The sequence below is a fragment of the Schistocerca gregaria genome, chromosome X (genome assembly GCF_023897955.1).
Source record: "Schistocerca gregaria isolate iqSchGreg1 chromosome X, iqSchGreg1.2, whole genome shotgun sequence".
NCBI classification, from domain to species: Eukaryota; Metazoa; Arthropoda; class Insecta; order Orthoptera; family Acrididae; genus Schistocerca; species Schistocerca gregaria.
Window position 1 is genome coordinate 321,131,480 of NC_064931.1, and position 144,179 is coordinate 321,275,658.

Genomic DNA, 144,179 nt, shown 5'->3' on the forward strand with positions numbered 1-144,179 from the left:
CAGGCATGTTGAGTCCACCGGCGTGTCTACAAGACGTCAGCGTGGTGTATTTCACTTAAAACAGATACCCTTGCCAGATAAATCTATTAGAGACATTCATCACGTGTTTGGCCTGAATCTTGGGGACTGGAAATATTTGGGTTGTATAGTACGTTTTGCTGAAGATATAACTGCTGAGGAGTCATATGCGTTGGAGAATTTCACCAGACCGCCAACTGTTTTCATAGATGGCACCTTGCATTTTATTGGTGACCTGAATCCAATTTTTTGCATTCATTTTTAACGGGCATTTGCCGATAATCATCCCCAGAGTAGTGTGGGCTTCGACACGCTTCGCCCAAGGTACAATAACTTCGTCGAACCTCCCAGTTATCGGTGTTGATTTTAGGACTGGAAGCACGACAGTACTCGTCTACCACGGTCTTGAGGATTGATACGTCTCCGTTGCTGCGCAGTAACACTCCGACGTCGTCGGTGTAAGCACGAACCATGAAGGATGTCTCGGCGATCGAGAGGCTTACAAGTTTGTCATGAATGAAGCGTAAGATTGGCTCGAGTGATAAATAACATCATGGAGAGAGAGCTCCCCTGCGGCACTCCTCTTTGGATCTCGATGGGCTGAGTAAGCTGTCCATTTACGCTGACTTTGTTGTAATGCACGTGACAAAATGTTGCACGACATTAATAATCCGTTGATCAAAACCATACTGCTGATCTTTCCTGTGGATCACACAGTTAAAATGACTACTAATTATCAACTGGGTTGGGTTGCGGCGTAACAAGTAGATGATGTCTTGTTTCAAGAACTTAGCTCTTCCAGATTTTAGAGTCGTTCCAGATGGAGCACAGATATTGACGAGGGCGAGGTCAAAAATTTGGTAATCTATGCCTCTACCGGATTCCAACATTTCGATACTGCTCACTGGGATCCGTCTCGTGAAAGAATGGCCGTACCTGTATCCTCGTCTGTAGCGGTGTTTACGATTGTTGCAAATCCTGAACATGAAAACATAAGACAGACACTTCCTGTAACACAACTACATCGACGTCGGACTCATAGATAAACTGCCGTAGCATTGCTAATTTTAAATCTGTCCTAACTGTATTAATGTTCAGGGACAAAAACTTATAAGCTTTACTCATGATCGGCAGAGACGTGTGGGTGTTGGGAAGCGTAGCAAGCCCAGTCCACCTCACCGTCTGATTTCGAACCTATATTCGCAGGTTTTGTACCAATTTTTGCGCTGACTTTACTTTTTCACTGCCGGCCGCGGTGGTCTAGCGGTTCTAGGCGCACAGTCCGGAACCGCGGGACCCCTACGGTCGCAGGTTCGAATCCTGCCTCGGGCATGGATGTGTGTGATGTCTTTAGGTTAGTTAGGTTTAAGTAGTTCTAAGTTCTAGGGGACTGATGACCAGAGACGTTAAGTCCCACAGTGCTCAGAGCCATTTAAACCATTTTGAACTTTTTGGCTTACTTCCAGCCACGGAGTCATTTGGTGTAACCTTATTTTGCCTTCGTACAGTCGTCCGAAGTGTCATAGAAGACGGCGGAGTCTGCGAGTCATGGCTGTAAACAGTAAGTGAAAGTCCTTGCTCCGGAACGGGTGACGACAAGTCCGAAGACGCGTCTTCAGTAGGCTCGCTGCGTTAGTGTGGTGCCGCACTGGCTATTTGTATAGAGCTTTCCGGTTCCTCACTTTGTTTCGAAGTAGTTTCGAGATGGTGGGTGTTTATGTTATGCTCTACATCACGAGCATCATCCTCTGTGTTTACGATTTGCAGTTGACTGGTTTCCGCCTCTCGTGTCTTGACGACCTGTGGCGAGTCGAGAAGCGGCATCGGAACGGATTCCTGTAAACACTCGACTGCAATCGTATTGACAGTTTCTGCGTCGGGAGATTCAATGTGAATTTGGCGGGTCGTAACTGAGCCGTCCTACATATGCGTGTCCTGTGTGGAAGCCCGTGACTCCGCGTCATCAGTTTGATTTTTTACGATCTAGTCACTGAAGCCACTGACGTCACTAGTACGGCGTCGTTTGTTACCGACAGAGAATGCAACACCAGCTGACTAGTGACTAGCGACGGGTTTCTGAGGTAAGGGTGGAAAGGTGCCGTTGCCGAGATTGTTGTCCTCTGACACAGATGCACATGGTTGGGAGTCAATCACATAAAGCGTTGCTGCAGATTGTTGCGAAGTACGACAACGCGCCGTAGGCAATCATCTCGTAAATGGCCACTCGTGTTACGGATAAAACAAAGGCCTACTTATCCATCGTAAATGACATGAGCCTTATAACCACAAACCATTATATAGGGTGGGATATTAACTTCAACGGCCATGTCAACTGAGCGAACCCCACTATAACATTGGAGTTAGTGACGGCTCGACCATTTTTCGTTTCTAATCTGTCGGATGTCACCGTATTTGGCGAGTACATCTATAAGAAAACACTTTTCAACCTCAGGTGGCAAATTGAACACTAGCACTTGTTTATTTTCGATGTCAGCGTTGTAATTGAAACTGTACTCACCGACTGATCATGATGTCGGAACTCTGCTTTCCCACCAGTATTCACCAAAATTTTCTCCAGTTGTATCTGATCCAAAAACTTCACAAACACACAGTATTCCGCCATGTCATAATATGCTATGTGGACCTGGTCGGACGTGATGCCAATACTATCTACTAACCAGTCATGGATTTCTAGAGAAATCGGTTGCACATTCCTGGAAGATTTCTCAAATGCAAAACACAGGGTATTCTTACGGGATACACTGGGAGCCATAAATGCACTATATGAGCGGCCGATACCGCTGTGAGGTAATTATAAGGGTGTGTACGAAGGTAGTGAAGAAGCATTGACAATATCACCGGTCACAGTACAAGAATTTCTATAAACACGGCTTGCTTCGCTACGACTACGCGGAAGTACCGGCACGTCCGGTCGCTGTCGCGTCCCAAGCGGAACTGCTGACACCATGGTGCTACTCAGCTTCGTCTGTGAGCATATCTCTTCTATTTGTTGATATTCTGGTGAGGATTTTGAGAAGTCTGGCGAATACAGCTGTATTTACTCTCACAGAGTACCTTACAATATGATAGTTTCCTTGGCTTAATCGCGAGGTTGTACTTGCCAAGGGTCTCGCTATATTTGTCCCATTGCGCTTTCCTTCTTGTTAGATTGAGTTGTCTTCCTACATTCTTCCTTTGCAATTTCAAGCTATTTTTCCACCAATGTACTTTACAGTTTGTGCAATTGCGGCAGTTTTCCAGTTTTCCAAATACTGGGTCACAATGACAGACGTCAGTGGGTCTGCCATTTCCGCGAAATCTAATGCACTGCTTATCAAAGTTCTGACTTCAGAAACTGCACGAGAAAAATTTGCAGGAAATAGGAGTTAATGTATCTAACGAATTCTACATTCAATTAAGAGGAAGAGCTTTCTGCAATATTTTCGTAGGGAAGATGACTTTGCATACTGCCATAGCGTATGTGGTGTAATGAAATAGTTACGAATTTCAACAAATAAGACAACTGAATGGTGACTATTCATCGATAGCTCAGAGCGGAGATCAATGGAAATTCACGGGATGCAATTCCAAGAGGCCTATCGATTTGTTTGCGTGAAGAGTATGAATATATAAGGAGAGTCTTAGATTTTTGCAGTATCACGTGCACCAATGGATCATCTGTGTTGACCTTAAAACGGTCTGCTTCCTCCTTGATCTGCAACACCGATATACCAGGTATCGCTGATATCGCTGTTACTTGTGTATGTGGGTCAGTAGAGCTCGCGAGAAGCATTGTATGCTGTTTAATTGTATGCCAAAACCTGAATTGTCGTCTGGTGATCCATACATTATACATCAGCCACATAAAGACATTTTATTCCCATCACTGCATATAAAACTGGGTTGCAAGAAGCAATTTGTTAAAGATTTTTCAATTGAAACATTTTAAGAAGCTGTTAAAAGCTGAGAGGCTGGTACATGAGGAAACAACAAATAATGGAGAAATTAAGAGAAGTTGGGAAGCAGAATTAGGACAAATTACACGGGAAGAAATGGAAAAATCTGTGAAGAAGATGAATGGGGGGAAAGCCCCAGGACCTGATGAAGTATCACTGGACATGATAAGAGCATCAGGTCCAGTGGAAATGCAGTGGTTGTATAGAGTACTATCAAGCGTGTGGAGAAATAGTAAAGTACCTGACGGCTGGAGAATAGGAGACATTGTTCCCATCTTCAAGAAAGGCAATAAAAGACTTTGTAAAAACTACAGAGGAATAACCCTCACAAGTCATACAGCCAAGATTTTTGAAAGAATTTTACTAAATCGAATAAGTGAAAAGGTAGAAAAGGAGCTGAGTGAAGAACAGCATGGGTTTAGGAAAGGAAGAAGCACGATCGACCTGATATTTTCTATCCGTCAACTGATGGAAAAAGTTGGGAGTATAAAAAAAAGGGTGATAATGTTTTTTTCTTTTTCATCAGTCTACTGACTGGTTTGATGCGGCCCGCCACGAATTCCTTTCCTGTGCTAACCTCTTCATCTCAGAGTAGCACTTGCAACCTACGTCCTCAATTATTTGCTTGACGTATTCCCATCTCTGTCTTCCTCTACAGTTTTTGCCCTCTACGGCTCCCTCTAATACCATGGAAGTCATTCCCTCATGTCTTAGCAGATGTCCTATCATCCTGTCCCTTCTCCTTATCAGTGTTTTAATAGACATAGAAAAGGCATATGACTCAGTTGACAGGGAAAGACTCTGGGAAGAACTGAAGAAGATAGATATAGAAGATGGATACATTAAGGTTATTAAGACAATGTACAGAGGCCACAATTGTAGAATTAGAACACCATTGGGAACTCTGAATGCTTAGAAATAAGACAAGGACTTAAGGAAGGAAGTATTCTATCTCCTGCGCTTTTTAATGTTGTGATGGAGGGAATGAATAGGGCAGTTAAAGATATAGTAAAAGAAAAAGACAAAAATATGATTTTTGCACATGATATGGTAATATGGGGTGACAAAGAGGTAGATGTACAGTTACAGCTTGATGCGTGGAAGGAAATAATGAAAAAGTATGGATTAAAAATAAATAAAAATAAGAGTGAAGTAATGGTATTTGGACGAGATAAAGGAATCAATGGAAATATTACCTTGAATGCAGAACCCCTCAAAGTAGTAGAAAGTTTCACTTATTTAGGGAGTGAAATATCTAGGGATCGAAGAATAACTAACGAAATTAATAGGAGGTTACAGAAGGGAGGCAATTTCTACCAAACAATAAAACATCTGATTTGGAATAATGAGGTTTCAGAAAGAGAAAAACTCCTTATGTATAAGAGTTATTACATCCCTATTGTCACCTATGGTGGAGAAATATGGACAATGACAGAAAGGGACTGGAGCACACTGCAAGCAGGGGAAATGAAATTTCTCAGAGCAGTTAAGGGAAAAACAAGAATGGACAGAGTAAGGAATGTAGAGATTAGAAAGAACCTCAAACAAGAAAGTATGAGAGAAGAAATTGAAAGAAAGAGGTTAAGATGGTATGGGCATGTTATGAGGATGCATGGGCCGAGACTCCCCAAAATTATGGAAGAATTAAAGATGGATGGGAAAAGACCTAGAGGACGCCCAAGAACACGGTGGAAAACGGGAGTGAGAATATCTTTTGAAAGGAGAGGTGTGACCTGGCAGCAAGTGGAGGAAGAAAAGTGGTGGGAGGACCGAGCCAAATGGAGAGGACTCGTCAGCACCCAGACCCGGCAGTAGCTGGAGCGGGATTCGGATATAGATAGATAGATGGTGTAGCTCGATAAAGATGAATATTTCATCGGAATGGAACAACGACAGAACGTGAGCACAACGCTCGATTGGCATTCAAATTCATTATGGAAGATTTTCCTGGAAATATACGAGCACATAATTACATCGAAATTGTACATCGACGTCTTAAGAGGTTGTTTGGAAAGTGAGGATCAAATTGCATTTCTCACACAGTCGTTTTTCTGACTTCCCGGAAAATCTCGATGCAGTCACCCATAAGCAGGGTGAGCCAATCGACCAAGTTTGGTGGGTCATAGAGGCTCGGTATCAATGCAGATGGAGTGTACATATGATGGTAGACTAGTGTTGGAGCATCAAGTGAGAATTTCCACAGTTTAAACACTACAGAAAAAGCTAAAATCGAAAATTTGTTCTTTAACATGTATGTTTATCGTTTGATAAATTAACTGTACTCTTTCTGTAAACGCAATGTAACCTGCAGTAACTAAGCATGTAAGGATAAAGATATTCTTTGTGAACAGTATGTATTGTAAGATTTCCCTTTACTTTGCTTTATATGCACATTATGTATGATTTTTGATCACAGGATAGAAACAAACTGGAGTTATGTTTGGTTACTGACGTCAGGAGTTAGTCAAAAATAAGTCACAGATCTACGATAGCCATAGTGCTGCTCTCCCGTGTTATCAAAGACATTATAATTTTTATAAAAGCTTCCAAAGTAGAAGTTTTATTGCCCAGATCGCCGTTGATGCTTATTCTGATTAGTAGTTTCAGCAAAGTTATATTGCCCTCTTCAGATCTTTAAGTGTTACAGATATATTTTAAGAGTTACAACAAATGATCGTACGTAATTTCAGAAAAAGGTTATCTCAGTTTTTCGTACAATCTGATACGTGAAATATAGAGTCCCTAAGTGTGGCACATTGTCATCTGGTCACAGAATTTATGGAGGAAAATGTGAAATTAAAATTATTATGTAAATGAAGGCGCTGAAAATGTTTATAGTGACTCCACTGCTGTAGACTAAAGTAACGTTTGCCTCTCACAAACACACTCCCACACCACACTAAGTACACTAAAATAAAAGCCATAACTTTATGAGCAAAATACAGAGGTGTCGGATACATCAGTCGAATCATATCCACTGCCGTCAGATGTGTGCATGCTGATAACCGGCTCAAAACTGCTGGAAAGTTGTCAAAATAACTACATAATACTACAGAGCACCACCAAATATCAGAGTACATAACAATATGTGATGTAGGATGGACGTTATTAAGATATAACAAAGCAAACCAATTCGTTTACATCAATAAGCTTGCAAAATTATGGCAACATTGTTGGGCATGCAATAATTCATTTTCCATCATACTAATCGAAAAATATATAGTGAAAAAAGTTTACTTTTTCGTTATGTTTCAAAAGATGTGCCAACACCAAGGGATAACACAATTTGAAGTTTAAATGAAGTGATAGCCATATGCATACTTACATAGAACGTTAGAGTACACGATGTCATACAGCTACAAACTCTACGACATGATATCAGAACAGTATGAGCAGTATAACAGTGTATGCAATAATAATGAGAATGTGCACAGAGACTAAAGTCATGATTATCAGAAGTCAACATTTTATACTAGATGCAGCAAGATATTAATAGTAATAACAAACCAACGTTAGACAATGCGAAAAAGTTCTTAACAAATGTATTAAAGTTGTTAACATAGTTATGATGACTACTGGGATAAAGCATGATATATCTCACACAAGTGTTAAATGGGATAAACAACGTGAGAATTTATTTAATGTGTCAAGTAAAAAAAGAATTAATACATTGTATAAAATTGATTTAAATTTTGTCGTTGTTGCTTAAATAATAAACAGAAAGTTGGCTAAAGCATAAAAAAAAGATCAAGGAAACATTACGTGCAGCATAAAAATTTGGAGAAAGAAAGTCTACAAAATAGATTTACATGCTAAAAGGGTTACGTGTAAGATCTATAAAATAGGTTTACATGCTAAAAGAGTCTCGTGTAAGGTATAGGACTTGATGTGTAGTCCAAAGTCTAGGTTACAGATCGATGGAAGTAAAGGTAACGCGCAGGGTACTAATGTGGATAATAATATGAATACAGCAAACAGTGGAATGACTTCAATGGCCAGATAGCAGTATGACACACGCAGGGGGTTTATAACTCACGTGTCCGGTAACAGGTAAAACTGAATTCACTATTCTTCGAAATTATGTGTGATAATTATAAACTTCGTAACATATCTGTAACAGCTAATCTGACAGCAATATATCTCTGCTGGAACTAGCAATCAGGGTATGTAACAAGTGCGATCTGGGCAATAAAAAATGTTTTTCATCTTTTTTAAAATTTATTTAGAGATCTCTCTCTTTCTGAAAATATCAGGTAATTACTTTACAATTTCTATATTGATGGCGTAATTCGATAACATGTACACCAATCACTTGTAACACAAAAACTGCCAGAAGATGAACTGAAATGCAATGACAACTCTTCGGATCATGCGCTGCTTTTACGACTGGACTGCTTGGCAAAGCAATCGATTCAGAGGACCGTAGTCATAGACGCGTCATCGATTACATTATAGCGTCCCGTTTGACAATCGAACGGCTACATCCTCATGGCAAGAGTCATCCTAAACGCCAAAATGGAACTGCAACTTCAGGCAGCACATAAATAATTAACAACACTTCTTCACAAAAATAAGATAATTGACGTCAGTAAACCAACAGATTTCCCCACGACACAATAAAAGTTCTTGAGGTTAATGTAAATGGTAGTCATGTCATCAGTGAAGTGCTTAACACATACAGTTGTTACAGAAGAAAATTCAGTTAAACTATCAATCAAAATCTTTAATACGAATATGTCGGAATACTGGCCAGTGAAATGCCATTGAAACTTCGTCTGTAGCTGCTTGAGGATATTATGCTTCCAAGTATTACTATAATCCTGCGATGGATCGAAATTAACACTTGTTAACTGATGCTTGCCGAACAAACTATTTGCATCGCTGCCACCAGAACAGTCGATGTATTGACGGTGAATTGATACTAGTGTTGGATAAAAAGTAGTGACACCAGTACCACAACGTGAAGGATGTGCGTCAAATGGCATGCGCTATGTCCGTAGATGGCATCAGAAGGTCAGTTGAAGTAGTGTAGTGAGCGGCGACGGCAGTGTTTAAGTCGGTTGCAGTGTGCACTGTCTGAGAGTGCGGGAGACCATTTCAAGCGGCTTAGCGGCCTGTTTAGGAAACACGAACTGCGTGCGTTGATCAAGATCGAAGTAGCACGTGATGGGAACGCTCAGCAATGTCTTCAGGGACAGCGTGAGGTTTTTGAATATAAAGCAATGCCATACCATAAGGTGGATATAACCCTGTGCAGGAGCCCCTGCGTACTTCGTGGTAGGAGGTAAGGGACCATTTAACAGAACTGAGACCATGCGATTACGACCTCTTCGCCAAAATGAAGGAAACTCTTCGTGGCACGTGCTTCAACACAAGATAAAACATAATCCGTGCCGTAGGGCGGTCCTTGCGAGACATCCATAGATCTGGACCCGCGATCTTTGTATGTCACCTGTAGAGAAGGGTGATCGAGACACGGTGAGATTACGCTGAGGGCATATAACACGGTAAACGTATGTCAGTAAGGTCTGGTATGAATTATTAGGCTGGTACATAAGTTCGTAGAGTTTATACGTAAGTTTAATAAATACGACAGATATACATAACAGAGGCTTTAGCCATCCAGAATATATTCTCCTTCACTATTTACAACAGTGTGCCAACGCGGGGGCAACTTTTCAATTCATCGAATTCAGAAATCACGTGGTTTTGGGGAGAAGAACTTGTTGCGTGACTGTCAGAGCGCGTTTTGGTCAGAAAAGAAAGTTCCTTGAAGGCTTTTCGATAGACAGCGGAAAACGAGAAAATCTGAGGGAGCAAGATCAGGTGTATAAGGTGAGCAATTCGTACTACATCACACCATCGCTCTTCCACCGGATGCATATAATTATCTTTTGTGTATAAGCACAGATCTTTGGACTCAACCATTCCTTTTTTTCCTTATGTTAGCAGGGAGACACCATTGCTCATCACAAGCAATGATACAGCATGGGAATGGTCAGTATTGTTCACTAGCCAACTGATGATCAGCAATCAGAGAGGCACGTATGGCCCACCTACTGATTTTTGTGATTTTGGCTTAGAGCATTCGGTACCAAACATTCGATTTTTATGTAAATATCGCACGATGATGGAATGATGACAGTTCATCATATCAGCCAGTCCTCGATTACACTGACGTGGTTCGTTGTGGATTAACGAGTTTAAAGAATCTTCAATAAACCCCGAAGGTCTTCCTGTACTTGGAGAATCACTAATATCAAAACAATCCTCCTCAAAACGAGAAAGCTGTTTCCTTGCGGTGCTCAGTCCAATGACATTATCCCCACAAGCAGTGCAAATGTTTCTGTCTGCCGCTCCTGTCACCCCTCTTTTCTTAACTCAAACAGAAGAATATGTTGATAATGTTCGTATTTCTACACTTGGAACGCCATCTTCTAGCGCCCAATGACAATATGTATATAAATTCAAATAGCAACAGTGAAGTACAAATAAAAAATGGAAGTCGATAAGTAAACCCATAGCAACTGGAATACCAAAATGCAAATCAAAAACGCAACGAATTTCATCCAACCCATTTACTTCCTGAATCCACAGAGAAAGAGGTGGGCAAGCTGTTCGGATCCTGAGACTCAAACAAGGCAGCGGATGACTACACCCTCCAAGGTTCAAAAATGTTCAGATGTGTGTAAAATCTTATGGAACTTAACTGCTAAGGTCGTCAGTCCCTAAGCTTACACACTACTTAACCTAAATTATCCTAAGGACAAACACACACACCTATGCCCGAGGGAGGTCTCGAACCTCCGCCGAGATCAGACGCACAGTGCATGACTGCAGTGCCTTAGACCGCTCGGCTAATCCAGTACGTCTCCTCTAACCTCTCTCGCGGGTAGTTGTTGACGGAAACACCACAACACGTATTTGGGTATTACTAGTCCGTCCCAGGCTTTAGAAGAGGAATTAAAACTGTTTCCTTACAATGATCAGGATATGGTTCAGTTTACAATACTATTTGAAAAAGCAGGATGATTTTCTTATCATTCAAGTGAGGTTTCGGAACAACGATATAGATTGTGTCGTCACCAGGCTCTATGTAGCTTCCTGCAACCAGTGCGGAATCCAGATCTTACATATGATAGAGACTTTCATGGTTTTCGTAATTTGTGGTCTGTGCAGCGATTCACTTGCTGTCCAAGAGACTTTAATTCTTCATTACAACTTTAATAGGGCACTTCCAGTCTCTTTCGCCAATCCTGTTAATGACTTCCGGTGCATTTGTTTCTTCGGTGTTAATGTTGGTGAAGCAAACTGTTGCACCCTCTCTAACTGCTCTCCTTAATTATACGGCTACTTCTTGCACTCAAAATTTGGAATTTTGAGAGTTTATCATTAGGTGAGGTATACATCTTTTATCTACCCATGGAACACTTTGCCACTGTCTCCCTCGAATAACTCCATCTGTCAGATGTACACATTGTGGAACGGAAAGTGACAACCAGAAGCAGAACACCAACCACTGCTGTAAGAGCGTCATACGTGAGAGCAGGCAATCATAACTAAAGATGGATGGCTCAGAATGACCTTTCGGCAGAACTAACGTGCGTTCACCGTCCCAAATGACAGTTTTATGATAAGGAGAGACTCCCAACTGTTTAACCCGAGGAGAGGTGATAGAACAGACCAATGGTGGAGGGTATGCATTAAAATTCACAGATAATAGGAAATGCCAGAGAAGTGAAAAAGATATTTAACAGTCTCTCAGTCCACAGGCTTACAGGACGATGGGAGAGGAGGGGGAGATTATTGTTTAACGTCCAGGTCATTAGAAATGGAGCAAAGGCTCGGATTAGCGAAGGATGGGGAAGGAAATCGGCCGTGCCCTTTCTAAGGAACCATCCAGGCATTTGCCTGCAGCGATTTAGGGAAGTCACGGAAAACCTAAATCAGGATGGGTGGACGCGGGATTGAACCGTTGTCCTCCCGAATGCCAGTCCAGTGTGCTAACCACTGCGCCACCTCGCTAGCTGACGATGGGAGAGGAGAGGGAGAGGTAGGAGCGGGTTGGGAGATGTCAGAATGTTGAGGGAGCATACAGCAGCACCAACCTGCACATACACAACAGTACAACAGTAAGCGATTGTAGTTTGCTCAACTAGTGGTACTCAACCTTCAGTTAGATGCGCACTTCTTGGTTAGCTCTCTCACATATAGACAGTCCTTTATGTGGAGGCCACAATCGCTTAGCGCAGGACATGGTATAATTAGAAATGCATTTCACGTATACATAACCTCCATAGTGAAAGGACCTAACAAGGGCTCACTCAGTAACAACAAGTTCCTAGGCAGACGGATAATAATGAACGCACTAGTAGCAATTACAAAAAGGACAATTATCAATAAACCACAATATGTTTAGCGAAATCAGTCACGAAGTTCTTGTATCAGTCGGAAAACTGTCAAACTGCTTCATAAATATGTTATAACTGTCCATTCAGAAATTAGAGAAAGGTAGGGGAACACTAGTACCATGAATTTGAACTGTAAATTCAATATTCAGTCCGACAACTGTTTAAATGACTGTCCAGAATAGACATTAACAGAAATGGTCTAAGACCATCGAATACCAGGTACGGGCACTGAAGTCAATGAAGGCCAAGGTCTCTGGGTGTTACTCGCGTTAGACTGCTGACGGCTCGTAGAGGTCGCTGAAGAAGATAATGTCAAGGATGGTGCATCGGCTTCAACTGACATGGCTGTGGCCATGCTGGACCCCAAACTCAGTCGCGGCGGAAAGAAACGAGAGTGACCACTTACAGCCACGTGACATAGTGACTGCAACTAGGATCACGATAGCCACGCCTCGTAATGGTGAAGCGGACCATGCCTGTTGGCAAAGTGGACACCTCTAGTCGCACTAGCGACTACAGAGATTCCCGCGACAACTGGCCATTTTTATTGTCATTTCTTGGAACTTTGCTTCAAGATGATGTGGTGCCTACAGGGCCATACTTCGAACACCTATCTGACTAGTTTGTTATGCTGGTGGACGACACATTTCGACACCGTATCCGACCGAAATCAATTGTTGAAGCGGGCAATACACTTCAGGATCTAAGAATCCAATAAAGAAGCTCGTTGATTGGTATTATCTGAAACTCCATGAACGATAAAGTGCTGTTCCTGGTGAGCTACATAGTTGGTCCACGTTTGCTTCTCAAACAGGAGCAACTGCGATGGTAGTGCCCAGAGTCCTTTGACAATAGAGTCAGCGTGGGAAGGGGAGCTTGTAAACTGTGACGTTGTGGTGAAAGTTGCTATCTTTTCCAACTGAAGTTATAGCGACTGTAGTAGGTTCCGCAAGAGTAAGAGCACTCTGGTGGCTACGTCTGTGTTGACAGTGAACATACTGAAATGAGGAGTGAACGATAGTACACAAAAAGTGAAAATTTTGCTTTAGAGCACCATTTACCCTGGAAAATATGAAAAAATAGAGTGAACTGCAATAAAACCACGTCGTCAATGACTAAAGTGACCTTACAGGGCATCACTAAGAAATAACAATTTCCAGGCAGACAAATAACAATGAAAACTTTATCTTTAAATACAACATCTGGGTGATAAACGAACTGAAAGACTTTGTATTAAAAACCAAATGTTCAACACACAGCTTTATAATGCAGAATTACAGTTGGAAAAGTTGCTTCGCAGACTAGAATATGATTCCGCAAACTAAAAAGTCAGAAAGCATACCGAGGTTATTGTACTGAAAACAAAAGCTACACAGAAGAAAAAACAGGCGAATCTTGGAAAGCAAAAGTTACCTCCCAAACTGGACCAAAACAACCGAAGGTAACACACATTCTTCACACCTTTCCTCAACAACACGGACATAATATTCGCTGCAGAAGAAGAGACACTACTCTGCAAAGGTTTAAAACACAACGTTCAAGCTCCACTCGATCAAAGAACCAAGAAAAGCTCATCCTACTACCATACAGATCTCAACCATCGCTTTCGTGAAGCAAGATGACAGAATAGTAGCTTGCCACAAAATTAACGAAATTATTAAGAAAGAAATTGTAAAAACATTCCCAGCATACAAGAAAAGAGAAGAAGTCTTTACACGTTCCGTTAAGACTAAATTAAACATGAAAATGCAATAATTGTAAAAGCTTACAAGGGTAACACAATTGTGTAATGAGCAAAGCAACATAAATAGAAAAAAAACTTCAGTCTTCTTCCAAACCAACAACATACCAGAGATACATAAAGATCCAACAGCCAGAATACAAAAGGGGATTAAACACATTTGAAACATCAACTTTCTACTCACCATCCCATAAGCAAGAAATATTGTAACAATGAGCCCACAACCACCTTGCCTCAGAACACAACCAAAGCCGACCGGGATGGCTGAGCGGTTCTAGGCGCTATAGTATGGAACCTCGCGACCGTTACGGTCGCAGGTTCGAATCCTGCATGGGGCATGAATGTTTGTGATGTCCTAAGGTTAGTTAGGTTTAAGTAGTTCTAAGTTCTAGGGGCTGATGCCCTCAGAAGTTAAATCTCATAGTGCTCAGAGCCATTTGAACCATCTCAACAAAAGACACACAAGAATGGGACCCTAATCAGGCCTATGGTGAACTGAAGGGACAGCGCAACATTCAAATTCAACAAAATGCTCTTCAAAATTCTCAAAGTTGCATACACATTCAATATTGATAGAACATTAGAAACACAATAGAATTTACACAACATGTGAAAAACATAGAAGTACCTAATGGAGCCACGCTTGCCTCATTTGACATACAAAACCTTTATTCCTCTGTGGCAGTATTTCCCACACTTGAGATAATCAATGCCAACCTACAAAAGCACAAGAAATCCCTTCAACTCACATTACTGAATTAACGGACCTGCTTGAATTCACACTTTCATACAACTATTAGAAATTTAACAATTTAACACAGCTGGTCGCAGGTGATGCTCCAAAAACAACCAGGTTTGCGAAAGAAGCGCAGACACTTTCTACGCAATCGATCAATCATTTTGCACGACAATGGGCGGGTGTATACAGTAGCTCTGTTCGGTGTATGGGACTGGGAGGTACTGTACCATCCACCATACTCCCTCAACGTAAGTCCTTGTGACTTTGATTTGATTTCGAAGATGAAGGAGCCACTTCGTGGCATTCGCTTCAGAACTGTTTCAGAGATTCGACAGGCTGCAGACCGCTCTATTCGCACCACCAACAAAACAGGCTCTGCTAACAGTACACTACACCTTGCACATCGCTAGCAACGGGTTCTACGCAACGCTGGTGACTACTTTGAAGGACAGTAAGAGGTGCAAACCTGTAACCCTCCTGTAAAGGTTGTGACTAAATAGTTGCCACTATTTAAGTTCCTACCCTCGTACAAACGAGTATGAAGTTTAAGCTATTTTAACTTCTCAAAATCGGATTTATATACCACCTGAAGTATTTATTCCAACAAATGTATCCGACAGCTCGAGACAACACCACCAAATACTTTAACATTTATTCTGTAATAATGTTGTTAGAACATATATTCTTTGTCCTCTGTGATAATGTTTCCTCTTCTGCTGTACGATCCAAGCACCCAATAGTTTCCGACTCCATATTTGTTTACAAAATATGACAGTATACATGTGATGTGTTACGACAGTGAAAGGAACCTGTAACCACTGGAGGTACTTTATTTTATGTTTACCGTTATATACATTTTTAATTTTTTGTCAAAAGAAACCCAAAACCATCTGAAACAGTGTTTTGTTTCTCCATTAGACAGTGTCTCAAGTTCCTCCAAAATTCGTAACACAACACACACACACAAATGTCATATTAACAAATGTAAATTCACCTAATGATGGAGGTTTAAACCTTTGAAATGAGTCGTGGAGGTAAATAAACAGTTACTGGTAACAATAAATTTGTTGTTTCATTTAATTTACACGAAAGACACCCCTCATTAAACAGCAAGGGAAGCAGCTAATTCAGCCACAGAAACACAATAAGACTCCTTGGATTAATCGAAAACCTTTCCAAGTGTTTGATAACTTTGTAATTAATGACAAGTCTGTAATTAGTGGTTCGAACTGGAACAGAGTCATCCTCCAGTGCTGAGTAGTCAGTGCGTCCGAGTGCCATGCAGGAGACCTGGGTCATATTCCTGATACTTACAGGAAATTTTTCTTGGCAGGAGAATTGGAACGGGGTGCACACAGCCTCGTGAGAGCAGCTGTGGAGCCGTTTGACAACTAGAGGGAGGTTCCAAGGTCAAGAAACACGACAACAAAAAGGAGAACGATATGCTGTTCACGTGCTCCTCCATACCTTATGAAGCGACGTCATTGGCAGAGAATGACGTGGCAGTCAGTCCGGCTGGACTGTCGTGTCTAGGGTCACGACGTGGAAGTTTGTCATTTAGTGGCACACTAACACTGTGAATCTAATAGTATAAATGCGATGTCCGGACGGGTGCCCAAAATTCATAGTCACAGAACAGGTGTAAGACCGTTTGTTACCACATCCTGGCGCTGGAGTCCGTAGAGGCAAAGGTTGCTAAGCAACCCTCGCTGTAGACTGCTACCGCTCGGAGAGGACTCCGAAGGCGATGGTGCCAAATATGGTGCATCGGCTTCGCTTGGTCTGGCTGTGGTTGTCAGCCTCCTAAATAAAATCGGACCGGGAGGATACGACACGGACTACTTGCGTCCATGTGACATCGCGGACATGAGTAGAGTCGCTATAGCAGCACCCCATAATGGCAATAAGGATGCTCCCTTTTGGTAAAATGGGCGTCTCTAGACTTAACTGCGGCAGCCTGTTTTTCTCATGCCAACAAGCCATTCTTGTTGCCGTTCTTCAGTAGCCGTTTACTTTTGGTTCACGGCCTGTTATGGTGGCTGACTATACATTCCAACACATCGCGTGGGACCAGAACCGACACACTTCCAGGCAGAAGGGGGTTCTTGGAGGGAATTTTGAGAACATCGGGCATTTTATAAGAATCATATGGTCTGTATTTTCATATTTGTATGTTACGGCACTCATAACAATGTCGTCTCGTAGATTTCTGACATTTGGTACCGTTCTCGAAATACTCGTATTCACCTTGCCTTTCTCCTTGGTGACCACTTCGTCATTCTGGACACACTGTATAACTTTGGTCTGTCTCGAAGAACGAATTTTCAACTTAAAGCAGTACGATTATGAACTTCGCTTACTATATGACGAGCCGGCCGCCGTGGTCTCGCGGTTCTAGGCGCCCAGTGCGGAACCGTGCGACTGCTACGGTTGCACGTTCGAATCCTGCCTCGGGCATGGATGTGTGTGATGTCCTTAGGTTAGTTAGGTTTAAGTAGTTCTAAGTTCTAGGGGACTAATGGCCACAGCAGTTGAGTCCCATAGTGCTCAGAGCCATTTGAACCATCTATATGACGAAGACAACTGTGTTTGTGGCAAATCAGTCGTTGCAAGTGCAGTTACACGTATTAGTTTCTGCTGTAGTTTTAGTTAATAAAATTGTTGAATAATATGTTTTTTGTGCCGTTGTTTTGGAAGCGAAAATAAATAGCGTTACAAAGATGGTGGTTCCGCAGCTACATGTATTGTTGTACCTCCTAAGCCATGTGTTCTATTAGAAGCTATTATCGCCTGAAAACTAATTTCATCAGTGACTACTTGAATATCGCGGTCTGAACCTCGTCGTTACCTCTGAGGTTAACACGGAATACAGAAACTGAACCAGAGTAAATTAATAAGGGTTCAATTTTCATTAGAGTTAGGCCAAATTTTGCACTTTTTTCAAGTCTATTGCATGCTGTAGTGAAACTGACATAGTGTTAGCTCTTCAAGCAGTGCGTTAGTCATGTTCATATGGTCCCTTTTACATTTGAATGAACCCTGCTGTAATATGCGCAGGCATAACTGGAGAATAGAAGATTACATCAAATCGAGCTGTCGTCAACAGCTCGCCATTGACTCACTTTGTTACTATCGCCTCTTTATCTCTCCATTCTTCCTTAATTTCCTACATATCTATATGCTTTAGGTCTCTGCCTGATACGCCCCCTTAGTATAATGTTTAGCGTTGTGCTGTTAAGTCAGAATTTCTTTTTGCATTGGGCTCTGGCTTTCGGTATCTGTTCAGTTTGATGTGCTGTTGATGTTTCTGCTAGTACTGATCTTTTCTCAGCACTTGACTGGCTCTAGTTTACTGCTACACATTTAAACCTTTTATATACATAAGAAGGTGGGTATTTTTCAAATCTCCTCTCCTGTGTCTTACGTATCGGCTCAGATTGCTTACCCCTACAGAATCATCCAAAGATAGCAGGATGGCCACTCACTCGTCAGGATGTCGAATGTGCGTGACGTCAGTTAATTAGCAATAGCCGGTCCGTAGGGACGACCAAGGCCAGAGAATGATCTGAGAGTTCAAACAACGTTGTTGGCAGCTCATTCTAAGCAGCAAAGTCGGAACTGACGAGGCGGCGGTGCAGTCGACAGCTGGCTGGGGCGGCAGTCTGAACATAACCCTCGGCGGAGTAACAGCCAACAGCGTAGTCGGCAGGCCGAATGGCGGCAAATTGCGCACGGCGTTACCTACGCCGAACCCAGGATCTCTGGAGACTAAGAGACTAGGATTTGGCTCGCGCTCAGCGGCTCTTCCAGAGTGGAAACAGTGCAATGCCCGAGAACATCAGGCTAGATAGCGCTAGTAGGCAAATGACTGTTGTGTATACTAGCAGGTGCGGGCGGAGGAACCAACTCTGGCCCTTGGACTGCATCGCTGCCTGGATTGGAGATAAGTCAAGGCTGAAGATTAGGCGCAGCACGGAGCGGGCGGTGTTCGTTTCAGAAGCCCAGCCTGACATCACCTCTGGATTTTCATAACTGGCGGCCCAACTGTGCCCCTTTGGAGCCGACACAACAACACTTCATAATCAGAGCCACAATCTGACATACGTTAAGTGTATTATTATTCATTGGTATTCTTTTATGAGAAGTGTCTTACGGTATGCTGCGTAAAGTTTTCTTCATTGTATAAATGGTGTTGCTCCCAGACGTTAAATCCATTCCATTTGGAGTGGGTTTAGGTGTTAAATTGGGCATGGTACTCCGACAAGCATTCAGGGATATAGAAGTTCACTCAGGTATAGACCCACTCAATTGCCTAAGCCTTACAGGACTGAAGTGTGGAAACTGCTCCAGAGTGTACCTGTTAACTGTGAACGACTGTATTGTCTTATTAGCTGTCCACCTAATCCGCACGTAGTAGGCCTTGAGGATGAGTTTTCTTTCGCATATGTTTGTATTAACCTCTCGATCCTGGTGGCTAAGTCAAGATCCTCGCTCCTCGCAGTGCACAGCATTCCACAGACGAGACGCTAGATGGTCGCTTGAGTAAGCACAGATTCTACAGCTGGCGGAACTAATCAGATCCCAACTCTGGAGACCTGGGAGCGCCAAACTTAAACTCCGACAATAACTACTGTGTTACCTAAGGGACTTGCCTTCCGAAACGTCCCAGTTGGTACGTGTCCCTCATCTAATGCCATTGGTGCTACAAACATTTCCTTCATTTAGCATGTATTGGAAGCAGCGCCCAATTTGAAATAAACTTTGATAAATCTAACTTTCACAGGAATGCAACGCATTATAAGGGAAGGAACTTTAATATCCTCTTTCTCCTTTGAAGATAAATGACCTGAAGTAGCGATCGAGGTTGAAGCTTGTGAAAAACATACTTTAGAGAAACCATTTGCTATGTGATCTCATCGCAAATTAGCATTATGAGGTGGTTTTTAATGATACGATTTCCCACAGGGGGACAGAAATAACGTGTGACACTTCAGAGAGACACCGGTGGCACAGCCACTGAATTCACCTTTAGGACTGAGGTTCGTGCGATTTGAAACTTTCGTTATGAAATACAAAATGAGTAATGGGATGATAAAAGACATTTTACTGCAGGTAAAAAAGATTATCATGATACAAGTATTTATTTTCGTCTCTTAACACTTTTGAACGGTGGCCAGTCGAAAAAGTATCCGATACGTAATTTGACGGACTCTATAAAATACTTATTTTGCTCGAAAAGGACATACTATGAAAAACTTCTCCCACATACTAACAACGAATTTAGACACATAATCAAACTTAACATAGTGTAATAAAGAGAACAGTGGTGCGAATTAACAAAAATCATATGCAACAACAGAAAAATCAATTGACATACAACAAATAATCGTTAGAAAATTGAGAAGGAAATCGGCCATTAAAAAGATCTCACAATTAAATGATGTTTATTTGCATATGCATGTGGCTTAATTATGTTGAGATAAGGGATTATCAGTGGCCTTGCCTCGATATTTAGGTTATGGTTAATTTCAAAGTATCTTAGAATTTGTGCCACACTGATCCCATTGCTAGCAAAACTAGAGAGCAAATCTATGCGTAAAGTTCCCTCTGAATTGCTACCTGATAAAAGATGACATATAAAAATGGAATCACTTTGATTTATACACCACGAGAAAGAATCATCCGAGGGACCTCCGAAGAACAGAAAGAAGAATCAAAAATACAAATTAAACTTAAGTCACATACGATAATAATGTAAGAGAACGTCATGGACCAAGAGGAAAATGACAGCAAAGATGTCATAACACAGAAACTGCAACAAAAACAGCTGGATCAAATAAAAGTATAGGCAGAAAGTGAAAACAAAACAGTCCTCACCAAACAGGATACCAATGTTCTTGGAAGGAGAAATTGTTACCCACACGAAGAGGCAAAGGAACATAAAATTCCAAACCCATGTAATAAGAGTCCACAAAACCATGAAACAACCACTCTAGAATTAAATGATGAGGAGTTTCAGGGTTAAGAATCAACAGAGGTACAAAGGAAGTACAGAAAAGCAGTGGACAAGGAGAAAAGAACAGGCAACAGTGGAATGACATGAAATGAGTGAGGAAATACTATGATACACACAGAGAGAGCTGCAATTAAAGAATAAAACAGAAATAGCTTATGCTACTTCACTGAGACGACCAAGCAGATGGTCTGTCAACAACAGAAAAAAATAAAAAAATTACGAAAGAGAATCACAAAATAAAACGTATTCTGAATTAGTCAGAAATGAAACTATTAGACTCCAGGGATTATATTTTTCACTGGACACTGACGTCATTCTTCTACCAGTAATTACTGTGATCAGAGAAGGATCCAGATGTGAGTCCAGGGAGAGAGAGAGGAGAGGGAGGCAGCTGAAATTTTTTTCCAGTAATCTGAAGCTGTTGTATGTTACTGCTTAATTAAACTGTGAATTGTTCACTTAGTTACCAATACCCAGATGTAGAACATTTAGGTTGTAGGATTTTCGTAACAAAATATTTAATTTGAGACATAGACATTATTCAGGATTTGAATAAAAGAGTACTGAATACAAACGGTAATTTTCTTGCCCTTGAATTACAAAAGTAGAGGTGTCGAAAGCTTGTCTTACAGGTTAAAGAGGCACATTCCTCTTTTAGTTTTGGGGTGGCTCTGACTTACATGGTACGTCTCAGTATTAATACACTCCTGGAAATGGAAAAAAGAACACATTGTCACCGGTGTGTCAGACCCACCATACTTGCTCCGGACACTGCGAGAGGGCTGTACAAGCAATGATCACACGCACGGCACAGTGGACACACCAGGAACCGCGGTGTTGGCCGTCGAATGGCGCTAGCTGCGCAGCATTTGTGCACCGCCGCCGTCAGTGTCATCCAGTTTGCCGTGCCATACGGAGCTCCATCGCAGTCATTAACACTGGTAGCGTGCCGCGACAGCGTGGACGTGAACCGTATGTGCAGTTGACGGACTTTGAGCGAGGGCGTATAGTGGGCATGCGGGAGGCCGGGTGGACGTACCGCTGAATTGCTCAACACGTGGGGCGTGAGGTCTCCACAGTACATCGATGGTCGGCGGAAGGTGCACGTGCCCGTCGACCTGGGACCGGACCGCAGCGACGCACGGATGCACGCCAACACCGTAGGATCCTACACTGTGCCGTAGGGGACCGCACCACCACTTCCCAGCAAATTAGGGACACTGTTGCTCCTGGGGTATCGGCGAGGACCATTCGCAACCGTCTCCATGAATCTGGGCTACGGTCCCGCACACCGTTAGGCCGTCTTCCGCCCACGCCCCAACATCGTGCAGCCCGCCTCCAGTGGTGTCCCGACAGGCGTGAATGGAGGGACGAATGGAGACGTGTCGTCTTCAGCGATGAGAGTCGCTTCTGCCTTGGTGCCAATGATGGTCGTATGCGTGTTTGGCGCCGTGCAGGTGAGCGCCACAATCAGGACTGCATACGACCGAGGCACACAGGGCCAACACCCGGCATCATGGTGTGGGGAGCGATCTCCTACACTGGCCGTACACTTCTGGTGATCGTTGAGGGGACACTGAATAGTGCACGGTACATCCAAACCGCCATCGAACCGATCGTTCTACCATTCCTAGACCGGCAAGGGAACTTGCTGTTCCAACAGGACAGTGCACGTCCGCATGTATCCCGTGCCACCCAACGTGCTCTAGAAGGTGTAAGTCAACTACCCTGGCCAGCAAGATCTCCGGATCTGTCCCCCATTGAGCATGTTTGGGACTGGATGAAGCGTCGTCTCACGCGGTCTGCACGTCCAGCACGAACGCTGGTCCAACTGAGGCGCCAGGTGGAAATGGCATGGCAAGCCGTTCCACAGGACTACATCCAGCATCTCTACGATCGTCTCCATGGGAGAATAGCAGCCTACATTGCTGCGAAAGGTGGATATACACTGTACTAGTGGCGACATTGTGCATGCTCTGTTGCCTGTGTCTATGTGCCTGTGGTTCTGTCAGTGTGATCATGTGATGTATCTGACCCCAGGAATGTGTCAATAAAGTTTCCCCTTCCTGGGACAATGAATTCACGGTGTTCTTATTTCAATTTCCAGGAGTGTATGTCTGTGAATGTAGGCCAAAGTCTGTCAGTCAGTTTTGGTCAATATTTGACCTTCTGTAAGTCTGTAGCCTACAGAGTGATTAAAATGACCTCTCAGCTGAAGTACTGCTATGTTGTAGCGTCACTAACAAATGGAGAAGGTCATGTACAAGATAATAGATCTTTTTGATGCAGGACTGCAACGTATCAATAGCTGAAGACGGAAGTTTGTTGCCGGGGTTCTGTCCATCCAGCAATACATTTCCGTCGCCACATAGCGGCTTCTGCCTGAAGCAATGGTCCGAAACGCTGTTGCTGCCAATCGTTGACAGGACATTGGACAAGGTTCACAAAAGTCCCTTCCATGCTGATGCGTAGTTCCTCTTCTGACACTACAACGACTGCTTCTGGGACAAGTAGTAGAATGTTTTATACGATGGCAGTCTCTCCACATGTCATCCAGCATGTTGCGGAAGACAGGTATGAACTCAGTTATTCTGAAACATTTTGCACCCTAAGTAACCGCACGGTTAAAAATGGTTCAAATGACTCTGAGCACTATGGGACTTAACATCCATGGTCATCAGTCCCCTAGAACTTAGAACTACTTATACCTAACTAACCTAAGGACAGCACACAATACCCAGTTATCACGAGGCAGAGAAAATCCTCGACCCCGCCGGGAATCGAACCCGGGAACGCGGGCGTGGGAAGCGAGGCATGGTTAAATCTCTTGGGTCTGACGACTGCAAGGACGAGGGCACTGATTACAGTCCCGAGACTAGAAGCCTTCTTTCCTGCTATGCTCCAGACATGTTGGAAAGAAATTTCTACATTTTCGTGTCTAGTAGCTGGAACTGACGTTAGAGACTACAAATCTTTCGTAGCCTGCTTGAGATATTTTTGCAAATGCTGGTCTATTCTTTGAACTGGGTGACTGGTGCGGTATGGTGATCTGCATATCACCTTTTCCTCTCAGACATGTAGTTAGACAAACCAGCTGATCTGTAATCCCCGGGAAAGTAATGCGTTTGACCCCTTCTCTCTGCAGGTGTTTTGTCACATACAGTAATTGATAGCTTCATTTAATGACAAAGGGGCAGAGTGAAAGTTACAGAACATGATAGGCAGTAAATATGGTTAAAATAGATATATAGTATATATTGCTGTAAAAGACACGAATGTGAGGCATCTCCGTCGCAAGTTTTATAACGTGCATTCACAAATCTGAGCGACTCGGTTCGAAGCGGCCTAGCTGTAGAACAACGAATTTAAACAAGATAATACATGAAAACATTTTGAGGTTAAACGAGATTACGTCCAGTGCCTAGAGAGCGAACAGTGCTTCACCGAAAGTACGGTAACATGTTAGTCATGAGATCCATGTAACGAAAACACGAGAAATGGTCGAACGACAAATTTACCTCATTACGATACGTGAGTTCTCGATATCGGGTGCTCGCTGCACAAGCGGCGTAATTGCTCGAAAGCAACCAGCATGACTACTGCCAGCTTCCGAACGCAAATAATGCTAATCTACAAATACACCACTAACACACGACCATTCCCAGGGTGATGAGAGAAGTATTTCAGTAACAAAAATAGAACTGACTTTAGCAACATTGCTGCCCGAGAGGTGTAGGTTTCTGCGATCAACAACCGAATGGGTTGGAGTACGGCTCGCGGTATTATTTGTAAATTCAGTGCTATTTGTGAACTTGGTCTTGCGGTAGTGTTCTCGCTTCCCACGCACGGGGTCCCGGGTTCGATTCCCGGCGGAGTTAGGGATTTTCCCTGCCTCGAGATGACTGAGTGATGCTGCGTCGTCATCATCTTCATCATTCATCCCCATTACCGTCGGAGGAAGGCAATGGCAAACTAGCTCCGGTAGGAACTCGCCTAGTCGGCGGTACGGGTCTCCCGCATCGTCCCCAATGCTCGTCGGAGTACAGGATCTCATCATTGTGTGCGAATTCTCCGAACCAGATAAATCTGGTATGCCATCGCGTGAATTCACCTTACATACAAACGTAACGGCCAGGAACTCTTGAGGAAAGTGAGCATTTTGTACATTAATTAAACGGAGAATGTGAAAATCACACTCCCCCTCCATTTGATGATCCTCGATGTAAGCATTCATTTGGTGATACACGGTGTGTGGGTAAAATTACACTAATCGATGAACGAATTAATAATTAAAGATTCGTTAGGTCACAGATTATTATCAATGAGTTTCAAATTTGGTTTTCTCGGAATTATCAAATTAACTTTATAAGGAACTTTTTCTTTGTTATGGGAACTGGCCAGTAGAGCCATTGTTTTGGCGCGCTGGGTATCGTATGCCTTCCGTAAGTCTCTGCGCTATAACCGCCCATACCAGGTGCTGATGTGAGGAAACAACTGTCCGCTCTGGACACAGAATCTCTCGCTAATGATCATACACAAGCCATATCAAAATGGACACCAAATTTTAAATACAAATGCCCCAAAATTTAGGAGTACAATGAATCTTTACACATGAAACTACGCTACTTGCAGGACTAACTCAGTGTATAATTACACTGTGTAAGTAGGCTGTTTAGGTTTTTTTATTGATAACACCACGTAGCGCTCTGTATGAAGATCACTGGCTGTGCTGTGTGCAGTCTGTGGCTGGTTGGCTTTGTTGTCTGCCATTGAAGTGTTGGGCAGCTGCAGCTGGATGTGAACAGCGCGTAGCGTTGCGCAGTTGGAGGTGAGCCGCCAGCAGTGGTGGACGTGGGGAGAGAGATGGCGGAGTTTTGAAATTTGTAAGAATTGGTGTCATTAACTGATATATATGTTGTGACTATTAAGGTAAATACATTGTTTGTTCTCTATTAAAAGCTTTCATTTTCTAACTGTGCCTATCAGTAGTTAGTGACTTCCGTAGTTTGAATCTTTTAGTTAGCTGGCAGTAGTGGCGCTCGCTGTATTGCAGTAGTTCGAGCGACGAAGATTTTTGTGAGGTAAGTGATTTGTGAAACATATAGGTTAATGTTAGTCAGGGCCATTCTCTTGTAGGAATTACAGAAAATCTGATTTTGTTGCGCTAAAAAATATTGTATGTCAGTTTAAGCACAGTCTTGTATAATATTTCCAAGGGGACGTTTCATAACTTTCCCCAGTCTTAATCTAATTACAAAGTTAGAACTAAGTTCTGTTGGTGATCCCGTCACTTTCAGCCTATAAAGGCTGTATTTACCAATGGTTCCTCTCTAAACTGCAATAAGTCTTCCGGAGGTGCATCCTGACTCAATAAGTGTAAAGGACAGTGTGTTTCTATAAAGGACCCTCCAAAACTTAACAATTAAATTATACTAACATTACTGTATTTTCACGAGACAGTGAAAAAGTATTGCTGTTTAAGACCTTTTTTGCTCCAGACTTCTCGCTACGCCACGCTAAACAGTAGCCGTGCAGACCTTGGGCAGGGTTTTGAGATCCACTCTGCCCTCAGTCTGAACACAGACACTCACGGCCCATGTGCAGTTAACAGGGGGGCGTGGCTGTGTTGGGCGTCCAATTGTCATGTATGCATTCGCTGGCAGGGAACTTGTTGACATCCGAATGCGACGCCAGCCGCTTGAAAAGAGCCGGTAACATCTCCCAGCTGATAGGGACTAGCTCTCGTTGTCGGGGGCAGCAACTGGTTCTCTGCGGCGGTCTCTGTTAACAGACACTTCGGTGCCTCAGTGGAATGTGTACTTCTGGCCTGCGCCTTGACAGATGTTCGTTCACAACCAGCAGTCTTCGCTTTCAGCTGTACAGTCCTTGCTAACTGCCTCAGTCGTTGCGGATGATTCCCAAGTCATCACTCTCTGAAGGAAGTGCGGGCTACACACAACTATGGTGGCTCATTTGCTAAGGGACCCCTCTTAGGTTCCAATTTTTACATTTACTCACACAATATACTCTAACGCCAACAATGTATAACGCGTTCGGAAATTCCTGTTACAAACTTCTAGGAGTTGTAGAGGGGAATGAGTACATAAAATTTTGAATAGGGACTAATGTCCGGAAAAGTACCGTTTTTGTGCTACAGCCGTCTGAAGACATGTTTGCTGGGTAGATATGCAACAGGGTAGTCATGGTAGGCTGGCGTTACGTGGGATCGACTGATGACATCTGGTATGAATCCTGTTTCTTTTGCCTGGTTCGAGCCACATTCAAGTGTCTGTGAGATTTAGAATAACAGGGTTAAGAACACGTTTGCAGAATACACCGATATGGTCCTTCTGAATGAAGAAAGTCACGGTAATGGAGAAGATGCTTGTCGTTTTTATCAAGATCGTTCTCCACAACGTCCAACTCCATCTCATACAATTTTTGCCATAGTTAAGCAACAGCTTGAAGAAAGGATGCCTTCATCTTCAGCAGGCGTGAGTATGGTGTTCCAAGGAGGCGCCCCACACCCGAATTGTAAGAGGCCGTACTGCTTCACATTGACGCGAACCCGTCATCGAGAACACGAGCTATTTCTTTGGTTATTACTGAACGAAATTGCATAACAAGTAATGTACTGCCTAACCAATTACTTGTGAAACTGGTCGCGTTACCACCATGTTTTCGGATTATTGTAGCACGGAAATGGTACGCTTTCGGACATGGGTTCCGGTTCAAAATATTATGTACTTACTCCCTTATACAAGTCCTAGAAGTCTGTAACGGCATTTTCCGAACATTTTGTACATTTATGAACAAAAAAATTTCATTTTTGTTACAACTAATTTTCTTGTGGTCACCCTTCTTTCCACAGTGGTGTCTTCACCGTTCCAATTAATTACGATACATTTTCCTTTTCTTAGCAATGGATAATTTGGATTTCCACTTACTCTCTCTGTGCTTGTTTGGTTTCCTCTTATCTTAGACTATGATCGCAGAAGTACTGTTGCCGGTCAAACGCCTTCTGATCACAAAGTTGCTTCTTCCCTTTGTAATATCGCTCATTTCTATCAATCTCTGATAGTTACAAGGCCAACAGACAGTCGAGAGTGTCAATGTTGTTTTGTGACTTCCATTGCTTATTTGTTAAAAGCCTGCCGATGTGGCCGAGCGGTTCCAGGTGCTTCAGTCTGGAACCGCGCGACCGCTACGGTCGCAGGTTCGAATCCTGCCTCGGGCATGGATGTGTGTGATGTCCTTAGGTTAGTTAGGTTTAAGTAGTTCTAACTTCTAGGGGACTGATGACCTCAGATGTTAAGTCCCATAGTGCTCAGAGCCATTTGAACCATTTGTTAAAATTGTCAAGTCACGTTAACTAATTTCATTAATCTCACGATCTGTTTAGATTGTACAATATTCGACGGACTACCTTAGTTACCCTTTTCCTCTTATACCATATATGATTTTAGTTTGCTATCTGTTACAAATCATTGAATGGTCTAAATATCTTCCTCCTTCCTCAGTGTCCCTGTAAATAAATAAAATTTAACAATTTAAACCTTCGCGGTTGTCTCATTGTCCTCCATATTCTCTTAAGAGTGTGTTAACGTGTTCTAACATTAATATAGTTTCACTCAAATTCGTAGGCCCCAGTGAATATTAGCACGTGAGTGTTTGTGTTTGAGGGTGTGTTTCTGCCGGCTATTGGGAGAGCTACCTAATGACACTATCCTGCTCTGTTAGAAGGACTTCAATGAGGTAGATCGATCTCAGACTCGATCTACCTTCGGTAAGTATTCGTATCTGTAAAAGGGGGCTTAGTAGCTCGCCGCTCAGCCCGTCATCCGTGGTAGTGAGCTCTCAATTGCTTTCTGCCTCAAAGGGAGCAGCTCACATGCTGTTGCCACCTTCGTTACCCACCCATTTCATGTGGGCACACGCGTTCAATACTTCCGATTTCCTCTCTTCACCTGTGCGCACGTCTCTCCTCAACACGTTCTAAAACTATTCCTTCCTCTCGCTTTCCCTCTTAGAACATTCAGTAACCAAAAAGTTCCAAATTACAATCTAAATCTTGATAAAGGAAACAGAATAACTTCGATGCACACTTATATACAAGAAATAAAAACAGTCTCACATTTTTACTCATTACACAATGAAAATTTAACTGACCAAGCAGTTAGCACAATAAATACATCCCCAAACAGAACTTTTATATTAGGTTAGTAATCTATAAACAGAGGAGGGTTTAGCTGGTGAACTAGTTAATGTTGTCGATGTTCTAGTTTCCTTTCTCTGCACCAGTATCAGTGTCAGCAACTACATAAGGCCGCACGGTACCTTCCCTGCTAGGTAGGGGCCGTTGTATAATAGGTTGTTGTTGTCTTTAGTCCTGAGACTGGTTTGATGCAGCTCTCCATGCTAGACTATCCTGTGCAAGCTTCTTCATCTCCCAGTACCTACTGCAACCTACATCCTTCTGAATCTGCTTAGTGTACTCATCTCTCGGTCTCCCTCTACGATTTTCACCCTCCACGCTGCCCTCCAATGCTAAATTTGTGATCCCTTGATGCCTCAAAACATGTCCTACCAACCGATCCCTTCTTCTAGTCACGTTGTGCCACAAACTTCTCTTCTCCCCAATCCTATTCAATACCTCCTCATTAGTTACGTGACCTATCCACCTTATCTTCAGTATTCTTCTGTAGCACCACATTTCGAAAGCTTCTATTCTCTTCTTGTCCAAACTAGTTATCGTCCATGTTTCACTTCCATACATGGCTACACTCCAAACAAATACTTTCAGAAACGACTTCCTGATACATAAATCTATATTCGATGTTAACAAATTTCTCTTCTTCAGAAACGCTTTCCTTGCCATTGTCAGTCTACATTTTATATCGTCTCTATTTTGACCATCATCAGTTGTTTTACTTCCTAAATAGCAAATCTCCTTTACTACTTTAAGTGTCTCATTTCCTAATCTAATTCCCTCAGCATCACCCGATTTAATTTGACTACATTCCATTATCCTCGTTACCTGTCGATATTTTCTTTTCGATTTTGACTTATTTGTAATGGTTTCTGACAAGGATCAGATGTTCTTCCCTAATAAACTATCGCTTGGCGCTACGCTCGTGCAACGCTTTTCTTTATGCTTCCTTTCGCCTAATTCTACTTAAAGCAACTGACAGCTGTGACAACTTACATTCTTCAGGAAAAGAGGGTAATCACCCCACGGTTCTCACTGCAGCGAGACTGGCCTCTCCAGCAGGAGCTCGCTTTGGGAGTAAGTCGTTGATTCATGTATTAGACTAATCATATTCTCCTCGAAATGCAGGATGTATTCTATCCCTTTTGTATGTTTTGTCGATCAGTGACTTCTCACTAGTGATGGTAACAGTCTCCACGTACGGAGCGGTTTCGCTCTTGGTTCGTGTAGTACCGCCTCGCCAATGATTGAACTTCGGCTTCATTCCCTGGACGTTGCTAAATTGAATCAACATTACGTTTCTTCCGGATTGGTTGCTCTGTCGGGAGTTGTTGCCCAGTCCCATCCTGATTGACCGTTCGTCAGTCTGGACCGGTTAGCATTCCGATTAATACTATCCTGCTGCTGATTGTTGTCACTACTTATTCTTCTTTTTTTTGGGAGGAGGCGATTTTTCTCTCGCTGTAAATTGTGAAGAATGGAAAGTATCTCTAGAGACAGCTCTATGCTGACGATAGTTGCAGTAAACAGTTGCCTCCGCGCCCATACCGAAATCCGGTGAAAAATTGCCGGGAACATCTCCTCGGGATCTATAGGCGACTCCAAGTATCGCGCGGCGGACACTTAAAAAAATATCTTCCCGATGGCTTGTACCACTTGGAATATACGAGACGCACGTCATTAGAGAGCGTCTAGCTCTCTATTCACGTGCACGATACCAGTGCTGCGCTAGGAATTCTCTCACCAGTTGTGATCTGCCACAACAGAACAGCCTCAGAAACGAGGTGTTTACGTGAGTTTCCTCCCTCAGGAACATTTGAGTTCTATCTGACACAGCGCACGGCCTTGCTTGACTTGTTCTGTCTACTCCAGTTTCTGGGGCAGAATCTAAGTTACCCGAAGCAGTCTCCGTCACAAGCTGGAGTCGACCTGAACAAGCGTTAGCGACTCGCAAAGGAATCGAGTGCGGAGCAGTAATCCTTGAGACATCACCGAAAACCTTCACAGCGCTGACATCAGTGACAACACGGGCAGAGCAACCCACTCGTGATCCTACCGGTAGTGGCCTGCACCACCAGGCTTGAAACCTACCTGGCAACCGTAGCACTATACGCTAGTATTAATTCTGCGTGCTGCACTGCGATCTTCGCAACCATACGTGTCTGAATTTCTTCTAGTTTTCTTTCGACCTCTTCTAGCTTGGTGTCAGTGAAACTAAATAACAGAAAGAACTGTGCTAGTTTCTCCTACTCGTTTGTTCGGTAACTCCAGTGTGACCTTTCGATCGTCTGTTTCAGCAGCAATATCAACAGCTTTCTCGTCCATTCCCTTGAAATTTTAGTCCTGCTAGCCCAGCTTGGATTCAATATTTTCCCTGTCCTGTCGCCATCTATAGTATATAAGAAGCGGGAAACACCCAGCACTACCGTCGCCGCTACTGCGTCAGCCTACTTAAAAAATATATAATGCAGTAAAAGACATGAATACGTTGCATCTTTGACACAAGTTTTGTAACATGCATTCACAGGTCTGAGTGACTCGGCTGGAAGCGACTTAGCTGTAGAACAACGAATTAAAACAAGAAAATAGATCAAAACATTTTGAACTTGAACGAGACTACGTTCAGTCCCTAGAGAACGAGGAATACTTCAGCGAGAGTACGGCAACATATTAGCCATGGGATCCGTATAACAAAAGCAGGAGCAGTTGCCGAACGACAAACTTACCTCATTACGGTACCTGAGTTCTTGATGTCTGATGCTCGTTGTACAAGTGTCGTAATTGTTCAGTAGCAACCAACATGATTACTACAAGCTTCCGAACGCGAATCTTGATAAACTATAAGGACAGCGCAAACACAGGGCCACTCGCAAGGTGATGAGAGACAACATTTCAGTAACAAAATGGCACTACCTTCCTCAACACTACTGCCCGAGAAACGAAGCTGTCCGAGATCAGCAACCGAATGGGTTGGAGTGTGTCTCGCGGTGCTATTTGTGAACTGGGACGCCGCACCGCAGTGTGCGTCCACAATTCACAAGTAAGTCATAGCAGCGAACATGACAGTGGGAGGAAACAAATAGTTGGTACAACCTCACTCCAGAGGGCGACTCCGTCTCTTTGCCTCTCAGGTTGGGACACCGGTTTGGGCGAGAATTCTCCGAACGAGTTAAATCTGATGTAACTATGCCATCGCGTGACTTCACCTTACATTCAAACGGCTAGGAACTCTTAAGGAAATTCACCAATTCTGAGCATTTTCTACTTTAATTGAATGGAGAATGTGAAAATTATTCTGCCCTTCCATTTGATGATCGTCCATGTGAGCAAAGATTTGGTCATACTCGTTCTCGGGGGAAAATTAATTGATTAAACTTCCGATTTAGTTTTATGACTTGTTAGCTGAAGACCCTTTCGGTCTCTGATTATTATCACCGAGTTTCAAACTTTTTTGGCAACTCGAAATCGGTGTTGGAATTATCAGATTAATTTTATTGGGATCTCTTTCTTTGTTATGGGAGCAGGCCAGTACAGCCGTTGTGACCACGCGCTGAGCGTCGTATACCCTCAAAAGTCTCTGCATAACAATTTGACCCTGAATGCAACGATCAAGTTATCGGAAGCGGCAAAGATAGCACTTAACCCATGATGAACAACGGTATTACAATCTTAGGCTTCTCTAATGCTAAGGATAAACGGAATGCCTCGGTAATTGTCTTTATGTCTTTCCATGTCACTATTTGGTCCAACACTTCCACCACAACTTCTAGATCTTCTGCAATTTTATGCACCGCTTCATGATACTCTTCCCACTTGCATTTGTCACAGCGACTTCAGAGAAGCAACTAACTTATACAGCTGTAGAATTAGACGTTTTTGGTGTTCTCCAAGAAAGATACTGTAGCTTTGATTGCGCCAACGGTATTTCTCACGTTTTTGAAGGAGGTAGAGAATTCTTCCATTTAAGATTAAAGCAGGACGTCGACAATACTTCTAGGAACTGTAACTGCGTTTCCTTAACTAACCCAAGGGCTTCGGAACCCGTGACGGTGCATTCTTGGTTGCCGATACCAACACATTTATCTGTTGGTAGCCCTATCTTCTCCAGTTTCTTCTAAGCTATTCGACCAGAAAGCTTCCCTGTATGGCTCAATTCATAATCGAGCTGGTTTGATTGGCCACCATGACGAGTTGTCTCCGATCTTCCTTTGGATACTTGTTTACGAATGGCTCCATATTCTACTTCATCGGAGAAGTACTTCCGCCAGGCTCTCAAATCCACTGATGAATTCTATAAGGTACCCACATACTTTTTGGCGGTTAACGTAGCGTAAAACAAGACTGAGTAGAGAACTCCCTGCAGTATCTTTGGTTTCATCAAATCCAGTTGAGTAAATTCAACTCTTGTTAGCTCTCTTCAAAATCTTCTGCTGTAGTTCCTGTGCACACAGGGAGGTAAATTCATTGTGGACAGTCTGGATCACCTAAGTAGCTCCAGAATATCTTGTCTTCAGGTGATTTTCAAGCTTGGTTTCGCCGCTGTCTGCTCTAAATCTAGGAAGTGATAGGAAGTTTCCGTCATTCGAAACGTGACTTTCAGCTGCTTGGTCAGTATGAGTCTTCAAAAAGAAACAAATGTTCAGCGTCTCGGTCACCTTTTAATAGTACATCTTAAAGGCCTAAAAATTACACTACCAATAACTGGCTTCTGTTAATAGGACATGGACGATATTTTTTGTTACATGTCAGACTGATTAGTACATCTAGCAGCACGGTGACAATTTTTCCTCATTTATATCTTTCAGCCTGTTCATGATGACAGTCGCACCCTTGTGTTGAAGGGTAGAGCCACGGGTCGTAACACATCTGAAATGTAACGTCCAATGTTTAAAATGCCGTCAGTGCGAACAAGAGGTGACCGAGACGTGTAACCAATGGCACCCCATATCATCACGCCGGGTGATACGCCAGTATGGCGATGACGACAACACGCTTCCAATGAGCGTTCACCGCGATGTCACCAAACACAGATGTGACCATTATGATGCTGTAAACAGAACCTGGATAAATCCGAAAAAATGACGTTTCGCCATTCGTGCACCCAGGTTCGTCATTGAGTACACCATTGCAGGCGCTATTGTCTGTGTTGCAGCGTCAAGGGTAACCGCAGCCATGATCTCCGACCTAATAGTCAATGCTGCTGCAAACGTTGTCGAACTGTTCGTGCAGATGGTTGTTGTCTAGCAAACGTCCCCATCTGTTGACTCAGGGATCGAGACATGGCTGCACGATCCGTTACAGCCATGAGGATAAGATGCCTGTCATCTCTACTGCTAGTGATACGAGGCCGTTGGGATCCAGCACGGTGTTCCGTATTACCCTCCTGAACCCACTGATTCCATATTGTGCTAACAGTCATTGGATCTCGACCAACGCGAGCAGCAATGTCGCGATACGATAAACCGCAATCGCGATAAGCTGCAATCCGACCATTATCAAAGTCGGAAACGTGATGGTAGGCATTTCTCCTCTTTACACGAGGCATCAGAACAACGTCTCACCAGGCAACGCCGGTCAACTGCTGTTTGTGTATGAGATATCGGTTGGAAACTTTCCTCATGTACAGTTGTAGGTGTCGCCACTGGCGCCAACCTTGTGTGAATGCTCTGAGAAGCTAATCATCTGCATATCACAACATCTTCTTCCTGTTGGTTAAATTTCGCGTCTGTAGCACGTGATCTGTATGGTGTAGCCATTTTAATGGCCAGTAGTGTATATCTGGAACAGAATCAGACAATTTTAATTGTAAGAGGAAAGCTACATGCATGTTATGTTCTTCTTGCAACTGTGGGATATGATCAACGACAAAATTACAATAGTGAATAATGATTTACTATGAGCGCAGCTTTAGTCTGTGTCCTTCTAAAAAGGCTTCACACTATTAATTCGAGAGAACAAATGGGATAAGACGCAAGGAGACGACACACCTAACAAGTTACCTAACGCTGATTTCAAAATCCCAGCAGGACTTACCAGTGGCAGGATTACACACATTATTAACAAATCAGAGATGGGGAAGCATGCAGTATTATGGCTAGCATAATTTCCTATTTAAGGTAAATCTTTCAGAAAAAACTAGCGACATATTTTATCGACTTTAAATAATTATCAAATTTTTCAAGACAATGTGTTAATGACCTGTTGGTATCATAAACATTAAAACGTATTCAAAACTTAATGCATTAGGCAAATAATGAGTGCTGTAAAAATAGAATGTTGTATGCCATCCAAGCCCTTGCTAAAACTGCAAGGACTATGTAGTCTTCGAAATAGCACAGTCTACTGACCTTATGTGGACGACGTCAGTTACGCCATTCTCATGGAGGATAAATTGTGCAAAATAGTCATAAAAAATTAGAAAGCAACGTGATCGAAAGCAAACTATCAAAAATCTCAATTACTTTAAACAGAAGAAGAGTACAGTCCCCTCGAGATATGGTGGGTACAAAAAGAGCAAGACTATGATTCAGTTTCATCTTAAGACAATCGACAATTTAAAATGATAGCCGCAATCAACTGGAAAAAAATTCCTTTCGCAGATCCATAAAAGAACATACGTAGTGAAATGTAGGCAAGTAACATTAAGTATATCTCTTACACATTTATATCATCAATAAAATCAACCGCGCAGTGGCAGTACTAACTAGTCCCCTGTGGCCATGTTAAACGAAATGCTCTTTGCATGTCGTTGACGTATGTGGAGAGGAAATACTTGAAATTATTACTGGAGACAGTTCAGTTACCCACATTAAAGGGGGCCCAGAGCCAAAGAAATTTAACGAGCACTCCACGGCCATGCTTGTCAAAGAGTTAGATATTTGCGATTAGAGAAATAAACTAAATTAAGTAAAATAAAGCTTCCGTCAACTAGAAGATCGGTTTGAAAATTTTTGTTCTATACTGGGTATGGTCGTTTTGAAGTCAGTACGCCCTTGCCTTTTTCCGACTTTTAAATTGACCTATCCACCCAGATATAAAACAAACTTAAGTTTAACAATGTCTGTGAACCGAGGTATATCTCAACATTTTTCATATAAACGCTACCAGAATTGGAAGATACGATAAGTGAGAATTAATTATTCAACTACTGACCAGAGATCAAACCACAGAACGTTTGACTGGGAGTCTGCCACTTAACCACTAAACCACATCAACAGAGGAATCTAATCTGATTTTTAAATAAATTATAGTTTCCAGCAAAACGCAACATCGATCTGAAATAGTGAAAATAAACCAGAATTTACAACTTTTTAATGTATTTTACCGGAGGCAAGTGACCTCCGGTACGCTCCACGTTCCTGGAGAACTAAAACTATTTCAGTGAACTTACAAAACTGCACCAGGTAACTCAGTTCTAATGAAAAATAGTGACATGTACTGATGTGGAAGAAAATTGGTAACTGTGGCTGCAAATCCTATATAAGAGCCTATTAGCATAGAAGCGAAAAACTAATAATCGACAGAATATAAAATGGTGCAAAATCAACCTAAGAACACATTGCGCCACATTTGCTATGGTCTTCCGTACAATTTCATATGCGTTGAACAATCACTGAGATTTGTGTCCTGTATTTATTTCCGAGCGCGATGTATCTATTCGCACACAAATACAAATGATAATTCGCTCTGTTGATCGTAATGGCCCGATTAAATGGATAAACAGGGGACTGGAGGGTGAGGGGCGGAGGGGGCGGCTTGCTAAACAAACCCGTCAATCGCTGAAGTGAACGAATGACCGGATAAGCGCTGCGGGCGGACACTAATCGATAAACTGCCTTTATCAAACATGAGGGTTCTGTGTACCTTCGCATGGGGGTTCTCGCTGGAGGGTGACTGCCTAATGTTTCGCAGAAATGTAAAGAGATAACCGTTATTGCATCATTCACGTTTTGGAACTGATTCCGTGGCTCTTGCCACAATAACTCTGGTGTTACGTTTCGTATTAATGATACTTTATTCGAAACGCCCCCAGGCCCTGTTTTGAAACTGATTCCCTGGCTCTTGCTGCATTAACGTTAGTATGTTGATAGTCACTGACTATGTTTTATTTGAAGAGCTCCCGCTCAGTTACAAATTAATATAATGGGATAAATAATTTCAGAAACATCGGTAATTACTGTGCATTGTGTTTAAGGATATAAATTGACAATAATCTGAAACAATCATACGCATGATCAGTTTATCCACACAGTTCGTTCGCTTGCCGTATCGGCTTACGTGAATAGCTGATTCTGCTTGAATTTTAGGCATTACTGTAATAAGCAGCTACAATTAAGATACAATAAAGCCATGAAGCAGTTTTCTTAAAAACAGATTGGCGCTTGGCTTCAATTAATTACTAGCTGCTGGTTTTCAAGCAAAGTTCACTGCGATGAGAGTGCAGTTTCTGTGAAGTAATATTTACATTTTGTCGCTGGCTACCTTGTGGAATCATGGTTAGTAATTGCCACATAGACGACTCGTGTATGATGTGTGTTTCTACATCTACATCCATTCCTCGCAAGCCAACTGACGGTGTGTGGCGGAGGGTACCTTGAGTACCTCTATCGGTTCTCCCTTCTATTCCAGTCTCGTATGGTTCTTGGAAAGAAGGATTGTCGGTATGCCTCTGTGTGGTCTCTAATCTCTCTGATTTTATCCTCACGGTCTCTTCGCGAGATATACGTAGGAGGGAGCAATATACTGCTTGCCTCCTCGGTGAAGGTATGTTCTCGAAACTTCAACAAAAGCCCGTACTGAGCTACTGAGCGTCTCTCCTGCAGAGTCTTTCACTGGAGTTTATCTATCATCTCCGTAACGCTTTCGCGATTACTAAATGATCCTGTAACGAAGCGCGCTGCTCTCCGTTGGATCTTCTCTATCTCTTCTATCAACCCCATCTGGTGCGGATCCCACACTTCTGAGCAGTATTCAAGCAGTGGGCGAACAAGCGTACTGTTACCTAGTTCCTTTGTTTTCGGATTGCATTTTCTTAGGATTCTTCCAGTGAATATCAGTCTGCCATCTGCTTTACCGACGATCAACTTTATATGATCATTCCATTTTTAATCACTCCTAATGAGTACTCCCAGATAATTTATGGAATTAACTTCTTCCAGTTGCTGACCTGCTATATAGTAGCTAAATGATAAGGGGTCTTTCTTTCTATGTATTCGCAGCACATTACACTTGTCTACATTGAGATTCAATTTCCATTTCCTGCACCATGCGTCAATACGCTGCAGATCCTCCTGCATTTCAGTACAATTTTCCATTGTTACAACCTATCGATATACCTCAGCATCATCCGCAAAAAGCCTCAGTGAACTTCCGAAATTAGAATAGTTTCAGAAGGAAAACCCATTCAAGATACGACGGTAGAAATTAGAGCGTGATTGAACAATAAAATGAATCTTTTCCATCAACACCGAGAACGATGGAATCATAAGTATTCCATTAGCACCCTCTTATGTCTTTTGACCACACAGAGTGGATATTTTCTCTTGAGAATGTTCCGTCAGTCTGAATCAAGGAACAGCATATTTTTCGGCTGAAAGCCACCCCTCTGCGAGTGTGGGCGGAAGAGAATTCAGAACATTACAAAGCTTACTGTGTTCAGTGTTTCCCAGCAGCAGTTACTTACTGCAGTTCATAGTGAAGTAGTGATTGGCATTACGTCCTAGTGTGATGATGATGTAGCTTTAAATAGTTTGGCTTTGTACAAACCGTATTCAGCTTTTGATCGCATCGTTCACTTTCGGTGTTTGTGAATTGGCATAATCAATTTTCCAGACACCTGAAGAACCGATGTATTGAGAGTAGAATATATATGCATATAGATCGTACCTAAAATACGAGACCACAACTGAACACAGGTATATGTATATTACTTCTGCTATGTAGATAGTTGTTGATCAGTTATTACGATTTGCCGGTTATGTGATCAGGTGCCACGCACTGACTACAATAAATGAGAGCGTGTAGTCCGGACAGCAGTTCAAAAAGACATGAAATTTAGAAATTAGTCGAATAATTCACGCAAAATGGGGACATAGACGAAGCATTGTCAAAATAGTTACAAAATATGGTATTTCCATTAATTCAGGAAATAAAAAAAAGAAACGAGTATAAACTTATTTCGTAAAGATGAATGTACTTTTAACTAATGTTAATGCTACGCAGTTTTTGGGGAGCCGTGGGCTGTTTCTTAAGTTTAAGTACATACTTCTTACGAAACGAATGGAGTTAAAACAATTTAAACCACTGACACTTAACGACATACCAGTTTGGTATAAATCAATAGTGTGCACGCTCTCTCCTCCTCCTCCCCCCTCCCACCAAATCTGCCGCTGTCTCTCTCTCTCTCTCTCTCTCTCTCTCTCTCTCTCTCTCTCTCACACACACACACACACACACACACACACACACACACACACACAAGATAAGATGACGAATGAAGGTATTACATAATATATTACTTAATACTGTCCATCGAAATCAGCACTAATGGAGGATGAACCAGACACTTATAACACACTAAAAGCTCCATATTGAATCCTTGTTTCCTTGTCCAGATCTTCCAAATGGTAAAAGTTCTACTACATCCATATAAAAGTCAACAAAAATATGGGACATTTCTGCATTTACATTACAGCTGTCCTCTCGTCAGAATATAAAATGCAGTCTATTTAAATACGGCATTGGATGATCAGGGCGTCAGACACTACAAGCAAGTAGGCGCTCTCATCGGAACAAAATACCATTTAGATGAAACCTATATCCTCTGTGGAAGTGGATGAGCTAGTCGTCATACCGCATGTATCATTGGATTGGGAACCCCACTCTGACAAGCAGAGCCCTGTGGACAGACAGTAGGTTTCGCAATGCGCACCTTGTTGCCATTCACCTCCAGCTACATTTTCATCCCTTCACGCCCGTCCCTGTAAATGAAGAACGAATTTACACCTTGTGGTGGGATACGATGTTGCGGTGCCTGTGTTATTCTGAATTACAATTCCATGTTCCTTTGGACATGCATGTCTTAACGAACTTCGCATCGTAATTCAGAATAACACAGGCACTGCAATACCGTATTTATTCGCCGACACCGGGCCAGCTACTTGGAAGTAAAATGGCTCACATGTACGGGAGTATACATAATGGATGTATGAGTAAGGCTTGTTGACGTGTGGTTCACGACATCTGGAAGTTTGAACTCTTCTCTGGTACGGATACTGAAACGGTAAGACAACCGCTCGCGGTAAGCAGAAAATCCGGGTTCAAGTCGAAGGGCGACATAAATTTTCATTGTCGTCATTTTATTCTACGTCTGATGGTTATCCAAATTCGAAATTGCTAATACATGTAATGTAATGTAGTGGAATGGCTCGCTGATAAAATTTGCCTACCCAAAAGCCTTCCTTGTCTATTACGACGGTCTATTATTTCCATCTATCCTCAAGCGCATCCTTACTTAGTGGAATACCATCTACTGTTGTAATAAAACAAGAAAGTTCAGCGTATTCGGTGTAATATTTATTTCTAGGTCTATCTGCTGAAATGATGCTGAGCAGAATGGGAATTAGAGCATATGAGGAACATCGTCCCTTTATTTCGCCTCATCTTCTCTGGAATGCACACATATTACTTCTTTGTAAATGTCAGAGACAGATTGCAGTTAAGTTACGTTGAAGCAGCAGGTGGTCATGAGCACTATATGAAAGCGTATAGTCGGTACCTGGATTATTAGTATAGAATGCAGAGAAAAGGTCAAATAAGTTTTCATTACGTAAAGATTGACATACGTGGTCATATCGCACTGGAATGTCCAGCTATGAGTCCTCGGAGGCAGAAGAAGGCAATAGCTTCAAGGCAATCATTTCTACCAGCGCTTAAAAATGAACAGAAACTTGACGTCTCCAACGAATTAGCTCCAGACTTCTCTCGCAGTTAGCAAAACGAGACTACGCTAATCAAATAATAAGTGACATGCCGTACGGAAGATAAAGGCAAGGTACTAAGATAAGATTGATGGGATACAGGTATACCAAAGGTCATTGTTTCCCAGTTTCCGAAGCAGAGACATCCTGAGATTCTCAGTCGAGTTTGGAAGGAAGAATGAATATTCAGCAACGAACCTGTCGTACAATATCCCACCACACAAAAAAATATCGTTGTATAGTAGTACATCTGCACCTCATGTTATTTGTGATAATGAAAAGCAACTGTCGCATTTTCTTTACTCATTCTAATCGGCTTTCCATTTCCGCTCTCTCACTTTTCATTTTTATTGGTTTCCCCTTCTTAGTTTTGTAATAGTTTAGCCTGTTGAGGATCACATGAAATACCTTATGGCTTCTACCTTTTCTCTCTCATTTACAGTAGCTCTCCGGACTTTCCCTCTGTCCTCTTCTTCCTTTTTTCCATATTGTGCCTGTCTTTGTCTCTGCTGTCTAGTGAAAACACTGGAAACTTTGCATTTCTTTTTCTTAAGTTTTTTCGTTTTCCTGTTTATTCTTCTGTTATATCCATTTCCCTCAGGTAGGCTTCCACTTCTTTCATCCATGGCATCGACGTTTTTGGGATTCAATTAGAAAAGTTAAAAATTCTTTCTGTTATTCTTTTCTCATATACAACTGATATGTGTCAATAGAATACAACTGTTGTCATCTTTAGTGTGCCTAATATTCGTTATATTTTTTCATAAACTTCCTTATTACTTAATTTCCATTAACAGTTGTCCCAATGCGGACCCAAGATTTTCCTGACTATTTCGCTTCACTTATTTTCACTTTTACCTAATTGTTTGACTGCGTTTAACTAAACAAATTATGTTGCTTAAAAGACATTGTGGTATAACGACGGGTTTTGCATTTATGGATTAAAATGTCCTGTTATAGAAGAATTTATGTTAAATGAAAAGTCAGTTAAATTTTCCTTGCCCATACTAAGGTAAGTTATTTGTCCAATGGATTCCGTTGTATTGCTTCACCTGCATATTTTAATTCTGTAACCTTTTTTGTTCGCCCATTGCCTGTTTACATGGATTTCAGTGGCTCTTTTTTAAGATATACGTAGTCCCGTTTTTGAAGATGGAGTTATGTTGTTGCATCCTCTAAAGATTCAGCCCAGAAGGCAAGATTATCTGCTTTTCTATAAGTTATGTCTTTTTACGGTCCTTCTTCTCTTCTCTTCCTCCATTTCCTGATTCCTTTTTCTGATATACATTTGAAGAATAACGGTGACAATCCATCTCCTTGTCTTACACCAGTTCTGCTGTCAAAATATTGGTGGTTTCAACTAAAACTTAATTTTGTGTTTTGTATTTGCTGTGACTGCAACTATTTTTTTCATATCCTAACTATTTTTTGGAGCTCATTATCTTTTCCCTGTCAGTCTAGTCCTACGTGTTGTTTAAATCTTCAGATGATATTTAATACTCCTGGCTCAATCTTCTACACCTGATTATACGTTTCAGATTTACTATTTATTCCATAAACTCGTATGATCATCATTTTGTAAATCCTGCTTGGTTCTCTCCTAAATACTGATCCAGTTGGCTTTCCAGCTCCTTTGGTATTGTATTTGAAAGAATTTTGTATGTCATTGGTAGAAGGGAAACTGGTTAATGACTGTTATTGGCCGATCAATAACATTTTCTGTGGATTTTGTGCAATGATGCTGTTTTCCAATCTTCTGATATAGTTACTTCTACTCGTGCCCCACGATTCTTTCAACAGCTTACTAGTGTTTCCCAGTTTTCTTGATTGTTCAGGTACAATTTTCCCTCTTCATTTTTTAAGGACATGTAAGGTGCCTGGTAAGATCGGGAACTTTGCTTAAATTTTTTATAGCAATTATTGATACTATTCTTTTGAAGTTTTGTTCAATTATTGTTCGCTGATTCCTTTTGAATGCCTTTATAGTTTTCAATGTTTCACAACATTTCTGTTTAAAGCTAATAAACTCGTTACTTCTTTTCATGTAGTACTATTTTTCCTAAGCCCATTTTCTAAGCAGTAGTGTTTTGTCCCACTGCTCCTTTTTTACTATTTTTATCTTAAGATTCAGGTTTAGTACAATATTCATTTCACAACACTTATCTTATAGCAAAAATTTAGAAGAAACAAGTGCAGACAAACACACATCGCCGGAATGGACGTCCACCAGCAGGTAATGAGGTTATCAGTAAGTACTTTGTACACTAGCAAATAGCAACAAAATTTTTATATATTTTGTTCTGTATGTTTCAGTATGTAATGAAAATAGATTTCCATAAACGAGGGCGTGAAGAAAATTAATACTCTCGAATTTTTTTATTCTGTTCTCAATATCGTTGGAGGAATTACATCTAACGCACAGTACTCAGTCGACATTCCCATTTCGCTGACGCAAGTTGCAACCGTCTGCCTCTAGACGGCGCCGAATTAAAGCGTTTAACATTGCTGTGTGAAACTATGTCGGTTAGTGAGACATCTTCAAACACCTGAAAGCACAAATTCTAAGAGTTCGTCCAAAAATGTAGCACCCTCCGCTTTAGTAAGACAATGCTAAACCACACACCGTGTAACGTGGCAAATTATTAAGAGTTGTCACCTTGTACTGAAAACGTGTCTTGCCTTGGAACAGGGAGGAGAAATGATGTTGGTTCGCAAGCTGGTTATTGGACAGGGCGAGCGGTACACTTGACTAATGCTGCGTGCAAGACGTTACACATACTCTCTATGAATGGGAAGAAGTACTACTAAATAATGATCGATCGCTTTCATACTTATTGTACCAAATTCTATAGATAATAGAACCATACTGACAAAATTTCAAATCAATAACTTCACTACAATCGGAGATACAAATTGTTACCTAAAACACTTAATAACCGTGCTGGCATAGTGCAGCCAAGTTGATTACTGTCATGTATCCATTTACACTATCAATTGAAACTACAACCAAGGGGACAGGTTCATATAATCTAATTTCGCGGAATTTTCTTTGGTTTCATTGCCACAGATTTCTGACGGGATTAACAGTACATTGGAAAATTATTATTTAGTTATGTTTTGGTTGAATTACTGAAGTTCTGTGGCAGGGGGAACAAGACTCTCGATCAGCTGAATACAGGCCTATAAATACAGACTCAAATAAGGGTTATGCAGGAGTATGTTTAATAATGAATAAAAAAGTAGGAGTGTGGCTAAGCTAGTACAAACAGCATAGTGAACGCATTACTTTGGCCAAGTTAGTCACGAAGCCCACGCCTACTACAGTAGTATAAGTTTATATGCCAACTAGCTCTGCATATGACGAAGAAATTGATTAAATGTATGATGAGATGAAAGAAAGTATTCAGATAGTGAAGGGAGACGAAAATTTAATACTCATGGGTGACTGCAATTCGATAGTAGGAAAAGGGAGAAAAAGAAACGTAGTAGGTGAATATGGATTGAGGGTAAGAAATGAAAGAGGAAGTAGCCTGGTAGAATTTTGCACAGAGCATAACTTAATTATAGCTAACACTTGGTTCTAGACTCATCAAAGAAGGTTGTATACACGCAAGAAGCTGGGAGATACTAGAAGGTATCAGATAGATTATATAATGGTAAGACAGAGATTTAGGAATCAGGTTTTAAATTGTAAGACATTTCCAGGGGCAGATGTGGACCCTGACCACAATCTGTTTATTATGAACTGTAGATTAAAACTGAAGAAACTGCAAAAAGGTGGGAATTTAAGAAGATGGGAGCTGGATAAACTGACTAAACCAGAGGTTGCACAGAGTTTAAGGGAGAGCATAAGGAAGCTATTGACAGCAATGGAGGAAGAATGGGTAGCTTTGAGGGATGAAGTAGTGAAGGCAGCGGAGGATCAAGTAGGTGAAAAGACGAGGACTATTAGAAATACTTGGGTAACAGAAGAAATATTGAATTTAATTAATGAAAGGAGAAAATATAAAAATGCAGTAAATGAAGCAGGCAAAAAGGAATACAAACGTCTCAGAAACGATATCAACAAGTAATGCAAAATGGCTAAGCTGGTATGGCTACAAGACAAATGTAAGGATGTAGAGGTTTATCTCACTAGGGGTAAGATGCCCGCCCTGTTGGCCGTGCAGTGTAACGCACAGCTTTCCGGGCGGAAAGAAGCGCCTGGTCCCCGCACGAACCCGCCCGGCGAAACCGTCCAGTCTGTGGATGGTTTTTAAGCGGTTTTCCATCTGCCTCGGCGAATGCGGGCTTGTTCCCCATATCTCGCCTCAGTTACACTATGTCGGCGATTGTTGTGCAAACAAGTTCTCCACGTACGCGTACACCACCATTACTCTACCACGCAAACATAGGGGTTACATCCGTCAGGTGAGAGACGTTCCCTTCGGGGTCCACCGGGTGTCGAACCCCACAATAACCTTGCATTCGGTGTGGGGCGGCGGAGGGGTGAAGTGGACTGCAGTGGTCGTCTTGGGGTTGTGGACCACTGCGGCTGTGGCGGGGACGGAGCCTCTCCGTCGTTTCTAGGTCCCCGGTTAACATACAATACAATACAATACAATAGGGGTAAGATAGATACTGCCTACAGGAAAATTAAAGAGACCTTTGGAGAAAAGGGAACTACTTGTATGAACATCAAGAGCTCATATAGAAACCCAGTTCTAAGCAAAGAAGGGAAATCAGAAAGGTGGAAGGAGTATATAGAGGGTCTATACATGGGCGATGTACTTGAAGACAATATTATGGAAATGGAAGAGGATGTAGATGAAGATGAAATGGGAGGTATGATGCTGCGTGTAGAGTTTGACAGAGCACTGAAAGACCTAAGTCGAAACAAGGCCCCGGGAGTAGACAACATTCCTTTAAAACTGGTGAGAACCTTGGGAGAGCCAGTCGTGAAAAAACTCTACTATCTGTCGAGCAAGATAAATGAGACAGGCGAAATACCCTCAGACTTCAAGAATAATATAATAATTCCAATCCCAAAGAAGGCAAGTGTTGACATTTGTGAAAATTACCGACCTATCAGTTTAATAAGTCACGGCTGCAAAATACTGACGCGAATTCTTTACAGACGAATGGAAAGACTGGTAGAAGTCGAACTCGGGAAAGATCAGTTTGGATTCCGTAGAAATGTTGGAACTCGTGAGGCAATACTGACCCTACGTCTTATCTTAGAAGATAGATTAAGGAAAGGTAAACTTACTTTTATAGCATTTGTAGACTTAGAGGAAGCTTTTGACAATGTTGACTGGAACACTCTTTTTGAAATGCTGAAGGTGGCATGGGTAGAACACAGGGAGCGAAAGGCTATTTACAATTTGTACATATCCAGCTGGCAGTAATAAGAGTCGAGGGACATGAAAGGGAAGCAATGATTGGGAAGGGAGTGAGACAGGGTTGTAGCCTCTCCCAGATGATATTCAATCTGTATATTGAGCAAGCAGTAAAGGAAACAAAGGAAAAATTAGGAGTTTGAATTAAAATTTATGGAGAAGAAATAAACACTTTGCGGTTCACCGATGACGTTGTAAATCTATCATAGAGAGCAAAGGAACTGGAACAGCAGCTGAACGGAATGGACTGTGTCTTGAAAGGAGGATGTAAGATGAACAAAATTCGGAGTAGGTAGTAAAATCCATGGAGAAGAAATAAAAAGGTTGAGGTTCGCCGATGACATTTTAATTCTGCCAGAGACAACAAAGAACTTGGAAGAGCAGTTGAACGGTGGTGGTGGTGGTTAGTGTTTAACGTCCCGTCGACAAAGAGGTCATTAGTGACGGAACGCAAGCTCGGGTTAGGGAAGGATTGGGAAGGAAATTGACCGTGCCCTTTCAAAGGAACCATCCCGGCATTTGCCTGAAACGATTTAGGGAAATCACAGAAACGTAAATCAGGATGGCTGGAGACGGGATTGAACCGTCGTCCTCCCGCATGCGAGTCCAGTGTGCTAACCACAGTTGAACGGAATGGACTGTGTCTTGAAAGGAGGTTATAAGATGAACGTCAAAAAAAGCAAAACGAAGATAATGGAATGTACGCGAATTAAGTCGGGTGATGCTGAGAGAGTTTTGCTTTTTGGGGAGCAAAATAACTGATGATGGCCGAAGTAGAGAGGATATGAAGTGTAGACTGGCAATGGCAAGGAAAGCGTTTCAGAAGAATAGAAATCTGTTAACTTCGAGTATAGATTTAAATGTCAGGAAGTCGCTTCTGAATGTATTTGTATGTAGTGTAGTGGAAGTGAAACATGGACGATAAATAGTGTGGACAAGAAGAGAAAGAAGCTTTCGAAATGTGGTGCTACAGAAGAATGCTGAAGATTTAATGGGTAGATCACATAACTAATGAGGAGGTGTTGAATAGAATTGCGGAGAAGAGGATTTTGTGCCACAAGTTGACAAGAAGAATGGATCGGTTGTTAGGACATGGTCTGAGGCCTCAAGAGACTCCAATTTAGAACTTGAGGGCAGCGTGGAGGGTAAAATAGCATGGAGAAAATGCATCAAACCACTCTCAGGACTGAAGACCACCACAACAAAACATGATTTGGTTGTGTGTTTTGCAGAAACTGAGAGAGTGAATGGAGGACATACGTGATGTGACAATGTAATATTTTATTAAAACTATGTAAATGTAGGCGTGAGAAAGTTTTTGTTGGTTAGGAGAATTTGTGACCTATGCACGAGTGAGGTTGATTTTGTAAAGGGCAGCTAGAAAGGGTGTTGAGTACTAAATATATTGGTAATTTATTTTGTGGAAGAGAATCGTACTTAGTTTTCTTTAAATTTTATCTACTTACGAGATTTCTAGTCTAAATTGCGAGTGGTAATCTGATTTGCTGAAACTAGAAACACCACGAGTGTATAAGTGCTCGAGATGATCTGATTGGCTGTATAACATACCAGCGAATAATACTTAAGCGTTTTCCGAGTGTTTCAGTAGTCTTTTCGCCTCAGATCTGAGTCGAGAAAGTCGCTCAGGAGCCGTCTTCTGGTAAACACCTATGTTAAATCGCACTGATCACATTTGTACCAAAGAGAAGGAATCCGCACATTTGAACGGTTCTCGTGTCGTTGATGAAAAGCGACTACAGTGTTGAGTAAATTGAGAAAGTTTGAGTTATTTTAGGAGATTTCGCGTGCGAATCTTTCAAGAAGTGCATATACTCTACGTGGCGTGTTTTGTACAACTTACGAGACGTTATGGTGAGCAGTTCTGTCAAGAAAACTGCTGAACGGGTGATAGTTCGCAAATAGTTGCGGGTCAGTGAGGTTTAAAATACCGTGTTGGACTAAATATCTTCTGGCTGCTATTGGGTGTGACCTTGTTATACAGAGATAGTCCGTAACGTTGCGTATTTATTGTCGGGATATTAAATACGGAATTGATAGCCGTTTTCCTTGTTTTAGAGGCAGTAAAACAGCTAAAAGGAAAGAGTAGACTTTTCTCAAATGAGTTATGTAAGAATCCTGAACATTGGATAGTTTAACTAACTTTCAACTACAGCCCATTCACTGGAGTTCTGGAGTTACGTGGTCTTTGTGTTATAGGTATTAACGCTACTGGCCTTTAAAATTGCTACACCACGAAGATGACGTTCTACAGACACGAAAGTTAACCGACAGGAAGATGATGCTGTGATATGCAAATGATTAGCTTTTCAGAGCATTCACACAAGGCTGGCGCCGGTGGCGACACCTGCAACGTGCTGACAACAGGGAAGTTTTCAGATGATTTCTCATACACAAACAGCAGTTGATCGGCGTTGCCTGGTGAAACGTTGTTGTGATGCCTCGAGTAAGGAGGAGAAATGCGTACCATCACGTTTCCGACTTTGATAAAGGTCGGATTGTAGCCTATCTCGATTGCGGTTTATCGTGTCGTGACATGGCTGTTCGCGTTGGTCGAGATCCAACTACTGATAGCAGAATATGGAATCGGTGGGTTCAGGAGGGTAATACGGAACGCCGTGCTGGATCCCAACGGCTTCATATCACTAGCAGTAGAGATGACAGGCATCTTATCCGCATGGTTGTAACGGATCGTTCAGCCACATCTCGATCCCTCAGTCAACAGATTGGGACTTTTGCAAGACAACGACCGTCTGCACGAACAGTTCGACGACGTTTCCAGCAGCATGGACTAGCAGCTCGGAGAGCATGGCTGCGGTTACTCTTGACTGAAACGAAAATTTCTGTTCCGACACTGACAATGTTGAGTGTTTATGGAAAAAGTTCAAGGCAATCGTAAAACGCGTTTTAGACATGTACGTACCGGGTAAAACTGCGAGGGACGGGAAAAACCCACCGTGGTTCAACAACAAAGCTAGGAAACTACTGCAAAAACAAAGAGAGCTTCACTGCAAATTTAAACGCAGCCAAAACTTATCAAACAAACAGAAGCTAAACGATGTCAAAGTTAGCGGAAGGAGGGGTATGCGTGAAGCTTCCAGTGATTTCGAAAGTAAAATTCTATGTACGGACTTGACAGAAAATCCTAGAAAGATCTGTTCTCACGTCAAGTCAGTTAGTGGATCGAAACAGCATATCCAGACACTCCGGGACGATGATGGCATTGAAACAGATGATGACACGCGTAAAGCTGAAATACTAAACACCTTTTTCCAAAGCTGTTTCACAGAGGAAGACCGAACTGCAGTTCCTACACTAAATCCTCGCACAAACGAAATAATGGCTGACATCGAAATAAGTGACCAACAAATAGAAAAGCAATTGAAATCACTAAACAGAAGAAAGTCCACTGGATCTGACGGGATACCAATTCAATACTACAGAGAGTACGTGAAAGAACTTGCCCTCCTTTTAACAGCCATGTACCGCAAGTCTCTAGAGGAACGGAAAGTTTCAAATGACTGGAAAAGAGCACAGGTAGTCCCAGTCTTCAAGAAGGGTCCTCGACCAGATGCGCAGAACTATAGGCCTATATCTCTGACATCTATCTGTTGCAGAATTTTAGAACAGGTTTTTTGCTCGCGTATCATGTCATTTCTGGAAACCCAGAATCTGCTCTGTAGGAATCAATATGGATTCCGGAAACAGCGATCGTGTGAGACCCAACTAGCTTTATTTGTTCATGAGACCGAGAAACCATTACATACACGCTCCCAGGTAGATGCCATTTTCCTTGAGCCTACGGAATATCAGATCAGCTGTGTGGCTGGATTGAAGAGTTTTTAGCAAACAGAGCACAGCATGTTGTTCTCAATGGAGAGACATCTACAGACGTTAAAGAAACCTCTGGCGTGCCATATGGGAGTGTTATGGCACCATTGCTTTTCACAATATATATAAATGACCTAGAAGTTGCAGCATTAGAAAATTGTAGCGAAGTGCAGGAAGATCTGCAGCGGATAGGCACTTGTGCAGGGAGTGGCTACTGACCCTTAACATAGACAAACGTAATGTATTTCGAATACATAGAAAGAAGGATCCTTTACTGTTTGATTATATGATAACGGAAGAAACATGGGTAACAATTACTTCTGTAAAATTTCTGGGAGTATGTGTACAGAACGATTTGAAGTGAAATTATAATATAAAATTAATTGTTGGTAAGGCGGGGGCCAGATTGAGATTCATTGGGAGAGTCCCTAGAAAATGTAGTCCATCAACAAAGGAGATGGCTTACAAAACACTCGTTCGACCTATAGTTGAATATTACTCATCAGTGTGGGATCCGTACCAGGTCGGGTTGACAGAGGAGACAGAGAAGATCCAAAGAAGAGGGGCGCGTTTCGCACAGGCTTCTTTGGTAACCGTGATAGCGTTACGGACATGTTTAGCAAACTCAAGTGGCAGACTCTGCAAGAGAGGCGCTCTGCATCGCGGTGTACCTTGCTCGCCAGGTTTCGAGAGGGTGCGTTTCTGGATGAGGTATCGAATATATTGCTTCTCCCTACTTATACCTCCCGAGGAGATCACGAATGTAAAATTAGATAGATTCGAGCGCGCACGGAGGCTATCCGGCAGTCCCTCTCCCCGCGAACCATTCGTGACTGGAACAGGAAAGCGAGGTAATGACTATGGCACGTAAAGTGCCCTCGGCCACTCACCGTTAGGTAGCTTGCGGAGTTTAAATGTAGATGTAGATGAAGATGCATAATAGACAGGAGCGCCTGCGATGGTGTACTCAACGACGAACCTGGATGCATGAATGGCGAAACGTAATTTTTTCGGATTTATCCAGGTTCTGTTTACAGCATCATAATGGTCACATCTGTGTTTGGTGACATCTCGGTGAACGCACATTGGAAGCGTGTATTCATCATCACAATACTGGCGTATCACCCGGCGTGACGGTATGGGGTGCCATTGGTTACACGTCTCGGTCACCTCTCTTTCGCACTGACTGCATTTTAAACATTGGACGTTACATTTCAGATGTGTTATGACCCGTGGCTCTACCCTTCATTCCATCCCTGCAAATTCCTACATTTTAACAGGATAATGCACGACCGCATGTTGCAGGTCCTGTACGGGCCTTTCGGGATACAGGAAATGTTCGACTGCTGCCCTGGGCAGCACATTCTCCAGACCTAACACAAATTGAAAATGCCTGGTCAATGGTGGCCGAGCCACTGGCTCGTCACAATACGCAAGTCAGTACTCGTGATGAACTGTGGTATCGTGCTGAAGCTGCATGGGCAGCTGTACCTGTACACGCCATCCAAGCTCTGTTTGACTCAATGCCGATGCGTATCAAGGTCGTTATTACAGGCAGAGGTGGTTGTTCTGGGTACATATTTCTCAGGATCTATGCACCCAAATTGCGTGAGATTGTAATCAAATGGTTCAAATGGCTCTGAGCACTGTGGGACTTAACTTCTGAGGTCATCAGTCCCCTAGAGCTTAGATCTACTTAAACCTAACTAACCTAAGGACTTCACACACATCCATGCCCGAGGCAGGATTCGAACCTGCGACCGGAGCGGTCGCGCGGGTTCCAGACTATAGCGCCTAGAACCGCTCGGCCAAACCGGCCGGCGATGTAATCACATGTCAGTTCTAGTATAATATATTTGTCTAATGAACAGCCGTTTACCATCTGCATTTCTTCTTGGTGTATCAATTTTAATGGCCAGTAGTGTAGTTGAATTTTTGTCAACGCTGCTTTTGTTGGCTAATATAGTATCTACCACCGCAAAGTAAGGGACCAGACAACCTGAAGCCTATTCAGGTAGGTGGACAGATTGTTTAAAGGATAGTGAGAGAGCAACGCGCTACGCCGGATATGGTGTCTTTTGTGGCAGCGAAAAATAAAGTTCATTTTCGAGCGAAGTTGAGATGGATTGGAGGTGGCAGCCTATGGCGAACGGACTCGTTGTAGCATCTCGCCGTGCCGACAGCATAGAAAAAAAGCTAAGTAGTGTTTTGCTTGATTTGATGTGTGTGTGTGTGTGTGTGTGTGTGTTGAATGAAACTTGTCAACATGGAGAAATGTGAAAAGCCTGTAATAAATAAAGGAAGGAGGGTGTTGATTCCGCTGATTCAGTACGTCCAAATGATAATATGAGGGATATTTTAGCTTCGATGTCTTCGTTTAGTGACAACGGTTATCCAAATTCAGTATCTGACACTTATTGGTTTATGGTGAATGAGGAAAGTACAAATGATCATCTTTCAGATATAAGTAGGGTACAGACACCTGGTCCTAACGTTAAATTAATGCTACACTCCTGGAAATTGAAATAAGAACACCGTGAATTCATTTTCCCAGGAAGGGGAAACTTTATTGACACATTCCTGGGGTCAGATACATCACATGATCACACTGACAGAACCACAGGCACATAGACACAGGCAACAGAGCATGCATAATGTCGGCACTAGCACAGTGTATATCCACCTTTCGCAGCAATGCAGGCTGCTATTCTCCCATGGAGACGATCGTAGAGATGCTGGATGTAGTCCTGTGGAACGGCTTGCCATGCCACTTCCACCTGGCGCCTAAGTTGGACCAGCGTTCGTGCTGGACGTGCAGACCGCGTGAGACGACGCTTCATCCAGTCCCAAACATGCTCAATGGGGGACAGATCCGGAGATATTGCTGGCCAGGGTAGTTGACTTACACCTTCTAGAGCACGTTGGGTGGCACGGGATACATGCGGACGTGCATTGTCCTGTTGGAACAGCAAGTTCCCTTGCCGGTCTAGGAATTGTAGAACGATGGGATCGATGACTGTTTGGATGTACCGTGCACTATTCAGTGTCCCCTCGACGATCACCAGAGGTGTACGGCAAGTGTAGGAGATCGCTCCCCACACCATGATGCCGGGTGTTGGCCCTGTGTGCCTCGGTCGTATGCAGTCCTGATTGTGGCGCTCACCTGCACGGCGCCAAACATACATACGACCATCATTGGCACCAAGGCAGAAGCGACTCTCATCGCTGAAGACGACACGTCTCCATTCGTCCCTCCATTCACGTCTGTCGCGACACCACTGGAGGCGGGCTGCACGATGTTGGGGCGTGAGCGGAAGACGGCCTAACGGTGTGCGGGACCGTAGCCTAGCTTCATGGAGACGGTTGCGAATGGTCCTTGCCGATACCCCAGGAGCAACAGTGTCCCTAATTTTCTGGGAAGTGGCGGTGCGGTCCCCTACGGCATTGCGTAGGATCCTATGGTCTTGGCGTGCATCCGTGCGTCGCTGCGGTCCGGTCCCAGGTCGACGGGCACGTGCACCTTCCGCCGACCACTGGCGACAACATCGATGTAATGTGGAGACCTCACGCCCCACGTGTTGAGCAATTCGGCGGTACGTCCACCCGGCCTCCCGCATGCCCACTATACGCTCTCGCTCAAAGTCCGTCAACTGCACATACGGTTCACGTCCACGCTGTCGCGGCATGCTACCAGTGTTAAAGACTGCGATGGAGCTCCGTATGCCGCAGCAAACTGGCTGACACTGACGGCGGCGGTGCACAAATGCTGCGCAGCTAGCGCCATTCGACGGCCAACACCGCGGTTCCTGGTGTGTCCGCTGTGCCGTGCGTGTGATCATTGCTTGTACAGCCCTCTCGCAGTGTCCGGAGCAAGTATGTTGGGTCTGTCACACCGGTGTCAATGTGTTCTTTTTTCCATTTCCAGGAGTGTATTTACTGTCACTCAAGCGAGAACACAACCAGCACTTGGACTCGTGAGCAGAATGTTTGCATTGCAATCCTGTTCCAAAACAGTATGAAACTAATGAGAGGAATCACTGGTAAGCTAAATGAACTTTGGATCTGGATGAATTGCAATATAAGTACTTAAATAAGTGGACTGGGTAAAGAAATGGATAGTAAAATAAGCTGATTAGTTTCTCAAATTAATCAAGTGCTTATAAACCACTCAGAACAGTCTGAAAATAAACTGAAAAATTTTAAAAAGTACATTCAGGAAGAAATGCACCACAGAATTTGAGGCTTAAGTGATTCTCTAAGAAATGAGATCACACTTAACGAAAGCGTGAAAGAGCAAATTTGCCATACGAAACAAGAATGCAAGAATGATATCGTAACGGCAAAATGTAACCTAACTACTCATAGAAAGCAAGTTGCTGAAGATACTAAATAGCTAGGTCAACATTTAAATGCTGATATGCCTAAAGTACAGGCCCTAGTAGATCATGGTGAAAAACTAAGGAATGAGGATCATAAAATTCTGGCTAATAAAATTAAAGAGGAAAGTGGCAAATGTAAAATGCTTGGAGGTGCTGTGTGGAAAAGTAACTGATTAAGAAACTACCTTCTCAGAATTTAGTACAGCAGTAGATGTTAACCTACAATAGCAGCCGTTAGACTAATCAATGTAGAACAGAGAATTACTAACAGTGGCCATATAATAATAAATAGTGCTGCAGAATCATCTGAAATTGCCTATGTTAACTACAGACAGTTTTTGAGATTGGAACTCAGTAAGAGTGTGCATTCCAAAAAGTTCCTGAGTGGTTACTGGGATGTGTTGCTTAGGTCCTGGAATGATAAAAAGAAAATAGGCTTTTTGTATCTAATCTTCTGGCAGAAGCTCGTGTTTGGTGAAATTTAACTGTAGACAAGTATGAGAACATGGAAAGTTTAAAACAGACTCTCTTTGAGAAATACTGGTTAAAAAGAAAAGAGATGGAAGTATTAAATAGCTTTTGGTCAGGTAGAAACTTGAATCCAAAGAAAGACACTAGTAACAGGTTTGTGCAGAAATGAGCAACTATTTTGTCTTACATGACTACCAAGTTAGAAACAGAACAAATTATAATAGGTTTAGAAAACGAATTTCCTTTGTACTGGAGAAATAAATCTGTACCTGAGAGGACATTAACAGGTTCATTGGTTACTCTGAACGGGTAGAGAATCTTTGGAAAGAGGAAAATAACAGATATTATAGGGCACCTAACAGACAACAGGAAGTGCAAGTAAACAGAATAGGTGTGCATGGAGCTAACTGTCACAGAGGAAAGTCCACAGGACGAGGGAGTTTTACTGGATACAGAAATTACGACAGGAACAGGAATGACAGTTATCTAAATTAGCAATCAGCTGAGAGAGCGAAACAGCGTTCCAGGAAGCTAATAACAGAGTAGGCGATGAGGAAAGCTAATAACAGTCTGTAAGGGTGCTAGCGTTTGCAGATTGCCGAAACGTGGATTAAATCCTCTAGCAAAGCCCTTTGTAAGCCAGCAACACAGTAGTGGTACTAGTACTATAAACCTACCGGAGGAAGCGGAGGAAGCGAAAATACTTACTTTCCAGGGAAACGTTTCAGAATTATGTGAAAGGTTAGATAAAAATCGCGAATCTAGGAACCAGGTTAGGAAGGAACAGGAGTTATCCGATGAAAATGTGGAGTCGGATCTTAGTGTAACTGAGCACTGCAATTCTAAAGGGAATCCTATAGAGAACGTGGATGAATGCACTGTATATGGGGAATGTGTAACAGAGATGGAAGATGCACTGGCAGATGAAGTTTTAGGTAGGATAGAGAAGATTGTCGGATAGTGATGGAGCAGTTTGAGACGTCGAAGAAGGTGTCATTAGAGTGGAAGAAAGCTCATCGTTTAGTGACGCAGCTACAGAAGTAGGTGAAGCTGGGGTTTATTTTGAAAATTCTGAAACGTAGAAGGAAGTGGTGCCGTATCTGAGCGGATTAGAGAAAACGAAATTTTAGATAAATATTTGACTAGTCGACAGTACACAGATTAATTAATGCTGCTACAATTAAAGAGGAGAAAGACTATATGTGTTATTTCCGCAGAAAGTATAGGATTCGACAGACATGAGGTAGTGCGGATTTGTTGGAAGAACCAGATCCTGAAACCGTTGAAGAATCATTAGGACAACCGAAAGCAATATCCGGAAGGTGACAAATACGATGTATCTATACGTTTTGTGTGATGTCCTTAAGTTAGTTAGGTTTAAGTAGTTCTAAGTTATAGGGGACTGATGACCATAGATGTTAAGTCCCATAGTGCTCAGATCCATTTTTTGAACCTATACGTTTCTGCAGGTAAAAAGAGGATATCGTGGATTACAATGAACATGGAGAAAGGAAGGAAATAGGTCCCGATGAAATTGAAACCATCTGGATCAGAATTGAAGAAAAAATAGAGGAGTTACTGGACTTGACGAAAACCCAGAGAAATGAGATTAGACGGGTTTTAAATAAACACAAGGACGTATCTTCGGACCAGCCAGGGCTAGTCAAAGATCACGAATGTTATCTAAAGTTAAAAGATGATGCACACTTTTCAAAAGCCCGTCGATGATTGCAAAGGTGTATAAAGAAGTGGTAAGGGAAATGATTCAGAGAATGCTTAAGTGAAATGTAATCGAAAAGGGCATTAGTGTATATTAATCCCTTAGTTGTGGTCCCCAAGAAAGATGAATAGATTAGGCTATTGTTGGATGCAAGAGCTTTGAAGAAAGTAATCTTTCCAGAAAGTGATAGGCCCGAAAATACAGAGGAACTAGTGCAGGAATTTAAAGACACGAAATTTTTTAGCTCTAGGATGTAACTTATGGCTACTGGAATCTTCTGTTAGCAAAAGAATCACGGAAGTACACAGCTTTCCTATTTGAGGGACGATGTTGCTAGTATAAAGTAGTTTCCTGTGGTTTTGGTTTCGTCAGGGTGATGTCCCAAGTGTTAGGTGACGAACTGCTGAAGCGAATAACTGTGTGTGAAGACGATATGTTAATTTCAACTCCCACTTGAGAAGAACATCGCATGGTGCTCGATAGTGTTTTGGAAGCCATAGCACGGGGCGGAATGAAGTTGAAATTAGATAAAACCGAGTTTATGAAGAACGTAATAAAGTCCTTGGAAATTGTCAGCGGAGAGGGCATAACTGAAGATCCAGACAAGATAAAAGCTATCAAACAGTTGCCAGCGCCTATGAACAGAAAAGACTTTAAGGGAATGTTCGGATTATTTGGGTTTTATCAAAAATTAGTGCTGGGACAACTATTCAATGCACCTTCTTTAGAGAATTATTGAAAAGGAATGCGCCGCATAGGTGGACAGAGGAGTGTCAGAGGGCCTTTGTAGAACTGAAGACAGCTTTGGGAAACAGTAAAATATTGAATCATCCTAATTTCTCCATGCCTTTCTGCCTAACACCAGAAGTCTATAAATGTGATCTGGCAGTGGAATTATTTCAACTGTAAACGCAGGAGAAGAGCAGGTCCACAGAACAATAGTGTTTGCTAGTAGATCTTTACAACAGACTGAGAAGAACAATGTATAACCGGACTAAAAGCTCTCGTCATTATATTTCGGTTACAAAAACTTCATCATTATCTATTAGGCCATAAAGTAATCATATACAACAATCACTGTGCTTTCACTTTTTTGCAAACTTGTAAGTTAAAGTACTCAAGACTAACTAGGTGGGCATTGTATTTACAGCAGTTTGATATAGAAATTAAATATATTAATTGCTCTATGAATGTGGTAGATGATGCATCGATGCGCAATATAGAGCAAAACCAAGAGAAAATAGAAGCATGGCGAGATACAGAAGAGGTCCACATTTTTTAATATAACAATCAAAATTAAAGGATTTTTAAAGATAATAGAAGAGAGCAAAATCCAGATGATAAACAGAAATAAGTTAGAAGCCGATTAGATCAACCAAATTTTCCAGAGTTAGCAAAATATTAGACATTACATCAAGGTATACTGTTTAGACGAAGAAAGGTTAGGGAGGACTGACGACTCGGCTTTAAAGAGCATCCTGTTGACTTATTTACAGACTATGGGCATCAACAATATGGACGTTACTGAGACAGAAAATGCATTCAAAAATTGAGAGACATTGAAATGTTCAACAACACGTGGAGAAGAGTTCAAAAGCGCTTAGAGGCCTGTGATAGATGTCAAAGGGAGCAGATTAGATTTAGTGGCAGTCGACCTGTTTGGAACTTTCCATGCTTCAAGGGGTGGGGGGGGGGGGGCGTGATTAAGTATTTTTACTGATCGATGGATTCACAAAGTATGTTAAATTTTATCCCATTAAAAAGCCAAATTCCAGAAAAATGTTTAGTACGCTGGAAAAGGACTGTTTCGTGACCATTGGTGTACCAAAGTCAATGCTGTCAGATAATGGGTCACAATTTGTATTTTAGAGGTTTGAAGATTGTCTGAGATATAGAAATAGATTTCTGCGTATTTCTCACGAGGCACAATGTGTGAACGAATAATGAAAGAACTGAATCGATCACTTGTTATTTTCTCATTAACCAATAACCAATAAGTGTCAGATACTGTCAGTCTGGAACCACGCGACCGCTCCGGTTACAGGTTCGAATCCTGCCTCGGGCATGGATGTGTGTGATGTCCTTAGGTTAGTTAGGTTTAAGTAGTTCTCAGTTTCTAGGGGACTGATGGCCTCAGATTTTAAGTCCCATAGTTCTCAGAGCCATTTGAACCATTTGTCAGATACAGAATTCGGATAATGGCTGTTTAAACCTAACTAACCTAAGGACATCACATGTATCCATGCCCGAGGCAGGATTCGAACCTGCGACGCAGCGGTATTGCGGCTCCAGACAGTAGCGTCTAGAACCGCACGGTCACTGCAGCCGGCACACACACACACACACACACACACACATATCAAATCAAGCAAAACACTACTTAGCTTTTTTTCTATGTTGTCAGCACGGCGAGATGCTACTACGAGTCCGCTCGCCATAGGCTCCCACCACCAATCCACCTCAACTTCGCTCGAATTTTTCGCTGCCGCTAAAGACACCATATGCGGCGTGGCGCATTGTTTTCTCACTATCCTTTAAACAATCTGTCCATCTACCTGGATAGGCTTCAGGTTGTCTGCTCCCTTAATCTGCGGTGGTAGATACAAGTTTAGCCAACAAAAGCAGCGTTGACAAAAATCCAACTACACTACTGGCCATTAAAATTGATACACCAAGAAGAAATGCAGATGATAAACGGCTATTCATTGGACAAATATATTATACTAGAACTGACATGTGATTACATTCTCACGCTATTTGGGTGCATATATCCCGAGAAATCAGTATCCAGATCAACTACCTCTGCCCGTAATAACGGCCTCGATACGCCTCGGCATTGAGTCAAACAGAGCTTGGATGGCGTGTACAGGTACAGCTGCCCATGCAGCTTCAACACGATACCACAGTTCATCACGAGTAGTGGGTGGCGTATTGTGGCGAGCCAGTTGCTCGGCCACCATTGACGAGAAGTTTTCAATTGGTGAGAGATCTGGAGAATGTGCTGGCTAGGGCAGCCGTCGAACATTATCTGTATCCAGAAAGGCCCGTACAAGACCTGCAACATGCGGTCGCGCATTATCCTGTTAAAATGTAGGGTTTCGCAGGGATCGAATGAAGGGTAAAGCTACGGGCCGTAATACATCTGAACTGTAACGTCCAATGTTCAAAGTGATGTCAATGCGAAAAAGAGGTGACAGAGATGTGTAACTAATGGCACCCCATACCATCACGTAGAGTGATACGTCAGTATGGCGATGACGAATACACGCTTCCAACTGGCGTCCACCGCTATGTCGCCAAACACGGATGCGACCATCACGATGCTGTAAACAGAACCTGGATTCATCCAAAAAAACGATGTCTTACCATTCGTGCCACAAGTTCGTCGTTGAGTACACCATCGCTGGCGCTGCTGTCTGTGATGCAGCGTCAAGGGTAACGGCAGCCATGGTCTCCTAGCTGCTAGTCCATGCTGCTACAAACGTCGACGAACTATTCGTGCAGATGGTTGTTGTCGTGCAAACGTCCCCATCTGATGACTCAGGGATCGAGATGTGGCTGCACGATCCGTTACAGGCATGCGGATAAGATGCCTGTCATTTCTACTGCTTGTGATACGAGGCCTTTGGGATCCAGCAGGGCGTTCCGTATTAACCTCCTGAACCCACCGATTCCATTTTTTGCTAACAGTCATTGGATATCGACCAACGCGAGCAGAAATGTCACGATTCCATAACCCGCAATTGCGATAGGCTAAAATCCGACCTTTATCAAAGTCGGAAACGATATGGTACGTATTTCTCCTCCTTACACGAGGCATCAAAACAACGTTTCACCAGGCAACGCCTGTCAACTGCGGTTTGTGTATGAGAAATCGGTTGGCAACTTTCTTCATGTCAGCACGTTGTAGGTGTCGCCACCGGCGCCAACCTTGTGTGACTGCTCTGAAAAGCTAATCATTTGCATATCACATCATCTTCTTCTTGTCGGTTAAATTTCGCGTCTGTATCACTTCTTCTTCGTGGTGTAGCAACTTTAATTGCCAGTAGTATATATAGAAAGATGATGGGGCCAGTACTAAAGTACTAAGTGGCCACAATTTCAATTGTCAGTAGTATATATAGAAAGATAATGGGGACATTACTAAAGTACTAACTGGCCACAGACGGTCATTCTTTGCGACGGCAGTTGTTTTGACGACCACCAGGAAATGCTGAGTTGTTGATAATATTATTTCTTTTTCGTTTTCGCATTTTCAACGTTACTGTTCTTCATTCAGAAGTCTTGCTACCGCCTGTTCTTTCTTCATTCTCTTGTGTACATAGTGTTTTGTAGGAGATAAAATGTTATTAAATAATTATTGAATAGAGTTTTGGGCTAAAACAGTACTAACATGCTAAATAGTGCATCAGGAATGAACGAGAACATATGAAAGTTTTGTAGAATAAGATGATGTGAAACGGAAGTATCATCAATTGTGTTTCTACCTGGTTCTGTAAATGTTTCAGAACAGAGGCAGCACTGTTATGATTAACAACGTGCGAAGCTAAGTGGTTTTGAACAGAGATGAAGGTGAACATTGTTGTGTAATTTGTGACAACTGCCAACTGAGGCATTTACTGTTGATGTTCAGTAGATTTTCATTCATTGTGTCTCGTATCTATACATCATGTAAAGATTATGAAAAAGCAGATCTTAGCCATGATATGTAAACATTTTCTAAATGTAAGAATTGTGTTTACTTGTATGTGAGAGTAAAATTAAAGTAACTTTATGATTAGAAGCGAAGAACTTGCTAAAAGAAGTGAGAATTTGTGAGTAGCAAATTGCTGGACTGAATTTGAGCCTAAAGTGCCTTTTAAAGACTGCTGTTTTGGAATTTGAATTGGGAAAAGACAGGGTAGTTAGAGTACCATTTATTTTCGTCTACTAAAGGTTAGTCCACTTTTCACAGATAAATATTTTCCTGAGGAAGAATATGCACTGAATAACACTGTAGGGGAGTAATGTTACTACTGAATATGTAATGCCAATCAAAGTCAGAAAATTGCCTTTGTAAATATACAGACTGAGGTAAACAAATAATGTATGTATTTGAAAGAAACGTGTATAAGATTTTTCTTAGCAGGAAGGAAAGTCATGATTGATTGGCTTACACGTACTGTATTTTCAGGCACGCCCATTATGGAAATCGGATACGAGACTCTTTGTACCTAACAGATGATTGGACGTTGATGTTTGTGAAGTACCCAGGTGCCGAACAGATGTAAGAGTAAAGGTGAAAAGAAGTTCCCATGTTTCATCGAAATATAGGTGCATGAAATATATCTTTTTTATAGACGCTCACCACAGCGAAAAATTTTTGTGAAGATAGGAAATGATCCCCCTTAAATTATTGACAAACAGGGCAATGACGGATAATAAAGCGCTTTTTGGTAGAGGTTTGTGAAAATGTGTGCTTAGTTAGAAGTATCTCTACAGAGCGTAGATTACCAAATGTGGTAAAGGTTTGCTATTGGTTACAGTGAAGTGATTTAGTAGGCTTTTTCGGTACCAAAATTTCTTTTTTCAATGAAGGTGGGAATTTTTTAATAAAGAAAATTGTTGTAATGGTTTTTGTAATTAATTTTAATCGATTGCTATCAAGACCCAACCATAAAAATCTGATGCATTTTTGTAATGTAGTTAAATGTTTCGTTCAAAATCAAATGTGTGTCAAATCTTATGGGACTTAACTGCTAATGTTATCAGTTCCTAAACCTAAATTATCCTAAGGACAAACACACACACCCAAGCCCGAGAGAGGACTCGAACCTCCGCCGGGACCAGCCGCAGAGTCCATGATTGCAGCGCCTCAGACTGCTCGGAAATGTTTCGTAAACTTTTATTTAGCAATATGCATTTTGGTATTCAAAATTTGTGTCATGAGTCCTGGGTAATTCAAATTTCGATGGTTTAGTTAAAATTATTTCTAATAATAATTTTGCCCTTATATTAACCTCAAATGTATTTGAAAGTAATTTTCGGTTCATGGTGGATGTGTCACGTAGCATATCATTACGAGTTGTCACCTAGCATTGAAAACGTATCTTTCCGTGGAGCCAGGAGGAAATATGATGTTTCTCACACTCACACAGCCGATGCTTGGCCGGGCCGGGCGAGCGGTGCACTTGATTAATACTACGTGCAAGACGTTACACATACTCTCTACGAATGGGAAGAAGTGCTATTAATATTAGTCGATTTTTTTAATTTCTGTACCATATTCTATAGGTAATAGAACCAGACCGTAAAAATTTCAAATCAAGAACTTCACTACATTCGGAGAAACAAATTTTCACTTAAACGCTTAAAACTCGTGCTGGCATAGTGCAGCCGAGTTGGTTATTGTCATGTATACATTTGTAGTATCAATTGAAAATACAACCAAGAGGATAGGTTCATTTAATCTAATTTTCAGGAATTTTCTTTGGTTTCACTGCCACAGATTTCTGACGAGGTTAACACTACATTGGAAAATAGTTATTTCATTATGTTGTGGTTGTTGAGTGCTTTGGAGAAACTGAGAGAGTGAATGGAGCACATATGTAATGTGACAATGTAATATTTTATTAAAACTATGTAAATGTAGGTGTGAGGAAGTTGTTGTTGAATAGGTGAATTTCTGACATTTGCACGAGTGAGCTTGATTTTGTAAAGGGCGGCCAGAAGCTGCGTTGAGTATTAAATTTATTAGTAATTTATTTTGTGGAAGGGAATTGCATTTTGTTTTGATTAAATTTAATCTACTTTCCTAATAACGAGATTTCTTGTCTGAATTACGAATGGTAATATTATTGGCTGCCACTAGAAACATCGCGAGTATAGAAGCGCTCGAGATGATCTGATTGGCTGCTTAACATACTAGAGAACAGTAATTCAGCGTTTGTCCTGCGTTTGAGTAGGTAAGACTTTGTGGCTCACATCTGTAAGGCGAGGTAGTTGCTCGGGAGCCGTCTCCTGATCACATTTGTAGCAAAGAGAAGAAATCCGCACGTTTGAACGGTGCTCCTGTGGTTGATGAAAAGCGACTACAGGGTTGAGTATTTAGAGAACGTTTGAGCTTCGTGAGTGATTTATTTTATGAGACGTCTCATGTGAATCTCTCATGTCGTACATAAACTCCGCCTGTCGTGTTTCGTAGACATTACGGGACATTATGGTGAGCACTTCTGTCAAGAAAACTGCTGAACGTGTGACTGTATTAATTCGCAAATACTCGTGGGTTAGTGACTGTTTAGGACGTTTAAAGTATCGGGTTGGGCTAAATGTCTTCTTGCTGCTTTTGGGTGTAACCTTGTTAAACAGAGACAGTCCTTAACATTGCGTATTCAGTGGCGGAATATTTAATACGGAATTGATAGCCGTTTTCCTTGTTGTAGACGCAGTAAAACTGCTAAAAGGAAAGAGTGGACATTTTTTCAAACGAGTTATGCAAGAATTCCGAACATTCGATGGTTTAACTAACTTTCAGCTACTGCCCATGGGCTGGAGTTATGTGACCTTCGCGTGGTAGGTTTTTAGTTGAATTTTTGTCTGCGTTGCTTTTGTTGGCTAAGTCAGTACCTACCTTCGCAGAGTAAGGGAGCAGACAACCTGAAGCCCATCCAGGCAAGTGGACAGATTGTTTAAAGGATAGTGAGAGAGTATCCCGCTCCGCCGCAACAGGTGGTGCGACGTCTGCAACAATGCGACATCTTAGATTCATTGTCACCGATCATCCTCCATACTGTCTCGACTTGGAAGCAGATGATTATCACCTGTCTCCAAAACTTAAAGAAGACCATCGAGGACTTCACATTTATATTGACGAATCGTTGCAAGGAGAGGCGAGATGGTGGTTTCGTGTAGGAAGTCAAACATTCTATAGTGACAGTATCACGAACAGGTCTCTTGTTGGGAAAAATGTGTTCGTCGCCTGGGTGACTGTGCTGAGAATTAAATATCGAGAAAGATGAATAAAGATGTAAAATCTTAATAAAACTTTTTTAACTTAGAAAGCTTTAAAAGTTTTAATATTAAAACTGAGTCATCACTTTCAGCTCGCCCTCGTAGTTAGCTACGTGACTGTCCATCAGTAAACATGAGTAAACGAAAAAATGGTTGCAATCGAAACAATTGTGTAGATGAAAGTGACACCTTTATATGACTTTGAAATGCGAAGCACATGATCCAAATGTTTGAACCTGACACAAAACGTAAATAAATCTAACGCACAGTAAACAAAGAGATACGATATTGTTAACTACTAGAGGCCATCGGTCACTAGTTTCTATAAATGTTCTAAGTGTTTTTGTCTGAAGCGTTTTAAGTTGGAAATTAACCAGTAGGGGAGCCTTATAACGATTCTACATATATTAGAACAATTATAAGAAACTGTGTATAACACTCGATACAGTTTGACGACATAACCATCGTTTTGCTAATTTTTGAGCACGTACAGTTTATTTTCCCAAATGCCATCGGTGAATGAAATTACCAGTTCATTATGCTCTCTTCGTCACTCTATTAATGTTGAGTTGCATTTCCCAGATGTCGATTACCTACTAGCTACATATCTTTACGAATTGCATAGTGTTCATGTCGACAAATTGTAACATCACATCCACAAGTTAATAGATATTATTTAACGTCCAGAGATTTCAGATTAAAGAATTTTGATATCTCTGTTACCTTAGTAACCACAAATTTGACTTAGGAACTAAAAACCAAATCAAGCACTTTCAGATATAAACATGTTTTCTCTTGGGACACGTATACGATAAAAATACATGTTGTGTAGTCAATAATAGTAACGGTTTATCGGTTGTCACCATTATGTTCGGGGCCAAATTCATCGAAAAAGCACCCAAAATAATCCAGAGGAAATCGCGGTATTTAGTTTCCTTGGCAACAAGTAGATATATGGCCATGTAAAACAGTCAGTCTTGTAGAATTTCTTGTAAATCCCCATGACAAACATCCTGAGTTCAAAGACACAATGAAACTGAAGAAGAATAAGTGGCTCTCCATTCAGGAGATCCGTGTAGGGAGGAAAATAGATGGTGCCCTGGGCCACAGAAAACGAAATCTTTTACTTGAACGCCAATAATTCTCACCAGCTAACGCAGATGAACAGTGTAGTTAGAACGCTGGTTCAGATCTTACACATTCCCACATACTAAAATAAATACCTCGAGAATGTTTTAATTAAATACAACTTCACAAAGCAAACAATAAATAAGCAAAAAATGGAGCATACAAACTTGGTAAACTGATGACAAACTGAAGTCCTTAATCACTGTATTTCTCCCGCAAGTTGGAGTGTTATATGTCTGAGGAGATTTGCAGAGACAGCGAATTGAAATTGTTTTCTACCCACATATAAAAGTAATGGCACTACGGGTGATAGAATCAAAATGGCTTGATCGCGTGCAAGTGTTGTGTGAAACATATTCACTGTCAGTATTTCATGACCTAAAATAGAGGATATGCAGCAGTGCAGTTCGCATAGTGATTGCGAAAATTCAGTAGTAGATCAGTGTATCTCAGGGACCAGCAGAACAGACATAAAAAAGACAAAGTCTCTGTCACTGACCTTGCTATTTTGGAACTGAATTTACCAGAAGCGATAGGATTTCACTTAATCACATGATAATCAATTGTGACTGCTGCGATATCACCATAAAAATTGGGGAATCAATACTTGGATTATTTAATAACAGAATATCCCCAACAAAATTTACACAAAGTTCCGATTCGTGTGGGGCATTAGCGGCCAAATTTTCATTGTGAACATCCCTGTGAGCGAGCCTCAAAATACTAGACACACTCCAGAGCACGAACAGCAGAGGGGAATGCTACGCGCCTCCACTGAAGGGATGTGGTATGAGGTAAGTAGATGTGCCGGCTTGCTGGAAAGTAATGCCCCTGAATTTTGTATGTGGAAGCACGTAAAGCTTCTAGAACGAGAAAAACGCTATTAGCCATTCTGCATCTTTATTCTTGACGTCTACATATTTACATCTCAACATAGTCATCGTGGGGTCGACCACATTTCTCCCAGCAAGAGAGCAGTAAGTCGATACAGTCAAAATAGAATGTTTCACTTTGTTAGCGGAGCCACCATCTCACCTCTGCTTGCACCTATTCATCTTCATTATAGTGAAGTTTTCGAAGGAGTTCTTTAAGTTTCGGAAGCAGATGTAGATGGGATGGTGCCAATTCGACACTGTATGCAGGATGATCAACGACAGTGAATACTAGGGGTCGGATTTTCCCGATGTCACAGCTCTTATGTGTGTTCTCGCATTGTCTACATCTACACCTACATTTATACCCCTCAAGCCACCCAACGGTGTGTGGCAGAGGGCACTTTACGTGCCACTGTCATTACCTCCTCTTTCTGTTCCAGTCGCGAATGGTTCGCGGAAAGAACGACCGCCGGGAAGCCTTCGTGCGCGCTCAAGTCTCTCTAATTTTACATTCGTGATCTCCTCGGGAGGTATAAGTAGGGGGAAGCAATATATTCGATACCTCATCCAGAAACGCACCCTCTCGAAACCTGGCGAGCAAACTACACCGCGATGCAGAGGGCCTCTCTTGCAGAGTCTGCCACTTGAGTTTGCTAAACATCTCCATAACGCTATCACGGTTACGAAATAACCCTGTGACGAAACGCGCAGCTCTTCTTTGGATCTTCTCTATTTCCTCCGTCAACTCGACCTGCTACGGATCACACACTGACGAGCAATACTCAAGTATAGGTCGAACGAGTGTTTTGTAAGCCACCTCCTTTGTTGATGGACTACATTTTCTAAGGACTCTCCCAATGAATCTCAACCTGGTACCCGCCTTACCAAAAATTAATTTTATATGATCATTCCACTTCAAATCGTTCCGCACCCATACTCCCAGATATTTTACAGAAGTAACTGCTACCATTGTTTGTTCCGCTATCATATAATCATACAGTAAAGGATCCTTCTTTCTATGTATTCGCAATACATTACATTTGTCTATGTTAAGAGTCAGTTGCCACTCCCGGCACCAAGTGCCTATTCGGTGCAGATCTTTCTGCATTTCGCTACAATTTTCTAATGCTGCAACTTCTCTGTATACTACAGCATCATCCGTGAAAAGCCGCATGGAACTTCCGACACTATCTACTAAGTCATTTATATATATTGTGAAAAACAATGGTCCTATAACACTTCCCTGTGGCACGCCAGAGGTTACATTAACGTCTGTAGACGTCTCTCCATTGATAACCACATGCTGTGTTCTGATTGCTGAAAACTCTTCAATCCAGCCATACAGCTGGTCTGATATTCCGTAGGCTCTTACTTTGTTTATCAGGCGACAGTGCGGAACTGTATCGAACGCCTTCCGGAAGTCAAGGAAAATAGCATCTACCTGCGAGCCTGTATCTAATATTTTATGGTTCTCATGAACAAATAAAGCGAGTTGGCTCTCACACGATCACTGTTTCCGGAATCCACTTTGATTCCTACCGAGTAGATTCTGGGTTTCCAGAAATGACATGATATTCGAGCAAAAAACATGTTTTAAAATTCTACAACAGATCGACGTCAAAGATATAGGTCTATAGTTTTGCACATCTGCTCGACGACCCTTCTTGAAGACTGGGACTACCTCTGCTCTTTTCCAATTATTTGGAACCTTCCGTTCCTCTAAAGACTTGCGATACATGGCTGTTAGAAGGGGGGCTAGTTCTTTCGCGTACTGTCTGTAGAATCGAATTGGTATCCCGTCAGGTCCAGTGGACTTTCCTGTGTTGAGTGATTCCAGTTGCTTTTCTATTTCTTGGACACTTATTTCGATGTCAGCCATTTTTTCGTTTGTGCGAAGATTTAGAGAAGGAACTGCAGTGCGGTCTTCCTCTGTGAAACAGCTTTGCAAAAAGGTGTTTAGTATTTCAGCTTTACGCGTGTCATCATCTGTTTCAATGCCATCATCATCCCGGAGTGTCTGGATATGCTGTCTCGAGCCACTTACTGATTTAACGTAAGACCAGAACTTCCTAGGATTTTCTGTCAAGTCGGTACATAGAATTTTACTTTCGAATTCACTGAACGCTTCACGCATAGCCCTCCTTACACTAACATTGACATCGTTTAGCTTCTGTTTTTCTGAGAGGTTTTGGCTGCGCCTAAACTTGGAGTGAAGCTCTCTTTGCTTCCACAGTAGTTTCCTAACTTTGTTGTTGAACCACGGTGGGTTTTTTCCGTCACTCACAGTTTTACTCGGCACGTACCTGTCTGAAACGCATTTTACAATTGCCTTAAACTTTTTCCATAAACACTCAACGTTGTCATTGTCGGAACAGAAATTTTTGTTTTGATCTGTTAGGTAGTCTGAAATCTGCCTTCTATTACTCTTGCTAAACAGATAAACCTTCCTCCCTTTTTTTTATATTCCTATTAACTTCCATATTCAGGGATGCTGCAACGGCCTTATGATCACTGATTCCCTGTTCTGCACTTACAGAGTCGAAAAGTTCGGGTCTGTTTGTTATCAGTAGGTCCAAGATGTTATCTCCACGAGTCGGTTCTCTGTTTAATTGCTCGAGGTAATTTTCGGATAGTGCTCTCAATATAATGTCACTCGATGCTCTGTCCCTGAGTGTCCCAGTCTATATCAGGTAAATTGACATCTCCACCTAAGACTTTAATGGGCTGAGAAAATTGATGTGAAATGTATTCCAAATTCTCTCTCAGTTAATCTGCCACTAATGCTGCTGAGTCGAAGGATCGGTAAAAGGAGCCAATTATTAACCTAGCTCGGTTGTTGAGTGTAACCTCCGCCCATAATATTTCACAGGAACTATCCACTTCTACTTCACTACAGGATAAACTACTATTAACAGCGAAAAACACGCCACCACCGGTTGCATGCAATCTATCCTTTCTATACACCGTCTGTGCCTTGTAAAAATTTCGGCTGAATTTATCTCTGGCTTCAGCCAGCTTTCTGTACCTATAACGATTTCAGCTTCGGTACTTTCTATCAGCGCGACAGTTTACAATTACAATACTGATTGCTGCTTGGTCCCCGCATGTCCTGACTTTGCCCCGCACCCTTTGAGGCTGTTGCCCTTTCTGTACTTATCCGAGACCACCTAACCTAAAAAACCGCCCAGTCCACGCCACACAACCCCTGCTACCCGTGTAGCCGCTTGCTGCGTGTAGTGGACTCCTGACCTATCCAGCGGAACCCGAAACCCCACCACCCTATGGCGCAAGTCGAGGAATCTGCAGCCCACACGGTCGCAGAACCGTCTCAGCCTCTGATTCAGACCCTCCACTCGGCTCTGTACCAAAGATCCGTAGTCAGTCCTGTCGACGATGCTGCAGATGGTGAGTTGTGCTTTCATCCCGCTAGCTAGAGTGGCACTCTTCACCAAATCATGATGAAGGAGAGGTTGTTTCATGTGTGGACGAACTCTTCGAATTCGTGCTCTCACTTTTCTGTCCGTCGTTCACGCATCTAACACACCACCATGTTACAATATACAGTCTGGATCGTCTGAGAGAGAAGGGAAACTCGACCGAGTAATATGCATGACATGGAATCCCTTTTCAGCACGCCCTCGTAAATTCCTCATGCTTGCCCGTCGGCTGTTTGTTTTTCAGCGCTGCGGATAATGAAAATTCAGGCTGATGGCGGAAACATTGATCGCCTTTGACATTGAGATTCTGGCGTAAATCCATGAACTGATATATCTCAATAGGAGTCTGTACTATGCCCCACCTGCAGAGTAGTAAAGCTTTCCTAGGGAACTATAGTCGTGAGTAATTGGACACTTCTACAAAATTTATAAATTTTATTTCGTCCTACCAACGCAGAATCTGATGATAGGAAGCCACTCTTTCCTCAGCAGCAGTCAGACAGATTTGATAAGTTATAGAGAGGAAAGGCACAGAGATCTTGGAATCCAAAAACATAAACAAAAGCTGTTTTCTACAATAAGGCTAAGACGTTTCGTCAAGACATAGCAAACTGTGACAACTCAAGAACGTCAAGAATTCATGCTACTCAGCATCCCGGAGTAACATTGTTACAGAGCGGCAAGAGCAGTTTCCTAAGTTCAGATTTCTGTTATAACTGTATCATAGAACACCTGTTTCTAATATGAGTAAAAATATACCAGCCTACTAAGAAAAAGGGCTGTCAAGGATACAGTCACTGAAACAAAAAAGGATTATTTTACCCAACTGCAAAAATCTGATGCCCTGGTGCCAAGGTAATGGAATATACAAGGTTATACAGGTGTCATCGTTTTATTCAATCCGCAGTTCTATATCTGGACTTCAGAAACCAAGTGTGAGATTTTAGTATTCTCTCGCTCGCTACGGGCAAACTATCAGTCCTACACTAAAAATGAGGATCTCTTTGTATGAAATATAATGCTGTTAAAAGTTGTACTTTGATATGTTTTCTCTAAAGGCCGCAGTTCTCGTGTTATTCAAGAAAAACGTACAAAAGTCACCTACGAACGCACCCCCACTCCCTTACTCTGCGCCCGCCGATCCGGATTTCTAGAATGTTGTTCCTGGCGCTCCCTTCACTGTACAAAAATTTGCGACTGCACGAAGTATTTCCCACACTCTCAGGTAAAGTACTGCTCACAAAAGCATTACGCCTAAATGTTGTCCAGTCTTGCACATGAAACCTGGCCGTTGGCCAGTCGCTGCAGAATGTTCGAGTTGTTAAGGCGCCAATGAAACTGGTCGCTTCGTGCATGATCAGGTAACACTGTAGAATGCAAAAATGTCTGGAGGAAATTTCACCTTCTTCTACTGGCGTTGCCGTACTGTGTCAGCACGAGGTCGAGTGATAAACCTCACGCAATATACATACGATGTCGCTAGTTGGAGTCAACTTCTTACATTTTTTTAAACCGCATTTTGGCTGTCTGCTAAAGGTATCAGTCTCATGGAACCTCAAAGATAATTCGCTTCATTTTCTAACCTATCAGTGATGGCAAAACTTCCAGAAATTATTCCGCAAAGAAGCTCGTGGATGCGTCAAAATGAGAACAGTTTTCTTGCCTTACAATGGCCCCCGGCTACCGGCCACCAGCCTCACGCTACGAGACGCACGACGTCAGCCGCCGTGCCACCAGGTGGATGCGGCATGGCTCTACTTGTGTATTTATCAACTGCCATTTTCTTATTTGAAGCTGTAGTATTTATATTGGAGTAACATACTGACTTTTGCATAATAAAAATTTATTAACTTCGTTTGAGCGTTGGAAAATAGATTTGAAAGTAGAGAAAAGTTTAACATTGCGACACATTATTCGATTTGGGTCTAGTAGAGGAGTGATGTGAAAGGACGAAGCTTGAAACCTTTATATCATGTGTGGAGCCAGTGGTTTTGGCCAAAAAACGTTATAAAGGAATTTTTTGTTCCAAAATAAATTAGTCTGGCTTAAATGGTTCTCCACAGTCAGGAAGTCTCGATAATTGAAGTATGTGATGAACTGCGTCTATTTAACCTTCGTGTGATATTTGCATTCAATGAGCAAAGTTTAGAAGTCGGGTGCGGCAGTATTTGATGTTCTAATTCAAAGAAACAATAATCAAAGTTGTGACTATTACTGCATTTTTGTTTGAATGTCATCAATTAGTTCTTTGAGTATTCCTGTGTATATTGTTAATGACGATAAGGTATGCTGCAATTATATTAACTTCTTAAGAAGAATTTAATAGTGGAAACCTAGCAAAAGATATAGACCCGAGCAAAAGGCAGGATGAACATAATATTTCACAGCGAGTGGTATCACTCACGCACTTATTCTTTTGACGCTGTGCTTTCTAAATTTTACCTTTCCCACGCCTTATCGAACAACTGTCAAGACCATTTCTCTCCGAAAAAAAATGCTCTTCAAACCTGTATTAACGTCAGCCTTAGCTGAGATCGAGTTGAATTATACAGGTGCATTGTAAGGGCTTTTAAGATAATGTGATGGAATTTGTCGTTAATGGTTACTTTCTGCATTTTGTGTGCTTTTGTGTTGAATAAACTATTTGAAAACGCCATGAAAATATGTGCCGCACTATACAAATGGATTACAAATTACCAAGATAATATTATTCACGAAAACCAAAAATTACGTCAACGGAGGTGGAAAGAGGCATTATTAAGTCTGCAGTATCATACCCTTTCGACCTTACAATATGGTGTGCAGAAAGTAGATATAAGATTTCACATGGATCAGATTTCTTACGATTTCCTTATTGTTTTTCGATCAGGCTCCTTGTTGCCCCGTCACAAAATGGAGGGAAATCTGGATCTTAGCGAGACAGGAACCGTGAGCCAAAGCAGACTTTATTTTACAGGCGATGCTGTTATATCAGAGCTAGCAAAGCTCTGTAGCATTCATCTCTCACTTTCGGCCTAAATGGTGGATAGGACAGATAGTTTGCAACGTGAAACACGAGTGTAGCTGCATTTTCTCTGTGGAACTACCTTCATATAAGTACCTTCATGTGCTCGAAACCAAAAATTGATGTCTTTATGTCTTATCTTAAGTTAAAATCATTTGGATTATTAAATGGAAATGATAAGAATACTTCAGGTTAATTCAGCAGGATATTTCAGTTTTATCCAGCAAGTAACTTGGCGGCCACAGAGTTGACAGTCATATTCTGCATTATTGCCAAGTTTGAGCTATACTAGCGCTGGGAAGAAAACCAGCCTATGTGTTCCTTCAGTAGCTCTTGGGATGTTCATACCACAAACACACAGCGGCGTTAAGTGGAGGCTTAAATATCTAAAGTATTAGCTAATGAGTTCTGCTTCCATTTCTGTAACTAGTGTTAAAGACTAAAGCGTAGTTAATAATAATACTCAGATTCATCGACTATAAATTAAACATCACAAATTCATAACTGTCACAATTTTTTTTTCTGTGTTAACAATAGCGACAGCAAAATAACTCATTCACCACACACAGTTGACATTTTCTCTGCATCTCCAGTGATTGTAATTTAAACATTTGTTTGGAGAACACATCTCTTTTAGAGATATAGAATTTGAGAACATTTTTTTCTAGATCGCTGTCCTTCAGTCATTCACACTGTCCCTAAAAGAGAGGCACGCATATGAAGAGACAACAACACAGTATTGGTTGAGAAATGTAAACACAGACATGGCGCTTCGTAATCTACAAATAACATTGGATTCCAAATTACAGAAAAATTTATAGAAATTTACAAAATCAAGATACCTACTTAATAGTTTCTTTGTCCGAGGTATTAGAAATACTCTCAGAACTTCAGTTTTCTCTGGGTCATATGGAATCGCCTGTATTTTAGTAATATGCCCTAAAAATTAATCTTTCGGACCCCAGAGTTCGATATCTCTAAATGCCACATCGCTCCATGCCTGTTTAATCCAATCAGTAGCTGACGTAGCTCACCATTATGATCTACCCACGTGATGGGGGTGTCGTGCAAAAAATGTGTGAATTCATCAAGGACACGATCCTATGCCACCTACTGCTCAAGATACGTTCAAATCATGCAACAGGTGTCTAAACCGGTCACACCTTCCAAAAGCTCGGAATATCGTGTACGCGTAGCAGGATGACTCTAGTTCTGTTTGCCAGTAACTCTGTCTCGAAGCTTTGGTTGAAAAGACTTGTACCCTATGAAATCTGAGAAAGGGCTCTTCAGGACTTTCTAGTTCATTTGCCGCAATTTCTGTAATAGCTGGCTCTTTTCATCTACATCTACATGAGTTCTCTGCAGTTCACAGGCAAGTGCCTGACATATGCTTCATCGAACCACCTTTAAGGTACTTCTCTACCGTTCCACTTTCGAACAGCGCTTGGGAAGAACGAACACCTAAATCTCTCCATGGGAGCACTGATTTCTCTTATTGTACAATGATTGTCATTCCTCCCTCCGTAGGAGGGCGCCAACAAAATATTTTCGCATTCTGAGTAGAAAGACGGTGATTGATATTTCGTGAGAATGTCCAGCCACAGTAAAAACGCATTTGTTTTAATGGCCGCCACCCCAATTTTTGTATCATATTCGTAACACTCTCTCGCCTTACTTTGTTAGAGTAAAATACGAGTTGCAGTCCCTTGAACTTTTTCGATGTCCTCCGTGAAACCTATCTGAAGTGCATCCTACATTGCAAAGCAGTACTCCTTAAGGGAGCAGAACAGCATTGTGTAAGTAGTCTCTTTAGTAGATGTGTTACGTAATGTAAGTGCCCTGCCAATAAATCGCAGTCTTCGGTTTGCCTTCCCTACAACATTATCTATGTGACCGTTCGAATTTAAGTTATTCCTAATTGCAGCCCCTAACTATTTATTTGAGTTTAAAGCCTTCAGATATGTGTGTTTTACCGTGTAAGTGAAATTTAGCGGTTTCTTTCTAGTGCCCCATAATGAAAAGTCACTATGAACTGTTGAAACACTTTGCATGTGTATGTCAGTGGATCAGTGGCATTGTGTACAGTCTCATGAGAAACTGGTGTGGTATGTTACGTTAAACGTCTACTGCATTCCTTTAATGGAGCCTAATGAAGAAGAAGAAATTTCTGAATTTATCTTCTAAATGTCCAACACTTACACTTTATTCTATATGCCTTCCGAAGTGCTTTTCCTATATGCCAAAACTGTAGAACAGAGCGGAGATGACATTGAAAGTTCAAAAATTGATCGTCAGTCTTGTTCTTATGAACTTATGTAGTTGCATTTGAAATATGTGACAAATAAAAGAAAGGTGAGCATTAATTTTTGACTGACCCTTGAATTTGTCGTCGTAAGCCCGCTATCTCTTAGGATGAACGTAATCTCCCCTCCAGGAAAGCAAACAGATAAACCGAGGCTGGCTTAAGCCTTCACTCATTTCCACATCTCACATGGAGACCCCAAACCTAGTATGCTTGTGACATTACTAAAGTCAGCCACTTGATCTAAACGTAATTAGAAGGAAGAGATGAAGTGAAACGGCAGATGGACCAGTGAATCCATTTAATCATAAGAATCAGTTAATTAGTTCCGAAATTAGCATAATGGCATTAAGTGATGAATTAATGTGAGCGGAGGCAGCCCATCCTCAGGCCGACGCCTCTCAAGTTTTGTGCTGTTGTTTATCACCACCCAGCGGACGCTTGCATCTTAAATAATGCTACGGATGCGATCAGTTTGTCCTTTGTCGCTCAGTACCATTTGCTCTGACTTTCTGAATAACGTACTTAGGCTTACGACCTATTAGTGTTTCACTTCAATCTGAGGTCCAATTTTAATCTTCTTTGTAGGTCTTGTTGTAACGAAGGCTTTCAGGATACGTTCTCTATTTTTGTTACAGATAACAGTACTGAAGAACACGCAGCGAAGGAGAGTTGATTGGTTACAACTCTGAAAGACTTTGTTCATGTCTGAATTCAGTTATGGTGATTAGCTGACACAATAGTTGGCGAATATCTGCAAGCAGGTGACACAACATGTCAATCTGTTAGATCCTTACTCTATATGTCAATTGCAGATTTAATGAAAGGAATATCAATGTCGCCGCCTGAATTATATTTAAGGTTTTTGACATGCTACTCATCGAACTATTCCGTTGTAACAGACATCTAAGATGAATAATCCTATACGATGGACGAGTCGTTACCATGAAACGGCCATGACTTAAAGTAGGAGGAATTCGCACCGGCAGCAACGCGCAATTCAGAATCTCTACCCCACACTGAAACTAGTGAACTTCCTATTCGTAATATTATTGTGGTTTCCGCCTATCCTGAGTGTAGCAGAGACAGAAAATCTAATTCATAAGACGCTTTCTGCTGACTAACGTAGCATTTTCAGTGCCCATGCCATATTCCCTACTACTAAAGGATACCTTCCGGTGTTTTAATTACTATATAGTGACTCAACTGTTCACCTCAGATATTTCCTGAACCGTTTAAGACACCATACTTCCTTTTTTCCTCAGCTGAATTCTTTTCATAGTTATATTAATTACTGAATTATTATTTCAAATATTTTAATTTCCCGGAAACAACTTATCGGATTTCTAAGAGTGAAACGCTCCTAAATTCCTCCGTTTTATAACTACGATAGGAATTGCTATGGTTCCATGTTGTTGTTGTTGTCTTCAGTCCTGAGACTGGTTTGATGCAGCTCTCCATGCTACTCTATCCTGTGCAAGCTTCTTCATCTCCCAGTACCTACTGCAACCTACATCCTTCTGAATCTGCTTAGTGTATTCGTCTCTTGGTCTCCCTCTACGATTTTTACCTTCCACGCTGCCCTCCAGTACTAAATTGGTGATCCCTTGATTCATCAGAATATGTTCTACCAAATGATCCCTTCTTCTAGTCAAGTTGTGTAAAAAATTACTCTTCACCTCAATTTTATTCAATACCTCTTCATCAGTTATGTGATCTACCCATCTAATCTTCAGCATTCTTCTGTAGCACCACATTTCGAAAGCTTCTATTCTCTTCTTGTCCAAACTATTTATCGTCCATGTTTCACTTCCATACATGGCTACACTCCATACAAATACTTTCAGAAATGACTTCCTGACACTTAAATCTATACTCGATGTTAACAAATTTCTCTTCTTCAGAAACGCTTTCCTTGCCATTGCCAGTCTACATTTTATATCCTCTCTACTTCGACCATCATCAGTTATTTTGCTCCCCAAATAGCAAAACTCCTTTACTACTTTAAGTGTCTCATTTCCTAATCTAATTCCCTCAGCATCACCCGACTTAATTCGACTACATTCCATTATCCTCGTTTTGCTTTTGTTGATGTTCATCTTATATCCTCCTTTCAAAACACTGCCCATTCCGTTCAACTGCTCTTCCAAGTCCTTTGCTGTCTCTGACAGAATTACAATGTCATCGGCGAACCTCAAAGTTTTTATTTTTTCTCCATGGATTTTAATACCTACTCCGAATTTTTCTTTTGTTTCCTTTACTGCTTGCTCAATATATAGATTGAATAACATCGGGGAGAGGCTGCAACCCTGTCTTACTCCCATCCCAACCACTGCTTCCCTTTCATGTCCCTCGACCCTTATAACTGCCATCTGGTTTCTGTACAAATTGTAAATAGCCTTTCGCTCCCTGTATTTTACCCCTGCCACCTTTAGAATTTGAAAGAGTATATTCCAGTCAACATTGTCAAAAGCTTTCTCTAAGTCTACAAATGTTAGAAACGTAGGTTTGCCTTTCCTTAATCTTTCTTCAAAGATAAGTCGTAAGGTCAGTATTGCCTCGCGTGTTCCAGTATTTCTACGGAATCCATACTGATCTTCCCCGAGGTCGGCTTCTACTAGTTTTTCCATTCGTCTGTAAAGAATTCGAGTTAGTATTTTGCAGCTGTGGCTTATTAAACTGATTGTTCGCTAATTTTCACCTCTGTCAACACCTGCTTTCTTTGGGATTGGAATTATTATATTCTTCATGATGTCTGAGGGTATTTCGCCTGTTTCATACATCTTGCTCACCAGATGGTACAGTTTTGTCAGGACTGGCTCTCCCAAGGCCGTCAGTAGTTCCAATGGAATGGTGTCTACTCCGGGGGCCTTGTTTCGACTCAGGTCATTCAGTGCTCTGTCAAACTTTTCACGCAGTATCGTCTCTTCCATTTCATCTTCATCTACATCCTCTTCCATTTCCAAAATATTGTCCAGAAGTACATCGCCCTTGTATAGACCCTCTATATACTCCTTCCACCTTTCTGCTTTCCCTTCTTTGCTTAGAACTGGGTATTCATCTGAGCCCTTGGTATTCATACAAGTGGTTCTCTTTTGTCCAAAGGTTTCTTTAATTTTCCTGTAGGCAGTATCTATCTTACCCCTAGTGAGATAAGCCTCAACATCCTTCCATTTGTCCTCTAGCCCTACCTGCTTAGCCATTTTGCACTTCCTGTCGATCTCCTTTTTGAGGCGTTTGTATTTTCTCTTTCCGTCAATTAAATTCAATATTTCTGCTGTTACCCAAGGATTTCTACTAGCCCTCTTCTTTTTACCTACTTGATCCTCTGCTGCCTTCACTACTTCATCCCTCAAAGCTACCCATTCTTCTTGCACCGTGTTTCTTTCCCCTATTCCTGTCAATTGTCCCCTTATGCTCTCCCTGAAACTCTGTACAACCTCTGGTTCTTTCAGTTTATCCAGGTCCCATCTCCTTAATTTCCTACTTTTTTGCAGTTTCTTCAGTTTTAATCTACAGTTCATAACCAATAGATTGTGGTCAGAGTCCACATTTGCCCCTGGAAATATCTTACAATTTAAAACCTGGTTCTCTGTCTTACCATTATATAATCTATCTGATACCTTTTAGTATCTCCAGGGTTCTTCCATGTATACAACCTCCTTTCATGATTCTGAAACCAAGTGTTAGCTATGATTAAGTTGTGCTCTGTGCAAAATTCTACCAGGCGACTTCCTCTTTCATTTCTTAGCCCCAATCCATATTCCACTACTACGTTTCCTTATCTCCCTTTTCCTACACTCGATTTCCAGTCACCCATGACTATCAAATTTTCGTCTCCCTTCACTATCTGAATAATTTCTTTTATTTCATCATACATTTCTTCAATTTCTTCGTCATCTGCAGAGCTAGTTGGCATATAAACTTGTACTACTGTAGTAGGTGTGGGCTTCGTCTCTATCTTGGCCACAATAATGCGTTCACTATGCTGTTTGTAGTAGCTTACCCGCAATCCTATTTTCCTATTCATTATTAAACCTACTCCTGCAATACCCCTATTTGATTTTGTGTTTATAATCCTGTAGTCACCTGACCAGAAGTCTTGTTCCTCCTGAATCCGAACTTCACTAATTCCCACTATATCTAACTTTAACCTATCCATTTCCCTTCTTTAATTTTCTAACCTACCTGCCCGATTAAGGGATCTGAAATTCCACGCTCCGATCCGTAGAACGCCAGTTTTCTTTCTCCTGATAACGGCATCCTCTTGAGTAGTCCCCACCAGGAGATCCGAATGGGGGACTATTTTACCTCCGGAATATTTTACCCAAGAGGTCGCCATAATCATTTAATCATACAGTAAAGCTGCGTGCCCTCTGGGAAAATTACGGCCGTAGTTTCCCCTTGCTTTCAGCCGTTCGCAGTACCAGCACAGCAAGGCCGTTTTGGTTATTGTTACAAAGCCAGATCAGTCAATCATCCAGACTGTTGCCCCTGCAACTACTCAAAAGGCTGCTGCCTCTCTTCAGGAACCAAACGTTTGTGTGGCCTCTCAACACCTACCCCTCCGTTGTGGTTGTACCTACGGTACGGCTATCTGTATCGCTGAGGCACGCAAGCCTCCCCACCAACGACAAGGTCCACGGTTCATGGGGTGGGTGGGGGGTGGGGTTGGGCGGTATCGTTCCATTTGGAAATGCAAAGTTCATACCGATGTGTCTATAAATAATATAGCTACGAAAATAAGCTTCTAGTCATTTAGGGAAGGATTCTCGTGAATGAGCTGGGTGAAAAAAGAATTACCATACCTTAAACGGCTTACACGGTTCCGGAAATATCTAGGGTGAACAGCTTAGCTGAATCATAGTGTGTACTGAAGTACAGTTTTTCGTAAGAGTCATCTGTTTAATTTAACCTTGAGCATTTCGTGTTCTTACTACATGCTACGAAGACATTTATGAGTCTAGTACTGTGGATTATGTCGATATTTCTCCAAAATCTCTCTATTACATTTCCTTGTTTTTCAGACATTGTTTCATTCCACTGCTGTTGTTATCACAGTAGCATTAAGAATAGCTCCTTGTAGTGAACTTAGCCCAAGATACATATGTTCCTTCCTATTCTCTAGTATTCATGAAAATGCTTACAAGAATATTCTTGGCAGCTATTTTCAATTTTTATTCCAGTTTTTGAAAGCTTCATAAATATTTTATTTTTACTGTAATATCTATGTCATCTGCGAACACAACATTAACCGCCTTCTTTCTTCTCATTCATCATAGAAAAGGCTCTACAGCAGTAACATGCAGCTTCATTGAAAAGGTGCGTCCATGTTGAACCTATCCTTCTTTCACAGGCTGTCAGTTTATCGCTATGTATGCTGCCATTCCATTTATCATATATCTTATTATATTGCTCCAGTTTCTCTGAAAAACATGTTGTTTGTTACTTCTCCATGGTAGATGCAGCGTACACTGTTTAATGGTTTGCGTAGATCTGAAAGTAGTAGTGCATATTTCATGTAAATGAAGTATATTCTATTACATCTCCATCAACTTAAAGAGTTTTCAGAATTAATATTTATGGAAAACCCGCTGATGTCGCTGAAAAAATTTCCTGTTACCTGAGAAAATATTTTGTGTTCATTAGCGACAACCTAATTATCAGAACTCAATACAAAATCATAAAACTTCATTACGCCATTGTATTCTGGAATCAGAACAATTTTCCTGAAGCGCCTAGAGCCGCTCGGCCACAGCGGCCGGCTGTGATTACAAAATTGAGTCAAATTTGGAAATAACATGGAGTAAGGTCCACTTATCAGAATGATGTTGCATACCCCCTGCCTTAGATTCAGTCACTGATGCTGTTACGAAGGCTCTCATAATGCCATTGTATTCTCTCCTGATGCAGGTTGACCCACAGCTTCTGTAGTTGGTCCTTGATATCCTGGATCCTTGCAGTACGACGGAACTGACGTCCGAAATGCTCTCACTAATGTTCAGTTGGGGAAAGATCTCGGGAAATTGCTGACCACGTGACTCAGAATCACACAGACAGTTTATGGAATGTACGATGGAGCATTTACATGTAGAAAGGTAGCACCACGATACAGTCGCATGACAGAGAGGCACTTGAAGACGCAAGATGCCTATGTCGTACAATTGTGCAGTCATATTTCCCTCATATTCAAACTTTCCCCACTCCATTGCTCCAGGAGTAACATCTCTGTACAGACACGGATTCCTGACTGGTAACGAAGGAAAAAAGGTACAATGAACATTCGTCTGGAAATCCATCGTTGCCACGGTAGATAGCGCTGACGATTTGAAGGTTCTCTGACGAAGTGCCGTCTATACCTCGTGTGTTGTAGGCTGTGTGATTGAAGCAGCGTAGTGTAAGCAGCAGAGTGGTCCGGTATTCATATTGGGAGCAGGCGGAGATGGTGTTTGTGAACTACCAAGCAGATGAAAACGGTCGAGAGGCAGCACGGCAACACCAAAATATGTTACCCTACAGATAACAGCCACTACGCACAACGTTTCGAGCCGACTTTGTGCGTTTGTGTGATCATGGTCCTTTCACACAGGCGAACGTGCGGGGAGGCGGCGGACTGTGATTACACCAGATTTCTGGACCATGTTCCAGAGGATACTGATGCGAACCTTAGTACAAGCTCCAGGCAAGTGGTCCGCCTACATTTTCGTCTCTCTGAAAGGATCCATAATCACACAAACGCCCAAAAAGGGCTTGAACTGTGTGTAGTTGGCTTTGGGGATACTTTCGGCACAGAAGTGCTTCCTCTCGATCGTTTCCATCTGCTTGGCCGTACGCAAACACCATCCCGCATTGTTCCCGACATGAATACCGGATATTTTTGCTGCTTGCATTACGCCGTGTCAATCACACAAGGAACACACGGTACGTGGTCAGAGGAGCTTCTTTTCGTCACTGCTACCTACCGTGGCAACAAGACATTTCGAGACACATGTCCATAGTACCTTTAATCCTCAGATTCCAGTCAGGAATCCGTCCCTGATGTTTGTCAGCTTTATTAATGTTCACACCGTATACGTGGTGATGATGGGTATGTGTACGATGTTGCATTTACATGCACCTGTAATTTCTGGTTGCATCACTGTTTTCTTCAGACAGTGATTAACTGAACCTGTGTCATGTAAATACAAAAAATTAGTGCACAAATTAAAAGCAATGATCATATTAAAAAGTCAATCATTATTCTCCCACACTAAGGAAATTTGAAATAAAGTAAGTGCAAAGCTGAACTAAGCACTAACTGCTTTTTAAGTGCCAGCTGGTGAGTTGCGTGAATTGCCAGTTGGTCGGAAGCTCGCGACAGTTAAATGGGAACGAACTGAGCTCAAAGGTGGCAATGTTGTTAAATTTTTATCGTTATCCTACGATTCCTTCGCAACTCAGTCACCTGCTGTTTTAGTTATCAGAAAAGTAATGTTAAAGTACACTACCGACTGATGGGTTATCACTTGGATGTTGTTAATATAAGTGTCACAGTTATCAGTACCGATATACTTGTGATTTTTGCAAAAGTTTCTGGGGTATGGAGTAATTATTAAAACTATGGTCAGTCAATAACAATAAATGAAATCCAGTCATTTACTGTACTTTAAATGTCAATACCCACTCAATAAAAGCCCTAATTACCTCCTAACGAAATTAGCGCAAATTGCTGCCATAGTACTAACTGGAAGTAACACATTCTTTTCTGGCATCTATAGCCCAATGAATACCGGTAAGTTAAATGACGTGTGCCTTCTAGTGGTACTCAAAACCTTGGAACTGTGGAACTGGCTGTTCAAATATTAATAGGGATACACAGAACTCTGTAGTGTGATCAAACAGCCAACATTACTCCAGATGGCTATCCCACCTCTCCTGGAGAGACTGCACGCAGACGGTTGGATTCTGGAGTGTGTGCACTGTCACGCAAGGAACATCTGGCGGATACTGAAAATTTTTTTTATCTGAAATTGAAATTTAACAGGACATAAGACTTTACAAAAATAAATATTAACTATCTCGGAGAAGCTGGGATAATCCTGCGAATGAAAACCTTTTCGAACAGCTCCACATGCAGCAACCAGCCATCCTAGATACAAGGTATTGTTAAATTAATCGAAATTTTAACAGCACTATCGCATTTTCCATAACATGTACTACCAACGGGGAGACGGGGGTGGAGGGAGGTAAGTGAATTTATGACGCCCACAAAAATGTAAAGAAAACAAATTTAATTCTTGTGAAATAGTATTAAGAACATATTTCCTAAATAGGTACTGATGCGTAAGAAAGGGCCACAACCTGAAAATAGCTTTTAGCATAATCTTAAGTGCATTGTCCATGATGTACGCTACTAAGAGTGCAGTAATTTTTGACCACTACTTAAAAGTTTTAAAACATTAAAATTTCGCCAACTGTCGTTTTCATTCACCACATACTTTTCAAAGACATAGTGATGTGTAAAAGGTGTCCTGAACCTGAAAAATTACTATGATATTTACTGCGAAAAGTCACATCCACTACGAAGATTTAAAATTTGTGTTGTCACTGAAAAATTTAAAACAGTTACGGCATCTGGTAGAAGAAATCACTAAAAACAATATTTTTTTCTTAATTAAAAAAAAAACAAGTATTTGACTAGAGTACAATATTTTAGAATTGTGGAGGCGAAGTGCCCCGCCCCCCCTCCCCCACAACCCTCCTTAGTAACAGGCAATCAGACTTTCCAACTCAAATCTCATAATTCTAGGAACGGTCTTCGCTGTTCACAGAGTGTAAGCCGAAATCCTGTGTGTTTTCAATTCATCTGTGAAGATTCTCTGTATTAGCAACTATCAAGAATTAATATTACTCTGTAGTGAACTGCCATGCACGAGCAAATGAAGACAACAAGAAGACGTGGGACACAGTAGAAAACTTCTGGGAAGACTTTGAAAACATGTTGTCGAAAGTTCATAAGAACAGTACAAATCACCATAATAGGGGACTTCAATGCCTGAATGAAAAAGCTATTTGGTACTATCCACTTCACAAGACACCTTAATCAAATGGGTCGAGATTAGTAAATACATGCCAGTCATTCGAATGAAATCATGACAACACACTTCAGTACACTACCCAGGAATAAAAAAAAAGGTATCATTAAACTTCAAATTGGCAAGGTTCAAATTCATCGTGTCGCCATCTCCACACATAATTGTCAAGAAACCAAGAACATGAGAGTCAAAAGAGGAACATGATTCACATCAGTAACCAACTGAGAACCACATGAGGTTTTTATGGTTTTATATCATCATACGAACCAGAAAGATTAAGAGAATAACGTTGAAGCTTTGAAGGAAAAGAAATGTGTTTCTCAAGAGATGCTGAAGGATACAAATATTAGTGCCAACAACTTTACATAAACAGTTAAACTTGTGACATGTGAGATAGCTTCACAGAACAAGAAAAGAAAGCACAAATGGTGGGGTAATAAACGTGATGAAGCGCATACTCAAGAAAAGGAAGCTTGGAGCAACTAGTATAGCAGGAAAGCTGGTAGTAGTTTGAATACGTATCTGTTTGAGAAGAATCGAGCAAGTAAAATTATTATGGCACTAAGCAGATCTTCTGAAAAGGAGCAAATTAAAACAACAGAAAAACACTTTAAAAATATAATACAAGAGACTAATATAAAACATTCAGGGACTGTATTTATGGGTGCATTCCCCAATCGCTGTGTTTCAAGAAGGACAATCTATAACTAGCATTTAACAATAAATAAAGCTGTACATTATTGGCAGTATATTTTGTAAAGGTATTGAACTATGACGAACGGACCAAACAACTGGAATTGCATGATAATATTCTAATAAAAGTACAAAATCACGAAGTCCTCGATATGATTACATCTACATCTATGTGACTACTTTGCAGGTCACACTGAAGTGCCTACCAGAGATTCCATCGAATCACTGTCATATTATTACTCTAACCTTCCACTCTGGAACAAAGCGGAGAAAAAAATTACACTTAAATCATTCCGTGCGAGCTCTGGTTTGTCTTATACTGTCACGATGATGATTTTTACCTGTGTAGATAGGCACCTAAATATATTTTCGCATTTGGTGGAGAAAAATGGAGATTGAAATTTCGTGAAAAGATCTCGCTCCAACGAAGAACGTTTTGTTTTAATTACTGCCACAGCAATTCCCGTATCATATCTGTGACACTCTCTTCCCTGTTTCTTGATAACAGAAAACGAGTTCCCTTCTGTGATCTTTTTAGATGTCCTCCGTCAATCGTATGTGATAAAAAACTCATCTATAATGGATTTGTTGCATGTTCTAAGTCTTCTGCCAATAAAAAGCAGTGTTTGGTTCGCCTTTCCCACAACACTATCTGTGTGGTCGTTACAAATGCAGTTGCTGGTAACTGCTACAAACCTGGCATTTATCAGAACTGAGAGCTATAGGCTTGTGTGATTTATCGCGTTATCGAAATATAACGGAATCCTTATTGTACTCATGTGAATGACATCACACTCCTCAGTATTTAGGGTCAATTGTCTTATGATGCCATTTGTAGACTGTCCATGACAACGTCTTTTGCAAACAATTCAAGATTGCTGCTCAGATTTTATCCTAAATCATATATATGGATTATTAATAGCAGAAGACCTGTAACACTTCCTTCGTGCACGCCCAATATCAATTCTATTTTTTGCGAGGGATCTCCGTCAGTTGCTGCGAACTGGGACTTTTCAGACAAGAAATCACGAATCCGGTCGCACAGCTGAGACTATACTCCATAGGCACGCAATCTGTTTAGAAGTCTCTTATGACGAAAGATATCCAAAGCCATCTGGAAATCTAAACTGCGGAAGTAATTTGAGATCCCTTGTCGATAGCATTCGTTACTTCATGAGACCAAAGAGCTAGTTGTGAGGAACACGCAAGATATTTTCTGAACCCATGCCAGCTATGTGTCAATAGATCGTTTTGTTACGGGTAATAACTAATGTTCGTACACAGTATATGTTCCAAACTCCTCCTGAAATTCGACGTCAGTGATATTGGTCTGTAGTTCAGCTGATTATTCCTTTTTCTTTTCGGGAGTGTTGGTGTGACCTATGATTGATATCGATGGAGTTCTTACATCAGTATAGTGTGAAAGGAACCTTACTGGTGTGTAGTCTGGACTAGAGAACTTGCCTTCGTGAAGTGATTTGAGTTGCTTCACTACGCTGAGGACAACATTTATATAACTTATATTTGTAGCATCTCTTTATTCGAAATCTGGAATAATTACTTCATCCTGTTGGGTGAAGAAATTTAGTAACTCCCCTTTACTGCCACTGTAATCGGTAACACTACCATCGCTATCGCTCGGTGAAGTTGTTGACTGTGTCTTGACGCTGGGTACTTTAGGTAACACGAGAATCTCTTTCGATTTGCTGCCAGATTTCGTGTCAGACCTTCGTTGGGGAAACTGAATCGCCAAAGAAACTGGTACAGGGATGCGCATTCAAATACAGGGATATGTTAAAAGACAGGATATGGCCCTGCGATCGTCAACCCCCATATAACAAAACAAGTTTGTGGCGTAGTTCTTACATCGGTTACTACTGCTACAATGGCACGTTATCAAGTTTTAAGCGTGTTTGAACGTGGTGTTATAGTCGGCGCACGAGCGATGGGACACAGCATCTCCAAGGTAGCGATGAAGTGAGATGATCCCGTACGACCTTTACACAAGTGTACCGAGAATATAACGAATTCGGTAAAACATCAAATCTCCGACATCGCCGCGGCCGTAAAAAGATCCTGCAAGAACGGGACTAACGACGAGTGAAGTGATTCGTCCAACGTGACAGAAGTGTAATCCTTTCGCAGACTGCTGCAGATTTCAATGCTGGGCCATCAACGAGTGTCAGCGTGTGAACCATTGAACGAAACATCAACGATAAGGGCTTTCAAAGCCGAAGGCCCTTTCGTGTACCCTTTATGACTGCACGGCACAAAGTTTTACGCCTCGCCTGGGCCCGTCAACACTGACCTGCTGTTGATGACTGGAAACATGTTGCCTCGTCGGACGACTGTGTCTCGTGGATGGACGTTTATGGGTATGAAGACAATCTCATGAATCCATGGACCCTTAATGCCAGCCGGACTTGGGCAGTTCCAACAGGACAATGCAACACCCCACAGGTCCAGAATGGCTACAGAGTGGCTCCAGGAACACTCTTCTAAGTTTAAGCACTTCCGCTGGCTACCAAGCTCCTGCGGGATTCATGGTGTCAGTTCCTTCCAGCACTACTTCAAACATTAGTCGAGTCCATGCTACGCCGTGCTGTGGCACTTCTGCGTGATCGCGGGGGCCCTACACGATATTAAACAGCTGTACAAGTTTCTCGGGCTCTTTAGTGTATAAACAGCGTATTGCATTGAAGTCCATACTAAACTTCGAGCTCCAGTTAAACATCGCCAGTGTTCGAGTTCTTAGTTTCTTTTAAATTTGGAATGTCTTCTCGTTGCTACTGCAACATTGTTCTGACCTGATTTAAGTTCTGATTTCTGAAACATGGGTGACCAGTTGCGTCTCTTATTAAATTATTTGGTATAAATCTCTGAACTGCTGTTGATGCCGTTTGCGGGACTGAGACTATAAGTGGTACTGTTTAAAGAAACTGGGTAAATGGTTATCAAAGTGAAATGGTTATTTATGAATTGAGTTACTATGGAAACATCAGAATTTTTTATGGTCAGTTTTTCAGTGTATAGGTGAACTCGGGGCAGAACGGGATAGCGGGGCACAACGGGAAATTGCTCTTTTCTAGAGTGGACAGTGTTTCAACCTGTTGTACGGGCATGAAACTATGTCTCTGAATGGAAGGGAAGTGAGGGCAGCCATTCTGATTCAGTTTGAACTGCGAGATCTAAGTGAATTGTTGTCCGTCACGTTACCGCTTGCGTTGTTCTAACGTTTGGTGAATTTCAACGCCAGGTAAGTTGTTAATTGTATACCCTAAAATGACACATTCCCTTAAAGTGCACGGCATTTGTTACACTTCAGTTATTTAATGCGTTTAAATACGTCAGTTATTACACTGCATAAAAGTTGTTAACCTCAAAAATGCTCTTGGGGCGGAGCGGGATAGGGCAGAATAGGATAGTGTCCCGTTCTGCCCCGTTGTATTTTGATACAAGTATAACGCAAACCCAGCCAGGATGTTCATGGTTGCCAGACTCTCCCAACCAGCTATGTTCGCCGAACAACTCAGCTTTCCAGATATCGCCCGAGGCTGTCATTCAGATCCCACTAATCTGTCAAAATACTCGGTGGACTACAAGACGAAAAGGAAATAAAAACGTCAAATTAACAGATTCTCTTTACAAGAAGGAACTGCAGAATGCTGCCGCACGTAAAGTAGGCCTACAGAAAGGAGGAGGGTGCACAAATATAAACAATGTCAGGACAGAAACGTCAGGTGTAATGTAACGTAAGGCAAAAATATCTAACTGTGCACCCAAAAACACCAAAACAGAGGACATCAAAGACCTTAAGAAAAATAAAAGGAAGGAGATGATGGACAAGAGAGAATCAGAGAGAGAAGATGCTGAGTGTCTCTACTGTAGGAACTTCTACTCAGTCCCTAATGAGGGTGTGGTCGCATGCCAGAGTGGGCACACAATTCATGTGCTGGCATAGACAGTGAAGATGAAGAGGAAGTACTGATTTGTGACTATTGTCGAAAGGGCTAGTATGATGGCTATTACGCATTGTACATTTTTCAGAATGGCATTAAAATATTTTCATATTTTGAAGAATGACTTTTTAATTGTTTAAATTACTCATTCCTTTGTCTGAATTGCCTGTTATACAACATTTTGTCATAGTTTAATACGATATTCGTAATTCAAATTCAACCTTTATGCAATAATTTAACAAAAAATACCATGCCCCGTGGGTGGGGCGGAACGGGAAATATGCAAGACTTTCTTTGAAAAATTGTAAAAAATACAAAATATAATGTTCTAAGTGATGTTAAAATAAGATACATTAGGTTACAGTACAAGGTGTTTTTTTTATCAATTTAAGAAGTGTTCCCTTGTGTTCTCTTATTTTATAGAAATTGTTCAACATTAAGTATACCGTTTCGCCCCGAGTTCCCCTAGTTGTAGCTACAGCTGCAGATTGTAGTACCCTTGCATTACTTTTTATAATGTAAAAAAGTACTTATATTCGTTGCGTCTTAAAATTTTTTCCAGTAACACAGGTTTAAGTGCAAAACATTTTATTTTACTTTCTTTGATATGATTACATAATACATTTCATTAAAGTATAACGCAAGAGTAAGTAGCAAAGAAAATAAAAACATCAAAACGAAAATATGTAGGTATGGTTCCAACATGTACGAGAGATCATTCACAGTCCTTTCTACTATCTCCTCACAGGTGGTGTCTCCAGAACCAGAATCGTTTCCTTCCGTGGTATTTCTTCAAGAATGTCCTGCCTGGGACAACACTCATGATGCTCTACCATTATCCTGTGCAGTTTTTGGTCTTCCTCGTTCCCTTCTTCCAGCAAGACCTCTTCTTCGTCCACTCTCTCTTCCTTCACCCGAGGTCACTGCTGTCTCGAGATGGGACGTATAGTTATAGGAGGAATGAGAAAATTATTCCACTTCTCAAATTTTATTTCAGTGCCATTTTCATCTAAAGACTGCAGAAGAGGCATTCGCGGGCGATTCACTTCTATGACAAAATAACATGCACATGATATCAGAAATCAGTACTTCCCACAACAGCCTTAGGGCTGTTCAGAATGTAATGAAACGAGAGACAGGACAGCCAGTCATAGAACAAGACAACATGACTACAGAACTGAATGGAAGAGCTATAAATGCTGAGTTACAGGTAGGAAATGCATTTATTAATCCTTTCTTACATGTAGTAGAAAGCATAAGAACAAACAGCTCAAGAGCAAAATCCTTGCAGTATTTTGAAAATGTTACTTTTGTAAAATTCAATCACATTAATGTTTCAGCAACGTGTCCTGAAAGTAAGAAAATCATACAATTTCTTAAACGTAGCTCATCTGGCTTTAATGGTGTTTCCAATAGAGTATTTATTTCCCTGTAATATACCCAGTCTTACATGAAATATGTGATGCACCACTAACTAAATGAATTTTTCCAGAGTGACTGAAACACGCCATTGTTAAAACCCTCTTTAAGAAAGATGATAGCCAACCAGTGGATAACGACACATTCCACCAAAGCAATGCAGAAAGTTGTACGTAGTAATTCAGGCCACATAGAACAAAAACATAATTCTGACCAGGGAGAATTGCGTTTGTGGTTGCCAGGTTTCAGTCTCAGGTCCACTAATTTACCTCATATATATAAACAATAGTCCGTCTAGCATACAACAAGCAGTACTAGTTCTTTTTGCAGATGACACTAGTGCTGTAATTATTTCAAGCATATGTATAGAAACAGAAGAAATAGTAAACAAAGTTCTTAAAAGTATCATTGACTGGTTTTGTGCGACTGGTCTCACCCTCAGTTTGAAAAAGACACAAGTGATTCAGTTCTGCGCATTTAGATATACTACACCAACGATGAGTGTAACATATGTTGAGAAAATAATACATTGGGTGACAACATAAAAATTCTTAGGGGTCCATACTGATGAGAATTTAAATTGGAAAAAACACATTTGGAAGTCCTAAAACAACTTTGGTCAGCCACATGTGCGCTTAGAATCATTGTCAATCTCGGGGATGACAAATCAATAATTTGATATATTTAGCATATTTTCATTTAGTAATGTCATAAGGAATAATGTTCTTGGGTAACTCATATTAAGAACGAAAGACGTTATTGCGCAAAACCATGCTGTAAGAATAACATATGGTGCTCTCACACAATAATGTTGTAGATATATGTTTAAGGTGTAGGCATTCTGTCTACTGCTTCAGGGTGTATTTATTCCCTCAGGAGGTATGATACAAATAATCCATTACAGTCCAAGAGAAACAATGAGGTACATAATTACAATACCAGTAGAAAAAGTGATTTTCATTACTCCACATTAAGGTTATATTTAGCACAAAAAGGAGTGCACAATGCTGCAATATAATTTTTTGAGCCCTCATCCAGTGATATAAAACGTCTGACAGACAGAAAATTAAAATTTGAGAACAACTTGAGAAAGTTTACCCCGGTCAGCTCTTCTATTCCGTAGAAGATTTTCTATTACTGTAATGTGGTGGGGCGGAATTACTAACATCTGTATATTTTCCTTATTTTTGTAAAACTAAAAAATGGGTGTTAGAAATGTTCAGAAAGTTACCGTACGAACAAATTAATTTGTGATGTGAATGAAAAATGACTAGTTCCAAATGACTACAGTTTATAGTGCAAAATTGTCCATGGAACATGTAACTAACTATAAATCCAAGATAATTGTTTAGTGAATACTGGAACTGTATTGTTAGAAAATTTTCTTTGCTTATTCTAATCCGTCCAATATTCCTCCACTCTATTTTGTTTGCTTCAACATCAATAGCAGTTTTCTCCTTTGCTATGGAATTCGTAGCTTTAACTGAAAGAGAGTTTTCCATTGTCATTTCCACTATGGTAAACTTTCTCCAGCCTTCTTAACTGCTTCCATCCAATCTTGGGAGAACAAATTCGTATACAAGTGTTTCTTTGCCTTTGCAGTTAGACCAAAAGCATGATTACAATCCATAAATGTATGGCCAGCGTCAAGGAACTTGTCATCTATTGGGTCAACGTGTTTATTTTTCATCACAACATCTAGCATCTTAAAATATGGCGGTTCTTGTTTTGACCACCGGAGCTGTGACTGCATACACTGACAAGGAAGATTTCGTTGGTCGGTTGTCCTGAGGATCTGACCAAACATGGACCAATTTCTTGTGAACTCCTATTTGCGTTAGATTCATTCCATATGAACAATTTTTGGGTTATCGAGATTTAAGGTCATACACACCTAGACTGTATGTCCACAATACTCTCAGATAAAATAATTTGTCGGTAGTCATATAAGTTGTAAGCAGTGTATTCCGTAAGTCAAATGTAAAAAACAACAATAGTCTCGAGAAGTATTCTTATCCAATTTATTACATGTACATTTACTTCTTATGATTGACGACGAACTCAATTCTGAGGGCACGTAGTCACCATCACTCTCTAGTAAATCATAACTGGTACTGGCATCTAGGAAGAAATCATCATTTATAATGAAGCAGACGAAAGATATTTCAAACGTGCAAATATAAGATTGCAGGAAGCACAAAATTGCTAATCTGGAAGAGCTAGAGGACGAATGTAAGGATTTAGCATGTATAACTATCGAAATGACAGATGCCACCTACAAGAAAATTTAAGAGACCTTAGGAGAAAAGGGAAACATCTGTATAAATATCGAGAGCTCAGACGAAAAACCAATACTAAGCAAAGAAAGGAAAGCTGAACGGTAGGATGGGTACATAGGGGGTCTATACAAGGGAAATGTACTTGAGGGCAATATTATGGAAATGGATGAAGACGTACATGAAGATGAGAGGGAAGATAAGATACTGTAGAATGTGACAGTTCACTGAAAGACCTAAGTCGAAAGAAGACCCCGGAAGTTTACAATATTCCGTTAAACTATTGATAGCATTGAGAGAGCAAGCCATGACAAAATTCTTCCATCTGGTGAGCAGATGCACGTGAAAGGTGAAATACCCTCAGACTTCAAGAAGAATATAACAATGTTACTTCGAAAGAAAGAAGGTAATGATAAGTGTAAAAATTACGGACCTATCAGTTTCATAAGCCAAGGGTCAAGGTCGCAGAATACTAACACAAATTCTTTACAGAAAAATGGAAAAACAGGTAGAATATTCGTTTGGATTCGACTTCTCATAGACGACAGGTTACTGAAAGGCAAACCTACGTTTACAGAATCTGTGGACACGAAGAAAGCTTTCGACAATGTTTCATGGAATACTTTCTTTGAAATTTTGAGGGTTGTAGGGGTAAAATACAGGGAGCGAAAGACTATTTACAAATTGTATAAGAACCAGATGGCAGTTACAAGAGTCGAGAGGCATAAAAGGGAGGCAGTGGTTGAAAATGGAGTCAGACAGAGCTGTAGCCCATCCCCGATGTTATTCAATCTATACATTGAGCAAGGAGTGAAGAAATCCAATGAAAAATTTGGCGTAAGGGAGTGGGAACTATAACGTCCAGGGAAAAGAAATAAAACCTTTGAGGCTTGTCGGTGACATTGTAATTCTGTCAGAGATAGCAAAGGTATTGGAAGAGGAGTTTTCGGAGTGGACAGTGTCTTGAAAACAGCATGAAAGATGGACAGCAACAAAAGCAAAACGAAGATAATGACAATAGTCGAATTGAATCATATGTTGCTGAGTGAATTAGATTAGGAAATGAGACACTTAAAGCAGTAGATGAGTTTCGCAATTTGGGCTGCAAAATAACTAATGATGGCCGAAGCAGAGAGGATATAAAATGTAGACTGGCAATGGAGAGTAAAGGATTTCTGAAGAAGAGAAATGTGTTAACATACATTTAAATATCACGGAATCTTTTCTGAAAGCATTTTTGTGGAGTGTAGCCATGTATGGAAGTGGAACATGGACGATAAACAGTTTCGACAAGAAGAGAATAGACATTTTTGAAATGTAGTGCTACATAAGGAGGCTGAAGATTAGGTGGGTAGATCACGTAACTAATGAGGAGGTACTGAGCAGAACTGGGGAGGAAAAAAAGTTGAGGCACGATCTGACTAGAAGAAGGGATCGGTTGATTGGACACATTTTGAGACATCATGGCATAACCAATTTAGTACTGAAGGGAAAGGTGGGTGTGTGGGGGCGGTGGGGACGGGAGGGAGGGATAGATCCTAGAGGAAGACCAAGAGATACAGACAGAAAGCAGATCCAGAAGAATGCATGTTGCAGCAGTTACTAGGAGATGAAGAGGCTTGCATAAGATAGAGTAGCATGGAAAACAGCATGAGACCAGCCTTCGGGCTGAAGACCACATCAACAACAGCAAGGCAGTCCGTAAAATGTGATTAAACCAACATTACCTGCACGTCACACTCAAGCCACTGTATAAAATAAGCTATGATTTAGCACTATTGAATAAATTGCGCTGACCTGACATATGGTACGATGTAAAAAATACGCATGCGCACACTAGTTAGCTACTGATTAAATGCCAATGGAAGTGAGTTTCGTCAATTCATTTCGCATGGACTCTCACTGACTGCAGTAACACGACCCACCATTTCACACAAGGAATAGTTTTACAGGTGTACCATTTAAATAAGCGTTATATGTTACTATAAGTACTCATAAAAGCATTCGCAGCACGCTATTGCTGTACTTTCAGAAAAATACATACCCAAAACTTCATTAGCTAAAGCAGAAATTCTCCTTTCGTGCGCCATTTCACTTATACTGGTTGTCCTCTAAATGCAGCCCAGGTACTGTCTAAGAGCTTAAGCATCGTCATCACAGAGTGCAGCAGTCTGTAGGAATTCACTTCTATATCTTTTTCGCTTTAGAGGTCCATATTTTAACTTCACAAATATTCACGTAGGTAATTTTCTTACCAAATGTCAATTGCACCACTTGTACTCGCAGCGCCTCATTTCTTTCGTTCCGCCTACTGTAATACCTATGGTTCGCCCTGCACCCGTTGACACTAAAGCCCCTTTTGTTCTTTCCCGGGACCGATTAATATTAAAACCACCCAGTCGACTCCACATAGCCCCAGCTGTACGTGTAGCCGGCTCCAGTGCGTAACGGACACTTGAACTACACTCCTGGAAACTGAAATACGAACACAGTGAATTCATTGTCCCAGGAAGGGGAAACTTTATTGAGACATTCCTGGGGTCAGATACATCACATGATCAAACTGACAGAACCACAGGCACATAGACACAGGCAACAGAGTATGCACAATGTCGGCACTAGTACAGTGTATATCCACCTTTCGCAGCAATGCAGGCTGCTATTCTCCCATGGAGACGATCGTAGAGATGCTGGATGTAGTCCTGTGGAACGCCTTGCCATGCCATTTCCACTTGGCGTCTCAGTTGGACCAGCGTTCGTGCTGGACGTGCAGATCGCGTGAGACGACGCTTCATCCAGTCCCAAACATGCTCAATGGGGGACAGATCCGGAGATCTTGCTGGCTATGGTAGTTGACTTACACCTTCTAGAGCACGTTGGGTGGCACGGGATACATGCGGACGTGCATTGTCCTGTTGGAACAGCAAGTTCCCTTGCCGGTCTAGGAATGGTAGGACGATGGGTTCGATGACGGTTTGGATGTACCGTGCACTATTCAGTGTCCCCTCGACGATCACCAGAGGTGTACGGCCAGTGTAGGAGATCGCTCCCCACACCACGATGCCGGGTGTTGGCCCTGTGTGCCTCGGTCCTATGCAGTCCTGATTGTGGCGCTCACCTGCACGGCGCCAAACACGCATACGACCATCATTGGCACCAAGGCAGAAGCGACTCTCATCGCTGAAGACGACACGTCTCCATTCGTCCCTCCATTCACGCCTGTCGCGACACCACTGGAGGCGGGCTGCACGATGTTGGGGCGTGAGCGGAAGACGGCCTAACAGTGTGCGGGACCGTAGCCCAGCTTCATGGAGACTGTTGCGAATGGTCCTCGCCGATACCCCAGGAGCAACAGTGTCCCTAATTTGCTGGGAAGTGGCGGTGCGGTCCCCTACGGCACTGCGTAGGATCCTACGGTCTTGGCGTACATCCGTGCGTCGCTGCGGTCCGGTCCCAGGTCGAAGGGCACGTGCACCTTCCGCCGACCACTGGCGACAGCATCGATGTACTGTGGAGACCTCACGCCAACGTGTTGAGCAATTCGGCGGTGCGTCCACCCGGCCTCCCGCATGCCCACTATACGCCCTCGCTCAAAGTCCGTCAACTGCACATACGGTTCACGTCCACGCTGTCGCGGCATGCTACCAGTGTTAAAGACAGCGATGGAGCGCCGTATGCCACGGCAAACTGGCTGACACTGACGGCGGCGGTGCACAAATGCTGCGTAGCTAGCGCCATTCGACGGCCAACACCGCGGTTCCTGGTGTGTGTGATCATTGCTTGTACAGCCCTCTCGCAGTGTCCGGAGCAAGTATGGTGGGTCTGACACACCGGTGTCAATATGTTCTTTTTTCCATTTCGAGGAGTGTATTAAGCAGAAGACGATTCCCATCGCCATATGACATAGTCAAAGAATTTGTACCCTACACTGCCGCAGAACCGTCTGAATCTCTGATTCAGGCCTTCCATTCTGCTCTGTACAAAAGGCCGCAGTCGGTCCTGTCGACGGTGCGGCAGTTGGTGAACTCTGCCTTCGTCATGCAAGCAAACCTGGCATACTATAGCACATCAGATGGCCGCCCGAAACTATAGAGAATCGCTTCCGATCAAAAGCGGAAAGCGGGAAACACCATTATTACCCCACCGCCTGTACTTGGCTGCACACTGTGCTCCTCATGGCATTTCGAAGGACCTGTTCCACATCTGGAACAACTACCTCGGTATTGATTTCCTTCCCCTTTGGCAGCCAGGTGCTTCACCACGCACCTAGCATTGGAGTTCCCAGCTACCAGTTATCACACCCTACGTAAATACCCAGATCTTGCACGCTGAAAGACTTCATCTGAAACAGGACGTGTTTGCATCTTGCTAATGATCTTTATCTGCCATACATAGCGCCTGGAACCAGTTTGTAAGACGAATTGGGAAGACGAATGTATCGGCCTTCCAGAAAGGATTTCGCTGCTTATAGCACCTTGGAGCAATCTTCCACTCGCCCATGAATGAGATGATGATGATTGGTTTGTGGGACGCTCAACCGCCCGGTTATCAGCACCCTTACAAATTCACAACTGATGCTCAGTCCAATCTCGCCACTTTCATGAATGAGGATGAAATGATGAGGGCAACACAAACACCAAGTCATATTGAGGCAGGTGTAAATCCCTGACCCCGCTGGGAATCGAACCCGGGACCCCATGCTCGGCAAGCGAGAACGCGACAGCGAGACCACGAGCTGCGGACACATGAGTTAGGGCTGCGGGCAGTAAAGTGTGGCGGTCACAGTAGTGGACCAACTGGGGGATACGTGGGACGTACTGGGTGCCTCACGGATACCCTATCCCCCCCCCACCCCACTCTCCCACAGAGACAGACGCCCATTGCCAAAAGCCACAACCTGTAGTTGTATGTGAAGCGCCACCAACTCAGCCTGCATTCCAACACAGAAATCACAGTCCCCATTCATACTAAAGACAGCACGGATCGTACGTTGTAAGCAAGTCAACACACAGGAAATTTCAGAATTAAGCTCCCAAACAAACAAGCAAATGAAAATAAGTCACTTGTCTTTGAAAATAGTCCCAATAAATCGCAAACAAACGGTTTAATCTCCTATGGTGCCTTTGGGACAACAGCTGAGCCTTTGTAAAATGTTACATCAATTAAAACACAACAAAGAGCCAGTGGAAGTTGGCCTCACAGCAGAAATTCTAAAACCTAGTGGAGACCAACGTGTGATAATGATGAAAGACAAACTGTATCAGAGCTAGGACACTGATATCATTCAAGAAAAGAGGACGGTATAATTTGATCCACTATAAATGGTTTTTGAAAGCCTGCGACTGTAGAAACAATAGGTTTATTTATAAATAAATAAATCTTCTGCTACGATTCACGATTTTTCTTTATTTTACTTTTCGCACGACGCGTTTCAAGAAATAATTCACATTTTCAGTACGTTTCTTGTGTGTATTAAGCCATTTCTTTTGATGTTGTCAGTGTGTGTGTGTCTGCTTCATTTCGTTGACTATTACTGCAATACATAAGAAACACGCAATTTTTTTGGTGGGCATAAATTCTTTTAGTGAAGTTAGTGGCGAAATTTAGAAGAATTTGTACTTACATTTTTCTAATGGTCCACTTCTGCAGAGTCCCGTGGTCAACTCTATAACTAGCGCAGAATACAAACTGACAAAAAAATGGAATAACATACTGATGAGAAACTACACATATGAAACAACATATTCCATAAAAACAGCAGTAATCTAGGTAACGAATTAAGGACCAGAAAGCTCCCCCAAGATGGGCAGTTCATATCACTTGACATCACCAACCTCTACTCAAACATACCCATAGAAGAAGCTCTAACAGTAATACAAAAGAACATCATGTAACACAAGAAACTTTCACACATAGAGATTGTCGAATTTATGTAACTCCATCACCTAACCCTAAGCTTCAACTACTTTACCTTTAATGACGATATTTATAAACAACCAGATGACCTAGCAATGGGATCGTGTATATCCGGTACCATAGCTGACAATACTTAAATCACTTAGAACAAAAATTATCTGACAGCCAAGAACCTAAAGAAAAGAAAATTTTATAGGAGATATGTAGATGACATAGATGACACACTAGTGTTAGTGAAGGGGGATACCAAAGACATCACAGACACTCTAAATCATTTCAATAAACTAAACTACAAAATCAGATTTACAGTGGAACATGAGCAAAATAAAAGCATCAACTTTCTGGACCTAAATATTACAAGACACAGCAACACATGAACATTCAAAATTCATGGGAAAAGCACAATGACTGACACCACAATCCCTGCAACCTCATGTCATCCAAATATCCATAAACAGGCAGCATATATGTCAGTGCTGCATGGGGCAACAAAAATACCATTGAACCAAGAAAATATGCAACAAGAAATAAACACAGTGAAAAATTTTGCTGTTGCCAATGGTTAAAATATTAGGACCAAGGAAGAACAAAGATGGCATTTGTGAGTTGAGACCAAATAATGAAACAGATTCTTACTCATTCTACGCTAAAATAATAGATGCGGTCACGAAAAGAATTTTTACACTCTAGGACGCCTAATGACAGTTAATGAAGACAGATTAACGAAGAAGATCCACAGACCCTTCCAAAACAGGAGAATAGACAAAGAAAATGGGTGAGGAGGGAAGACAAAAAGTGTGTTAGAAGAAATACTGGTGGACCAGAAGACGTTACTCAATAGATACTTATTTATACTAAAAATGAATAAAATGAAAGGTTTTCAGGAAGCTAAATCATACAGAAAAACTACTGGTGTCAAATCGTCACATGAGAGGAAAAGAGCTCATTCTGAGGAAATGAAAGAGTTTAAGTGAACGTTCGAGGTACATATACGTTATTAGTTATCCTGACGTAGTTCTTAGATAGTCTGTAACAGATTAAAGAAAATTATCAACAAAGTTGGTGGAAATTTTGACAGTCATTGGACAACTGTAAGAACTGTTTTATAGACTTGCCCATTGAAGCTGCATAAAACTAGGGGAATAAAAAAATAGAGCCAGTTCTACCTTGTGTCACATCCTTTCTGCTCCACTGCTTCCTAAATATCACGGTGTTCACCATCAAAGGCAGTAAATTTTTTTGGGTAACGAATTCTGGAAAAAATATTATAGCTGACGCTATCATCGTTTTGTTGCAGTTCACGTCAAATCTAGGTCAGCTTTACGAATGCAGCTTTGTACATGTTTCCACTGAATTTCTATATTTTCGTCAGTTATTTCCTGTTGCAGCTAATTATTCAGTATTCCACAGCATAAATGTCTTATTCTTCAATCTTTAAGTAAATATACATTGTAGGCATGTTATTTTCATCTTATTTTTGTTGATACAGTGTTCTTTTTCCATATCACATACAAATCATTGAAGAAAATTCATCTTTAACTGGCACTAAGCTCACAAGTAATATGATTCTCTAGGCCACATATTTTTATTTCCCAGTAGGAGAGTTATAGGTGTACAGCGAATAAATAGGTATTTTTATATATATTTTACTTGCTGCCATTTACAAATGACCTGAATCCTAGTTACGTAAAATGGTCTAATTCTCCCAATATCAAATTGTACTTATACAGGTTAGGAAACTCAATGAATTTCTTGTTACTTTCATAAGTTTTATCGACATTGCAGCTTTAAATACTTAGAAGAATAGAAAAATTGGTTTGTTTTACATTTTTTCCCAACTTCATAATATGTATAAAGTGACCTCTTAACTGCATATGAAAATCGCAGGTAATGTGTATTCGACAGAACTATGTTATGTGTTCGAAATTTATTTCCGTGTGTACAATGAAGTGACAAAAGTCATGGGATACCTAATAATATCGTGTCGGACCTCATTTTGTCCGCCGTACTGCAGCAACTCGACATATCATGAACTCAGGAAGTCGTTGGAAAACCCCTGCAAAAATATTGAGCCATGTTGCTTCTATAGTCATACATAACTGCGAAAGTTTTGAAGGCGTAGTAACTTGTGCACGAACTGACCTCACGATTAAGTCCCATAAATGTTCGATGGGATTCATGTCGGGCCATCTGGGTGGTCAAAACACTCTCTGGAATTTTAGTGAATATTCTTAAAAGAAATCGCGAACACTTGTGGCCTTGTCACATGGCAAACTGTCATCCATAAAAATCCCATCTTTGTTTGGGAACATGAATTCCATGAATGGCTGAAAATGGTCTCCAAGAAGCCGAACATTCAAATCGCTCAGTCCATTCCATGTAAACAGCACACACCATTATGGAGCCACCATCAGCTTTCAGAGAGCCTTGTTGACAACTTGAGTCCATGGCTTCGTGGGGTCTGCGCCAAATTCTAATCATACCATCAACTCTTACTTACTGAAATCAGGATTCATCACATCAGGCCACTGTTTTCCAGTCGTCTAAGAGGCCAACCGATATGGCCACGAGCCCAGGAGAGGCGCTGCAGGCGATGCCGTCCGTATCAGTCGTCTGTTGCCATAGCCCATTAACACCGAGTTTCGCCTCACTCTCCTACCGGATACGTTAGTCCTTCGTCCCACGTAGACTTCTGAGGTTATTTCACTCTGCGCAGTGTTGCTTGTCTGTTAGCACTCATAGCTCTACACAAACGCCTCTGCTTTCGATAGTTAAGTGTAGGCCGTCGGCCACTACGTTGTCAGAGGTGAGAGGCCTTGACTGAAATGTTATATTCTTGGCGTATACTTGACGCTGTTGAAAGTGAAATATTGAATTCTGTAATGATTTCCCAAATAGGCTGTCCCATACCTCCAGCTGCAGCTACCATTCCGCGTTCGCAATTTGTTAATTGCCGTCGTTGCGGCCATAGTCACGTCGGAAAGAATTTCTCATGAATCACCTGAGTACCAAAGTCAGCTTCGCCAATGCACTGCCCTTGTATACCTTGTGTAATTGATGTGACTGCCATTTGTATGAGTGCATATCACTATCCCATGACTTTTTCACCTCAGTGTACACTACACAGTATTGTTATCACCCCCCCCCCCCCCATTCTGTGTAAACGATAAATTAATTTCATGTTTTTTGATCAAGCATTGTGTTTGTAAATACGTATATCACACATTAAGCATAAACTTCTTGATAATAACAAATTTTCTCCAACAATGACTATAATATACTGCGTGACTGTTTATTATTTGCCACTAAATTCATACCTACAAGATGCGGGTGAGCTAACCTCAGAAATAATTCGAATTCATTTATCTTTCACAATAAATTTTTTTGTTTTGGCAGGGAATAAGCGCAGAAAATTATTGAATATGACGTCTGTGAAAAAGACTGTCTAAACTGTATTAACTGCTGATTTATATATAACGTATGTTGCCAGTTAACCAAATAATGAAAGTAGTTGAACATACTTTATTTAGTGGGTCTACCGTATGGTTGATGCACTTTAAATTTTCATCAATATTAACACTTCAGGACGCAGAATTTTTACCTGGTATATAATTTTTAGTTTTCAGATTATATTAACTGAAACTGGAATATCAGTGAAAGCACAGTTAGCTTCATATTCCATGGATCAGCTTGGACAATAAGTTGTAATGATGTGCAATGAGTCTTTTACATTCACATCGCAAATTAATTCCCTGAGTGATGAAGATTCATAATGTTTCTTTTTGTAAAAAAGAGAAAGAAAACATACAGATGTGAGTTACTGAGTACACATTACAATAATGAAAATTCTTCTATTGGATGGAAGAAGTTACGAAGTCGAAACTCGTTCAGTTTCGTTTGTAATTGGCTTTCTGTCTGATATTTTATGTTCCCAAGTAAGTGATAAAAATTTTTAGTTACAGCATTGTGGCTCCTTTTTGTGTTCAAGAGTACCTTAATGTGGAGTAATGAATGTCATCGCCGGCCGCGGTGGTCTCGCGGTTCTAGGCGCGCAGTCCGGAACCGTGCGACTGCTACGGTCGCACGTTCGAATCCTGCCTCGGGCATGGATGTGTGTGATGTCCTTAGGTTAGTTAGGTTTAAGTAGTTCTAAGTTCTAGGGGACTGATGACCACAGCAGTTGAGTCCCATAGTGCTCAGAGCCATTTTTTGAATGTCATCTTTCCTTCTGGAATTGCAATTATGTACATCATTGTTCCTTTTGGACTGCAATCGATTATTTACGACAAACTTGATCAGGGAATTAATGTAATGTATCGCAAGAGTCACAATTTCCATGAACAGATGCCTACAAGATGATCGTTTTGTGAGCGCCACGTGTTGTTCGTACAGCACGTTTTTGAGCTTTGAAGACTTTCTTTCTCGAAGATGCGTTACAACTGAACATTATTTCAGATGACGTTACTGAATGAAAATTTGCCAGTACGTCAGCTTACTGATTTGTCTAGGTACAAATGCGACTGAATTAAGTAGTTTTAGGAGTTCCAAAATGTGTGTTTTACAGTTTAAATTCTCATCAATATTGACACCTGAAAATTTTGAGGTTTCCATGCTATTTATTGTTTCCTCACCATGTGTTACGTTTAGCATAGGTGTAGAACCCTAGATGGGCAGAAGTGGATATGTTGCGTCTTTTTAAAATTTAGTGTGGGACCATTCACAGAAAACCAGTCAATGATAGTCTTAAAACAATTGTTTAACCTGTCTTCTGTCTCTGTATTTATGCTAGTGTCACCTGCAAAAAGAGCTAATTCTACATGTTGTATATCAGGCATAAGATCGTTTACATTCATGAGCAACAATAGTGGACCTAAGATTGAGCCTTGACACCCATATTTGATTTCCACCTAGACGGGATAAAGTCCCTGGATTACTTTGGTTGAATTACTAATGCAACTTTCAGCATTCTTTTGATTGGATGTGACATTATCCATTGGCTAGTTATACCATTAATCTCATATAACATCAATTTAGCTAAGAGAATACTGTGAGTAACAGAATCAAATGCCCTACATAAGTCGGAGACAGTATCAACATTCTATATGGTTATTTAATGCTTGTAACATTTGGTGCATGAACATGTAACTGGGGTTCTCAGTAGAGCAACTGTAGCAACTCTTCCGAAATCCAAACTTATTTGCTGAGGTTATCGTATTGGAGGGCAGTGTCGAGGGTAAAAATCGTAGAGAGAGACCAAGAGACAAATACACTAAGCAGATTCAGAAGGATGTAGATTGCAGTACGTACTGTGAGATGAAGAAGCTTGCACAGGATAGAGTAGCATAGAGAGCTGCATCAAACCAGTCTCAGGACTGAAGACCACAACAGCAACATCGTATTGCACAGGGGAGTTATTATTCTAAAATACACCACATTCTTAAAAACCTTGGAAAATGATGTCAGCAGTGAAACAGGTCGGCAGTTATTTTACATCTTCCCTATCACATTTCCCAATTAGGAGTTTGGCAGTGGCAGATTCCAATCTCACTGGAAAATTGCTGTGAGTTAGTGATGCATTCGATATTTAAAAAAAGACTGGGCTTATTATATGGTAACAAATCTTTAGTACTATTTTGCAATGACCATCAAGACCATGTAAGCTTTTATTTTTGAAAGCGTGTATAACTTTCTTAATTTCCGAAGGAGAAGTTGGTGGTACATTCATATGACTGAAATTTGTGAGAGATCTTTTTCAACACTGCTGTGATATTTCTCTTGAACTGTGTTTTCCTGTACTTTTTACTGTATTTTATAAATGAATATTAAATATATTTACCGCCTGTGAGATCTGTTGTTTCCAACGTTAAATCAAGCCTCTACCCCACTTGCGAAATCAGAATAATAAATTTCATAACTGTCTACTTCTTTACATAATGATGTTACACTAGACAGTATTACCTACGAAACTAATACAAATAAAAAGGACTGTTTGGGCCATCTCTATATAATAAAGCTGTAGATGATTTGTATGTTGTACGAAAAGTGATTTGGCCCATTTTCTAAACTTGAGACTGGGATATTTTCAACCAAATTTAAATTCAATGGAACATGAAGTTATCAGTAATCTAGGTAGAGGTATGAATTTCATAAACTGGCAGTTAATAAATGATGAGCATATTAACGTCAGAAAGTCACTGAGTGACAGAAGTAACGACAGAAACAAGAAATAGCAGAAAAAAAGTAACGGTGTGTGAGAAAGCACCGGGAGTGCATGGGAGACGAAGTAACAATCACAGTGACGGTATTTATCATGAAAGATCAGTAACATGTTTATAATTATTGAATCAACTAGAAGTCATGTGCTGTGATGCAAACGGGAGTACTTTCAGGGATAATTGGGAGGATGTGAATAACACATTATAGTGGACATATCACACGGGTATATACACAACGCTCTCCAACGTCGCAAGTCCTCGAGTACGCTGCTGTTCTCTTTCGAGTTCAAACGCTATCTCCGTTGGCGCTCTATACTGACTCACAATATCCGCAGTGTTAAAACACCCGAAATGGAGGGCGTGCGATGCGTATAATAGCGGCGACAGCTAGGGTGGCTTGAGCTCAGCAGGCGTACGAGCGGGTTACATTAATGGCTTTTGTATACCGAGAACAGCGGCGGATGCGACACAGCCGCTGCCGCGAGGTGGCGTACCGCCGTCCGATCGAAACCAGGCCGCAGGCCAAACGCCCACAATGCGACGGCGGTTCGGCGGCACCGCCTGTGTCGTCATGCCGCCATTCACGGCGCCAGGTACCCGCATAGCCGCCTCAACGATCGCATCAGCGCTCGCCTATTTTCACCTCTATGAAAGCTCTGAACTGCTCTTCTGTCGCCCCCAGGGCATTTCACAGGTCCCTTACACACTGAGCTCCTCTGCCAACAGGTTAGGAGGCGAGGTGCTAAAACAGAGCTCTTCTCGTGGAACATGCCTCGAATAACTGGAATTTAGTAACGTCATTTCTGTTGCTTAAATACTAGATTTCAGGAAAATCATATGCTAAACGTTATGGTGCATGGTGAACAGTAACCAGTGAACCGTAACTATTTTTCTCTTTTCCTATGCTGTTCGTGGATGGTACAAAAATGTCAGTACCCCGAACTATAAAATCAGAATAGCTGAAATTTTGTACTGGTGGTCACGTTGTAGATGGTTCCGTGAAATGATTTGTGTACTGATCCTTATACGAACTTGGGCTCGTGGAATCAAGAGAGTAAGGCTTTCAGAGACGCCCATCACCTTTCTTGACTGAATTTGCAGTTGTGGCTGATTCCACTTGCTTATCATCACTGATGTATTCGGATGATGATGGTATTTCCGCATGCTTACCATCACTGCGTTACATTTACACTCTTAATCTACTACAATAGAGACGCCCACAAGGTAGAACACCGCGGTTCTAGCGGGACGTGGCATGGACTCCACAAGATAATGAAAGTGTTGGGGAGCCATCGTAATTCATGGACGTTCAAACGCCGATCTCAACTCCCGTTGGTTGGTGGGATTTGGGTGCAAGAAGACCACATCTCGCTTGGCTGTGTTCCGGATGTAGGAACAGCAACACGTGATCACAGGGCAGAGATGCCGATTGTTCCTTAATGGAAGGAGAGAGATGGAGGTGTATGAACGAATGGTTTTCCGGTGATTTCTTTTGATAAAATTCTCTGGAGCCTCTAGCATCAACAGGTCATAGAAACCCACTTGTCGTGGCAGGAAGCGTGAGAGAAATTACATCAGTTAGGGACCGTTTGCAATTATTTGTGAACTTCGAAATACGCAGGTACAAAATGTCATGGAGACTTGTTATGACAAGACAGATATCAGGAATAAATCTGCCTAACGTTCACTAAATGGAATACAACTCAGCCGGGGCTGAACATATGGATACATTGAGATGTGTGAAAGAAACTAAGCGTGAAGATGTGGGAGATGGAAAAGGCTGTAAGAAAGATGACTGCATCTGGGTACACGATGATACTGTGATAGAGAGAAACGTATATGTTAGTGGGGACAGGTAGCTGAGTTTGCATATTTTAATTCCTATCACTTAAAACCTAAAAAATGCGTAATTACTAATTCCTAAGACTTCGGACACCATTTCCATCCCGCTGTATCTAATTTTTCGATGAGAAGACTCTGATCCCAGATGGGTAAGTAAGCTATTACATACAACGCAAGAGTTAGATAGTGCGAAAATCATGAATAATTACGCAAAACATGGCGATGAAGTTCGTGTATTTCATATTTATAAAGCTGTATGTTTCTATAATATTACAGTCCTAGTGTATGGATAAATCAAGGAAATGTTTCAAAACAATCTCAAACTCTTAACAAAACCAAAAACCAACATAGTAACAGAGAACAAATAAAGACGAAAGTACAAAATTGCGCCCAAGTACGGTACGTATACGAGCCTACAACAGTACTTATATTAACTTTTAAGGTGAGACTGTACGGCCCTCTGGTACTGTGCTGAACTCGATATAATTCGATCACACAGTCTGGGAGTCCCTTTACGGTTCTGTCTGAGATATTCTATTTCGAGGCAGTGGTTCTGTGGCACTTAATGCAATTCTTGTCGGCTCGTCCTGCGCTGCTGGCCTTTTGTTCAGACCGCTCGAGGCAAAATCTGGAATGATTCTTTTGAAAGGGCACCGGCGTTTTCCTTCCCTGTCCTTGAACCGGTACAAGTTTGTCGTCCGTCTCTAATAACCTCGAGGGCGACAGGACGATAAACTCATCATTCTTGCTTTTCTTCTTGTTCATATTTCTCGCTGCATTATAGATAAACGTTATGAACTACGTACATAGTAGTAGTTGCTCATCAACTTAGTGTGTCTCTGCTAACCAAAAGAAGCATTCAATTCCTGTAACGAATTATAATGGAAGAAATAATTGTGTCATAAAAACCCCTATATGCTCAAATTTTGTATGTCATAACGTCTCCAAAACTCAGAACACTACCAGAAACACAAATCTCGGTTTAAATCTTCGCGTAGGAAAGAAACATTAACGAAAAACTTATAGAAGCAACGGAAACATTGGTTAGTATAATTACAATGCCAACTTACGCATTGCTAGTATGCGCATGAGACTGCACAGTTTTAAGTAGATGTTTTTCTCGGTATAAATTTTCATTGATTACGACGCTACCTCAAATGTTAAAATGTTAATTGTGCTTCTGTACTTTCGATTTCTCATGCAACAACCCATCCACAGTCTGAAATGTTGTAACTATAAAACCGCATGTTCGCTATACTTATTTTTCAAATAAATTTGAATAATGGTGGCGGATTGCATGCTTTAACGTTACTCTCTCCACATCTAGCATGAGTAATTGAAACATTGCTAACTTTTACACCTCTGAGTCGAAATTTTCCGACATCAGCGTTACAAACAAATGTATTCTCTTGTCAGTTTTCAACACTGAGAACCATGAAAAAAATATAGGTAATTACTGCATAACTTGTACTCGAACTAAGTTGTTCATGCACCCATTCGTTCTCAAAAGTATATATTTCGTACGGGATCGATGGCTTTTACGCGCACCGCGTTATGTGTTTGTATACCGGCTTGCGATGGCGACGTTGACGATACACACGTCGACGCGGCATAGTGCTTCAATGCTGTTCCAGCTATAGCTCACAGCGGAATGATTCCGCTGGTCTGCGTTGGCCGCTTTTATACTGAGAACATGACCTTCATTACATAAGAGCGCTGATATCGCAGCGCTCAGCAACCAACGCGGAACTATGTTTCCGATTTTTTTCAAACTGTTGCATCCTTGAGCCCCTGTTCACCAGATGCACATCTAGCGATTGGTGGCTGACGCTACAGATCACACTTTATTAATAATTATAGTACAGGGTTACATCACCAGTTACAGTTACATTCTCAGCAAGTACACCAAGTCCTTTCATTCATACATGTATTTTTTCATCATTACTAACTTTACGACAGGAGCGGGTATACAGTGTAAAAGGCATATCACTATGTACAAAACGCAGACCAGTTACAGTTACATTCTCAGCAAGTACACCAAGTCCTTTCAGCCATACATGTACTTCTTCATCATTATTAACTTTAACACAGGAGGGGGTACACAACGTAAAAGGCATATTAATTTATACATAACAAGGTCTAGATTGGGTCTTAGCATCTATTCCACAAGCCAGGTCTTCCAAGCGATGACATCTCGGTCGGCAAACGATTCCAAACCAGGTTGAGAAACATTCTCACATCGGACAACAGCGAGAGTAAACCATCCATTTCCAGTCCTCCCTGTGGCAACGTCAAGACTGAAATTAACTCGACATCCACGGAAAAAACTCGGTCCATTCAATATGACACTTTGTGCATCTGGTGAACGGGGGCTCAAGGATGCAATAGTTTGAAAAAAAAAAAATCGATAACATAGTGCCGCGTTCGCCGCTGAGCGCCTGTGTTATCAGCGCTCTTATGTAATGAAGGTCATGTTCTCAGTATAAAAGCGGCCAACGCAGACCTGCGGAATCAACCCGCTGTGAGCTATATCTGCAACAGCATTGAAGCACTATGCCGCGTCGATGTGTGTATCGTCAATGTCGCCATCGCATGCCAGTCTACAAACACATAATAAGCCTCGAGAATAAACTTGGCACAAATGGAACTGCACAAAGTGTCATATGTAATGGACTGATTTTTTCCGTGGATGTCAAGTAAATTTTGGTATTGACGTTGCCACAGGGATTACTGGAAGTGGATGGTTTACTTTCGCTATCGTCCGATGTGAGAATGCCTCTCTACTTGGATTGGAATCGGTGCCGACCGAGATGTCATCGCTTACAAGACCTGGCATTGTGGAATAGATGCTAAGACCCCATTTAGACTTAGTTATGTATATAGTAATATGACTTTTACACTGTATACCCGCTCCTGTCGTGAAATGAGTAATGACGAAAAAATACATATATGGATGAAAGGAATTTTTGTACTTGCTGAGAATGTAACTGTAACTGGTGATGTAACCCTGTACTATAATTGCTTCGAAGTCAGCCTACTGTGGTAACTCTAGAATGCCCCGCCAGTGAGCCCTTTGCTCGCTCCGGACCAAAGACCTTGTAAAAGTAACTAGTCACATCGACGCCGCTCCTGGCACGGTTCGGCAAGACGTCATTGTGATGATAAAGAGTCTGGCACGTTGAACTGGTTGTTCCTTATGTGGACACAGCTCTAACACTGTGTAGAGGATGTCCGAAAGCTGGCCGGAGTGGCCGAGCGGTTCTAGGCCCTTCAGTCTGGAGCCGCGCGACCGTTACGGTCTTAGGTTCGAATCCTGCCTCGAGCATGGATGTGTGTGATGTCCTTAGGTTAGTTAGGTTTAAGTAGTTCTAAGTTCTAGGGGATTAATGACCTCAGATGTTAAGTCCAATAGTGCGCAGAGCCATTTTTGATGTCCCAAAAAAACACCGACAAGCCTTAGGTAAAAAAGAATGTCTAGTACACATGGACTCTGAAATGCAAATCTTAAGAGTTATGAGCACTTTTTCAGTAAAAGAGAAGTCTCTACTAGACCACATATTTACTGGACATTTTTTTCTTGGTTTCATTCACACTATATTCTCCCAAAAGTATGGGAAGTAAATTCCTTGCAGTAGAGGAGCTCTGTTTCGTAGTATCGAAAACGAACAAATACTTATAGATCATAAGATATTCATTTTAGAGCCCATGTTTAGTAGACATTTTTTTCTTGTTGTGGTGTAAGAAACCTGCCCCTAAAGCTTGTCTGAGTTTTATGGGACGCACTGTATTTCTTGCTGCATACATATTTGTTAATCGGTACTGTAGTGTCTACACTTTCAAGTGGATTTGAAGAAAAATGGTCAGGAGCTGTGAAACGCTTAATTGCACAACTAAATACGGTACAGAAACGAGTACGTTAAATGTATTTTACAATTGCGAATACAGACCACCATCAGCTGTAGAACGAAATGACGACAATGAAAAATTGTGCCAGACCAAGACTCGAACCCGGGTTTACCGCTTATCACGAGCGGTGGCCTTACGATTTTCTTTCTTTATGTTCTGACTACCTTTTCCCGTGCATAACAGCACTTATATATTTTCAAATTCTAAATGAATCTCAGTGCTTGTTTTTAGCGGGCACGTGCTCTACCGACATTTTTAGTTTAGTATGGTTTTTTATATAATTACAAATTAACAAAAAACCAACCTGCTTGCAGCAACAATACCATATTTATATTATCTGACCATTTTTTTATGTTAATTTAAATGAGGACTGCATCATTTCTTCTCCCTTTTGTACACTTTTTGTTTTTTTTCGCTGCTAGCGGGAGGGGGAAGCAAGGCAGGCAGGGGTAGAATTCCCAGGCCTGACTACTATGTCTCCCTCCTCCTATTACCAAAGAGCACCATCACATTTTTTTAAATTTTTTTCTTTTATTTAGTAATCAACAAATACAAATGAGCCATACCCCAAAATTTATAACCATAATGTGAACGAGAAAAGGCCATGTTACCAGCTGTGATAACCTTATCGTAGCGGGCATCAGCTAAGAGGTGGTCGTCATTTCAATGGGCATCATCAGTCGTCACCCTTCGGAGTGTCCAGGCCGCTGCACACAGTCACAGACTGTTTCTGTTACCGCATGGGAATCGTGGAAACATCACTCCTGCACGTCAACTTCTTCTCATACCCGGCACACAACAGTTTGTTGGTAGGTCCAGGAATGACGACTCCCGAATTGCTATGAAAAGGTTCTGTTCCTTAAGACCAGGAACTCATCGATCATGTATTGACAGAAACCGAGGACTTCCTTTTCGTCGTCGCGGTACATGTTGCGTATTTCCATTCCTTATGCCCAACTGACTGCATTTATTCGGGTCATCGGGAAACAGATGGCGTCGGGATAAAAGAGGTCCAGGGGCACAATCGAAACAAAGGGGCGGCGTAAGAAGAAAGGCAGTATTTGAAGGACCAGTTTCCAGCATTTGGGTGGGGGCCCACAGTTCGGTCTGTGTTCGCCCGTATCTAGTAGCATCGCGCAACGGGGGCACATGGGATCGTCAGTTAGGTGAACGGCATGTAGCCTTCGTCGGGTCGGAAATTTCTCGTTAGTGATAACATACCACGTCGGTCGCGCTAAAGTGGACAGGAAGGGCTCGTGAATGGCTTCCCAGACCTGCGTCCTGTCGACCGTCGGGTGGCGTCGTACAATGCCGTTAGCCCGATTCCAGCTTTGGAGAGCACTATAATAAATACCCTTTCCTGTGGGATTCTGTGTCTCCGGTATAGCTCCCAACATATAGCTGTGTTGCACGAAAAACATCGTAATATGTCAGAGCGATAAATGTCCAACAGGAACGGGTGTGTACAGCGTGTGGGTGGCCAATACTGCTATCAGGATGCCAGGACGATGATTGTCTGTTGGTGAAAGCCAGAGTCGACGCATTGAGCGAAGTTACAGCACCAGTGCTCTGTGCTTGACGTGAGTGAGTCCAACACCTCCATTGTGGAAGAGTAAAGTACGAGTAACAAAATGGATCTTGAAAACTGCACCAGCGTTCCCCACGTGTCCAAACACTGCCTATATCCAGGAAGCCACCGTGTCTGTCATCGGTAATATGTGGCCGTAGTGGTTAAGTTGAGAAGCCATGTACACACTGACGTACTGAGCTCGTTGCGAAACATCTAACGATTCGATTTGGCTGTCCATGCACGACTCCCCACCACACCCAAACTTCCCCATGTCGTCAACCATGCGTCTACATCCTGTAATCGTACTTCCATTACGTATATTCCCGTAGAGGTGGGACACTTTACTTGAAAGTCGCGCCAGGTGTCGGCTGATAAATACGATAGAGCAGTGCCTGTGTTATTCCGATTTACGTCCAAAGGAAATTTGCAGTGTAAATCGCAGTAAGACAAGCACTGGACTATCGTAAAGAAGCCAATATTACTTTTCACTGGTATTTGGATACGTTTAGATGTATCACGTGGGCAGTTCCAGTCATAGCCCTTCCATATTTAGAAGAGATACATCAGTGGCTTTACATTCTGTTTTTAACAGTGGTTGCTACTTTGACAGTACTTGCAGACTTAGTCCTGTAGAACAACTCGGATATTGGCGAGAATACCACATAATCAGGTATCCAGATTCGCCTGCATAATGCGTATGGCACTAAACAGTAATAATATGATGTACCAGATACCGAAAAAATTATGTGATTCTACTTGAATAATACTTCAAAAATATGGAACAGTAAACAACTACATGCTACAGTTCGCGCTCATCCTAACGTTATAAGGTGCATTTAAATGTGAACAAACGGTTACAGTAAACTTCTTGTGGTACGTAAAATAAACGGTAAACAGTTACTGATTGTCATTTGTTCATTAAATAAATTGCTTTCCTTTGACATAGGTCAAAGGAAGTTGTGTAATAATCAAAGGAGCGTAATTTTACCACTACAATGGCCACCGTGTCCTTTCAAATTCTCCGCTGTTCACAGTAGACCACTTACGCGATTGTGCGCCCTTGTCCGGAATCTCCATCATTCGCCGCACGACCGACCGCTGGCGCGACAAAGGGAAATAAAAGGTCGCCGCAAAGGGCCACGCCCTCATCGCAGCTAATAGTATTCATCTGCACCTCGTTAAAAGTTGCTGCACGTGGTGAACCTTGGGAAGCGGACACGACGAACTTGAGAAGACTGCCTTCGAAGTCTCATTGAGATTGTGCGTCCATACCTGCGCCACATTCATCAGTACACAAGAAACTATGATTCGATGAACCAAGGGCATTGTTCAATTAGCTGAATAACTTTCAGTTCAATAGAGAAAGATAAAAACTTCTCTTAGTAATTTTGACACCTTGGCTAGTTATTACTCTGTAAATAGATATGTATAAATTTAGCCCATGGAACAGTGTATTTCTATTTGTAGTTTATAGGGCTCACCTAGTATCTACTCTCTACTACTGTAGATACAACTTTTTTCTGTGTCGTCGTTGTTGTGAAACCATTCTTAATGGAATATGAAGAGCGAAAAGCTATCAATAAGTTTCTCGTGATAGCCCGTATTGCAGAATAAGTAGAAGATATGTCTCTTAAAACCCTCTCTAAACTCTACCGTAGCAGAATAAAAACAGTGCACTTGTTATTCAACCTTAAATGCGGAATTGCTTCACCAAGAAATAACGGAATAATCCATTTAAAAAGTACCATAAATTCTCCATTAATGCTTATTCAGATAACATCTTGTAGAATGGCATCTGTTTCCTCAACGCAGCTGTATAGACTGGTAGCCCTCTGTGGTATTTCCATCACCAAAAGATCTCCAAACACAGTTTCATCTGCGGGGAGGATATTTTAATGTTGAACGTGGGTTGAAAAGTAACCATCCTGACAGTCTGATTGTGAAAAATCGTGGAAGTGGGTAAATTCGGGCCCCCAATATTTTGCTTCATTAGTTTAACTCTGGTAAGCACAGCTTAAACAATTGTCTTTGATTTTATCAGATTTAGAACGTCATCTCGTAACTGCAAGTAAACGTCAGTAAATTAATAAATAGATTGGTGAAATAATCAATGTCTGGATCCTAATTTATTTAATACTCTCTTAATAATTAATCTTTAGTATACAAGAACTACAAAAGAGTCTCAAAAACCAAGGAATATCTGCTCAGACATAAGCATTTTGACAGTCTGTGTTCTTAAGTGTGAAGGAGTAACTCATCAACATTCTCATTTTCTTCACATAACTGCGCAAATAACCTAGAATTGAAGACTGTGCTTCGAATTTTGTTTGCTCTGTTAACGACAAGTTAAAGGCAATGATGTAATGTAGGACCTAGGTGTTTAGCAACTACATGTTGGCGACGTATGACGCAGTGTATTACCTAAACCCAGATTGTATTTTGTTTTAAACGGCTTTATAAATCCACAGTAGTGCTCATATATGTGAGGTGCCCCATCCTCTCGTGCTGAAATTACATTTGATATAGAGATTGCTTTTTCTACGAAGCTATCTTTTGAAGCATTAAACATAGTCATCGTAAACGTCAGTTTGCACTTTCCTCGCCTACAGAACTTCTTCACGGATTTCTTAGCACATAACAAAACGAACATATGCCAGAAACAACTCTTCATTACCAGGTCAACTGTACTTATGCAGTAGTATGAACAAACGCGTCATTTGCAGATCATTACACAAGATATTTTCAATGTCATAACAATACGTCATTATATTTCGTTATTTTTGAAAGGCATCTTTTTGAGTATATCATAAGTAAATTTGTGTAAAATAATTTTTACAACCATCTCAATGGCTGGAAAAATTAAGTGTTACACGATAGTAGGGGATTTCCCTGATTTTGCTGTAGGTGGCGAGGTATTGTAAGATGCCCGCAAACGATCATCATCCCTTTGTGACACTGAAGAGAACATATTGTCCACCGTGGGTCTCTTCTGAAGTTGTTCTTTAAGTGTTTCAAAGCAACGCAAATCATTCTCCGTCTTATAGGGGGCACCTTTTCAGATGATTGTAGTTTGTCCGGCTACGATGTAATGAAGCTAAATTTTAAATAATCAAGTGCACAGTGTACGTTTCTTTTTAGAATCAGCTGTACTGAGTATCATTTATCTGTGGACAAAAGATATGCTATTTATATAAATATCATAGGGCATACCAATCGAAATAAACCCCCTCAACATCACGTCATAACTCTAGATTGACTGTCTCTATACAATCGAAAGAAGTACAAAAAGAAAATTTGATACATAATTATTTATTTACTTTTTTCAGCACTCCCAAATGACATAACACTGATTCACGTTAGCTTATAGGGTACCTACCTATAGAATTTTCACGAAGTGATGAACGGGGACTCCCAGCACCGGATCAGCAGAAGTTGGTCGACTTCGGCCCTTTCATATTTTGTGTCTGCCCACTACCAACTTAAACAATGTAACATATGAAATGATCGTGTAGTATCATTGAGTCGGCAATCGCGTCTGGGGGCGTTCAGTGCTTGGTGAAGTTTTCTGCTTGAAGCCACTTCGATGACTTGCGCGTCTTTGTGATGAATGAGACGAAATTATTAGAACAACACAAACATTTAGTCCCGAAGACAAGAAAATGTCCGACCCTGCTGGGAACTAGACATGCCACCCAGCGATCTAGAGGCAGTGATGGTAAACGTTAGACTACTAAATGCAGACGTTGTAAGGCAGAACATTGTGTATGTGGTTGTTGGGAAGTAACTAACGCCCGAGTTGTGCTACGTCCCACAAATTAATAAACTTGACGAGGCTCGCAGTGGTTCCTAGCCCATCATGGACAGCCCTAGATACTCTTGAAACGTCCCCTTAGAAAAATTATAGAAGACTGGTCTATGTGAAACGTCCTCTTTGAACAATTATACACGAATGTGCTTAAACTGGCACACAATATTGTTAGCGCAACGCAATCTGACTTCCAAAAATCCCTACGAAAGAATGGCCCTGACTAACATTAACCTATGTTTCACAAATCACCTACCTCACAAAAATCTTCGTTACTCGAACTACTGCAATACAGCGAGCGCCACTACCGCCAGCTAACTAAAAGATTCAAAGTACAGAAGTCACTAACTACTGAGGCACAGTTAGCAAATGAAAGATTTTAATAGAGAACAAACAATGTATTTACCTTAATAGTCATAATATATATATATATATATATATCAGTTCATGACACCAATTCTTACAAATTTCAAAACTCCTCCATATCTCTCACCACGTCCACCACTGCGGGCGGCTCACCTCCAACTGCGCAACGCTACGCGCTGTTAGCATCCAGCTGCCACTGCCCATCACTACAATGGCAGACAACAATGCAAACCAGCGACAGACTGCACACGGCACAGCCAGTGATTTTCATACAGAGCGCTACGTGGCGGCGGCGTTACCAATAAAAAGAAACCTAAACAGCCTACTTACACTCTTTCTCAGAGAAAGGCAAAAGGTAGTACTTTACGGATGAAGCCAGAAAATTAATTTATGATGTCGCTGAATGTTGCGAGCAGGAGAGGGAAATTAAAAGATAATGGTTCAAATGGCTCTGAGCACTATGGGACTTAACATCTTAGGTTATCAGTCCCACTAGAACTTAGAACTACTTAAACCTAACTAACCTAAGGACATCACACACAACCATGCCCGAGGCAGGATTCTATTCTGTGACTGTAGCGGTCGCGCGGTTCCAGACTGAAGCTCCTAGAACCGCTCGGCCACACCGGTCGGCTTAAAAGCTAATGAACTAGCTGTCTTAGCTGACGAGAACGGTCTTTAGATACAAAGCATCCAGTAGGTCCGTCTTCACTCGATACTGAGTGGCGGACAGTGATGGCTTCTCGCCTCACTGGGTGGTAGACGAAAGAGGGAGCGAGCCGCATTGGGATATCCTTGCACCTTAGCAACAGGTAAAATGTGTTACCCAGTGATGTTGACACTTCTGAGCCATCACGGGGTGCGTCTGCTGTTGGGTCAGTCCATAAAGCCAGTCCTGATCATTCATCAAAGTAAAATTGCAGTGTTTTTCTCAAAGTCTGAGTAGTAAAAGAAAATGCACACAGAAGTAGCGGATTTCCATGCAGTCTTGAAGAAGTAGTGTTGTCCTTCCATCGGAAAGACAGTGCTGACTCTTGACATGCAGACAGGTAATGGGCCACAACAGAGCAAACCCACAGCAGAGTCAGTCGAAGATTTGAAGAATATCCGTGGGTAGGTCAACACAGAGTAGACCCATTGTAGTCCAGGTAGAGATTAAGGTATTGGTGGGCCACCACAGGTGCAGACCTACTGCAGTCCTTCTAGAAATAATGGTATTGGTGAGTCATCAAAGGTGTAGACCCACTTCAGTTCTTGTAGAGATAGCCAGCGGCCATCTGTTGCGACTGTGCAGGTGCACAGTCACCACCGAAGAGTCTTGCGGAGAATATAGCAAGTCCATCAACCACCACTAGTACACGCATAAAGTGTCTGGAATTGTCCTTAGAACCAGCAATGCTGTTAACCAATCCCTTGCTGGATTATCAATACATGTGCAAACACTAACAGTCCCTACTTCTCACATATTATCCGTATACTATGACCAACAGAAATGTGTGCAGTGAAATGTAATTTACAAGTTACTTAATTTGATGAACTGGTGTCAATTACAATTTTATAACATGAGAATACAATAACAAAGGTACAAAATATATCATTAAAGGACATAATAGTACAGATAACATTTGCAGTAATACAGGCTTTACAAAAGAATCGAAATAACAAATACATCAGTGTTACAAAAATTATGATATAAGTACATACATAAAAGATCAGAATAACTTTTGAAACCTCAACTTCACAGATGAGCATTAGAACATAACAGAATAAATAATGTGTAAAAATCTTTACGAAGTAAATAACATGTTATTAATGCAAATTATATTTGAGGATAACAGTATTCCTCATCATAGTGAATGTAGCTTAGTATTATAAGAGAAAAAATTCTATGAAACAGTACACAGAGACAGGAAGAAAACAAATACACAAGGGTACATAAACACATAGTGGGATAACACAAAGAAAGGACAGGGTTTGTTTTACTGCAGTATTTTGCAAACAAAACTTTCTTTACTTCTCGGAGATCTCCCTTCATTCTTCATTATTTCCAAAAAGTCATATCGAAGCCAGCTTTCTGTATTATGCTCACATCTTCTTTCAAAAATAGTTTTTCTCCACTATACACTACTTTTTTGGCCAAACCATTTTCTTATAGCTTCTCAATGCATTTCTTCCAATTCATCATAGTTATTTTCTTCTATAGTCTACCCCCTCTTGAGCTAACTTAAAATCTACTGAGCTCAGATGCTAAACTAAGGGATGAGGCAATGCAGCAGCACAAAACAGTTAAAATAAACAGCAATGACAAAATTTCAAATTGACAAAGCAAGCAGCAATATTATAACTAAAATAAGGCAATGAGCAGCAAACAAGAAAAATAAATCAGTAGTAAAACTGGCTTAACAGAGTAATGCAAAGTGAAATTTAGTAACACTATGCCTGGCACACAGCAGCAGCAAATGCAATAACTTATACCTAAACATGACAAAGTTCAAGCAGAAAAAATAGTACACTAAAGACAACAATGGAGATAAGGGAGTTGCCTATTCACATCTTAATGTCTATATATTTAAAGTGGTACACCAAAACTTATTCTACCAAAAAAATTACCAAGTACTTGAAAAGTAAATTATGTATGCAGTTACTGTTATTAGTCCCTTCTTACTGTTCTTCCCTTTCCAAGTGCTCCTTTTATTTATTGAAGAATGTGGATCATAAAATTATTATCTAACAGATCTGTTGACGGAAAGTGTTCACATTAGCAAATGCAATTAATTTTATATGAAACGTCCCCTTAGAAAAATTATACAAGACTGGTCTATGTGAAACGTCCTCTTTGAACAATTATACACGAATGTGCTTAAACTGGCACACAATATTTCTAGCGCAACGCAATCTGACTTCCAAAAATCCCTACGAAAGAATGACCCTGACTAACATTAACCTATATGTTTCACAAATCACTTACCTCACAAAAATCTTCGTTACTCTAACTACTGCAATACAGCGAGCGCCACTACCGCCAGCTAACTAAAAGATTCAAACTACAGAAGTCACTAACTACTGAGGCACAGTTAGCAAATGAAAGATTTTAATAGAGAACAAACAATGTATTGACGTTAATAGTCATAATATATATATATATATCATTTCATGACACCAATTCTTACAAATTTCAAAACTCCGCCATCTCTCTCCCCACGTCCACCACTGCTGGCGGCTCACCTCCAACTGCGCAACGCTACGCGCTGTTAGCATCCAGCTGCCGCTGCCCATCACTACAATGGCAGACAACAATGCAAACCAGCGACAGACTGCACACGGCACAGCCAGTGATTTTCATACAGAGCGCTACGTGGCGGCGGCGTTATCAATAAAAAAACCTAAACAGCCTACTTACACTCTTTCTCAGAGAAAGGCAAAAGGTAGTACTTTACGGATGAAGCCAGAAAATTAATTTATGATGTCGCTGAATGTTGCGAGCAGGACAGGGAAATTAAAAGATAATGGTTCAAATGGCTCTGAGCACTATGGGACTTAACATCTTAGGTTATCAGTCCCCTAGAACTTAGAACTACTTAAACCTAACTAACCTAAGGACATCACACACAACCATGCCCGAGGCAGGATTCTAATCTCCGACCGTAGCGGTCGCGCGGTTCCAGACTGAAGCTCCTAGAACCGCTCGGCCACACTGGTAGGTCCGTCTTCACTCGATACTGAGTGGCGGACAGTGATTGCTTCTCGCCTCACTGGGTGGAAGACGAAAGAGGGAGCGATCCGCACTGGGAGATCCTTGCACCTTAGCAACAGGTAAAATGTGTTACCCAGTGTTGTTGACACTTCTGACCCATCACGGGGTGCGTCTGCTGTTGGGTCAGTGGCTGATTTTCCCACCCAGAGCGGACAAGTGCGGAGGGCAGGTATGCTGATCATTGGGATCAGTAGCTTTAGGTGGGTGATGGAGGCCCTCAGGGAAATAGCGTGGAGAGAGCGAGAGAACGCCAGTGTGCACTCGATACGTTTGCCGAGAGGTCTCATTCGAGACGTTGAGGAGGTCAGGCCAGCAGATATTGACACCACTGGGTGCAAACGTACAACAGCTACAAAGAGTGGCACATATCGGCGTGCTCGGGTGGCGAGGCCATCCTCGGTTCCTTTCAACGGATGGCTAATTTTGTGAACGCAGCTAGCATCGCACGTGGCTGTGCTGACAATTTGTGGTATTGTACTCAGGGTCGGTCGCAGTACTCTCGTTTGCAGCAGAGTGCAAGGTCTAAACCAGAGACTCAGAGGACGCTGTGACGGTATCGGACGCGAATTCTCTACCTCCGCTGTCGGGTGGAGAATTGTAGGGCTCCCCTTAACACATCAGGAGTATTACACGCAGAAAGCGGCTATAAAGGTAGTGGAGAATTTGCGGTGTACACATTTGGTTTTTTGGGTTAGAGGGACCCCCTTTGATGTCAAAGACTAATTTCCTGTTAAAATAGAATAGACATTAGGAACAATATTCGCAGAGAATGCTCGTCCTTACAAATAAGATGGAGAAAAGATTAATATGATATTAGTTAAATGCAGGAGTATTCAAGGACAGGTCCCAGAATTAATTTCGGTTATTAAAAGCTGTAATGCAGATAGTGTTAGGAACAGCAAGTTGGCTGACACCGGAAGTGAATAGCAACGAAATCCTAAGTTCAGTTTGGAATATTTATCGCAAGGATAGGTTAGTTGCCAGTGACGGCGCCATATTTATTGGAGTATAGTATATGATAATATCTAGCGAGGTTTTCACGGATTCTGGATGTGAATTAATTGGGCTGATGTTAAGCATCAAACGTCGGTCTTAAATAAAAATCGCATGACTTTATACACGGTGAATCACAAAGATATGCAAATATTTTAATATGTTATTCTACAAGTAAAGCTAAATAGATAAGTTCATATAAACAGAGTTCCGCAAATGTTTGCCTACAGAGTTACGGCTAGTAAAATATTTTATCTGAAAATTAGGAACTTCACTAATATGAAGCCATTTCAAAACTGTACGAGGTTAAAGTAAAGCACTATTTCCATCTATTTTGTTGTTATTGGTCTGGTGAAGCTAAGAAAAGATGTCTCAGACGTGTATTTTCAGTAGTTTTCCAGAACATCCAGAGAAACAAAGTAAATTTTTTTACTACTTTCCATTAAGAATGTAGAAACGTTTGTCATAGTTGGCATCCGTTAGTGAGTTGTTTCGGTCGTTTGCTAACCTTGGAACGAGTTAGTTTTCTGTATTGTTCAGTGAAACGTAATAACAATATTATATTTAGGTGAAACCACAAAGTAACTGTTGTAGTTTGTAGTTTTCCTTTCAAATTCACGACAGAGGAATACATCGATATGCTGTTTATTAATGCCAAATGTGAAGGTAATGCTAGGGCAGCAGTTAACGAATATCGCGTACGTTACCCAACACGGAGTATTCCGAATGCACGAACCATTAGTGGAGTATTTCGAATGTTACGGGAGACAGGTTCTCTACCTAGCGTTCATAATCAGTACGAGCGCTCGATACGTGAAGACGATGACGAGGATATTTTGGATGCTGTTCAACGTAGCCCGGGTTCCAGTATACGACGTATCTCTCAACGATTAGGTATTTCACAATCTAAAGTATGGCGTACACTGAAGTACAGCAATCTATATTCTTACCATAAACAAAAAGCGCATCATTTACATGCGGGAGAGCCTGCCCTTCGCTTGGAGGTGTGCAACTGGTTGAATACTAATCGGCGGATACACAAATAAATTTTATTTACTGATAAGGCACAGTTTACTCGAGGTGGCATACACATGACGAGCACGTATGGTCTGAAGCAAACCCACATGCAACAGTGCAACGCAATTTCCAGCAGCGATTTAGCATAATAATGTGTGGTATAGTATAATAAACACACACTTTATTGGACCATTCATATTTCCATGACGTCTAACTGGTGAGACGTACTTACTATTCCTTCAAAAGAAATGCCCCCCATCCTTGCTCCAAGATGTTACACTTGCTACGCGATTGAAAATGTATTTTCAACATTACGGTGTGCCTCCACATTTCACCAACGCCGTTACTACGCATTTAAATGAACATTTTCCCCAGAAAAGGATTGGTCGTGGTGCTACATGTGTGTCGCCACCCAGGTCGACCAAATTAACACCAATGGATTTTTGTGTACTGGGATGGATGAAAGACATAGTTTATGAGGACAAAGTCAATACAAGTGAGGCATTACTTGCTCGCATTATGAATGCAATAGACGAAATTAATAACAACGCTGTGAAACTGAAACGGGCTACAAAATCTGTTCATACACGTGCAGCTAAATGCACTTAACTCAGTTGAGACATTTTTGAACATTTATTGTTAATGTATTGTGAAACTGTTTGTACACTGTATAACTTCCTCAACGCTTTGTTTTTTCCGGTTTAACATGAATTCACGTTTGCTATGGTCTAATAAATCTGAGACATTCATGCAGTTCCAGTTAAGGTTATTACCATCATTATTCCAAAATTAAATTCTCTACAACTTCTGTTGAAACTTTGTGCAATTGTCTGGAATTTAAAAAAACAAATTAGGTCAAGTAGTTAGTAAATTAAAAATTTTACGAAATTACGTCTTTGCTTCCCTGAATGTTCTGGAAAACTAGAGCAGATATGTTTTATTAGATTCACCAGATCAATAACAACAAAATAAATGGGAATTGCGTTTTACTTTAACTTCGTACAGTTTTTCGATGGCTTCATATTAGCGAGGTTGCTAAATTACAGGCAAAATCTTTCATTAGCCGTAGCTCCGTAACTAAACATTTGCTTGCCCATGTTTATATGAACTTTTTCTTTAGTTTTACTTATAGAATGACATATTAAAATATTTATACGTATTCCTGAATCACCCTTTAGACTGTCTGTTCAGGAGCTGTAGTGGCACTGAGCTTCAGAGACAAGTTGCAGAATATTGTTAAAAGTTTGCTTGATACGCCGTTGTAATAGTTGGTGACTTCAAACTGCCAGTTACAGATTGAGAAAGTCTTGATGCCGAAACTGGTGCAAGAGACAAGGATTCGTGTGGCATTTTTCTGAATGTTTTTTGGGAAATTTTCTACCAGCAGATAATTAAAGATCTAATACGAGAAGGAAGCGTCTTAGACCTCCTAGCTATGAGCAGACATGGATTTGTTGAATCATGTAACGAACAGGAAGGTGTTAGTGATCATAAGGCTGTGATTGCAACTATGACTACGGGTATTACAAGGAAGGTTAAGAAAGGTAGGAAAATATTTTCGCTTAGCAAGAGTAACAGGATACCGACGATGAAGTGTCTGAGTAGTCATCAAGAAACATTCAGTGCAGTGCAGTGCATTTGTGGAGCACAAATGGAAAAAGTCTCAAACATCGTTCAACATGAATTAGAAAAGAATGTTCCGAGCAAGGTGTTCAGGGGTGGGGAAGATCGACCTGCGTTAGAAAACTACTACGTAAACAAGGAGAGCTTCATCACAGATTCAAGACAAGTCAGATCCCAACTAAAAAGAAAAATATAAAATACGCTAATATGAACGTAAGGAGATATATGAGAGAAGCCTTCCAATTACCTTGAAAGTAAAATTTTGTCAACCTGCCTCACTGAAAACACTAAGAGGTTTGGTGTTTCGAAAAAAATCAGTAAGCGGATCGAAACTACCAGTTTAGTCACTCAGCGACCATACAGGCACCGAAACGTAAGGTAACAGAGAGAAGGCCTAAATAGTGAATTCGGTCTTCCGAAATTGTTTCATCCCGGAAAATCGTAATTCGGGGTCTCCTTTCAATCGTCGTAACGAACGTCGCTATGGCAGGTATTAAGGTGACCGAATGTGGAATAGAAAAGCAAATACAATCACTTAGTCAAAACCAGACGAGACAACTGAAACATTTTACAGAGATTAGGTGCTAGAATTTGCTGCCGTTCTAGCAGCAGTTTATCGTAGTCCGCTGAAGCAACGATGGGTACATAACGACTGGAAAAATGTGCACTTCATTCCCGTTTTCGAGAACGGTCGTATGACATATGCACATTACTACAGGAATATATCGTTGACGTCAATCTCTTGTAGAATTATGGAACATGTGCTGGCCGCCAAAACCCCGCCAGCGGACCCCGAGGGGTGTCGCCAGTATGACAATATACACAAATCAGGCGCCACACTTCAACTTTTCGGTAAGACTATACAATACCAGTGTTCTCTCCGGCGCTGGCATAAAGGAAGCCGACGACAGCGCTTTGGGATCAGTTCGTCAGCGCAGATCGTCTCCTCAGTTCAACAATTCAGCTCCACGGGACAGCGGCTGCCGACATCATAGTTAGGTCTGCGTGAACCAGCGCAGCTAGAAAGATAGTTTATTGTTGAGTAGACAAAAGACTTTATTCGGAGGTAGGAAATGCTTGTTATGTTCTATACAACTGCTTCTCGAAAGACAAACAAATATATTTGATTGTTCAATTGTAGCATTATCTATTGATATTCTACAGCGTGTGCAGCTAACCAGGTCTGCCTCGTGCTTCCTAAGCTACGAATTACTGTTGGGAACACCCGAGTTAAAACAAGGTTTTATGCTAGAGAGTCATGACGATTTTTGAGAACTAAAATCCTATAAAAATCAACACAGATTTCAAAAATAGAAATCTTGTGAAACCCAGCACTCTCTGTTCCTCCATGAGTTACATAGCGCTGCAGACAACGGGACTGAAGTTGATGGCGTAGACCCTGACCTCAGGAAGGCATTCAGCATCGTCCCACGTTGCCGCTTAGTGAAAAAATAATAGCTTAGCGAGTATTGGACAAGATTTGGGAATAGATTGTAGGTAGAACTCAACATATAGCACTTAACGGAACTAAATCTGCAGATGTAAAGATAATTTCTGAAGTACCCAAAGTAAGTTTGATAGAAACGCCTAATGTTAAGAGCGTATGTAAATTATTTAGTAGCAATCTTCGGAAACTCTTTAAGACTGTTCGCAGATGATGCGATTTTCTATAATAAAGTAGCAACGCCAGAAGATAGTATCGATTTCCAATTTGACCTACTGAAGATTGATGAATGGTGCAGCCTGCGGCATTTGACTCTAAAAGTAGATAAATGTAACACATTGCGCAGAAAACAAATCCACTATCGTACAACTACAAAGATGATGTCTAATTGCTGGAGACATTATATACAGTTAACTATCTAGTAGTAGCTATCGCAGAGCGACTTCAAGTGAAATGACCAAATAAAACAAATGGTAGCAAAAGTAGACGCTAGACTGAGATTTGTAGGAAGAACCGTTAGGAAATGTGAGCCATCCACGAAAGTGGTGACTTACAAGGCGCTAGATCCACCGATTCTTGATTACTGTTCATTAATCTGAGACCTTACAACACGTGTGGGCAATAATTCCGCTCGTGGGCCGTGCCGTGGCACGAATGCCTTGGCTGTCAGCGTGGTTGTCCCATTTGCCCCACAGTCATGCCACGCTGCCTGACCGCGAATGGGGGGAGGAGAGGGGAAATTGCGAACGCGTAACATTTACGTGGCAATGCAATCGCACTGCATACGATACGGTTTCATATTTCACAATTTTTAACAACAAAGATCACAAATAAACAAATTTTCTACATTATTTCATTACTTTTGTCTCACTAAAGACATAATCTTTTTATCGGCATAATGACGTACATGGACAACTTCAGAGACTTCCGCTCTCAGGTTGCAATGTAGTTGTGATTTATTTAGTTTCATAATCGAAAAAGACAGGAAAAAATTGTTAGGGATAGATAGTGCCTGCGCCTGTTGTTTACGGATTCAGGGGGAATTGGCCACCGTCCGTAAACAGACGGAAGCTGTTTTGGCCGTTGTCGACAGGCTCCTGGCTGTTGCCCTGGGCCGCGGCGACATTGGGACACCAGAGACGAGAGCTCTGGCGCCTCTGAAACCTGTAGCATCGCCTGGAATCTCTGATGCCACTGCGTCCTCGGATTTGGAATTCCCTGCCTGTCGACACTTGCCTGACGGTGATTGACAAACCGTGGCGGGGCCGTGAATCCCTGGGTGGAATGCGAATGTTGGTGGTGGCCGCAACGCTGTACTCTTACGCCTCCGTAACAAGTTTCATGTACTGCCCACTGCTGAAAGCACTTCTGAGCCAGCAAAGGCGGCCTCGCCTGTTGCGGTAGTGGCCGGTCTTACTCAGAGGTCCGGACAAGCCCAGAGGGTGGTTAAAGAAATGGCTCTGTGCACTATGGGACTTAACATCTGAGGTCCCCAGCTCTTGGAACTACTTAAATCTAACTAACCTAAGGACATCACACACATCCATGCCCGAGGCAGGATTCGAACCTGTGGCCGTAGCGGTCGCGCGGTGCCAGACTGAATCCCATAGAACCGCTCGGTTACAACGGCCGGGGCAAATGGTGGGATGGCTTCTCATTGGGAGCTACAATGTTAAGCGGGTGATGTAGCCTCTTAGGGCAGCTAAGGAAAGGAAGAAAGCCAATGTGCACTCCGTGTGCATACCTGGGGGAGCCATCCAAGATGTGTAAAGGGTCCTTCCGGATGCCATGAAGGGTACAGGTGAAGCCAACTGCAGGTGGTGGCTCATGTCGGCACTAATGACATGTGTCGCTATGGATCGGAAGAGAATCTCTCTGGTTTCCGGCGGCCATCTGAGTTGCTGAAGACTGCCAGTCTTGCTAGCGAGATAAAGGCAGAGGTCACCATTTGCAGCATCGTCGGCAGGACAGATTGCGGACCTTTGGTACAGAGCCGAGAGGAGAGTCTGAATCTGAGGCTGAGACGATTCTGCGACCGTGATATGTTGCAGATTCATCGACTTGCACCACAGGGTGCAGGGATTTCGGGTTCGGCTACTACACACAGTCGTCGGCTGTACGGGTAGCAGGGGCCGTGTGACGTGAACAGGGTGGTTTTTTAGTTTAGACAGTCTCGGGAAAGATAAAAAAGGGCTCCAGTCTCGAAGGGTACAGGACAAAGTAACAACGGAATCGACCAAGCAATAGTCGGTATTGTAGTCGAAAACTGTCGTAGATTTGTTGGAAAAGTACTACAGCTTCAAGCGCTGATAGAAAGCACTGAAGCTGAAATCGTTATAGGAACAGAAAGTTGGCTAAATCCTGAGTTAAATTATGCCGAAATTTTTACAGAATCGCAAACCGTTTTCAGAAACGATGGATTAAATAAAGTAGGTGGTTGGGTGTTTGTGTCTGTTGGTAGTAGTTTACCTTGTAGTGAAGTTGAAATAGATAGTTCCTGCGAATTACTATGGGTAGTGGTTATACTCAACAGCCGTACGAAAATACGAAAATAGTAATTGGCTCCTTCTACCGATCCCCCGACTCAGATGATACAATAGCTTATCGGTTCAAAGAAAACTTGAATCTCATTACAAATAAGTACCCCACTCATATAGTTATTATTGGTGGAGACTTCAATCTGCCCTCAATTTGTTGGCGAAAATACATGTTCAAAGCCGGTGGTAGACAGAAAACATCTTCCGAAATTGTATTAAATGCTATCTCTGAAAATTAACTTGAACAATTAGTTCATGAGCCCACACGAATTGTAAATGGCTGCAAAAACATACTTGACCTCTTAGCCACAAATAATCCTGATGTAATCTGATAGAGAGCGTCATGATGGATTCAGGGCTTAGTGAACACAGGGTCACTGTAGTGGGGCTCAAAACCATATAAACCAAAACCACTAAAAATAAACCCAAAATATATCTATTTAAAACAGCAGATAAAATTTCGCTTGATGCCTTCCTAAGAGGGAGTACCCATTCCTTCCAAGCTAATTATGTAAGTGTAGACCAGATATTGCTCAAATTCAAAGATACAGTATCGACAGGGATGGATAGGTTCACACCGCATAAGTTAATAAAAGACGGGTCTGATCCACCACGGTACACAAAACACGTCAAAACACTGTTGCAGAAGCAACGAAAAAAGCATGCCAAATTCAGAATAACGCAAAACCCCCGAGACTGGCTAAGTTTCACGGAAACTCGAAATTTAGTGCGGACGTCAATACGAGAGCTCCTATTAGGTTAGACAATGAAATATTGTCTCAAAATATGGTAGAAAACCCAAAGAGATTCTGGTCGTATGTAAAGTACACCAGTGGCAAGAAAACAGTTAATACCGTCACTGCGCGATAGCGATGAAATTGTTACTGATAATGGTGTCTCTAAAGAGAACTTAATAAATACAGTTTTCCGTATTTCCTTCGCGAAAGAAGCCGAAGTAAATATTCCAGAATTGAAAACCAGAAGTGCTGTTAGCATGAGTGACATAAAAGTAGATACCTTAGGTGTTGCGAAAAAACTCAAATCTCTTAAGAAACGCAAGTCTTCCGGTCCAGATAATACCCATCAGATTTCGTTCAAAGTATGCAGAAACAATAGCGCCTTTGTTAGCAATCATATACAACAGCTCACTTCGGTCTGCTCCTAAGGACTGGAAAGTAGCACAGGTCACACCAATATTCAAGAAAGGGAGTAGGAGTAAGCCATTGAATTACTGACCCATATCACTTTAATATTTCCAGTACGATTTTGGAGCATGTACTGTACTAGGACACTACGAATCACCTTACAGAAAATGACTTATCGATACATAACCAACACGGATCCAGAAAATATCGTTCTTGTGCAACACAGCTAGCTCTTTATTCCCATGAAGATGAGTGCTGTCGACAAGAGATCTCAGATTGATTCCATATTACTGGACTTCCAGAAGGCTTTTGATACCGTTCCTCTCAAGGGACTAATAATCAAATTGCTTGCATATGGAGTATCGTCTCAGTAGTGTGGCTGGATTCGTGATTTTCTCTCAGAGAGGTCAAAGCTCGTAGTGATAGACGGTAAATCATCGAGTGGAACAGAAGTGATATCTGGCGTTCCGAAAGGTAGTGTCATAGGCCCTCTGCTGTTCCCGATTTACATAAATGAACTAGGTGATAATCTGAGCAGCCCCCTTAGATTGTTTGCAGATGACGCTGTAATTTACCGTCTAGCAAAATCTTCAGACGATCAATTCCAATTACAAAATGAGAATTTCTGTATGATGCGAAAAGTGGCAATTGGCACTATACGAGGTCAGAAGAATTCCGATAAACTTTGAGTATACGAGAAATCTCACAAATCAAAGGGCTGTCAATTCGATTAAAAACCTATGCATTACAATTACGAGAAACTTGAATTGGAAAGACCAAATAGATAATACTGTAGGAAAGGCGAAACAAAGACTGCGCTTTGTTGACAGAACACTTAAAAGATTCGAAAAACGCTTTAAAGAGACAGACTACATTAAACTCGTACGTCCTGTGCTGGAATATTGCTGGGCGGTGTGGGAACCTTACCAGGTAGGATTGACGGAGGACATCGAGAAAGTGCAAAGAAGGGCAGCTCGTTTCGTGTTATCGCGCAATAACGGTGAGAGTGTCACTGATATGATACGCGAGTTTGGGTGGCAGTCACTAGAACAAAGGCGGTTTTCTTTGCGGCGAGATCTACACTCCAGGAAATTGAAATAAGAACACCGTGAATTCATTGTCCCAGGAAGGGGAAACTTTATTGACACATTCCTGGGGTCAGATACATCACATGATCACACTGACAGAACCACAGGCACATAGACACAGGCAACAGAGTATGCACAATGTCGGCACTAGTACAGTGTATATCCACCTTCCGCAGCAATGTATGCTGCTATTCTCCCATGGAGACGATCGTAGAGATGCTGGATGTAGTCCTGTGGAATGACTTGCCATGCCATTTCCACCTGGCGCCTCAGTTTGACCAGTGTTCGTGCTGGACGTGCAGACCGCGTGAGACGACGCTTCATCCAGTCCCAAACATGCTCATTGGGGAACAGATCCGGAGATCTTGCTGGCCACCGTAGTTGACTTACACCTTCTAGAGCACGTTGGGTGGCACGGGATACATGCGGACGTGCATTGTCCTGTTGGAACAGCAAGTTCCCTTGCCGGTCTAGGAATGGTAGAACGATGGGTTCGATGACGGTTTGGATGTACCGTGCACTATTAAGTGTCCCCTCGACGATCACCAGAGGTGTATGGCCAGTGTAGGAGATCGCTCCCCACACCACGATGCCGGGTGTTGGCCCTCTGTGCCTCGGTCGTATGCAGTCCTGATTGTGGCGCTCACCTGCACGGCGCCAAACACGCATACGACCATCATTGGCACCAAGGCAGAAGCGACTCTCATCGCTGAAGACGACACGTCTCCATTCGTCCCTCCATTCACGCCTGTCGCGACACCACTGGAGGCGGGCTGCACGATGTTGGGGCGTGAGCGGAAGACGGCCTAACGGTGTGCGGGACCGTAGCCCAGCTTAATGGAGACGGTTGCGAATGGTCCTCGCCGATACCCCAGGAGCAAGAGTGTCCCTAATTTGCTGGGAAGTGGCGGTGCGGTCCCCTACGGCACTGCGTAGGATCCTACAGTCTTGGCGTGCATCCGTGCGTCGCTGCGGTCCGGTCCCAGGTCGACGGGCACGTGCACCTTCCGCCGACCACTGGAGATAACATCGATGTACTGTGGAGACCTCACGCCCCACGTGTTGAGCAATTCGGCGGTGTGCTCCCTGCCGCCGTTGGATAAGCAGCTGCAGCAGCAAGTCGTATAACCCTAGATTACTTATTTGTTAGATAGTTTAATTGATTTCTTTGCGTGTTTTTGGGTACTTGCATTGTTTAATTCATATATTTCGGGCGTATTATAGTATTTGAGGGTTGTAGCATCGCGCCTTAGTACCTGAATAGTGCAAATTCGTGTAGTCGTCTGTCCTCTGTTTTTGTTTTGAACAGCCAGTGTCGGTTGGTCAGAGTCAGTGTGCTCCCTGCCGCCGTTGGATAAGCAGCTGCAGCAGCAAGTCGTATAACCCTGGCTTACTTATTTGTTAGATAGTTTAATTAATTTCTTTGCGTGTTTTTGGGTACTTGCGTTGTTTAATTCATATATTTCAGGCGTATTATAGTATTTGACAGTTGTAGCATCGCGCTTTAGTGTTTACTTCGTAGATTCTTATTTAAATTGCGTGTGATTTTCGTATAGGAGGTGCAATTTCGTGTTTTAGTTACTGTAATCGTAAATTCAGCAGATTGTAGCGCAGTCGTTAGGCATTTGTACAGGTTAGTTGATACATTCTTTGCGTGTTCCGCTTGCGTTATCTAGGCACGGACTCGTGTTTCGGTAACTGTTGTTAAACATCGATTAGAATGGACAGGGACTGCGATTGCTGTGTTCGAATGAGGGCTGACTTGGCATCCCTTCGCTCACAGCTGCAATCGGCGCTGACTTCGGTCGCGCAGCTTGAGGCTGTTGCCAATGGGCAGCACTGTGGGGAGCCGGACTCGGGTATCACGGGGATGTCAACCTCGTCCCGTCTGTCCCCAGATCGGTCTGCCGCTGTGGTTGCCCCGGTTGCTGCCCGCAGTGGGGCTGAGCCCTCGCCTGTGGTTGATTGGGAGGTCGTTCCAAGGCGTGGCAGGCAGCGAAAGGCATCCCCGGAGGCTGATCAGAAAGCCTCCCCGGTGCGTCTGACAAACCGGTTTCAAGCACTGTCTCTGGCTGAGCCAGATGCAGCTGCCTGCCCTGTTTCAGAGGATCATTCTCAGCCTTCAAGGTCGGGGCAATTGCAGAGGGTGGGCTTACTGGTAGTTGGGAGCTCCAATGTTAGGCGCGTAATGGGGCCCCTTAGGGATACGGCGGCTAAGGAGGGGAAGAAATCCAGTGTGCACTCCGTGTGCATTCCGGGAGGAGTCATTCCTGATGTGGAAAGGGTCCTTCCGGATGCCATGAAGAGCACAGGGTGCAGCCAGCTGCAGGTGGTGGCACATGTCGGCACTAATGACGTGTGTCGCTTTGGATCTGAGGAAATTCTCTCTGGATTCCAGCGGCTATCTGATTTGGTGAAGGCTGCCGGTCTTGCTTACGAGATGAAGGCAGAGCTCAACATCTGCAGCATCGTTGACAGAACCGACTGCGGACCTTTGGTGCAGAGCCGGGTGGAGGGTCTGAATCAGAGGCTCAGACGGTTTTGCGACCGTATTGGCTGCAGATTCCTTGACTTGCGCCATAGGGTGGTGGGGTTTCGGGTTCCGCTGAATAGGTCAGGAGTTCACTACAATCAGCTGGCGGCTACACGGGTAGCGGAGGCTGTGTGGCGTGGACTGGGCGGTTTTTTAGGTTAGAAGGCCTCGGGAAAGTGCGGGATGGGCTGCAATGTCAAAGGGTGCATGGTAAATACAGGACGTGCTTGGATCAAGGAACAGTCGGAATTGTAGTTGTAAATTGTTGTAGTTGTGCTGGGAAAGTCCCTGAGCTTCAAGCGCTAATAGAAAGCACAGAAGCTGATATCGTTATAGGTACAGAAAGCTGGCTAAAGCCTGAAATAAGTTCTGCAGAAATTTTTACGAAGTCTCAGACGGTGTTCAGGAAAGATAGATTAGGCAGAATTGGTGGTGGAGTGTTTGTGTCTGTCAGTAGTGGTTTATCTTGTAGTGAAGTCGAAGTAGATACTCCATGCGAATTGGTGTGGGTGGAGGTTATACTTAACAGCCGAATTAAGTTAATAATTGGCTCCTTCTACCGACCCCCAGACTCCGATGATACAGTTGCGGAACAGTTCAGAGAAAGTTTGAGTCTCGTAACAAATAAATACCCCACTCATACGGTTATAGTTGGTGGGGACTTCAACCTACCCTCGGTATGTTGGCAAAAATACTTGTTCAAAACCGGTGGTAGGCAGAAAACGTCTTCCGAGATTGTCCTAAATGCATTCTCCGAAAATTATTTCGAGCAGTTAGTCCACGAACCTACGCGAATTGTAAATGGTTGCGAAAACACACTTGACCTCTTAGCCACAAACAATCCAGAGATGATAGAGAGCATCATGACTGATACAGGGATTAGTGATCACAAGGTCATTGTAGCTACGCTCAATACCATTTCTCCAAATCCATCAGAAACAAACGCAAAATAATTTTATTTAAAAAAGCGGATAAAGTGCCACTAGAAGCCTTCCTAAAAGACAATTTCCATTCCTTCCGAACTGACTATGCGAATGTAGACGAGATGTGGCTCAAATTCAAAGATATAGTAGCAACAGCAATTGAGATATTCATACCTCATAAATTGGTAAGAGATGGAACGGATCCCCCGTGGTACACAAAAAAGGTCCGACGCTGTTGCAGAGGCAACGGAAAAAGCATGCGAAGTTCAGAAGAACGCGAAATCCCGAAGATGGGCTAATATTTACAGACGCGCGAAATTTGGCACGTACTTCGATGCGAGATGCCTTTAATTGGTTCCACAACGAAACATTGTCTCGAAATTTGGTAGAAAATCCGAAGAAATTCTGGTCGTCTGTAAAGTACACAAGCGGCAAGACGCAGTCAATACCTTCGCTGCGCAGTGCCGATGGTACTGTTATCGACGACTGTGCCGCTAAAGCGGAGTTATTGAACGCAGTTTTCCGAAATTCCTTCACCAGGGAAGACGAATGGAATATTCCAGAATTTGAAACACGAACATCTGCTACCATGAGTTTCTTAGAAGTAGATACCTTAGGGGTTGAGAAGCAACTCAAATCGCTTGATACGGGCAAGTCTTCAGGTCCAGATTGTATACCGATTAGGTTCCTTTCAAATTACGCTGATACTATAGCTCCCTACTTAGCACTCATATACAACCGCTCGCTCACCGATAGATCTGTACCTACAGATTGGAAAATTGCGCAGGTCGCACCAGTGTTCAAGAAGGGTAGTAGGAGTAATCCATTTAACTACAGACCTATATCATTGACGTCGGTTTGCAGTAGGGTTTTGGAGCATATACTGTATTCAAACAATATGAATCACCTCGAAGGGAACGATCTATTGACACGTAATCAGCATGGCTTCAGAAAACATCGCTCTTGTGCAACGTAGCTAGCTCTTTATTCGCACGAAGTAATGGCCGCTATCGACAGGGGATCTGAAGTTGATTCCGTATTTCTAGATTTCCGGAAAGCTTTTGACACCGTTCCTCACAAGCGACTTCTAATCAAGCTTCGGAGCTATGGGTTATCGTCTCAGTTGTGCGACTGGATTCGTGATTTCCTGTCAGGAAGGTCGCAGTTCGTAGTAATAGACGGCAAATCATCGAGTAAAACTGAAGTGATATCAGGTGTTCCCCAGGGAAGCGTCCTGGGACCTCTACTGTTCCTGATCTATATAAATGACCTGGGTGACAATCTGAGCAGTTCTCTTAGACTGTTCGCAGATGATGCTGTAATTTACCGTCTAGTAAGGTCATCCGAAGACCAGTATCAGCTACAAAGCGATTTAGAAAAGATTACTGTATGGTGTGTCAGGTGGCAGTTGACGCTAAATAACGAAAAGTGTGAGATGATCCACATGAGTTCCAGTAGAAATCCGTTGGAATTCGATTACTCGATAAATAGTACAATTCTCAAGGCTTTCAATTCAACTAAGTACCTGGGTGTTAAAATTATGAACAACTTCAGTTGGAAAGACCACATAGACAATATTGTGGGGAAGGCGAGCCAAAGGTTGCGTTTCATTGGCAGGACACTTAGAAGATGCAACAAGTCCACTAAAGAGACAGCTTACACTACACTCGTTCGTCCTCTGTTAGAATATTGCTGCGTGGTGTGGGATCCTTACCAGGTGGGATTGACGGAGGACATCGAAAGGGTGCAAAAAAGGGCAGCTCGTTTTGTATTATCGCGTTATAGGGGAGAGAGTGTGGCAGATATGATACACGAGTTGGGATGGAAGTCATTACAGCATAGACGTTTTTCGTGGCGGCGAGACCTTTTTACGAAATTTCAGTCACCAACTTTCTCTTCCGAATGCGAAAATATTTTGTTGAGCCCAACCTACATAGGTAGGAATGATCATCAAAATAAAATAAGAGAAATCAGAGCTCGAACAGAAAGGTTTAGGTGTTCGTTTTTCCCGCTCGCTGTTCGGGAGTGGAATAGTAGAGAGATAGTATGATTGTGGTTCGATGAACCCTCTGCCAAGCACTTAAATGTGAATTGCAGTGTAGTCATGAAGATGTAGACGTGCAACCGGCCTCCCGCATGCCCACTATACGCCCTCGCTCAAAGTCCGTCAACTGCACATACGGTTCACGTCCACGCTGTCGCGGCATGCTACCAGTGTTAAAGACTGCGATGGAGCTCCGTATGCCACGGCAAAGTGGCTGACACTGACGGCGGCGGTGCACAAATGCTGCGCAGCTAGCGCCATTCGACGGCCAACACCGCGGTTCCTGGTGTGTCCGCTGTGCCGTGCGTGTGATCATTGCTTGTACAGCCCTCTCGCAGTGTCCGGAGCAAGTATGGTGGGTCTGACACACCGGTGTCAAAGTGTTCTTTTTTCCATTTCCAGGAGTGTATTTACGAAATTTCAATCACCAACTTTATCTTGTTGTTGTTGTCTTCAGTCCTGAGACTGGTTTGATGCAGCTCTCCATGCTACTCTATCCTGTGCAAGGTGCCTCATCTCCCAGTACCTACTGCATTCTACATCCTTTTGAATCTACTTAGTGTACTCATCTCTCGGTCTCCCTCTACGATTTTTACCCTCCACGCTGCCCTCCAACGCTAAATTTGTGATCCCTTGATGCCTCAAAACATGTCCTACCAACCGATCCCTTCTTCTAGTCAAGTTGTGCCACAAACTTCTCTTCTCCCCAATCCTATTCAATACCTCCTCATTAGTTACGTGATCTACCCATCTAATCTTCAGCATTCTTCTGTAGCACCACATTTCGAAAGCTTCTATTCTCTTCTTGTCCAAACTAGTTATCGTCCATGTTTCACTTCCATACATGGCTACACTCCAAACAAATACTTTCAGAAACGACTTCCTGATACATAAATCTATATTCGATGTTAACAAATTTCTCTTCTTCAGAAACGCTTTCCTTGCCATTGCCAGTCTACATTTTATATCCTCTCTACTTCGACCATCATCAGTTATTTTACTTCCTAAATAGCAAAACTCCTTTACTACTTTAAGTGTCTCATTTCCTAATCTAATTCCCTCAGCATCACCCGATTTAATTTGACTACATTCCATTATCCTCGTTTTGCTTTTGTTGATGTTCATCTTATATCCTCCTTTCAAGACACTGTCCATTCCGTTCAACTGCTCTTCCAAGTCCTTTGCCGTCTCTGACAGAATTACAATGTCATCGGCGAACCTCAAAGTTTTTACTTCGTCTCCATGAATTTTAATACCTACTCCAAATTTTTCTTTTGTTTCCTTTACTGCTTGCTCAATATACAGATTGAATAACATCGGGGAGAGGCTACAACCCTGTCTCACTCCTTTCCCAACCACTGCTTCCCTTTCATGCCCCTCGACTTTTATGACTGCCATCTGGTTTCTGTACAAATTGTAAATAGCCTTTCGCTCCCTGTATTTTACCCCTGCCACCTTTAGAATTTGAAAAAGAGTATTCCAGTCAACATTGTCAAAAGCTTTCTCTAAGTCTACAAATGCTAGAAACGTAGGTTTGCCTTTTCTTAATCTTTCTTCTAAGATAAGTCGTAAGGTCAGTATTGCCTCACGTGTTCCAACATTTCGACGGAATCCAAACTGATCCTCCCCGAGGTCCGCATCTACCAGTTTTTCCATTCGTCTGTAAAGAATTCGCGTTAGTATTTTGCAGCTGTGACTTATTAAACTGATAGTTCGGTAATTTTCACATCTGTCAGCACCTGCTTTCTTTGGGATTGGAATTATTATATTCTTCTTGAAGTCTGAGGGTATTTCGCCTGTGTCATACATCTTGCTCACCAGCTGGTAGAGTTTTGTCATGACTGGCTCTCCCAAGGCCGTCAGTAGTTCTAATGGAATGTTGTCTACTCCGGGGGCCTTGTTTCGACTCAGGTCTTTCAGTGCTCTGTCAAACTCTTCACGCAGTATCGTATCTCCCATTTCGTCTTCATCTACATCCTCTTCCATTTCCATAATATTGTCCTCAAGTACATCGCCCTTGTATAAAGCTTCTATATACTCCTTCCACCTTTCTGCCTTCCCTTCTTTGCTTAGAACTGGGTTGCCATCTGAGCTCTTGATATTAATACACGTGGTTCTCTTCTCTCCAAAGGTCTCTTTAATTTTCCTGTAGGCAGTATCTATCTTACCCCTAGTGAGATAAGCTTCTACATCCTTACATTTGTCCTCTAGCCATCCCTGTTTAGCCATTTTGCACTTCCTGTCGATCTCATTTTTGAGACGTCTGTATTCCTTTTTGCCTGCTTCATTTACTGCATTTTTATATTTTCTCCTTTCATCAATTAAATTCAATATTTCTTCTGTTACCCAAGGATTTCTAGCAGCCCTCGTCTTTTTACCTACTTTATCCTCTGCTGCCTTCACTACTTCATCCCTCAGAGATACCCATTCTTCTTCTACTGTATTTCTTTCCCCTATTCCTGTCAATTGTCCCCTTATGCTCTCCCTGAAACTCTGTACAACCTCTGGTTCTTTCAGTTTATCCAGGTCCCATCTCCTTAATTTCCCATATTTTTGCAGTTTCTTCAGTTTTAATCTACAGGTCATAACCAACAGATTGTGGTCCGAGTCCACATCTGCCCCTGGAAATGTCTTACAACTGAAAACCTGGTTCCTAAATCTCTGTCTTACCATTATATAATCTATTTGATACCTTTTAGTATCTCCAGGGTTCTTCCACGTATACAACCTTCTTTCATGATTCTGAAACCAAGTGTTAGCTATGATTAAGTTGTGCTCCGTGCAAAATTCTACTAGGCGGCTTCCTCTTTCATTTCTTAGCCCCAATCCATATTCACCTACTATGTTTCCTTCTCTCCCTTTTCCTACACTCGAATTCCAGTCACCCATTACTATTAAATTTTCGTCACCCTTCACTATCTGAATAATTTCTTTTATTTCATCGTACATTTCTTCAATTTCTTCATCATCTGCAGAGCTAGTTGGCATATAAACTTGTACTACTGTAGTAGGTGTGGGCTTCGTATCTATCTTGGCCACAATAATGCGTTCACTATGCTGTTTGAAGTAGCTTACCCGCATTCCTATTTTCCTATTCATTATTAAACCTACTCCTGCATTACCCCTATTTGATTTTGTGTTTATAACCCTGTAGTCACCTGACCAGAAGTCTTGTTCCTCCTGCCACCGAACCTCATTAATTCCCACTATATCTAACTTTAATCTATCCATTTACCTTTTTAAGTTTTCTAACCTACCAGCCCGATTAAGGGATCTGACATTCCACGCTCCGATCCGTAGAATGCCAGTTTTCTTTCTCCTGATAACGACATCCTCCTGAGTAGTCCCCGCCCGGAGATCCGAATGGGGGACTATTTTACCTCCGGAATATTTTACCCAAGAGGATGCCATCATCATTTAATCATACAGTAAAGCTGCATGTCCTCGGGAAAAATTACGGCTGTAGTTTCCCCTTGCTTTCAGCCGTTCGCAGTACCAGCACAGCAAGGCCGTTTTGGTTATTGTTGCAAGGCCAGATCAGTCAATCATCCAGACTGTTGCCCCTGCAACTACTGAAAAGGCTGCTGCCCCTCTTCAGGAACCACACGTTTGTCTGGCCTCCCAACAGATACCCCTCCGTTGTGGTTGCACCTACGGTACGGCCATCTGTATCGCTGTGGCACGCAAGCCTCCCCACCAACGGCAAGGTCCATGGTTCATGGGGGGGAAACTTTATCTTACGAATGCGAAACTATTTTGTTGACACCCACTTATGTAGGAAGAAATGATCATCATAATAAAATAAGAGAAATCAGAGCTCGAACGGAAAGATTTAGGTGTTCCTTTTTCCCACGCTTCATTCGAGAGAGGAATGGTAGAGAAGTAGTGGGAAAATGTTTCGATGAATCCACTGCCAGGCACTTAATTGTGAATTGCGGAGTAACCATGTAGACGTAGATGTAAATGTTTTACACATATAAGTTAGTCGAAATATTGTAGTACTTTTGCAACCTTATTATGGAGCGCCGAAACTTCGCCTGAGGAAAGTAATGTATACGTCCTGGGCAGTTTTGAGGTTCAAATGATTTGTCTTGTAAACGGAACTGACCTTCTAGATTAGCCAGTTCATATACACATGCACGAGGGTGCTTTGAAATGAAACAGCCAACAATCTCCAAAACAGGTTAAAAACAAATGTAAGATTGGCAGTGTCCGCAAAACGTTTAATGAACTATACTAGTAATTCTTCCACAGCCACAGTGAATTCCTCCGACTTCCCATTTTCTTTAATGCCGGTGAGCGTAGGAAACTGTACTGTGTTTTTAATAATGTGACCCTTCTACAATGCGATTTTATTTCTAAATGCATCCCAGTACAAAGAGAAATAAGTTCTTTCCCATCTTGCAACGTCGTACCTTGGGCTCTGTACAGTCAAGTCTACTTAAAATGTGATGTCTGCAATCCAGTCCGAATGTCCTAATTTTCGTTCTTGCATTCCTTTTTCCTTCATTGATTCAACAACAACGAGTTTTAAATTGAAAAATCGCTCCAGGCAAGCGCATTGACTTAACCAACATACTTCGTAGTAACATATAAAGTCCCCATACCCCTCGTTCGTTTCCATCGAAAATTGTTGCAACGGACAGTGGAATAATGCCTATGACTTCGGAAATTTTACTATTGTTCAAAATGTTCAAATGCGTGTGAAATCTTATGGTACTTAACTGCTGTCATCAGTCCCTAAGCTTACACACTACTTAACTTAAATTATCCTAAGGACAAACACAGACACCCATGCCCGCGGAAGGACTCGAACCTCCGCCGGGATCAGCCGCACAGTCAATGACTGCAGCGCCTCAGACGGCTCGGCTAATCCCGCATGGCAATTTTACTATTCGTGCCACCAGTTTCTTCACGAGCTCCATAACTGAAAATTTAGCATAAAGTGCTTCTTGCTGAAAAGAAAAACTGACCACTTTTCTCGAGCGTTGTAATTTTTTGCTACTACATTGTGAGCTACATTTTTAAATTCTTTTTGCGTGGTATTGTGATGTCGTTTCATAGCAAATTTGCAGTAACGCGCTTATGAGACAGCATAATATACACTGGGAATTCTCGTCCCTCTCTTCCGTCACTTTTAAAGGCTCGTCACGATAGATCACTAGGCTGCCTCTTTTTGTGCAAACAGCCATCGGACCTGTGAACAAACAGAGAAGGGTAAATAGCGCTGGCAACACGATTCTGCAGAAATAAACAGAGTTGAGTAGTCTTAAAAATGCTGCACCGCAATGCTCAATGAAATGTCGCGCCTTTCTGGGTAATTCCTAGAAGTACAGAGCAAAGCCGAGACGGACCTTGCCTTGACCCGCACAAGCCTCCCACAGGCTGCGCGCATGACATGTGGCACGCCATGGTCAGCCCATAATTACCAAGTACACTATGTGATCAAAAGTATCCGGACACCCCCAAAAACATACGTTTTTCATAGTAGGTGCATTGTACTGCCACCTACTCCCAGGTACACCATATCAGCGACCTCAGTGGTCGTTAGACATCGTGAGAGAGCAGAATGGTGCACTCGCGGAACTTACTGACTTAGAACTTGGTGAGGTGTTTGGGTGTCACGTACAGCACAAACGGATAACGGCCGACCTCATCTATTGACTGATAGAGGAGGCCGAGAGTTGAAGAGGGTCGTAAAGTGTAATAGGCCGACATACATCCAGATCATGACACAGGAATTCAAAACTGCATCAGGATCCACTGCAAGTACTATGACAGTTATGTGGAAGGTGAGAAAACTTGGATTTCATGGTCGAGCGGCTGCTCATAAGCCACACATCACGCCGTAAATGCCAAACGACGCCTCGCTTGGTGTAAAGAATGTAAACGCTGGACGATTGAACAGTGGAAAAACGTTGTGTGGAAAGACGAATCACCGTACACAATGTGGCGATGCGAGTGCAGGGTGTGGGTATGGCGAATTCCCAGTGAACGTCATCTGCCAGCGTGTGTAGTGCCAAAAGTAAAATTCAGAGGCGGTGTTCTTATGGTTATGGAGGGGGCTAGCACCTCTTGTTTTAGGCGTGGTACTATCACAGCACAGCCTTCCATTGATGTTTTAAGCACCTTCTTGCTTCCCACTGATGAAGAACAATTCAAGGATGGCGACTGCATCTTTTAGCACGATCGAGCACATGTTCATAATGCAGGGCCTGTGGTGGAGTGGTTTCACTACAATCACATCCCTGTAATGGACTGGCCTGCGCAGAGTCCTGAACGGATTTCTTTTGAACGCCCTTTGGATGTTTTGGAACGCTAACTTCTTGCCAGAACTCTCTGACCGACATCGATACTTCTCCTGTGTGCAGCACTCGGCGAATAATGCGCTGCCATTCCCAAAGAAACCTTCCAGCACTTGACTGAAGGAATGCCTAAGAGAGTGGAAGCTGTTATCAAGGCTAAGGTAGGGCCAATACCATACTGAATTCCAGCATTACCAATGGAGGGTGCCACGAACTTGTAAGTCACTCTCAGCCATGTGTCCGCAACCTTTTGGTCACACAGTGTATGATCGACAGAAGAGACAGAGGAGGTCTACCGAACAGCGGTGGGTTTCGTCACGGGATCTTTTGGTCGTCACGACAGCGTAACAGACATGCTCTTCAGAACGCAGTGGCAGTCGCTAGAAGAGAGACGTTGTGCATCACATAGAGGTTTACTACTGTAATTCCAGAGAATACTTCCCGATAAACGTCGGACAGCATATTACTTCGTCCCAGGTACATCTCGCGAAATGATCACGTTAAAAAAATCGAGCAATTAGAGCTAATACAGGGGATTATCGAAATAATTCTTTCCATGTGTCATTATCGTGTGGAACATTGATGGGAGGAACAGATAGTGGTATCAGAAGTACCCTACGCCATATTCCGTCAGGTGACTTGCGGAGTACTGATGTGGATGTAGACGTGTAGCAGTGTTATACCCAGCAACAAGCCTCATCCGTCCTCGTGGACCCCATTTTACTTCCAATGCACCCATAATTTCTTTTTTAGTTGTCGTGGACCCCTTCCATGTTTGAATCACTGCTCTCTCTCTCTCTCTCTCTCTCTCTCTCTCTCTCTCTCTTTATATATATATACACCAAGGGTTTGTCGTCCATTTAAATAATTAAGCTCTTAAGTTAGCTGACCAAATTCAATTCTGAACTTTTAAACATGATATTTTAGCCCTACATTAAAAAGGAAAGATGGTTTATGAGAGTATTCCGACAATCCTTGTATTAAATGTATATTTTATGGACTAATGTCAAATTGAAAATTAGACAGAAAATTAAAGACGTTTTATCAGATAAACTTGAAATAAGTAACAGACCAATATCTTAAAATTTTCGTCAGAACGTATTATATATTCAATTTTTTGGTACTATTATTATTATCTGTTTGTCTTTGCTACAGGGCATATTTAAAAATGCACAGATATACTTGGTCACATCAGAGGTCTGAAGTGTGTTGGTTGGACTCCATCGGTAGCCGATCATTTTAAAAGTCACCAGGATGTGCGTCTTAGATTTGGAACACCTTGTTTTATAAACACTTTGACGTCTGTCGAAACACTGACAACTCCCTATGATTAAGTACCATAACTCTCTACCAACGGTTAGTGGCTCTACACCCTAGACTGCTGTAGAAACGGTTTTTACTACATCAGACTGTTTCCTATGTTAAATCATGCCCGATTTGAGACTGACTTCTTTGAAGTTCGATACGCAAACGCACTTCCGACGTCCGACGTGGGCACGTATATAAGTACATTTCGCAATACACTATTGATAAAAAATATCCGGACTCCTATGGAATACGGTATCCAATCATAAATGTCAGAATAGGCGGACCTATAAGCACAATATGCTATGGGAATATTGTGAGCGGCCGTTGTGGCTGAGCGGTTCTAGGCACTTCAGTCTGGAACGACGATGCTGCTACGGTCGCAGATTCTAATCATGTCTGGGGCATGGATGTGTGTGCTGTCCTGAGGTTAGTAAGGTTTAACTGGTTCTAAGTCAAGGGGACTGATGACCTCAGATGTGAAGTCCCATAGTGATTAGAGCCATTTGAACCATTTTGGAATATTGTGTTGTCGGAACAGAAGCAGTAATGGCGGATTTGGTCGGTTATGAGAACTCTGAAACTTCGAACGTAGACTAGTCATGGGCTGTCACCTGAATAGCTGATCCATCAGTGACATTTCAACCTTTGTAAAGCTGCCCAAGTCTGCTCTTAATGATGCGATTATGAAGTGGAAATGTGAAGGTACAATAACAACTGAACCCAGACCAGAAAGACCTCATGAACTGTCTGGCGGGGATCATGGAACATAGCCGATAGTGGTTGTACAACATGGCGTGAAATCACCAGATAGAATCACTTATGGT